The sequence below is a fragment of the Tachysurus fulvidraco genome, chromosome 13 (genome assembly GCF_022655615.1).
Source record: "Tachysurus fulvidraco isolate hzauxx_2018 chromosome 13, HZAU_PFXX_2.0, whole genome shotgun sequence".
NCBI classification, from domain to species: Eukaryota; Metazoa; Chordata; class Actinopteri; order Siluriformes; family Bagridae; genus Tachysurus; species Tachysurus fulvidraco.
This window is the reverse complement of record NC_062530.1, coordinates 10362340-10497339: the sequence shown is the minus strand read 5'-3', so window position 1 is coordinate 10497339 and position 135000 is coordinate 10362340. Positions and strand designations below refer to the sequence as shown.

At 36.5% G+C, this 135000-nt stretch overlaps 7 protein-coding genes and 1 long non-coding RNA gene across 11 annotated transcripts; 6 read left to right on the top strand and 2 right to left on the bottom strand.

Moving 5' to 3' along the window:
• The first annotated feature begins 9516 nt into the window (after positions 1-9516).
• foxa3 (forkhead box A3) lies at positions 9517-13699 on the top strand. Its single transcript, XM_027140300.2, has 2 exons — positions 9517-9936; positions 11354-13699. Exons 1-2 carry the CDS (start codon positions 9865-9867, stop codon positions 12536-12538), a joined length of 1257 nt encoding a protein of 418 aa, XP_026996101.1. The 5' UTR covers positions 9517-9864; the 3' UTR covers positions 12539-13699.
• A 19395-nt stretch (positions 13700-33094) lies between these two features.
• LOC125146238 lies at positions 33095-36744 on the top strand. The gene is made up of 3 exons (XR_007144752.1): positions 33095-33233; positions 34632-34675; positions 36117-36744. It is a non-coding gene; the product is annotated as an uncharacterized LOC125146238 (long non-coding RNA).
• Positions 36745-45532: 8788 nt separating this feature from the next.
• On the top strand, positions 45533-59116 carry pld3 (phospholipase D family, member 3). Of its 2 annotated transcripts, XM_027140295.2 has the most exons (12): positions 45533-45640; positions 48041-48113; positions 48595-48636; positions 49094-49239; positions 49391-49571; positions 49771-49888; positions 50249-50376; positions 51576-51773; positions 52472-52611; positions 54923-55088; positions 57226-57325; positions 57676-59116. In XM_027140295.2, the coding sequence occupies exons 1-12, from the start codon at positions 45546-45548 to the stop codon at positions 57867-57869; spliced, it is 1581 nt and encodes a 526-aa protein (XP_026996096.2). In that variant the 5' UTR covers positions 45533-45545; the 3' UTR covers positions 57870-59116. The 2 variants fall into 2 exon arrangements, with proteins under 2 accessions (XP_026996096.2, XP_047678600.1); XM_047822644.1 differs by lacking the exon at positions 51576-51773.
• An 11770-nt stretch (positions 59117-70886) lies between these two features.
• prx (periaxin) lies at positions 70887-95802 on the top strand. Its single transcript, XM_047822369.1, has 7 exons — positions 70887-71158; positions 78489-78529; positions 79002-79109; positions 79723-79845; positions 80694-80859; positions 81092-81285; positions 81418-95802. Exons 1-7 carry the CDS (start codon positions 71101-71103, stop codon positions 94048-94050), a joined length of 13323 nt encoding a protein of 4440 aa, XP_047678325.1. The 5' UTR covers positions 70887-71100; the 3' UTR covers positions 94051-95802.
• Positions 95803-99895: 4093 nt separating this feature from the next.
• On the top strand, positions 99896-109969 carry si:ch211-14c7.2. Of its 2 annotated transcripts, none has more exons than XM_027140261.2 (6): positions 99896-100215; positions 102529-104364; positions 106523-106635; positions 107193-107314; positions 108077-108200; positions 108401-109969. In XM_027140261.2, exons 2-6 carry the CDS (start codon positions 102564-102566, stop codon positions 108527-108529), a joined length of 2289 nt encoding a protein of 762 aa, XP_026996062.2. In that variant the 5' UTR covers positions 99896-100215; positions 102529-102563; the 3' UTR covers positions 108530-109969. The 2 variants fall into 2 exon arrangements, with proteins under 2 accessions (XP_026996062.2, XP_026996061.2); XM_027140260.2 differs by having other exon boundaries at positions 106523-106719; positions 108401-109968.
• A 2469-nt stretch (positions 109970-112438) lies between these two features.
• On the top strand, positions 112439-119961 carry kcnk6 (potassium channel, subfamily K, member 6). Its single transcript, XM_027140266.2, has 3 exons — positions 112439-112893; positions 114348-114743; positions 119038-119961. Exons 1-3 carry the CDS (start codon positions 112575-112577, stop codon positions 119256-119258), a joined length of 936 nt encoding a protein of 311 aa, XP_026996067.1. The 5' UTR covers positions 112439-112574; the 3' UTR covers positions 119259-119961.
• Positions 119962-124361: 4400 nt separating this feature from the next.
• sertad3 (SERTA domain containing 3) lies at positions 124362-129594 on the bottom strand. Its single transcript, XM_027140267.2, has 2 exons — positions 129398-129594; positions 124362-125213 (listed from the first exon to the last, which is right to left on the bottom strand). Exon 2 carries the CDS (start codon positions 125203-125205, stop codon positions 124564-124566), a length of 642 nt encoding a protein of 213 aa, XP_026996068.1. The 5' UTR covers positions 125206-125213; positions 129398-129594; the 3' UTR covers positions 124362-124563.
• Positions 129595-129810: 216 nt separating this feature from the next.
• On the bottom strand, positions 129811-134504 carry blvrb (biliverdin reductase B). Of its 2 annotated transcripts, none has more exons than XM_027140269.2 (5): positions 134276-134501; positions 132690-132851; positions 131982-132071; positions 131776-131907; positions 129811-130270 (listed from the first exon to the last, which is right to left on the bottom strand). In XM_027140269.2, the coding sequence occupies exons 1-5, from the start codon at positions 134358-134360 to the stop codon at positions 130116-130118; spliced, it is 624 nt and encodes a 207-aa protein (XP_026996070.1). In that variant the 5' UTR covers positions 134361-134501; the 3' UTR covers positions 129811-130115. The 2 variants fall into 2 exon arrangements, with proteins under 2 accessions (XP_026996070.1, XP_047678675.1); XM_047822719.1 differs by lacking the exon at positions 129811-130270 and adding an exon at positions 130505-130602 and having other exon boundaries at positions 134276-134504.
• Between the last annotated feature and the right edge of the window lie 496 nt (positions 134505-135000).

The following is a 135000-nucleotide window of genomic DNA, read 5'->3' as shown; positions in this document are numbered from 1 at the left end:
AATCGACTTTAATAGGAACACGTGTATACCTGCACATTCATGCAGTTATCTAATCAGCCAATTGTGTGGCATCAGTGAAATGGAAAAAAAAGTCATGCAGATGCAGGTCACAAGCTTCAGTAAATGTTGACAATTGTGATCTTTAGTGTGAATTTAACCACGGATGAATGTAGGTATCAGATGGGCTGGTTTGAATATTTCAAAAACTGCTGGTCTCCTGGGATATTTACACCACAACATTAACTAGAGTTTACTCAGAATGGTGCAAAAAAAAAAGAAACATTCCAAGACAGACAGTTCAGTGGGTGGAAACACCTTGTTAAAAGAGGACATTGATTCAAGCTTCAAAAAGGATATATTAGTAACTCATATAATAACCTTTTACAGTAAAGCATCTCAGCACATACAAATATCGAACATTGAAATCAATGGACTACAACAAAATAAGACAAAATTGTGTTCCACTCCTTTCAGCCAGGAACAGGAACCTGGGGCAATTAAACTTGACAAATGAAGATTACCATTTCTTTTTTTTGTCTTAAATGAACCTCATGTGAGTATCTCCCGGTGGTATCACCTTCATAACTCTTAAAAAACAAACAAACAAACAAACAAAACAGCAGCATTTAATTATATATTTTTATTTGCACTTGTTGAAGTTTCAAATGACTTGTTTTTAGCTTCGGACCAAGACTGCATGCCACTATTAGTTCTACTTGATCTTAGTGCTGCATTTATTTACATTTACATTTACAGCATTTGGCAGACACCCTTATCCAGAGTGACGTACAAGATTGCTTAAGTCTCTATCATTCGATGGATTAATTCTGGTTCTCTAGGTTACATACTTAAGATACCAAAACAAAAAAAGCATTTGACACTATAGATCACAAAATTCTGCTAGATCGCTTACAAAATAACACAGGTATTCAGGGACAGGCATTAGGTTGGTTTAGATCCTACCTGTCTGGTCAATACCATTTTGTAGATTTTAATGGAGAATCCAGCGTCCCTCAAGGATCAGTTTTAGGACCTCTGCTTTTCTCAATATACATGCTTCCCTTGGGAAACATTATTAGAAGCCATTGGATTAGTTTCCATTGTTATGTTGACGACTCCTAGTTATACAATATATCTCCTCAAAACCAGATGAAACATCTAAATTGTCTAAATCAATGGAATGTGTTAAAGAGGTAAAAGATTGGATGGCTGTAATTTTCTATTGTTATATTCGGATAAGACAGTAATATTACTTATCTGTCTAAAAACCAGTAGACAGAAGCGTTCAAAATTCAACTTTCTTTTAAAGGGATGTACTGTTACTACGAGCTCAACAGTGAAAGACCTGGGTGTTATATTAGACAGCAACTTGTGTTCTGAAAATCATATCACCCTTATTACAAAAACAGCCTTCTTCCACCTTAGAAATATTGCCAAGCTAAGAAACCCCCATTTCATCATCTCTACTCTGGTTACCTGTCAAGTTTATAAGTGATTACAAACTGCTACTACTTATGTACAAGGCTCTAAAAGGTTTAGCTCCCATGTATCTAACCAGTCTTCTAACATTCCTTCAGGCTCTTTGAGATCACAAAACTCAGGATTTCTGGTAGTTCCCAGAATATCAAAATCTACTAAAGGCAGTATAGCGTTTTCATAATTAGCTCTCAGATTTTGGAATAGTCTTCCTGATAGTGTTTGGGGCTCAGACACATTTTCTCAGTTTAAATGTAGAGTAAAAACATATCTCTTTATTCAGGCATACACATAATACTTCCCATAATCTTGTGCTTTAGTACATACATATTATTATCTAGTGCTTGTTAATATTATGAACAGCAGCTACTCTAATTGCTCTCTACTGCTTCTCTTTTTCTACCCATCCTGAGGAATCCAGAGATTGTACCAGCTTCAGTTGTGTTCTGTATCATGAGGATTTCAGACTTTCATTAAGATGAAGCCAAGCATGTGAGGATCCTGAGGCATCTAAAGATGTACCAGCTCCATTTCTGCTGCACAAAGTTTTCAGACATTCTAAGAGGAGATGGTCTTTGAGGACAACACCCTCCTCATCAGTACACAATTGTCAGACTATACAGTTATATTCACACCCTCCAGTGTCATCCAGTGAGGATGAGGTTCCTTTTTGGACAGGTTTCTCTCAAGGTTTCTTCCGTTTCCATTTAAGGGAGTTTTTCCTTTCCCCACTCGCCTCAGACACCTCAGGGGTTGCACTGGGGTTAAATACAAACACATTTAAATATAAGTCTAATATTAATCTTGAATTTTTGTTTTATGTTAATCTTTGTATAAAATTACACTTTTGTATTATGTTTCTTATGTTTTGAAAAGCTGCTTTGTTAAAAGTGCTATATAAATAAATTTGAATTGAATTGCATTGAATTGAATTGTTGTCTCTGTGATGTCACTGTCATGCTCCTTTCACTTTATTTGTTGACGATAAACTGTATAGTTGTAATCAGAGGTGGGAAGTAACGGAGTAAAAATACTTCGTTACTGTACTTAAGTACATTTTTCTGGTACCAGTACTTTACTCCACTATTTACTTTTTCGGACAACTTTTTACTTTTACTCATTACATTTTTACACAAATATCTGTACTTTTTACTTCTTACATTTTCCAAACGGACTCGTTACTTTTAGTATTATTTCTTCTCATTGAGCGCTGTTTTACTGTATTATTTACTGGCTATCAGACATAGACTAAGGATAGCGGAGCTAACAATGAGCAGCACGCCTACAAAAGGAATGGCTAATGTTAATTCAGAGGGAGTCACCGATGTTAAAATAACTAACAACGAGGACATTCCTGAACACACATGGCCATATATGAGGGAGATGTTTGTAATAATTGGCGTCAAAAAGGATTCCTGGCGAATGCGTTGCGAATTGTGTCAACCAGGGGCGGTTCTAGACCTTTATTATGGTGGCTTCAGCCCCACTGTCTGTAATCTCAGCCACCCTAAAACTATAAGGATCATTTTTACTTTCATAAATAGACAATACAAATGACGTTAAAATGCAGGACATGTCGTCGATTGGAAAGAAAATTATTTATCAGTTTGATCCAAGAGCGATTTTTTTTACTTTGCTTTTACACGTGTGTGTTGTAGTCTTTCAAAAGTGCGTCTTCAGCTGTCCGCTTTATTTGAACAGAAAAGAACAGGTACGCGCAGCGTGCACGCGCAGTCAGAGCTGGATGCGTTTTAACGTTAATCAGCGGAAAGACGCAAAGACGGCGAACAAAAGCAGTGAAATTTCACTATTCTTATTACCAGAGTTGTCATATAATACATAATGTAGTACTCTTCTTGTTTTAAATTATCACTGAGGGCTAAACCATCTAAAGATGAAATCCTAGAACCGCCCCTGGTGTCAACCCAAAAAACACGAAGTGCTTAATTTAATTAACATTAATTTTGTCATTTGTAAAACATCACAATAATTTTGAGTTATTTTCAAGGACAGAGCTGGAATCTCCCTACAGTTTGGGATATGGCCTTGGTGATACACATTATATTTCCAAAAGTATTGGGTCACCGGACCTTTCCTGCTAGTGGTTGTTTTCTGATCTCATCCCTACTGAACACCTTTGGGATGAATGTGAACGTTGACTCCACCCTACCTCACCTACATCAGTGCCTGCCTTTCGTAACACTCTTGTGGCTGATGAACACAAATATCCATCAGCACACTCCAAAATTATATATATATATATATATATATATATATATAATATATATATATATATATATATATATACACACACACATACATACATACATACATACATACATACACACACACAAATATATATATATATATATATATATATATATATATATATATATATATATATATATATATATATATATATATATATATATATATTTATTTATTTATTTATTTATTTATATGACACACACATACATATGAAACATGACGTCCAGTTACCAGCATGACACTAAACAGGTAGTAGTAAAGGCGACTTTTTACTTAAGTACATGTCGGAGCCCATACTTCTTTACTTTAACTTGAGTAAAAGAGTGTAGTCACTACTTCTACTCATTCTTTAAAAAATGAGTATCTGTACTTTTACTTGAGTAAAGGATATGTGTACTTCTGCCACCTCTGGTTGTAATAAGTCTGTCTGTGTTTTTGCCCTGTTTCTGGCTGCTGTCTTGCCTTGCTGTTAATTGTTGGCCCCGCCCACTCATTTCTTACCATGTACACTAATTGCACTCAATCTCTTCCCCAGGTGTTTTGTCTTTGTCTCTGATTGTCTCCGCTTTGTGATTGGTTCCTGGTTATTATATTTACTTTATATACTCTATATTTAGTTTGCTCACTTCCCTGGTGTGAGTCGTTGTTGGTATGTGGTGTGTCCCCTGTCCATGTCCCCTGTCCATGTCCCCTGTCCATGTCCCCTGTCCATGTCCCCTGTCCATGTCCCCTGTCCATGTCCCCTGTCCATGTCCCCTGTCCATGTCCCCTGTCCTGCCTGCCTGTTCATTTGTGTTTTGTTTATTAAAACTGTAAACTGCATTTGGATCCTCACTCGCCTTTGTCTCACTGTGCTTAATCATGACAATAGTGTTCCATGGTGTATCTATTGTTTTGGAAATTCTTTAAAACATGGCAATACCAACAAGAGACCGTTTGTAAGCTCTTTGTGGACCATGGCTTCATCAACTGGATAAACCCTAGACGATGTGAAGAAAATTCTACAGAAACATCAAATCTTTATTTCGGGTTAATCAGGGTTCGTTTATTTTATTTTCATTACAGCAAAGGTAACAAATTAAATGAAGTTAAAATGTCAAGCAAAATAAATATGCTAATTTCAGAATCTAGGGTTGTGATATTAAAAGAAGACTTTATGCAAACGAAACAATGACAGGAATTTCATCATTTTTATTCTATTTTTAAAACATTACATAAACTTAAATTTCTTCCTTTGCAAGCTCTCTCCTTGTCCACCACCATTATCTCCTTTATAATACTTTTAGACTCTATATCAGTGGGGTCAAGACATGTTGTAAAGTGATGATCTAATTTTTGGTCAGTGTTCTGTATGAAAGTTTTTTGTTTAATGTTTTAAAATCACAAATAAATAAATAAATAAATAAATCACATTTTTACAAATGTTTGCAAAGTTTTTATATCAGCTGTAGCATGCATTAGTCTACAAAAAAAAAAAAAAAGGCACCCTCACCAAAACCACTTCACACCAATCATGTTGTGTCAACACAAGTTTGTACGTGGAAATTCATAACATACTCCAAACTGTTTTGGCCCATTTTTGCCAATTTATCAATATAAATTGTTTAGTAGAAAACTTTATCGTTACAGTTGGTGAGGTGATTTGAATAGTTTGTATCCCCAAAGTTCCATGGTGAAGTAACACTGTGTATAACCACAAAAACTGTATAGATCATTTTAATAGATGAACCTAATATCTTGATGGAGGAGATGATGCAGAACCTCACGTTCCTGTTTTCATGCATGAATAACAGGAACATGAGAGTTAAAGTGTGGTGATTTTATCCAAAAGCCAAAAGCAACATACAATTTCTTCTGAAAGTTTCATAAGATCAGGAACTTTCTAGCCATTTACCGTTATTACTCTATACTAAAGCTACAGAAGAAGAATAGATCATTTGTTCTTCTTGTTGTTTCCTTTGATGCTTGTTGTTCCACTTTATGAGACGTAAGATTTTATATCACTTGAAGTTTAAAGGTTTTAAACTTTTCCATGCACACTATATACATATTAATTGTTTCTGAACTTTTTACACACTCATAAGATTTTGAAGGGTTTTTAAGAACTCAATCATTGGGCAATTCAGGGTTCTTCACTCTTGTTGGGTTTTATATAAGAACACTCTAGAATGCTAGTTTTTGGTTATTAGTTTTACCTAGCACCTGCTCTTTCCTGCAGCACCAAACAAATCAATGTTTATCACAGGTTACTTTAAAATATAAAGTTACTGCTGAATCCACAGGGAATCGGAAGTGTTACATAAATAATCTGAAGGATTTTAAATGGATAATAATTATGTTTATTTGGTTGTTTTCAATGTGTATGCTTTTTTGTAAAGACCTTTAAGATGTTGTTTAAAGAGACAACAAAAAAAAATCCTTAAGGTAAATGCATTATTATTATTATTATTATTATTATTATTATTATTATTATTATTATTATTATCCTCTATATAATTTATTAAGTAATAAATAAACAGATCTTCAGTAGCCTCTTTGTTGATCCATGTTTTTATGATTAAACCACAAAATACAATGTTTAGGATGAGTTATTCTCCAATGTGCAGTGCAAGTTCTTTACAAGGCACCATGATGGCAGCAGTTTCACTGTTGGAAAGTTATGTAAAAAGTGCATATGTACAAACAAGCACGAGGGAAGTAGTGAACGATTTCAGGTTTCATTTAATTGCAACTGCCGCACATTCAAACAGCAACATATAAATAACAACAACAACAACAATAATAATAATAATAATAATAATAATAATAATAATAATAATAATAATAATAAGAAGAAGAAGAAGAAGAAGAAGAAGAAGAAGAAGAAGAAATAAGGAGTATTTTGAGTAGTTTTAAGTTTTCTGTGGATATAGTAGGCTATTCCTATTATACCACAGCCACACTATTATTAAATCCACATTGTCAATTGAAAATTAATCATCCTTACAGTTATTGTAATCAACCTTTTTCCTGTTAAGTTGAAAATGATTCCAAGTGGCAATCAATGTTCTGGCAACCCGGATTCCCAGTGCCTGTCAATGCTCTGGCAACCCGGATGCCCAGTGGTTGTCAATGCTCTGGCAACCCGGGTGCCCAGTGGTTGTCAATGCTCTGGCAACCCGGATTCCCAGTGCTGCACACTGATTTGCGGTGCCTCAGACCAGCAACACTCCAAGTCCAACAACTCAACAATTTGACTTTAAGAGATCAACTCAATGATTCAGTGTGACAGCCATTTTTTTCCTCCCAAATTAATTTTGTTGTTCTTCTTCTTGCTCTGTCTCAGATGAGAAAGACTATTTTACCTGTAGATAAAACCTTGTGTTTATTAGCATAATTTATATCAATGTTATTTGTTTTTATTTGTTTTGATTTATAAGCTGTATTCTATTTTTATTTAACGATATCCGATAACCGATGATTTTTTTTTTGACACAGGCTGCATTTTAAGTTTAGATTTTAACGAACATGGTTTTTATTTAGCCTTCATATTGTTAAATGTGTGTATTAGGCTAATAAGTTATTGGTTCGTAATGATTTGCTAGAGTTGTGTGTGTGTGTGTGTGTGTGTGTGTGTGTGTGTGTGTGTGTGTGTGTGTGTGTGTGTGTGTGTGTCTGTGTCTGTGTCTGTGTCTGTGTGTGTGTTCTAGAAAAGTTTAGTCAGAATAACGTTGAGCGTAAGTCTCTGGTGTGACTGATAAAAAGTCCTCCAAAAAAATCTCCAGCTTCCTCCATTAGTGTGACCCATTAAGAGCTTTTGTTCACTAATTATTGAGGTGTTAATGAACGATGCGCCCAGACTGCAGGAAAGTGTGTGTGTGTTAATGTTAGAGATTTAAGCACTTATGTACGTCGCTCTGGATAAGGGCGTCTGCCAAATGATGTAAATGTAAATGTAAATGTGTGTGTGTGTGTGTGTGTGTGTGTGTGTGTGTGTGTGTGTGTGTGTGTGTGTGTGTGTGTGTGTGAAATTACTTCATCCAACCCTGTAACTACATTTTGTCCGGAAAACATTATTTCATACCCTAAGTGTTTGTTTATTTATTTATTTATTTATTTATTTATTTATTTATTTATTTATTTATTTGTGTTTAAGTCTTTAAGCCCCCTGCACACAACACACACACACACACACACACACACACACACACACACACACACACACACACACACACACACACACACACACACACACGATCCTCCTCCTCTAGAAGTATGTGTTTTCCACAGATGCAAAGTGTCAATCGTCCGTTCCATTAAATCCACATTACACATTTTTTTACGAGCAGTTTTAAATTGTGTCCCTCAGAGTGTCGGTGTGTGAAGGGCAGTTTGTATATGTGTGTTTGCAATGACACAAAAAAATATCCTAAAATAGGATCGATTTCTTTAAGATTCTTTAAGTATCAAACATTTAATAATACATATAGTGACACATAAATAGACATAGGCCTGTCGTATGCATGCGTTCTTTATGCACATAGAGACCCTGCTATACACCAGGTGCAGGAGACCCTCTCTTGCGCTCCTGCCCCCATTAATCCTGTCGGACCCCCCTGTGATCTTCTCCATTACACGACCATTCATTAAGCATTAGAGGAAACGCAATTGATATTCAGATGACTATCAGTCTGAGAGGACGAGGATGTGGATTCGCGGACGGAGAGAGCAACTTCTCAGAAGACCCATTTCTTTCCGAATGAGCAAATGATCACTTAGTGAACACATTATCTATCTATCTATCTATCTATCTATCTATCTATCTATCTATCTATCTATCTATCTATCTATCTATCTATCTATCTATCTATCTATCTATCTATATGGCTGTCTACACGTTAACAATCATAGAAATACTTCTTTTATTCTTTATATACAGTGCGTTTATAAACAAGAGTATATATATACCCATGCGTTGTTGTACAGCTTTGCAGTATCTAAGGCTACTGCTATTGTGATTGTACTGATTTGTCAAATGATTATTTGACTATTTGTTTGTATCTGTTTTGCATGTGTCGTTGTTCGGTTCATCCAAATTCCGAAATGAAATAGTAATTAAAATAGCAATTGTTGTTATTTGGCGATGGTATTTACTGATGAGATAATTTTTGACAAGCTTAAACAAGATAAACAAAACTGAAATAAGGTTATGTATAGCCTATAATCGACATGTAAATGTGTGTTTTAATGTTTAGTTGGCTGATTAAAGCGGACAGAAGTTTAAAGTTTGTATAAACAAAAAATAAACAAACAAACAAACAAATGAATAACTAAAATAGACAAATAAATAAATAAGTAAATACTTAAACAAACAAAGTAAATGTATATGTATGTTCCTATCCCTAAGAATATGCATTTGACTAGTTAAATTGACATTTTTACGACTATTGCTTTCTTGCATTGAGGTCAGCACTCGAAGTTATATTTTTTGAAACCCAGTCATTGTCGTTTTATTCCGTTATTCGGGTAATACATTCAATGCAATCACTGCAATGAAAAAATAAGCTGTGTTATTTTCGAATAGTTTTTATTTTCCAACAGAATGATGTTTTCGAAAGTTGATTCAAACTTTAATTTCAAGGTCTGGTGCCAATATACAGGTCAGCAGGGGGCAAAATGGATTCGTAGTGAAGCTTGGAAACCCGGAAGGAGGAGGAATGAAAGATAATATTTAAACGAGGCGTTGATGAGGCGTGGCCTTCTTTTTTTATACCTGAGCTTAAAGCCGGCTGAACTTTTAACTCCACACGCACTCTGAGATCCAGTCCCCCAAGCAGCAGCACGGTGCGCGCGCTGCTCCACATCTGGATGTCCTTATTTCTTCTCATTATTATTCTGGATTTACTCTTAAATGTTTCAGGGATGAACTGAAGAGTTTCTGACAACGAGACTGAGAGAGATATAAATACATTAAAATATCCAAGTTACAGCTGAGGTCAGTTTTTAAGACATATTGATATTATTGGAGTTCGCGCTATTTGGATATTTTCTTCTGAATATTGATCGGATCCTGAACTTTTTTTAGACCCAAGATATTTTTTAAAAAACTAAATTTTATATCACCTATTTTTTTCTTCTGGGATGTTGAGCTCTGTGAAAATGGAAAGTCATGACATACCGGAGTGGAGCGGATTTTACAGTGAGGCTAGTGAGGTAAAACACACACACACACACACACACACACACACACACACACACACACACACACACACACACACACACACACACACACACACACACACACACACACAAAGTACTGGTAAATACGAATATTATTAATAATTATTATAGTTAATAATAATGTTAATTCCATCAGCACATTTTATTATAATATTAAAATTAAGTCGCACGCACACCTAACCAATAAGAACAGGTATAGAGTTAGGATTAATAAATTATTTTAATTCGGTCCTGTTGTTCTAAATTGTTATATAAATATGTGAAATAGCATTGCAATAAAACGATTTGTAAAAAGGCAATTTTCACGGCTAAAGTTGAAGCAAAATGTTGAGTTTCTTCCACGAGTTCCTTTAAAATTAGCTGTTGATAAAACTCTAGAGTTGAAATTTGCCTTATAGATTAAATGAGGTCTAGTGTTAAGAGTTATTTCGGGTTTATTATTTAAAGAATAAATAAATAAAATATTTTCTAAAGAAGAATTGAATGTGGATAATTAGTTTTAAACTTAAAATCATTTTTAAACGGATTACACTTTACAATGAGATATATGTGTCCTGATCAGTCTATATCTAAACATTTAATCTGTAGGCAAACTTAAAAATGAAAATATTAGATATATTAATTAGCCTAATGTACTCATTATTCATTTAAAAATGTACAGATATCTAATAAACCGTGGAAATTAATGTATCTAATAGTCAGTGGGATCCAATGCAGCGATTCGCCTCGCCACATAATAGTTTTATAATTAAAGATAGTGAAATTATTTTTTGCTCTTTATTTTTAAATACGAATTAAATACTCTACGAATTTTTCGACCAATCAAAATAAGTAGAAATATTGCTACTATATCAATAGCTTTAGAAGGATTTTAATACCCCACGTTCTTTGGTATTTTGTCTATAAAATATATATTTTTTTTTAAATATCTAAATATCATTTTTTTAAAACCATGATTGTGAATCATTTTTAAAATTGATATTCTCTTCGAACATTTAAGCCAAAGGAAAAACTGAAAAATTAAAGGACACTAGATACAGGAAACAAAGGAAACCAAATAGTTAGTAAATAGTAAATAGTAACAGTTCATTTTTGTTTGTTCTTTTGAGATTGTTCTGTTGCTTTTGAGATTTGAGATCCAGAGACAATTACAATTATAATCCATTTAAATTGAAGTTCAATAAACAGGTTTTATGCATTTCTATAAACTATCAGTGTAAACCAATATGCAATTATATTGCAGTGCCTTTATTTTTAAAGACATAATAATAATAAAAAAAATATAACCAATCAAAAAGCAGTATAATCAAGGTGTTAGTATGTATATATGTATGTATGTGTGTATGTATGTATGTTTAAGTTTAATATATATAATTCTTCTTTGCTCCAGATGTATTCCCCTGCAAGTGCCATGAATTCTGTGAGTAGTCTGAACAGTTACATCAACTTGAACCCGGCTGGCTCGAGTGCAAGCATGAACATGGGATATGGAAACCCGGGTCTGAATGCCATGGGTGGAGCGAGCAATCACATGAACCTGGGTACCTCTTTAAACCCCAGTCCATTAACCCAATTAAGCCCTTCATCTTCATCTCTGGCTCCACTTTCACACTACCAAAGCATGAATCAGCTCAGTTATCCATCTCCACCGTCACTGAACCGTGCTAAGGAAGTACCGAAGCCATATCGCCGGTCTCTGACTCATGCCAAGCCACCGTACTCATACATCTCTCTGATCACAATGGCGATCCAACAGTCAAACAGCAAGATGCTAACTCTGAATGAGATCTACCAGTGGATCATGGATCTGTTCCCATACTACCGTGAGAACCAACAGCGCTGGCAGAATTCAATCCGCCATTCACTCTCTTTCAATGACTGTTTCGTTAAAGTTGCTCGTTCGCCTGATAAACCTGGGAAAGGTTCTTACTGGGCGCTGCATCCCAACTCAGGCAACATGTTTGAGAATGGATGCTATCTTAGGCGCCAGAAGCGCTTCAAAATCGAAGACAAGCCAGGAAAGAAGGGTAGGGGAAAGTCTCAGGATGGCTTGAACTCTAAACATGGGAACAGTGAAGGTGTGCAGGAGGACCGAAGCCCTGCTACAGGTTCATCTGACGGTGCTGATTCAGCCCAGTCTGATGTTTCTCATCCTGGCTCTGCATCTGAAGAGCAGCAAATGAGTCTAGCAGCACTTGAGGGTCCATCTCAAAGTGCTATTCCATCCTCAATGCCCCCTTCTGGAGCTCACCTGCACTCCGAGGGCATAAACACAAGTTCTCATCTCCTCTCCAATTCCATCCAGCATCATCATCTGGATTTGCAGAATGACCCACTCAAGTCCATGGACCCTCAGTACAACTTCAACCACCCGTTTTCCATCACCAACCTCATGTCTAATGAGCAGAAAATGGAGCTCAAATCATACCAGGATCATGTCATGGCCTACAATGGTTATGCAACTTCCTCACCTGTAGCCGCCAAACAGATTTATGACAGCGCTGGTCCCTCAAGCATCGACTCAGGTGCCTATTACCAGACCCTCTACAGCAGGTCTGTGCTTAATGCGTCCTAGAGAGGCTTTCCAAAGATTTTTTTTGGACAAATCTGGTTTTAAAAAAAACCTTTTATTGGTAGCAGGCCTTTAACGCAATGAAAACAGGACATTTATTTCTCTGTCTCTGACTACATATGTTGAAATTCATAGGAATGTCATTGGATTCGATAAAAACAAGTCTATAAAAGTGCTTACCCTGCCCCTCACTCTAAGAATTTAAGCTTCCACACATACTTGACTGGAAAGCCCCTTAGTCAAAGGTAGTCAATCAGTCAAGACATGTTTGTAGTGTGATATTTGCTTCATTATTTTTGCAGTGGAGCTGCAGGTCTCACAAAGCTAACATTTAAGGGAAGTTTATAACCTCTAGTTTAGCAGCATATAAACTGCAAGCCATGTCTATTTCTTCCTCAGTACAGAGTGATATCACTGCACATGAGCATCAGACTCTGGTGGGAGGTATAATCTACAGCTTGAATGCAGAGATATATGTTAGAAGATATATAGTTCAACTTATTTGTATACTTTAGTGTTTTTATACAGTTTTAACATTCTTTCTTATTTTATAATGTTTACGTACAAATGGTGTTACTGAGCCAAACAATGTCTATTAAGGTCTATCAACTGAGTGCTAAACTGGTATCTCAGTTAGTAACATTAAAACAAGTCTTGGCTGATCAACTATATTTGTGGCAGGGGGATGACTGTACATTACATTCATAACCAAATTGTACCTTTAATTGAGGTGAACATACAGAATCTGATATACCAGTAACACCCACCTCCACACATAGGCCAGTGTGATGAACTTACACAAATAGATTTTGTTAAACATTTGGCCTTTTTAATGCCAAGGCCTGGCATTAAAAAACAAGGATGAGATACAAACACAAAATGTGTATATACACTGTCTGTGGCAAAAGGGGAAAAGCCATTTATTTATGAAGGGAAGAAATTAATATATCTTATTTTGCTTTTTTGTTTTTTGGGATTATTATGGGTTGTATATTTTGTGTGTGTGTGTGTGTGTGTGTGTGTGTGTGTGTGTGTGTGTGTGTGTGTGTGTGTGTAACAATGTCGCTACAGTACAGTCTCATGTTACAGCATAGTGTGCCGTTCCTGTTAGCATAAAGTGCGCAAACGTGTAATGTTGCATTGCTACATGTGTAATGACTTTTTTAAAAAAAATAATGCCAAAGATATTTTTAAGTCTATGCTTTTAAACAAACTGTGGTAAACATTTAGTCTCAAAGCCCTTTTCCAGTAATTAAACTGAGTCTTAAAAATAAGAAAAAATGTTCTGTTATCATTTGTGCGCCACAGCAAAGTTTTAATGCTTATAAAGCTCTAGGCATGTGCCAATATTACATGTAATAATTTTCACACTAATCACCTGTCCTTTAATTCAAATTTGCAATAATTTTTTTAAATAACGGGCCTTAGTTATTACATTGAATATGACCTAAATGTTGATAAATTGTTTGTAGGAGCAATTACACAACGTAATGTGCTACTCATAAACATCCATTCGTTTCAAGAAATAGATGTACAGATTACGTTTTCAAAAGCTTATTTATTTTTAATGAAACATACATTTCATGATATAAATTGGAATGTGTGTGATCTCATAAATAAAGAAATCTGAAAAACAAAAACCGATAAATTCATTCAAATAAGTCTAGGCATTCAAATAAAGTAAAAATGGCATTTTTTTAAAGGAAGCCGGTTAGCTGCAGTGGCTGAGCTGCTTTACTGGAAACACTACACAAGACCATTTAATTGACAGTTTGTCATTTTCAGCTCTCTGGGAGTTTTGTCATGTAAGTGTAAAGAAAATTGTGGTTACTGCGTTAAAATAAAAATCTTTTTGGGTTTGAATTGGCCTATGAAAGCATTAACAAAACCTGACTATAAAATGAATAAGCAAGGCCCAATGTTTCTAAAAAATGGCTGTATGTAATGCACTATTTAGTATTCAGCTTCATTATAGCAAACTGTGCATGTAATATTCAGTTATTTGCTAGCTGCTCAGCTCAAACACAGCTGAGCTTTTAACGTTTATGTAACAAGGTGACTAACATTGCTGACTAACTAAAGCCTGCTAACAAATTACACATACAGCCGATCAGGTCATATTACGTTTGGTATCTAGATGTACCTATCTTGAGCAATGTCCCGTGAGATTTCAATACAAATAGAGCTGCTAATCCTAACCAGGAAAGAAAAAATAAACATTAGTTGAGACAGAAAGCTATCTCCCAACTGTAAACATATTCCTCGGTTGCAAATAGTTTCAGAGCTAGCAAGTTAAATTGTTAGACAAATAGTTAAATATAACCACAGGAATGTCTCCTGTCAGTTTATGAAAACATGTATTTTAAGTGGTAATTCCTGTTATATCATATCGTGTAACTGAGTAACAGTTATAAGTGCTTGCAAAGAGCGGTGAACTTCATTTACACACAGTACTTTGCACTAGTGACCCCCAGTTTATGGGAGGGGGTGCAGTCAATTTGTTACTACAAAGCCTTGCAACTACATTCACACAAAAGAGGCTAATCCAATTGATGACATCATGCTAACGTGTCACTCGTTGATCATCTCAGACTTTTTTTTTCTGTTGTGTAAAAATAAAAGGTTTGGTGTGAAGAAAAACATTTCAGGTCAGAAATCGGTTATTGTTGTGTTATTGTTTATTTAAACTGTTTGCTTTCAGTCCTCAAAGAGAAATGCATTAATATATGTGTATATATTATATATTGGCACAAAAGGTTGTATATGGTATATTTCGTGTTCTTTTCTTATTAAAAGATATAAAACTGGGGAATTATTTTGAGTTTCTGTGCTTATTTTAACATATGCTTCAGGTATCATCATTTATTTTAGTGCCTATTTTAACCTATGCTTCAGGTATGCTCAATTGTTATGTTAACCTGTTAAACAGTTAAAAAGCCGCAAATTTAAATATTATTATAACAAATGTATAGATGTAGAATAATATTATTGGACATTTAATGCTCATTTAAATAATAGCTGTCAATCAAAACTAGTTATAAATGTATAACTAGTGACACATTACATAAGTACACATTTTATAAATTCAGATTTTTTTTAGTCATAAAGCAAAATCAACATGCAAAATAATTCAATTTCTAAAATGTCAAGTTGTGAAGACCAAAATAGCTGCTCATAAAGACTGAATAGATTAAATCTCATCATATTCAGTCTTTATAAGTTTGCAATGAAACTCCTGACACAGACTACAAGCAAAATGATACCATTTGACTAAATATCAATTTTCAGACAAGAAGCCATGCTAGACTCACACACACACACACACACACACACACACACACACACACACACACACACACACACACACACACACACACACACACACAGACTAGCACTCTTATATGAGTGAAAAGGACCACAGTTTCCTCAGTGAAACAGATGTAGCCTTATAACAGCATGTATGCGGTTTTTTAAGGTCACCTGGTAATAAAATTTATGAATGATAATTACTTAACTGTTGCTCAAGCAATGAACATGAGATCCCTATGAAATAAAGATATGGGTAAAATAATAAGAATTATATTGTAATGTTATACATACTACGCTGTTTGGGTTATTATGGGATATAGAGATTACAACATTACAGTCATTCAAGAGTGCATACCCAGACTGGTGTATGCCTTGAATTTATTTTCATTTACATTGACCAGCAGAGCCTCCACTAAATATCTCAATGTCTGTATAGAATCCTGCTGTCATGTGTTGATTCCTGTTTCTTCGCTGGTTAGTAAGTAATTTGATTTCATGTGCTCTGATGGACATTTGGGTTTTTTTTAAGTCACATAATTCTAGTATATATTCTAGTCATAATTTTAGTAGAGCATGGAATATATATAGAACATAGTTTTAGTATAGAATATACTAAAACTGTTCATTTGAAATGATTAAGGAACCGATATTTTTAATATTTCTTGCAAATATATAATTCTTTTTAATATATTGGTCTATTATAATTTTTCTAGCCCAAATTTCATTGTTCTCTGGAATGATCAAATATGCCTTGTGTAGGAAGCGACGGTCTGTTCATTAATCTTCCGTTACTGTTATATCCTGGTCAGGGTGTGGTGGATCCGGAGCTCGTACTGGGAACATTGGGCCTGAGGCACCATGCACACACATTTACAGACTCGTTCACACCTAAATGGATTTTTTTTAGCTAGCAAATTCACCTAGAAACATCTTAAAATATGGTTGGATAGACATGGGTTAGACTCCACACAGACAGCAACAGGAGCTCAGGAATGAATAGTCGACTATGAGATGGCTCGAGGTGGTCTGTCATTTTTAAGTATTTATACAATGATTTATGCTGAATTTCACAGAAACCGGAAAGTGGTTTGTGTGCATCATTCTTTGTGCTGTCATAAATTTATCATGTTGCTCAGATATTACTGACCAAAAATGAATATTAAAAAAAAATATATATCTTTCAATATTACAAATTGTGTATCATAACAATAACAATCAAACAATCAGGTTACTTCCTGTGTAGAGTTACAGTTCATTCTTCTTGTGTTCCTCTGGCTTTTTCTAACATACCTAAAACCCAAAAGTTCTACCTAAAAATGCCCCTATGTGTTATGAGTGTGTGAATGTCTGTCTGCATGGTGCACTTGGATGGGCTGGCATTCCATTCACAGTGTATTCCTGCTTCACAACCACTACAACTGGCTCCACTACAACTCTTACCAGGATAAGCAGTTCCCGTAAAGTCTGAGTGTGTTCAAGAAACTGTATCAGAGTAAAAGTTAAAACAGTCTATACAAAATTGTACAAATGAACTAATGAATTTAGAAATATATCAAATAAAAAGACCAATAAAGAAAACGCTTCTATTTTGCTTTATGCTTTACCAATTTAGAACCAAATCTTTAATTACCAAATGATTCTATAACAAATGAGCGGAAATGAAACAAATAAAATATTTACATGAATTTGAAAATGTCTTGGTATTTGCTTTAAGGACAATTCAGATTGTCAAAGTGTAATTGCGCGTAAAATCTGATGATTCAGGTTCGATTTAGAATTTCGGATCTCATTATATTTCTCTGTCCATCTCCATCTGTGCCAAACGAGCTGGCTTTGTCTCCCTCCCTTCCTTACCTTTTATCCTTATGTGAGCATTTTTAAAGATTAGCTAACCTTCAGACCAACACTTACTGATTTATCTATTCTGCTTCTTTTATAAACAAAATCTAGTTCAGTTGTAAAATGGTCATTTCTGTTGAACAGGTCCTCTAGTTAATGTCAAGGGCAAGACAGTCACAAAGTTATTGTAAAGCTAAGATGGTGTATATTGAGCTCATTACCTATGAGTGCTAGCTGCCTACTGGCTATATATTTAATATGTAGCTATTTAATATAGTTAGTAGTAATTTAGATCTAATAAGTTTGCAATGAATAATATGATATTTCAGTTAATTTCAGGCTTTAACAGCTGTGTTTTTGTAAGTAGAGTTTGTAACCATATGGATGATCCAAGCCATGTTTTATGTCAGATCAGTAGACCTCTCTATTTACTGTCATTTTTCATTGTTAGATTATGAGTGAGTTAATTATACATTCTATGGACACTTCATAATATAGTAACTATTAAAAAAAATATTGTTAGTATAGGTGTCTATGGAGCCTTATATGGCTATATAACTAGATGTTAACTGTAATGGTTATTTCTCTATATTGAGCACAGTGGTGCTTTGCTGTTAAAGCTGATAAGACCAGCATTACACTGATAAGGTTTCCAGAGAAACATTAAAAAAAATATATTAAGGGCTCACCTCACCTGTTGTCTTATTGGCACAATGACAGTTACCCTGGAAAATAAACATAAATAAAGAAAAAGAAAATGTTTTGTGCATTAACTGTTTAATCAGAATTATTCCCTGCCATCTTGATTCATATAACTAGCTAATTAATTAACCTTAGCTAACAGGTTACACTAGCTGTGTCTCAAATCATGCACTATAACTTCACGCTATACATTGAGTACTTGACTATCTCCCACCTAGATATTTGTAAAACAGTATCAAATTATATCGAATAAATTATGTAATAGACGTAATTGACAGCAATAGATAGATAGATGGGAGAGAGAGAGAGAGAGAGAGAGAGAGAGAGAGAGAGAGAGAGAGAGAGAGAGAGAGAGACTGGACTGTAGACACATTGTTAGACTGTCATATGGCAAGACAGAAAGAAGGGCAGAATTTTTTTTTATTTCTCTTTTACTTTTTACTTATTTGTTCTTTTTCTTAGGCGCTCTTTCTCCCGTTTGTTTCCTGCAGGAAGTACACATGTAGTTGATATAGATTTAGGGGATAATAAATGTTACAGTTGCATTTCAGTAAAAGGATATGACCTGGGTAAACAGGAATGTTTATTTACAGGTGGTGCAGATAACATCAAGTCAGAAGGATCAAGATGGAGAGAAACTGTGCCCTTCCCTGAAGATGTAAAAGAGTGAAATATCCTCCACTGCATCCTGGAGGAGGAACACGGTCTGTTTACATAAGTGGGTTTTAAAGAAAGCGTTTAAGCCACCCGTTCACGCCTCAGGCTGTTTCTTCAGTTATGACACATTTGAAGGATGAGTGTGTGTGTGTGTGTGTGTGTGTGTGTGTGTGTGTGTGTGTGTGTGTGTGTGTGTGTGTGTGTGTGTGTGTGTGTGTGTGTGTGTGAGAGAGAGAGAGAGAGAGAGAGAGAGAGAGAGAGAGAGAGAGAGAGAGAGAGAGAGAGAGAGAGAGAGAGAGAGGGTGAGACTCTCACCTAAGCTTTATATCCGTCTTGTGTTTAGAACTGACTTTGCATTATGACTCATGTATGACTGGTATCTTTAAAAAAAAAAACAGTTAATATGAGATTAATAATTATATTTTACATCATTGTTGATAAAGTTGTAATGAATATTTTTAGTTTTGTTAATTAACAATTACAAAAAAAATTACAATCTTGTGAGCTGTTGTGATGTTTTTAATTAATCCACGCTAATTAAAAGGACACGGCACAAACTGTATTTAAAAGTTAAAAGTTAATTTTAAGTTTTAGTTATGTATTTAAAAAGCAACTTTATTATGCTAAAACAACTTGCTATATAGCAATGTGGAAGAATGTTTGTTTTAATGTGCTTTATTTTTGCTCCATTTTATAAGGTGCTAATAACAGACTGCTGTGAGAGTTTATTGTGAAGTTAATGTACATTCAATTTTGTGTTTCTAACTAAACACTGCACACAGTATAGTAGAGCTGTCTTATAGTACAGATGACGGAGACATGTCTCTATTAAATCATATGTCATCTATGACTTCATTACATTTTTTACTGCAGTCATATAATGAACTGTCACCTTTATGGTCTTCTTAGTCTGAAAATTTTATTTGTGTATGTGTGTGTGTGTGTGTGTGTGTGTGTGTGTGTGTGTGTGTGTGTGTGTGTGTGTGTGTGTGTGTGTGTGTGTGTGTGTGTGTGTGTGTGTGTGTGTTTGTGTGTATGTGAGTGTATGTTTAAATACAATCACATTCTAATATTATAAAGCCATAAGAATATGTAAAGGACCAACTGTGATAAATAGTTGCTGAGACAAATACTTTAATATTTGTTAATACTTATTATTTAACGTTTAATTAAATATAGATGGTACATATGCAACTGTATATACACTTTATTAAATAGAACTGAACTTAGTATTAGTGTGACAATATAGTCACTCTGTGTTTAAATGTGCAATGAGATGTGTGAGCTGTTTTGCAGTACAGAGTGTGCTGGCTTAGTGTGTTCACCAGGTTTCCAAGAGTGAGTGGGTGAGTGTGTGTGTGTGTGTGTGTGTGTGTGTGTGTGTGTGTGTGTGTGTGTGTGTGTGTGTGTGTGTGTGTGTGTGTGTGTGTGTGTGTGTGTGTGTGTGTGTTTCAGATAAGGACATGGACTTTGCTCATGACGGTGCTGTAGGTGAGGCTAACACAGCCTCTGATTAGCAAAGAGAGAAATACAACATGATTAAATTTTCCTTACAGAGAAAGACAGGAAGATTGAGCTGTGTTTGATCACTTGGTAAACAAAGTGTGTACGAGCCACAGTCACTCACACAGTCAGTCACACATGCACAGACACTTGCGCGCACACACACACACACACACACACACACACACACACACACACACACACACACACACACACACACACACACACACACACACACACATACAAACTTACCCATATCCATTATATCTATTATATACAAAACCAATTTGAAACCAATATAACAATTACATTTTTAGCAGCATAAATACATACTGTATACTGTATATATAGCCTAGTGTGCAGTGAGAAAGAGTGTGATGAAGTGTGAAGGAAACAGACATGAAGTCAGTCATAACATAAACATAAATATAGCTTTTTATGACTTTCCGATAACACACAAGTGTTTGAACCTACACAGCTCAGACAACAGAGACAGCTATTATAATGTGTCATACTACGCACTATCTGTGTAACAAGCTCCTCCCATTATGCTCAATCATCATACTGCCTGAGTTTACTCTAACCTCAAATACAGTCATCAGCCAAGACATGTCCAACAGCTGCATTTAAGAAATAATGCTAATTTATAAAATTGAAGTCTTATATATTCCAGTTTGGCATTAGTGATAGTTGGGATTAAACAAATTGTCTTATATGTAGCAGACTAAGTGTATATTTAAAATACTACTCCTTCATCATCTAAGTCAGTTACAATGCCCAGTTCTGCCAGTACCTGTTTTTTTTTTTAGTTCTCATTTCTACAGATAACTTTCATACAATTCACACAAAGTCCGTTTGTGTTCACAGAACAACTCAACACCTTGACAAATACGTCTAGTTTCTTAGCTAGCATTACATTAAGACTGTCTTTGGAGTATGTTAGGTAAACATCAATTGCTAAATAGCTAACAGGCATTACATACAGTACGGTATGTGGCATAACAGCACAGGGTTGTAATAGTTAAATAATCTGGCACTTAGCTCAAATCACAGTATAAAACAAGAAATTAAAGGATTTAAAAAGTTGATATTACACCAAAAGGTAAATATTTTCTATAAAAATCAGATGGCTAGCTAGAGTTCAAGACTAGCCTTCATTCTGTCACTTGTCATACGTGTAATTTGATGAGATCATCAAGGGTCTGTCTGAAAGGCCAACCTCAAGAAGAGACTAATTTTTACACTTTAACTTCAATTTCATTTTCACTTCTAAGTAATAATAGGATTAGGATCCTTTCTTATACTTTATAGCATCAATAAACCAACAACTCACATGGGACAGTGAGACGGAATGAGGTGTGAAAACCAATCATGCGGTAGCTGCAGTACTTGATGGTGTGAGACAAATCATCAAGTTCACACACACACGTTTATGTCTCTTTTACACATTCACTTTTAATATTCATTATCTTGTTATCTATTGAAAGCAAACACATTTATTGGTTTCATCCTACAGCTTCACACACATTTACCACACACATACACACACAAACAAAAGTTGCATTGTCATTAGTTAATTTTTTTTCATTAGTCTAATGTTAGCTAATATTTGGATATTGCTGTTTACCATACCAATTAGCATAGCATAAAAGATCCAAAATAGGTAATAAAGATTATTACATTCAAATTGATATTAATAAAACACATAATAAACAATTATGTGTTACAGTTATGTGTAACAGCCCATGTTGTTTGTGCATGTTGGTGACTGTACAGATAGCAATACCAGTTGCTGCCAGACACTTAATTATCCTCTTTTGTTTATCTAAAAGGTTATCATTCATAATTTTCAATAATATCTTCAGTATTATGAAAAGCATTTTGTGGAGTTGAACATATCATAGCAATACTAAGCATCATGTAATGTGCACTTATTCTGTAACTATATGTAAGGAGGACGTGACGGAATCCATATGCAGAATAGCAAAGAGCTTTAATAAAGAATATGGCATAGAGTCCAAAAAGAAACCAAATCAGTGTCAAGGCAAACAGGCAAAGAAGTAAAAACCAGAGAAACATTCAGTGTAGCAGACAATCAGACAAGGGCAAAATCCACAAAATTAATAAACCTACACACAGAAAAAGGTCATAAACAATGGCAAAAAGCAAAGATTCGGAATGCAGCAAAAACTGACTTTGAATCTGATACAAACTCGTAATTCATTTAAATGTCTGCAATCTCAGAAGTGAGAACAAGAAGTGGACCATGTTACCTGGAAGGCTAGAAGGCCTCCGGTGAGGGTGCTGGAGGTGTTGTTCTCACAGAAGGAAATTCCCAAGGAAAACTTAATAGTGTTCTCAAATAGGGTGGCCCCGGGGTTTGGGTGCTGGTCACACAGGGTGTGCTTGGTGGAATTCTACCATGTCGAGTGGTCTAGGATGTCACAAGTGTTGACCCACGATTGCTCCCCTCCTCCTCTCTTCTGTGGGTTGGCCAGTTATGGTGCTCACTTTACTGGGGTCCATTTCTACACCCCAGCCATTTATTATGTACTCTAGGAATGTGATTGTGTCCTAATGGAATTAGCATTTTTCCACTTTCACAAAAAGATGATGCTGGAGGAGTCTGTGAAAAACTAGGCACACATGGTTTATGTAGGATTCACATATGAGTGAGTAAATGAGAATGTCATCAATGTATACGATTAAACAGCGGTTCAGTAGGTCTTTGAGGATTTCTTTGACAAACATTTGTAAGACTGCAGGCATGTTTGTCAGACCATACAGCATCACAAGGTATTTGAAGTGCCCCCTGGACATCAGGTACACTGTTTTCCACTCCTCCACCTCCCATATCCAGATGAAGATGTATGCATATGCAAGTCTAATTTTTTTAAAGATTAGTGATTCCCAGAGCTGGAATACCTGACTATTATGGTGTTTAATCCATGATAGTCAGTGCAGGGCCCCAGTCCCCATCCTTCTTCTCAACAAGGAAGAATCCTGCTGCAGCTGGGGATGATATTGATGGCAGATCCATGATCTATTAGAGCTGAAACATGGTGGAAAGAATAACTATATTGTACCTACACAGGCAATTACAAGATGAGGAAATAAGTTTGCAGACAGGCTGCATAGCGATGACTTGCTCAACCACATTACAAGCACAGTTGGAGGCATAGGCGACGGTAAAGATGGGTTCGGACAATTTAAATGTCTGCAAACCTGGAAGTGTGAACCGGAAAGAAACCCTCTAACATGGAAGTCTAGTATTCTGGCAAAGTTTCCATCTGACAAGCTGGAGGGGGATTTGCAGGTGGTGTTTTTACACTATACAGAGTATATTAAATAAATATTTAAGGGAAAAAAGATAGGTAACACATCTTGATATCATGTTACCGATCTTTACCAATGTGTGGTAAAACATCTTGATATCGTGTTACCTATCTTTACCAATGTGTGGTAAAACATCTTGATATCATGTTACCTATCTTTACCAATATCTCCTTTGCTCCTGTGTTTCATAGGTTAAGATCTTGGCTGTGCTTGAGCCATTCCAATCATTGATGTTTTTTGTACAGTACAGACCAAAAGTTTGGACACACCTTCTCATTCAAAGAGTTTTCTTTATTTTCATGACTATGAAAATTGTAGATTCACACTGAAGGCATCAAAACTATGAATTAACACATGTGGAATTATATACATGACAAAAAAGTGTGAAAAAAATGACCCCAAACACACCTCCAGGCTGTGTAAGTGCTATTTGACCATGAAGGAGAGTGATGGGGTGCTGCGCCAGATGACCTGGCCTCCACAGGACCTGAACCCAATCGAGATGGTTTGGGGTGAGCTGGACCGCAGAGTGAAGGCAAAAGGGCCAACAAGTGCTAAGCATCTCTGGGAACTCCTTCAAGACTGTTGGAAGACCATTTCAGGTGACTATCTCTTGAAGCTCATCAAGAGAATGCCAAGAGTGTGCAAAGCAGTAACCAAAGCAAAAGGTGGCTACTTTGAAGAACCTACAATATGACATATTTTCAGTTGTTTCACACTTTTTGTTATGTACTAAATGTTCTTTTTGAATGAGAAGGTGTGTCCAAACTTTTGGTCTGTACTGTATGTAGTCATTCCTTTGTTAACTTCAATGACTGATTTGGGTCATTAACATGCTGTAAGGTATCTTTTTCATTTCAGCTGCCTCACAGAGGTTTTGTGCCAAAATTGAAAAACAGCCACATAGCAAGATGCTGCCACCACCATGCTTGCGCTCTGTAAGCCTTGTTTTTGAATCATATAATATTTTACAATTATGCAGACAAAGCTGTACCTTTACCTGTAACACATTTCTACACAGTTTGGTTTTATTCGAAGTCTTATAAAAGCATGATCAAATCATGGCTGCCTGAAAACATATTGTGCCATGCAAATTTGAACTATGAGCTTCTTTAGTGCACACACATAGCCCAAACATACTGTATGAAGGGTTTGAGAGATTGTTGTCAAATGCAGGAAGTGAAGAGTACTTGACAGATATTCCTGTGGCACCTTTTAACATTGCTGTAGGTCTACTATGAACTATGTATGACAATGGAATAGATCAACCTATTTCATGGTTGGTGTGTGTGTGTGTGTGTGTGTGTGTGTGTGTGTGTGTGTGTGTGTGTGTGTGTGTGTGTGTGTGTGTGTGTGTGTGTGTGTGTGTGTGTGTGTGTGTGTGTGTGTGTGTGTGTGTGTGTGTGTGTGTGTGTGTGTGTGTGTCAGGTTCAATTCAGTGTACTGAATGAAAAAAAGGGTACAGCAATATATAAACACAGCTTGGTTTTTGATGAACATATAGTTTTTAATTTAACTGAACATACCGATTTTTTTTCGTTGTGGCCTGACTTCATTGAGGCTACATACTGTGTGCCTTTGAGCTATGGATGTTTACAAACTGTAATATAGAGTAAATTAATATGTAGTAAGGGTGAAGCCTCCAAAATTAAGATCCCAATGCTAACATCTGAAGTAATAAATTCCTCTTAAAACTGTGATGGTATCTTTGTACCATCATCCTTCACACAAACAAAACACTAAACAAATTACTGGATACTGAGATTGAACATAACAGTTAAGAAGCTTCTAAACAGGTAACAGGAACCTCTCTCATTTCCCAAATCGTCTCAAAATATAAAACTCTAAATATAACATTTGGTATCTTCCTGGAACTTCAATATTTACTGTGTTTTTTAGAAATGATGTAAGTTATTTAAAATGTAGGTCTGTACATGTCTGTTGACCTATCTCATTAATCCTTTCCTCTTATTTCTGGAACACTCAGCTAAACAACACACACACACACACACACACACACACACACACACACACACACACACACACACACACACACACACACACACACACATTTACGTGATACATTATATTTACGTGATACATTATATTTACATATAAAAAAACTATTTCTTAGATGTTTGTTTAGAGAGTGAGATGGATGAGAGTACGGGAGAGAAGCGATGCTGTATTTCTTGGCAAGGCTTTCTTCAGAATACTTCAAGGATTCAAGGATCAAGATCCAAAATCAACAAAAAAATCAGAAAATTGTTTATCCGTCCCTTTTATAACAAATGCGTTTTTGCATCTCATATCTACTGTAATTACCTATTATATGTCTATATAATAGGGGTGCACGGTGGCTTAGTGGTTAGCATGTTTGCCTCACACCTTCAGGGTTGGGGGTTCGATTCCCGCCTCCACCTTGTGTGTGTGGAGTTTGCATGTTCTCCCCGTGCCTTGGGGGTTTCCTCTGGGTACTCCGGTTTCCTCCCCCGGTCCAAAGACATGCATGGTAGGTTGATTGGTATCTCTGGAAAATTGTCCGTAGTGTGTGTGTGTGTGTGTGTGTGTGTGTGTGTGTGTGTGTGTGTGTGTGTGTGTGTGTGTGTGTGTGTGTGTGTGTGTGTGTGTGTGTGTGTGTGTGTGTGACGTGAGAGTTATATAAGAATTATATATAAGAGTTACCTGAGCAAATTGTTTCAAAAGCCTGTACATGTATCTAAGCTATCAGGAGTGACCACCCACGATAACAAAATTGTGTGTGAGTGAGCGTGTGTGTGTATGTGTGTGTGTGTGTGGGTGGGGGGGTGGGGGGTATATGTGTGTGTGTGTTCTCGAAATTGTGAGAGGCTATATAAATGATTATCTGATTTTGACACTGAATAATATCTGATAGAACCCCACATGTCCATATTACACTCTAAAAATCTAAAAATAGTCTTGAGGGTCATTCTGGAATCCCAATATTTACAATATTGCACATCATTTGCTAAGTAATGATGTAAGTTATTTAAAATAACATGCTGATGAAACTGTTTTCTAGGTAGTTTTCACAAGAGGGTAACTCCATGTCTTTTCAACAGAAATTCTCAATATTTGCTTCATTTAATATTTGTCTAATCATTTAATATTTGTCTTCATGTCATGACATTCGAATTAAGCATCAGTATGCTTATTTGACAAGTTATTGCACAGTATTTGAATACTAGAAGTTTGTTGTTTGCCTGCATGTTAGTGTATTTCTCTATACTTTCATTTCTGTCATATAAGGCTAAACTAGAGTTTGGTTAACTTTCCTGGCTCGGTAGAGGGTTGACAATCCTTTCTTTCATGAAGTGCAAAAAATTTTGGCCCCTTGGCCCCCTCCTAGGAAGAATTTCTCCCTCTCTCTAGCTCTTTGACTCTTTCTCTCTACAAAGCTACCTTTTTCCCCCACTTTATATTTAGCCCGCTTCTTCCCCACTGGCTGTTCTGTAGGTGCCAGAAACTGTGTAGAGTAAAAATTAAAAACCTTTCTAAATGGCAACCTTCCTGAGGAGTGTTAAAAAAAAAGCAGAGATGGATGAAGGCATGGTGGGATGAATGGGCAGTGCTGGTTTTCTTTGGCTATTTCCCGTAATTACCTGTGTACCTTATTCAAATGAAGGCCAAGCGTAGTCCAAAAAAAAGGGCAGACATTCCCGCAAAATAATATTCCAAAATGATGTTTTTCAAAAATATGTTGACAGCACTTCCCATGTGGGGCTTTAAACCAATAAAAACACAAATTCACTAATAAATTCTTACTCAACTGATTCATTTAAAATGAAAAAGAGATTTATGATTATAGGGGAGCTTTAGGAACAGTGCCAGCACAGATTGGTGCTATCAACAGAGCCATGGTGTGGAAAGGAAACAAAATCATGAAGTCAATATAAATATAATAAAATCTTTTAAAGTGGCTATTTAGAATTGATTTGCATTATTACTGTAAATATTTACAATACTTACCTTTACCTTAAGATTACCTTATCTCCATTAAAAATATTTGAAACATGTGGGCTAATGACAAATTAAAGTTACTCCATTATTTAGTTAAAAATAAATGTGAAAAAAATTAAACACATTAATACGGAGAGGCAGGTGGGGAAGGAAGTGAGAGAGTCAGGTTAAAGAGCCATGAAATGATAAAAGGAATGCAGACCCCTTCATCATATGGGTGGAGTTCCCACCTTTGCATGTGTGTGAGTGTGTGTGTGTCTACACATACACAAGCTTTTTCTGTTCACACACAGTGGCTTCTTTCCTCCCGGTGGCTCGAGAGACGGAATTAGTGATACGGTGAGAGTTCCACATTTCCAAGACAAATAAACAACAGTCTCGCTCTCTCTCTCTCTCTCTCTCTCTCTCTCTCTCTCTCTCTCTCTCTCTCTCTCTCTCTCTCTCTCTCTCTCTCTCTCTCTCTCTCTCTTACACATACAAATACACAAAATAAACTCATACTTACTCATGGACATAAATAGGTGAACAAACAGAAAACATCCTGTAATGTGCACTACTAACAGTGCTCTGCCTTGACTGTCCCTAAGATACAAGCCAACTTTTAAGATTTCACAGCTATACAAATGTTTATTTTAAATCGTCTAATCTGTCATCTCTTCATCTTGGGGATGATAAATATAAACAATCATAGTGGAAATGAAGCCACTTAGTCCATTCCCTGCTTGGGTTTTCTCCTGATGTCAGGTTCGTGTACACAGGTGGGAGCAGAAATACAGAACTGACGATCAGCACCATTATTTTGGTTAAAATTAAGGGCAACTTAATTTACTTAATGCCCCTTAATTCCTCTTCAGTTGTAAGAAAGTTCACAAGTCATGCTGGTCACCATGCACTGTAGCCCCTATCACAAGTGCACAAGAAAGTGAATAGTTAGTGGACCTAATTTGTGGATATAGCAGTCAGTAGCTGTGCAAAAAAAAAAAAAAAGAAAGAAAAAAGAAGCATTTGGGATCATTGCCTCAACACAGTTACCATGTCTGATTCATAGTCTTTGCTTAGCATTGAGGAAACAATTGACAGTTGTCATTTTAAAGTGGTTCAGGTTCCTGGTCCTACACAGCTGCTACTGGCAAGTATCATTTGCTAATGGGGAAAGAAAAGAATCCCGAATTCAGAGTATATAACAGTTTACAGTGTTTCCTTTAGGGCTTTGCAAAAACCCAGCCATGTTTGAGAGACCAGTCGGGTACTGGAAATCCAGCTACAGGACCGCTGCATTGTGGGTCTAAAGGACTTGCTGGTTCATGCCCCTAAACTGGACTGTGCCCTGATCTGTGAGTGGACTTTGCTGCCATCTAAGTAATGGGCCTTAAGCTTTACCACAAGAGCCAAATACTTAGTTCATCACAAGTGGCATTTCACTGGCAGAAAATAGGCAGCCACCAACCCAGTGAAGGTTGAGTTTGCCACTGGCAAATGTGTCACCAAACATTGTACAGCGGCAACAGATTTCGTGCACTGGTATCATGGTAGTAACTCCCATTCAAAAGCTCTCACACAAATGGGCAGTGTTCCAGCATTATAGTTTAATGCAGCATTTAAATGAAGTACTCTCCGTGGTTGTGTTTGTTTTTAAAATAGATGAAATAAAACTAATAAAATAAAATGGGGATTTTGTTCCAACATTTAATTAAATTGCAATACATTCTATTAATGCTATTTAGACAACCCAAAAAATAAATAAATGTTAAATATACTAGTTAACTATACTAGTATGAAATATTTGATAACTTTAGCCACATTTGTTACTCCTGGCAGTCCTGGGCATTTGAGAACTAATTTGGCAAATTTTCTAATTGTATTTTATCTTATTGTGATTGCTAAATATAGCATCATAAGCCTGTTTTTGACTAATTTGGCGGCAATAGATGAACTGACATCAGATAGCAAACGAGTCATTTTAGCTAATTCTGGAATATTCAAAGAAAAAAAAAATCTGGTTATGCAAACATTAGGGGAACATAAAATGATACAACCTAATTAAATTTCTCAACCCTGTAACTGGATTATGTACATAATCCCTTATTTTTAAAGTGTAAATGCTGCTATTTTTCTATGATCATATCTTGAGGTAAATAATAAAATGGCTTGAATGCCCACAGCTGAACCACCTATAGGTGTTATTTGTTCTCAGGAGCAGTGATTAGTAAAGTATTTCTTATTGATTATAGATCCAGTGTAAATACCACACAACAGTATAAATTAATTATAAATTAAAATCTAATACAACCACTTCTTTGATGTATTTGGAACACAGCCTCTGCATGTAATAACACACTCTGAAGCAGTGAAGCACAGGACTGAGGTATAAAGTGGAGGGACTGCTACATCCTCACACAGTTTCCTGTAAATCTCTCTCTCTCTCTCTCTCTCTCTCTCTCTCTCTCTCTCTCTCTCTCTCTCTCTCTCTCTCTCTCTCTCCCCATCTTTCATGAGTCTCTCACTTTCTGTTTCTCTCTCTGTCCTTAACACACAGTTCTTTGTACAGTCCACACTGTATATACTAAAAGAGTGATTGAGTGAACTGAATTCAGTGAGATTTCATGAGAAAGTGACTGTGTGTGTGTGTGTGTGTGTGTGTGTGTGTGTGTGTGTGTGTGTGTGTGTGTGTGTGTGTGTGTGTGTGTGTTGACTTTTGGCAAAATATGAGACAGGTTATGTAAATTAAAAACCCCGTCAGCCCTGTATTTGGTCTTTCACACCTATTCTGTTTTCTTTAACTTAAAATACTCTAGTGGCTCTGCATTAGGGTGCATTTTCAAGGATAATTGGCTCAACATGGGCGGCCCACAGCAACAGGCTTACAAGGCTTAAGCCCTACAGACCACTGGCCCTAACAATGTCCCAGCTAATAATCTTACTTCCAATAGGCTTTGAATGTCTATAGAACTTTTCCACATTCGATATGAATACATTTTATTTTAAGCAATTTTTTTAGTAAAGAAAATACGGAGTGAAATAGGTAAGAGAGAGTTGCTGATGGAAATGGTATTGCTTATTGTGGTTGCTAGCCAGTGACAGAGAACAATAAAGAGCTCTTTGTTTACATTTTGAATCTTTCAATCTGTCCCATCATGACAAAAGTAAAGATATATTTATTTGCTGTTATGAAGTAGGTAGTATGCATGTAACATGATGTAAGGGGGAGACTGGACAATTTGCATATGTGGAATCATGTGAGAAATAAAGTTTAATATTTTCCTCAATGCACAACAAACACTTGGTGCCCCAATTGGTCGGTAATGTCAGATTATTTTTTATGGAAGCAGGGAAAAAGAAAACTAAATCACATAGCAGTCTTTGTCTAAAATCATGCAAATATTATTAATGATCTATTCAACAAGTAGAAATGCCTCTGAGATGAAAGACCAGATTGGTTTGAGATAACCGGAGGGCTACAGTGATCCATATCTGGTGATCTATATCCATGCGGGCTACAGTGATCCATATCCATGTTTTACAACCATGGTGAAGAGGAAAATATCCCTGAACACCGGATACTTGGAGACAGAAGAATTGTTGGCTGTCCTTTTTTCAATCTTCAGCACCAGGTTTCTGTGACCTTGTGCCCACTGTAGCCTCAGATTCCTGTTCTTGATTACAGGAGCAGAACTTGATGTTGCTTTTCATCTATTGTTGCCCATCTGTCACCATGTCTATCGTATGTTTGTATTATATTTATCATATGCTTTTCTGCTCATGTTGGTTCCCATTTTAATTACTGACATGAACAATAATCTGTATTATTTCCCAGGAGAACATTAGCATCTGCTTCTGCTGCATTTCCTTGTTGATGTAAAAGAAAATACAGTTCATCAGACCAGTCCACCTTCTACCATTGCTCCATGGACCACTTCTACTGCTCAGGTGCCCATTGTAGTCACATTTGTTAGTGGATAGGTTAGCATGGGCACTCTGAGAGGTCTACAGCTACACTGTCCCATACACAACAAACTAGGATGCAATACAAGTTCTTAATTTTAGTCTAACATGTGTATGAGAACCCTGTGAGCTTCACAACATGACATTTACAACATTATCAGTGTAGGTAACCATGTGGGTGGATTTAAAAGCAACCAAGACTGACATGCCTTCCATAATAGTACATTTCAGTGCACCTTAAATGGTGCTGAGTTCCATTTTGTCATCTGAAACTTTAGGACCCCACCACACTGAGTAAACACTGTCAACAAACATCAGACACCCCCCTCTCTCACCCCCACCTCCCACTTCCCCAGCCTCTGTCTCTTTGCCTCTCTCTGTCTCCTTCTCTCTTGCGCTCCGCCCAGGCCATAAGCAAACACTCTAGCTTTAGGAACAAAGGAAGACTGAATAATCAGAGAGAAATGTCAACGTTTCATCATGACTGCCCCACAGTTACTCATTAACGAGGGAAAGAAAAAAAGGATAGGGCTAACCTGTGGCACAATGAGTGAGAGAGAGAGAGAGAGAGAGAGAGAGAGAGAGAGAGAGAGAGAGATATGAGTGAAAATAAACCTGTTTGTCTCGCATGTCTATAATCACAAATAAACAAACAAATCAATCTGAATAGTTTAAATGAATTGCAATTGCACTGTATTTGGCACTACCCAATTCAGACGAAATTAGATAGCATATGTTTGCAGAATTGAGTCATCTCTCTGCCTTGTAGCATACTTTTTTACTGTTCCTATTAACAGTTGTATTTGTTTTTTGATTGAAAGAGTTTATTACCATGGTTACATGGCAAACTAGCTATATATAGGGCAAGAGATTATGCTACTAGCTTGATTTTCTTCTCGGTATACTTACCACTCAGTATACTTCTATGACACTGTGACTAAATTGTAATGTCTTGCATTTATTATTAGTCATTATTTCATACTCCTTTTGAAAGAAAGTGCACATATACTGTATTAAAAAGTCTATTGAAAAGGCAAAGGATACTGTTATACGGTTTTACTTCCTTTCTACTTTGGGAAAAGCCAACAAGAATCCTAAGTTACTATTTGTTTTCACACATTTTTTTATTTATTAAAAATGTGAACTTGTATGTTGATATCAGTGTTTACTTAGAGCAAGAATTTCCACAGGGGGGCACAGTGGGACAACTGGTAGCACTGTCTCACAGCTCTATGATTCCAAGTTCAGTCCTAAGCCATTGTTGTTGTTGTCTGAGTAGAGTTTAGTATGTTTCAACCAGTTTTCTCCATACTGTCCAGTTTTCTCCCTCATCAAAAAACAAAACAACTAAATACCTGGTAGCGAATTGGCAATGACAAATCTGCTCTTAACCTCAGGAATAATGCCCATGAGGCAGAAAACACCCTGGGTAAGTCACCACCATCATTAATAGTTTTCACTATTCCATGGTATTAGCATCTCTTGGTTTAGAGTGTGTATTTTGTTGGGTAGATAGATAGGCAATGGATGTCAAATACCTCTTTAAACACACACACACACACACACACACACACACACACACACACACACACACACACACACACACACACACACACACACACACACACACACACACACACCAAGCACTCAAACATGGAGGGATTTAGTGATCAAGCGAGACAGGTGGAGTGTATTGTAGTCATATTTACTCTCTTCACTGGCAGATGGCTCTGTTCATTCAGACCAGACATGCTCACTTTTTATTCCAGAGGAAATGAAAATGAAATTAGCTGGTGATAAAATAAGTGCTGCTTACGAAACACTATGATGCATGCTTTGTGTGTATTTAAGTCATCATGCAATAACAAATCCCAGTTGTAAAAAATATTATAACAGGAATTTCCACTAGGGGTGTTACAATACATGGATATAATGATACATCCTGATTAGGAAATCGGGGGCAGTTATATTGCACTAGTGGGGGTGAGATCTAGGCCCTCTGGAAGTGATGGTGAAGAGGGAGACTGTATTGTGACTGATGACCATCATGTCTCCAAATTCAGTTTGAGCAACACTTTTACTGCGAGTTCAGTTTAATCATGGTTTAATGAGGAGCATGACAGAAAGATATGTAGCCTGCCAAAGTCCTCGATACTATGATCTTCACAAACTGTGGAATATATTATTGTATTTTCTTGTATTTTTACTTTCTACTTTCTATTTGACATGTGCTCATCCAGCATAGTAGCGGTGCAATCAGTTCTTGAATTTACATCTTACCAATAAATAAATTGCTGGGTATTTTATTTTTTAATTATGAGTTAGTTTTCATTAATATTTTCAGCGTGCCATCTTGAGCATGACATCACCTTCAAGCATTTCTTCATGTTATCTTTCCTATTTAATATTTGTCAAGTGATTGACCTGAAATTTTATATTGCTTTTGATAAGATGATGTCAGTGAGTTTTTGGTTATGTTCAAGCCTGGACCTGACTAGGTGCCATTTCTGCTTTTCATGAATTAATTAAGTAATTCGTTCATTCATTCATTCAATCATTCATTTATTCATTTACTGTATATGTAACTATTATTTATATAAGAATTTGCAGGACTTTAGTTACACTAAAGGTAGTGGTTAGGCTAAAGCACAGGGTTAGTACTAAAATTCATAGTACTGTATTTGCAGAATTGGCTGGAATGCTAATTGTGGTTCTGATGTCTTACTATGGTTCTAAAATGCTGCATGCAGTAAGAGACAAAAATATTTCTTTTTGTTTTGTTTTAATGCCATTCTCTTGTCCCTTCTCTTATGCTCCCTCCATGAAGGTTTTGTGAACATGGAGGTCAACACTGTCCGAATAAGAGTGCAGGTGATTTTCTTTCTCTTGCTATGTTTGTGTGGCCTACTTCGCCCTGATAACACACATTCATTCCTTTTACTGATAACACACATTCAGTCCCTTAACTGATAAGGCGTACTAACATACCATCCACATTAATGATTGGTCAGACCTGAGTGTGCAGGTAGAGATCTGACTAATGCCTATATCTGAGCTCCACCCAGCAAAAATTTAAAGACACATAAATCTCTAAAAAGTGTAAGTACTGTATAATGTATTAGTCAAAACAGTTAGTCCTACAGTTAAACCACTGTAGGATAGCACACACTATCAATATGCATCAATGACTTCATGAATTATTCAATGGAAAAATAAGAATATCACTAATTAAAAAAACAAACATTTTTCTCCCCTTCAAGAGACTGCTTTAATTTTACTAATTGCCTCTTCAAAATGATCAACCTGTATTCTGGAACCCATACATACATATCTCTTTAAACTGACAATACCAGTACCTACCGAAACCCTTCTGAATATTATTAATTCTCTTAGCACTGACTATGTGTCTTTTGAACTAGCAGTTAACAAACCCCTGATTTAAAAAAATCCAAACACAAGCTCTCCAACTATTGGCCAATATCAAACCTCTCCTTTATCCTTTATGCTAGAAAAGGGCATAGCATAGTAGTTATGCTCATACCTGCATAAGAATAACATTCATTATATGTACGTCATATTTAGGCCTTATCATAGCACAGAGACAGCCCTGGTTAAAGGGGTAAATAACCTGCTACTGGCCTCTGACCAGAGTTGTGTCTGCTTGCTGGTGTTCCTTGAGCTTAGTGCAGCTTTTGACCCCATTGACCATGCTAATCTACTTGTTAGGCTAGAAAATGTTGTTGGCATTGAAGGGACAGCCCTCTTCTTGCTCAGGTCTCACATGACTGATCGTTATCAGATCGTAGATCTAAACGGTGACATCTCTAAGCATACAAGGTTTTTCTTCAGTTTTCTACAAGGTTCTGTTTAAGGGTTAATGCTTTTCTCCCTATATATGCTACTCACTGGTGCAAATATTCATAAACATGCTATTAGCATCAGCGTAACAGTGGAAGCCAACTTACTAAGATTGAAGAATGTGTAAAGGACATTAGACAGTGGATGCTTACAAACGTGTTCCTGCTTAACTCTGACAAGAAGTGCTTGTACTAGGATTAGAATTTTCAGCCAGAAGTAAGCTCTGGATGCTCTTTCTGTTTCTTCATGTGCAGCAGTAAAAGACCTTGGTGTGATTATTGACTCCGGGCTGTTATTTAGAACTCACATAGATAATATCACCAGGGTAGCCTTCTTTCATCTCAAAATATTGCTAAGATAAATAATATGATGTCACTACATGCAGAAACACTAGCTCATGCCTTTGTTACCTCTATATGTTTATGTTTATGTTTTTATGTTATGTTTTTCTTAGGTAAAGGAGCCGATCTTGAGGGTTCATAGTCATAGAGTATTTGTTGAACTAGGATGTTTGGATGCTGTCACCTTACCACTCTTGCAAGTGACTCAAGTTTGCTGACTGTGGAATGGTTGTCCCAAGAAATCATAATTTCTGTGTCACCTTCTGTCTCTCCCTGATAGTTATACTGTCATAGCTAGTCTCGCTGGAGCATTTTGCGCATATTGTGCATTGTCTTTAATAATCACATGATTACAATCATACTTAATATCTTCTTTGACGGCTTCTTCTTTCCGGACCTACCTGATTCATCCTGATCCCTTAACTCTGGTTGGAGCCTCGTTGCTTGGTGGTGCACTTGGATACTATCAAGCCACCTTTGAACTGCCTTTGCATTAGTCAGCTTTGTGCTCGGGTCTTCATCAGGAAACATTTGAAGACTTCAGCAGGAAAGAATTAGTGTCTGTAATGAAGTCTGTAATGATCTCAGACCCAGATCTATCAGTTCTGAAGGAGCACTTGATGGCACAATTCCACTTGACTACAAACTGCTACAGAAAGGACATTATTTACATTTACATAATTCCCTGTCCATTATCACCCAAATAAGGATGGGTTCCCTTCTGAGCCTGGGTCCTTTCAATGTTTTTTCCTCATATCATCTCAGGGAGTTTTTTCTTGCCACCGTCACCTCAGGCTTGTTTATTAGGGATAAATGTTAGCGATAAACAGTAATTTATTTTGCAACTTTTTTAACTGAAATTTAAACTTTAAAATTTTTATTCTGTTTCTATACTTCTGTAAAGCTGTTTTGAGACAATGACCATTGTTAAAAGCTTTATACAAATAAATTTAAATGAACGGATTATATTCTGCTGTTTCTTTGTGTCTTTGCAAAGTCTTATCATGCATTATTGTTATTAAATCCAAACACTGCTTTCCAAGTTTTTTCCCATTTTACTTGGTTTTGACCCTCACCCATTTCTTTTAATTTTGAATATGGGAGCACATATTACTCTTATTTCAAATCACTTCTGCAAATTTTGCTTAACTCTGCACCACTATGACAGTGTGCCCCCGTCCACTTCTGAGGCATTAAACAGCTGTGGACATTCATTCATTCATTCATTCATTCATTCATTCATTCATTCATTCATTTTCTACCGCTTATCTGAACTTCTCGGGTCACAGGGAGCCTGTGCCTATCTCAGGCGTCATCGGGGATCAAGGCAGGATACACCCTGGACGGAGTGCCAACCCATCACAGGGCACACACACACTCTCATTCACTCATGCAATCACACACTACGGACAATTTTCCAGAGATGCCAATCAACCTACCATGCATATCTTTGGACCGGGGGTGGAAACCGGAGTACACGGAGGAAACCCCAGAGGCACGGGGAGAACATGCAAACTCCACACACACAAGGCAGAGGCAGGAATTGAACCCCCAACCCTGGAGGTGTGAGGTGAACGTGCTAACCACTTAGCCACCATGCCCCCCAGCTGTGGACATTATCATTCAAAAATAAGCACAAAAATGATCTATTCTTTATAATAGACAGGGAGAGCGCACTAAACAGAAGCAAAAAATAAGTGTTTTTTAACTTCAGAGATGTCTTTTAAGGAGAACGTTCACTCATTAATTTCCAGTAACAAGTTATCCTGGTCAGGGTCGCGGTAAATCTGGATCCTATCCCAGGAACATTGGGTGCAAGTTGAGCATACAGGCTGGATAAAACTCCTGTCGGTTGCAGGGCACCATGTCACACACATTTCCACATTCATTCACTCCTAAAGGCAATTATGGTAGCCAGTCTTCCAGCTGGCATATTTTTTGAGAGTTGGGAATAAACTGGAGAAACAGAGAGCATAAATAGAAACTCCACACAGGCAGTAAAGTAAGACAGAAAGTAAGCTCAGGCTCAAACTGGAGACCCTAAAGCTGTGAGGTGGCAACACAGTCTGCTGCACCACCATGCTATGCCTTTAAAGAGAACAGTTCTGTTTATAACAAGATGTTCTACCACAGTGACAGTATTAACATAACATAAATAAATTGATTATTATTAACATTAATTTTCATATTTATGGCATAAATAAATAAATGTCAGTTGTGTAGAAATTGTTTTCAATTGTGTGCAATTCCAGTGAAAATAAATGGCAAAAGACTCAGCTGATTAGCCTTATAGTCCCTTGGTCTTTTGATGCATTGGAACATTGAGCTGGTAGTGGGAATGGACCAAATGTAATAGCTTTTAGTGCCAATGCAAATGTTTAGAGCTCTGCAGAACATTGTAGCCTACAGCCAAGAAAAGATTGAAACTTCACTGTGGATCTTATGAAATATCTTATGTGGAAAGTAATCGTGAAAACTGTAAAATAATAGTGCTTTTCATAAAGATGAATAAAAAACCCTTTAGTAGTTGACAGTCTACAAAAGAAACTAATAAGTGCCATTTAATAATTAATCACTTAGTCCTGAGAGGGGTTCTAGAACCATCAGCACAGTTTTAGATGCATCAATGTGTTAATAAGTCCTTCAGTATAGTAAGTGGAGCTCTCCACAACAACATGGAATGCATTTATCTAACATTGTTAACCCTCTCACACTGTATGGTTCAAAAACAATTTAAAATCCAATTTACAAGCAATTTAGCCATGTTTAACACATTTTTCATCATCAAAATCATACAAAATCCATACAGTCTAAGCTCATGCTGTATTTATAGATACCTAGAGTGGTTTCAGGATATATCCACAGTGTGGTACTAGTATCCGACTAGTATGTAGTCCAGGGTGTTACTGTACTAGCTAAAAAATACACTACAAAAAGTGTGATGCTTTGCACTATATTTAGCACAATAGCAATTAGACATTGGCTGATTATAAAGTTTGACTATTCCTAGTGTGAATAAAGAGAAGGTAAGATAAATGACATCCTTTGTATTCTCGTTTATTCAGTCCCTTTGTAAATACCAATGGCAATCACCTATCATCATTTTATCACTGTGACCCCATGTGAATAGCCTACAAAAATGACCCTTCTACATCATGCTCATTTTCTTTCACATTATAGTCTTGTCAAGGAGTTAAGGAAGAGGACTCAAGATGCTGGGTGTAGCTCTCTAATCTGTTGATGTTTACTTACATTGTTACTGTTAAATTTGCACAAAAATGCAGACTAACTAGTTTAACAGATCTATATATTAATCATTTGGAGAGTCCACCAAGAAGAAAAAACAAATTCTCTCAGTTGAGCAGAACCTAGAAAGAGTATTGTGATGATCCATCCAGTGGAAGAAGAGTGATTGCTTTTGACTCTCTTGGCACAAGGGAAGCTGTCAGCAGGCATAGGTCAAGAGAGTTGTTTGTAAGAATGCAACTGGTCAATGAAGTAAAATGTGGTAAAAATGATACTGGAGCTTCCATTCAACATTCCATTCTGCATTTGTGAATCTAAACAGTTATTTGGGTGGTTTCTATAAATATGTCTAAATGATAGTTCTATAAAGGTTGAACCATTCATTTATTCAATGCAATGACTCCAACATAGATGGGATGCCAGTCCATTTAAGGTTGTCTCACACACACCCCTAGGGGACATTTTAATCTACCTGACTTTTTTTTTTTTTTGGTAAGTGGAAAGACACTTGAAAACCATGACAAAAATCAAAAGGACACACTTAACTCAATGTTTGGAGCAAATGATTATATAGTGATGATGTAACAAACAGAATTTTCGATAACACCATGTAATTACTCCTCAGAATATTCTTCAGCAGCTGGTGACACACAACCCTTCCCCATTTGATTTTCGATAACTCTATGGTGTGAGTTGAGCCTCACCTTCATACGGCCGTGTGTGTAAAGTCTGGAAACAGCAGGAAGTGCTAGTTAATTAATAACGTTGCTACAGGTGTTACAGGGCCAAGGACACAAGCTGATAAGCAGAGAGAGCAAGAAGAGAACCACAGTTATCCCGCCTGTTCTTATAGTCAAAATGACCATATTTATGTTGTTGCTAAGTGGAATAAAGATATACATCATTTCTTTACATAGTTTTTTTAATCAAAACTTTGTCATATTACATATTAACATATAGAATCATTTGCAATTCATATGTTAGTGTAGTTTTTAACTGGATTTGTACCAAATAGTTGACAGTTAAGAGCAGACTGTAGCACTAAATACCTTAGTGAGGGATGAATTCATTTAAGTTCAGAATATTTATAGTGAAACAAAGGGAATAAGAAATTGTTCATGAAAAAATACCATCCATTACAATATTGCTATAAAATCTGAATAGACTGCTTATGGCAGTGAGGCAGCACAGCTAAGTAGTTCAGTGAAAAGCTGTACAGTCGTGTGGGGTGAATGTGCATTCAGTACTCTAAACTTCCCAATTTCAATAAAATTTAAATTGTGTTAAAGTTCAGTTTGATATTACATGCTCCTTTTCCCGTAGATGATCTGTGTTCGATCAGATGGGTAATGAATAAACTGCCCCATCTGCCCCTTTTATCTCCTCACCTTGGTGAACAAACTGTTTGTAAAAAACCCACTCATCCTCCCTCCCACCCGCCCACGCCCATATGCACACGCACACAAACACACGTGCACACACACACACACACACACACACACACACACACACACACACACACACACACACACACACAAAAAAAAAACCACACACACACACACACACACACACACACACACACACACACACACACACACACACACACACACACATACACACACACACTATGTGACCAACATCTTCTCAATTTATTCTTTACAAATGAAACAACATGCTCCATAACAATAAACAGATATATGTATCAACATGTGCACAGACAAAACAAAATGGTAATGAAAGTATTTTAGTATTTTATTTGTTATATTTAGTTTATTAATGTGTAGTAAGCTAAGGGTCTGGATGCTCAACGGTATGTAATCTGAACTTTGTCAGATTGTCTAAACTATGCTTTCAATATTACTTGTTTGTCATCTTTTGAATCAAAATAATAACATTCTATCCTTTTCTTACAAAATCTATCTATCTATCTATCTATCTATCTATCTATCTATCTATCTATCTATCTATCTATCTATCTATCTATCTATCTATCTATCTATCTATCTATCTATCTATCTATCTATCATCTGTTTATGTGCCCACATATCTATTTTGTCTATCTCTTTTTCTGTCTGACTAGTCAAGATAATCAACCATATCCTCGACCATACTACTGTCTTTCTTCATGTTGTTGATAAACTTAGTGGTTACTGGCGGTGTCTCACACCCTTGTTTTATTTGGCTCGTTTTCACATTTTATGACTCTGGGTGCTGCTCAGTTACTTCTGCCAGTGGAAGCTTACTGTATAAATGAAAATAATAAAAGCTGTATTTACCTGTTTAAAGCCCAACTTGTTACTAATATATTTCATCTTCTTTTAACATAAAGCTTATACTAAATGAACCAGTGATTCCATCAGCACTGATACACTATGTAATATTATGATTTATTACAACATTCAAATACATTTTGGCTTTAACAAATTTAAACCAACATTCCAGTATAGATCTTCAGTTGTTGATGGTTGGTAATATAAGTCAGAACAAGTCATACAGGGTGTAATCTAGATGCCCCGTCCAAATAACAGGTTGAACAACACCGAATTCTCACCAAAATAAAAAACTGACAAAAATGGTCAATATGGACAAAGTATAATTAAAAATATACTATAATACATAATGTATTATGCCAGTGTCCCACACACTCATACTGTATATTGTGACTTATTACATGTGCAGCCAGTTAACACAAATTGGGCTCAGACACAATGTCTTCACATAAAGTTGGATTTTAAAGCCCTCTCTGCTGAGAGCCTGGAAATTGTGTACATTCTCTGTGAATGTGAGATAGATAACAAAGTCTTGAGAACAACTGTTCCCAAAGCTTTTGTTAGCTCAGCCAACTTTTCTATTCAGACACATCACAGTAGGTCTCTAACACAGTAACACATGTAACACTTAGCATTTTTTGGAGGACAAATAAAAGATTCTGGAATTTCAACCTTTCTTGATTAAAATTTTTATTAGAAGTAGTTGAGGATTAAGGGTCTCACTCACATGATTACCCAATCATGGTAGATTGCTAATGTTGGTATCTGAACAAGCTTTTAATCAGCAAAAATGCTGGAATTTTCTTGTAAGTGGTAATTTTGAGGTTGGTGTTTAGTCATTGTTTTAAATTTAACATGTGAATGTGTCTTTATGTTGATTGATCTAAATGAAATGCATTTATATACATCATATCTCATTGAAAGGTAAAATATATACTTTGTCTATATCTGATGTTGTGCAAAGCTAGGTTGATTTCTAGGTTGATTACTCTGTAACACATAGTTCTCTGTAACACATCTGTGGGGCTGGTGGTCTAGACAAGCTAGAAGAACTCAGGAATAGCTCCAAGTACCTACATATTTTGGCTTAAAAGAAAGCTAAAGATAAAGAAATTGCACATTTCAGCAGGATAATGACCTAAACCACAAATCCAAGTCAACAATACAGAATGATATTTTGGAATGACCAGTCAGAGTCCAGATCTACATACAAAATGTGAAAAACCAGTGAACGGACTTGATGAGTGCCGTGTACAGGAGATACTTTTGCAATTTGACAGATCTAGAACAAATAAGAGTGGAATAAAGTGTCTGACAAAACATGTTAAACTGATAGACTCTTAAGCAAAAAAGATTGAGTGCTGTATTTACATACATCAACAAACTGATGCCTAAACACTAAAAACATACTAGAAACATTTAACATCAGTTCACTGTCTCCTGCCTGAATGAGAAAAAATCTATCAATTTAAATACGATATTTTTACAGGTCTTACTGTTTATATTACTGTGTAGATTACTGTTAACTGCTTATATAGTTTATAATTATTTGGTTGGTTAAAATCAAATCGCTGAATAGACATCTTAGAATAGAACAAAACTACATGAAATTATAAACTGAAAACCTGCACAAATCCAACAGTGAAGCTAAACCATTAAACAAAACTGCTAAATAGAAAGTGTACAAAATAGGAAAGAGGAAAATAAAGACTAAGAAGAACAGTTACACAATTGCGTCACAGAATTGAGTGCCACAAAAATAATAATTTCTTCGTCAATTTTATCCTTTTGTCAGTCCCGGATCTGGAACTGAGGACGTTTAATAGCTGCACTCACTTTCTATTGAGGAACATATTTATCTAAGCAAATTAGAGGCAGGTAAGCAGGATGTGGGTCATAAAGGTGTCATGGCTATGTAAAATGTCCTTAAACACACTCTAAAAACACATGGACCAGGGTCAAAATAATAATGAATGATCAAATTAAGAACATTTATCAGCCAATTAAATATCCATTAATTATTTGCAACAAATTTAGAGTTGATTTAGATTTATTTATATTTTAATTCTAATATACTAGATTAAATGCATATCACTTTCAACCTTCTCCTAAAAAAATGTATTTGACAGAGAAACACAGGTTTTATATGTGCATGTGCATATGTGTTTTCCTTGCTCCTTGACTCATTAATTGTATCCTGGATTTGTGGTGGAGGTTTTTGACTAACCCAGAACAGCCCTCAGGCTATAAAGCGTTGAACACTAAACCCACTGTATCATGTACATGTCATTAATGTATTGTGAATGCCATTACCATTAAAAGTGTCATTGTGGAATAACGTATATTGACTTATTAGCTCCTAGATTTGTGTTGTAAAATGTAGTTGGTAATTAGAACAATGGTATGGAGTATGCTAACGTATCTTAATCTATTTATGATTAGTCATTGCTTTAAAGAAAAAACATAAGTAAATGACAAAATAGGTAATAAATTGCCTGTGAGATGTAATTGGAAAGTGTAATACAAACTCGCCAAATGATTTACTGACCACTGACCACACACACACACACACACACACACACACACACACACACATGCACGAGGAACTGCTTACAGTCACCATTACAAGCAGTACATAGCAGAAATTAATTAATTATCAACTGCCAATAACCAGATAATTTTACAAAACCCTGGGCAAAATAAAGAAAGCTAATACAACTGTGGCATGATTGTGGCTTAAAGTAACACTAAAGTCTTTGAACCATGCTGTAGATAAAGAGGCTAATTAGCTTATCAACCACAGTTATCAACCAACTGGCAGCCCTTGCTAATATTTCTTATTTCGTATATCCAGAAATCTTAAAGTGAACACAACAATGTCACCAAGGTTAAGAAGTATAGGAATTATTTAGTACATTACAGGTGTACATGTGAAATACATACAACATAAAGTTCATTATAAGCTCATAGAGCTACTTGTATTTATACAGCCTAATGAGTGTACAGTATTAGCTTTTTCTAAGCAATTATTTATTTCACTCTCTTTTTTTTTTTTCTTGTTGCTAAAATTGTAGGCCTATTGTATAATATTGAAATATTGACATCATTAACAGAAATGGAAATGCGGGTGAAAAAAACAGTATTAAACACATTGCGAACTAACAGCAAAAAGGAGGTTCAATATAAGGAATAATTACCAATCCAATATTTCTGCAAAATCTAGTAATGTGGGCACATTGAGTAGCACACTCAAAGCTCTAGGGTCCTAGATTTTGTGCTTAGCTTGGGCTACTGTCTGCCTGGAGTTTTTATACATATTTTTTTGTATGGGTTTTCTGTAAGTTTTCCTGTTTCCTCCCACCTGGCAAAAAAAGTATAACGGTAGATGAATGGCTAAAACAGATTGCCCCTAGGTGCAAATGAGTGTGTGAATTTGTGCACAAGGTGTGCTGTCCAATCCAGGGTGTATTCTACATGGCCAGTGTTCCAGAGATAGTCCACAGATCCACTGAGACCTTGACCAGGATAAAAGCAACTGAAAGTGAGTGACTGAGTGAGAAGGACCAATTAAGGTCCTTTAGCGCCATGTACTGGAGAAGAAGCAGAAACGCCTTTTTTTTGTTCAATACTATACAACAAATTATAAACTATACTATACTATACTATACTATACTATACTATACTATACTATACTACTATATACTATACTATACTATACTATACTATACTAGACTATACTATAAACAATACTATACTATACTATATTACTGTATACTATACTATACTAGACTAGACTATACTATAAACAATACTATACTATACAACAAAACTATATATAGTAACTGGAGCGTAAAAGAAATTCAGTTATCTAGTTATCAGTTATCTATAAGTTATATATAGTCTTTGCTGTTATTTTGAAAACAGTTGAATATACGGTCGACGTTTTCCTATGGAGTGACGTAAAAGCATTATGACGTCGTTGGACTTGCTTTCCTCACATTGGTCGGCGTTTTTAACTCTGGTCACATGATCACACGTGCACTAGTGAGGAAGCCGAACGGAAACATATGTTGGTGCAACAAAACTGCAGAACCGCAGAACTGCTTCAGTTTTCTGTTTCTGTAAGTGGTTGTTAATTTCTGAGCATTTTCTGAAGACCAAACAGGAAAGTCTGTCTGTTCACCGTACAGGAAAACATCAGTAAAGGTGAAACTGTTGTTTCTTTAAATGACTCAAGATGTAAACAAACTGTAACAATGTATTTAGTTATGTATCTAGTGTAAATAAACATATAGCCTTATGGGTGTATACATAGTGTGTGTTAGTATATAAGGGTCAGGGATCTACCTCCTTAAGGTATGTAATAGTTTAGGGGGGAAAAGCCAATCAAGTCTGTGCTCAGTTTTGGAAATATTCTTGGAAATATCTTCTTATACTAAACAGCACTTTATAGCTCCATGACATATGAAGAAGAAGGATGGAAATGAAGGATTTAATGTCAATATCAATATTTAGATCATTGATATTTTGTGATCATTTTGATCACATTAGACTTTATATACATTAAGCACATCTCATTTTATTGTACTATTTATTGTCTTATATTAGACACATGACTGGGTTTATTTCTTACTCAGTTCTCACTGATCAGTGTTTAAAGCATTGGCTTATTCAGGATTCAGACCATCATTTGGTTTCTCTTTTCATGTGGCGTACATCTGAAGCTTTGTCATTTTAATCAATACATCCGGGGTGACTCAAGTGTGTTCATGAAATACATGTAGTGCAAAAAAAAAAAAAAAAGCTGAGCTGTACATATAATTTGCCACGGGGGCACTTTCATAACTAACTTCTCCTATCATGTTGCATACAACAATATGTAAATGGTTTGTAGTAGATACCCGGCAAATACAAAATATATTCAATACATAGCACACTAAATGCTGCTGGTTAAGTTGTAGTACTAAACAAATTTACAGTGTTATTGGTTTACCTGCATTTTAATGTTCAAGGCAAAATATCCCAGTGGTTAAACAAACCTCATAAAAATAAGTTTCATTATCAGGCACAAGTGACTTGAGGTTGATTTGGACTACAGCTGTCATGAGGTGCTGCGGTAACACGAGACTCATGACTAAAAACTGAAGCGATCCTCTGCTCTTGCTTCATGTTTTTCCCAGTGACTAGAAAATACTCGTTCTCTTTTAGGCTTCATTGTGGTTCAGATGTGTGTGTGTGTGTGTGTGTGTGTGTGTGTGTGTGTGTGTGTGTGTGTGTGTGTGTGTGTGTGTGTGTGTGAACAGTGCAAAGTCATCAAAAAACACTCTCAAGCACTTTCTGCATTGTAAGCTGGCTGCCTGCTGCACTATTTTTATAGAAAATCACATTGTTTCCATGAACATACCCTTCTACACCATACATGTGCAAAAAAAACAGTATTGCACATTATTGCAAGTATAATCTACTTCATGTTATCACATCTAACGTACCCTTCTATATTATTACTAACTGACAAGCTGGACTTTGTTTTTGAGAGAGTCAAAAAAAAAAGGGACTGTTCAAAGTAACTAAACATAAGAATAAATTAATATTATTGTTACTGTTAACATATTGCTTAAGTGATTTAAAGAAATAAAACAATTCAGGATGCACCATTTTATATATTCCATTTTGTTTCAGGTTAATTGTTATCAACTTTTTATTCTGTTGAATTGAATAAATGCCCTGGAGTGTACTAGTCAGATTTCTAAACCATTTTGAATGGCACATGTTGCATACTGAAATTGTGAGAATTGCCTTTGCTGAGCAGAACACACAGAAACTCCTTTAAAAGTGAGACAAATTAATGAACTTTAGTAAGGTAAAGTAAATAAGGAGGTAGATGGTTCTTCTTCTATCTTCTGACTTAGATATTCTATTAAATTCACTTCAAATTGTATTTGTATAGCACTTTTAACAATGGAAATTGACTCAAAGCAGCATTATAGAACATAAATAAAAGATAATACAAAAAGTTTAATATTATACAAAGATTAGTAAAGTTAAAGATTAATATTAGACTTATATTTAAATGTGTTTGAATCCCAATGAGCAAGCCTGAGGTGACTAAGGTGACTGGCAAGTAAAAACTCCCTTAGATGGAAAAGGAAGAAACCTTGAGAGGAACCAGACTCAAAAGGGAACCTCATTCTTATTTGGGAGACACTGGAGGGTGTGATTATAAATATACAGTTATTTGATAATTGTGTATTCATGAGGAGGTTGTTGAAGAGATAGGTCTTTAATATACAGTACTTTTAAACTGAGAAAATGTGTCTGAGCCCCGATCACCATCAGGAAGACTATTTCAAACTTTGGGAGCTGAATACAAAAACGCTCTACTGCCATTAGAAGAATTTAGTATATTATTTATATCTTCTTAAAGATTCAGCCTCCTCCTGTGTATGTGTGTGTGTGTGTGTGTGTGTGTGTTAAGGTGTCTGCTTATTTTCTGAGTGACTTTGTGACCTTTTTCTTTCTAGTATCTATTCCTGTTTTGCCTCTGATGTGTCTATGATGTCTGCAAGCATGAAGTCTGATATAGCATATGAGAAGGTACAGTTTTGTGTGCAAGTCTAAAATAAAGTTCCATAGTCTCTTTATAATTGTATCATGGCTGGGAGAATGTGTTGGGAGGATGATGCGTCGAAATCTAAATTTGATGCATTCTGACAGTTTTACTGCAGGGTTTTGATTTGTAATTTGGGAAGAGGAGAGGTTCCTGCTTTTGTCTATAGATGATAGTAGTAAAATTTAGAACCCTTATGTGATACGTGTAGATTAGACCAATGAATAAAGGAATTTGTCATCTTACAAAAAAACTTTGCTAATTTGCAGCTATGGGAATTTTTAAGGGCTTTGAAAAACATCAGATGTGATAAAGTATGTGATAAAGTACTGAATAAGTCTAAAATATCAGCTTTAAACGATAAATATGTGCCAACAGAGGATTATCAAGTAGTAAACTAATTATTTATTATGTATTATTTGTTTGTGTACAAACTCGGGTTAATTTGGTGATTTCATTTCTCTTCAGATGGAGTCTGGTAAAAGAGAGAGTCTTCTGAAACTTCAGAAGGTACAAATACAACATAAGACACAAGTCTGTTTGAATCTGTAAAAAGATACAAGCAACATAAGTATGATTGTTCTGAAGAATATTATTACTCAAAAAATAACGATTATTATATCATTATGAGTGAGTCGCATTGTTTGTTTAACTAAACTTTATTAATAATTTTTAGTCCAATCTATTAGAGATGCCTTAAGAAAACAGGCTAACTAATATAGCCACTGTGTAACTTTGGATAGACTACATGTTCCTGGGCTAGCATCAGTAAGTTTAAATGATGAAATAAATCCTTTACATCAGTATGAGAATGTTTAGCCACAACAACTAAATAGGATGAACATGAAAATACCTGCATGCAGTTTTCCTGCTTTACCACCTGGTAACTTTACAGCAAGAAAAGGAAGTATCATGACAAGTGTATCATATTCTTTGTCCATTTTGACATTTGTGTGTGTTTGTGTAGTATTCCAGGTGTATTCTGATCATCGGCTGTCTTACTGCTGTGCTGCTCATGATGTTTAGCCTTCAAACACTCCTTATTCCTTCAATTATGACATCTCGCCTGAAGATAAATGCTTCCAGTATGCACAGCTGTACTGACCAATGCAGGCAAGAAAACACGCATGTATTCTGTCCTCTTGTATTTTGTGTCACACACTCTTTCTAAAACACTCTTTGCCTGTTTATTCCCCATATTGGTACTATTAAATAGAGAGAAAATATTGCTCGCGTGTGTTTGTGGGTGGTCATGTGTTTACAGACTGGTTCTGGTGGAGAGCATCCCAGTGGGCATGGATTTCAACTCGTCTGTTAGTCATCCATCCATCTATGAGGCATGGCGGGGTCTCTTATCACAGGCACAAAGCAGTCTGGACATTTCTTCCTTCTACTGGACCCTCACTAACGAAGACACGCACACACACGAGCCCACAGCCAATCAGGTTTGTCTTTCTATTAGTCTGAATGTTTTTCTACCTATCTGTCTTTCTGCCAGAATATTTTGTTCATCTGTCCATCTGAGTTTTTTTCCTTATCTGTTCTTCTGTCTATCGCCTTTCTTTCAGAATAATAAATTATGATTCTAATTTCTAATTTTAATTATAAATTATAAGTCAGAATTTTATTTTTTCTGTAATACAGGGAGAGAAGATCATGCAGGAACTCGTAGAGCTTTCTGGGAAAATCTCTGTGCGCATTGCGGTGAATACTCCTCAGGACAGTCAGTCATCTCGTGACCTCAAGATGCTCATTGATGCTGGTTTGTCTTCCTCTCTCTCTCTCTCTCTCTCTCTCTCTCTCTCTCTCTCTCTATATATATATATATATATATATATATATATATATATATATATATATATATATATATATATATATACACACACACACACACTTAGGATTCGAAACAAAGCTCTTGAAAATATAGCATAAAAACCAAACACAGTTTCACAGAATAGCCTGAAACATTTTAAAAGCGATTTCTTTCTTTCTTTTTTCTTTAGAAACTAGGTTAAGAAGTTTGAGTTGAATTTTATTTTATTGAAGTTTATTTTTTTTTGTGTGTGTGTGTTTCCTTTTGAGCAGATATGTTAAATGGGTTGATGTATGTTTTGTCTATAAGGTGCTGATGTGAGGAATGTAAACATGCGAGATTTAACATCTGGTGTGCTGCACACTAAGTTCTGGGTGGTTGATAAGAAGCACATTTACATCGGTAGCGCCAACATGGACTGGAGATCCTTAACTCAGGTGACTATTATATACAGCATGTCTTTCTTTTTGGCCATTTAATTATTTATTTGCCCTTGGTAAGAGAGGTTAAGAATGCTGTAGCATCAGTTAGACGTTTCTAATTCCAACATAAATTGTCGTGAACATCAAGGGCAAATCCCATCTGATTAGCCATGAACCACTATGCCCATTAATCTCTGGGCTCATTATTTTACTTAAATATTATGACACATTATTATATTATATTAGAATAACATAGTAACATAGGAAAAGTTTCAAATAGTCAGTTTAGTTGAGCAGTTTAATTTTGCAACAATGCTAACCTAACTAGTCTGTCTCACCTAAATCTGTGTGACTTTACTGCAGAAATGGAAACAAAGCTTCATGATGTATCTGAATGCTTTTAAATTTTGGGGACAGCCTCTTTTAAAACGTTAAGCCAGCCTGCAAACCTTTGGCTCTTAAAGTTTGAAGGTAGTATTGTACTTGGGACGTTTATTTTTGTGGGTGTTACAGTATAGTTCTACTTTAAAGATCAGTTTGTAAGTACTCATTATCCCTGCTTAGTTACACAAGCATTCATTTAAACTAAATGGGATTACAGGGATCATAATGTCATTTGTTGCAAGATTTTGGGAAAATTACCATATTGGCTGCTTTAGATTTGTGACTCCAGTGCAAAACTCACAACATGTATAGACCAAAATTGTGTTTATATATACAGTATTGTTTTTTTTAAAGGTATGTGAAATAAACAATTTTTGGGTTACACACTCAGAGAAAGCCATACAGAGCTTAGATTTGCCTTTTTACATAATACAATGAGTCCATAAAGTCAACTAATATTATTTAGCAAATAAATAAATATTTTTTTTATTAGAATTTTTTTTTTCAGATATGCTTAATGAATGCCCTTGACAAAATAAAAAAAAGTATTAAAAAGGCCTGTCTATGTGTGTTTACAAAGAATTCCCTTTTGTGTAAAGAAGACCATTGGGACATCGTATATTTTCATTAATTTCAATAATATATATAATGTGTTATACTTTTGTTTTGGTTCTCTAACCCTCAGCTGAGAGCTTTAGTCAATTTTTATTTATTTTCTTCAAAATGAATCCCATTGAGACAATTAGTCCTAATTAACCCCCCCAACACACACATACACACCCTTCAATCTTCTTTGTTATACTTCTGTTAAAGTTTGGCTCTATTCTCAGGTGAAGGAGCTAAGTGCTGTGGTATATGACTGTAAATGCCTTGCTGAAGACCTTGGGAAAATATTTGAAGCTTATTGGTTCCTTGGCAACAGCAAGACAATACCTGCTCCGTGGCCAAGCCAATATGCTACAGCCTTTAACAAAGACACACCTATGCAGCTACCAATCAATGGGACAGACTCTAGAGTTTACCTGTCGGTAAGAGATCTGTGGTGTTTGGAATGGCTTTAGTAAACATAAAATATACTTAGAGATACATGACACTGACGTTAAAAAAATTAAAACAGCCACCAGAACATCCTAAGCGACCTTGGCATATATTCTGCAGTGAAAGCTCTAACAACTCTACCATGTTATATCAAAAGCTCACATAAGTGTTACTTATTTTGTGAGAGATCTGGGACAGTTAATGCCATAACCTATTTACATCATTTTTTTACTACAAAAGCTATTCCTTGTAAATGGGGCACACGCTACCCATCACGATCAAAATGTTTCATCATAAGATAAAGTTGATCAGTTATAATAACTTTGGATTGATTCACAGTAACAAGACCAAACCAGCAAAATTCACCTACTGTATAACATAAATACTGTTTTCCTTTCATTTTTTATTCATTTGTATATACACATAATTGTTATAATGTAATTATGCATATCATTTTATTTTTTTAGCTTGGTGGAACAATTAGTGAACAAATCCTGTATTTGATCCATGCTCTACAAATAGAATTAGCATTTTTCATGATGTCATTATCCTTTACTATCATAGCAACATATTTGACTGTTTAATTATTTCTTGTTGATTTCATTAAATCAGTATATGTATCATTAACTATCTATAATTTCAAATAGATTGAACTGGTGATATTTTCTATATTATTATATCTTTGCAGAGTGCTCCTCCTTCTTTGTGTGCTGAGGGGCGAACTCCAGATCTTCAGGCCATTTTAAGCATCATTAATGATGCACAGGAGTTTGTTTACATTGCTGTGATGAACTACTTGCCCACTATGGAGTTCTCAGATCCTAAAAGGTGTGCGTAATCTTTGACTTTATGGAAAGATAATATCTGTTCAGCACGGTTTGTGTTTACTGTTGAGGTATCCTAACAACGGCCTTCCACTATATTTACATGACCTGCAAGCTTTATTAAACTTAAAACTATGAAGAAAACTGAAACTGAGAGCTTCCGGTTCAAACACTAGGTGTCAGTGTAAGGTTAAACCAACAAAATAAACAGAAGGTAAATGAGGAACTGCTCCTGATCTTCTATAAGTTGGAGTATGGTATTTTTATATATATTTTATTTTTATTTGTATAGTATGGACATTTTTACAAGTCAGCTTTACAAAAATATATATAGTCATGATATAACTTATAAATGTATACATTTATCCATAATAAGCAAGCCACATCAAGGGTGGCAAGGAAAAATAATCTGAGTTGAAACCACGAGAGGAACCAGAAAACAAAACCCATCCTCATCTGGCTGACACATAATTTCCCTTCTGTACCTGTAAACTATTGTGCAATTGTCTAACTAGGAAGTTCACTCTAGTTTTAAAGTGCAGTCTATTTTGTTGAAGTTATTAACTGTTTATTGATGGACACACAGTGGTGTAGACTACGTGATACGCAGGTATACAACGTATACCCACTAGGAAAGGCCAAGAATTTCCGTATACCCACTTAAAAAGCGTGAGGATACGTAACAATATCGTTTTGTGACAGAACTTTCATTCATAAATTCACCCTGTCTGTGTTGCGAACACAGACTGTGGTTGCGATTGCGAATCACTAACGTTTTTGGACCATTGGGGCTTCCTTGGGTTTTTTGGCACAAATTTGAAATTAACTAAGTAATATAAAAGAAGATATGAAACGAAAGCAGACTCAAACTACACTCTGAGTGTTTTCAGAATCCTGCGCCTAAAGCTACAGCAGCTTCGGGTGACATTTCACCCACAGCCCGAGTACAAATGTATTTGGAAAGCTTTGTAAACTACCAGTTCAGTCAGTTCATAATATTCTGCAGTGAAAGAGTGTTGGTGATAGAATTGAACAAATGTTTATTGTTCACTCTTAAATGTACATTGAAAATTGACAGCTGATAAAACCTGTGCTCCAGGTCCCATATAACATTTTCATATAACATTTAAGGCTAAATGTAGCTCTTAAAGGTAAAGTTCACCCAAAAATGAAAATTGTGTCATTTTTCAAAATATCATATTTTGTGTTAAACAGAAGAAAGAAACTACACAGTTTTCATTTTTGGGTGAACTATACCTTTAAGAGCTACATTTAGCCTTAAATGTTATATGAATATGGGACCTGGAGCACGGGTTTTATCAGCTGATTGTCTTTTGTTGCTTATAATAAATTGGAATGTTGATAACACATAAGCAACCTTTAATAATGCTCTAAATTACATGTAGATGCATATTTTATGCATTAGTGAGTGTGGTGGTGCCTATGGGGTGTCCCTCTAGGATGGGTGTGTATGAGGCTGAGAGGGGAAAAAAATCACAGTATACTCACTACAAAAAACTAGACTACTGTGGACACATGAGTATATAGCAATATATGTAGCAATTGCAGTCATAAAGCTATACTAGCAATTTTAGTCCAATGCCATCTTAACAAATCTGTTTGCAGCAACTGCAGTCTAAAGCCTTCTTCGTGGCTTCATGGCTTCCACAGTAATCTCATGCATCTTTAGTCTGTCACTGTGCAGACATTACCAGCAAGTGGTTTCTAAGTGAAATCTCAGACTAGAAGTAGGGCATCAGGATGGATGAGGCAGGTTTAGAGAGTAGAAGGGGTCAAGCGCAAGTGGGAGAGAGACAGACTATTAGATAGCTTATTGTCATGTAATAGTAAATGACAGTGTACATTGTTTTCAGAGTAAAAGCAGGGACTTCGGTAAGACTAGCTATGACAGCATAACTAAATAAGAGAACCAGAAGATATCACAGATATGAGGGTGGACTGGGCCAAAACTCCACCATCAACAAACCTGAGTGAAACCAGAGTGGGGTTGGGGGAGTTTACAGCATCCAAACATCCAGTACACAAAAACACTGTATTCCCATGAACACCGAGTATATTTACATTTATTGATTTGGCTGAAGGGATTATCCGTATAATCTTACATGTGAGCTCACTTTGAGCTCTGGACTGCTGAGCTTCAACTGGCCAGCCACTCCTAGGTTTCATCTGAAATATAAAACGGGGGTATAATTAGAATGTATAAATTAGACTTTGTTTGAAGAATTATTCTTATTTGTGCGGTTCAACTGTCAGTATGTAAAATCATAGTTCCTTTGACCTTTTTTGTGTTCCAGATACTGGGCTGCTATTGACACTGAGCTGAGACGTGTGGCATTCGAGAGAGCCATTCATGTGCGTTTACTGATCAGTTGTTGGAACAGCATGTCTGCAGTCATGTTCCCATTTTTACTCTCTCTTGCATCTGTACAGGAGTCAGAGAGTAACCTGGATATACAGGTGGTGAGTGACAACTCAGTGATGCTGTACAATTAATTATCTTGTACTTTGAACAGAATCAGAAACCTGTACCCCCTTTCAGCACTTTTTTACACACGCTTGTTCTATAGCAGTCCATGTGGAGTCCCTGTGATGCGCTGGGCTGTTTTCACCACCCGCTGCAATACCCTGCGCTCTGCAACAGAGCCGCTCCCATATCAGACCGTGAGACAGCTAGTTAGGATGCTTTCTATTGCACAGCGGTAGAAGTTCACCAGGATATCCGAGGAAATCTGACCAGTGTTGAGTGTGATGGTGTTGGAGCAGATAGAGCCCGATCGAACCTGCCGGGGTCTGTTGGTCAGGAAGTCCATGATCCAGTTGCATGTTGTGGTGTTAATCCCCAGATCTACTAATTTGGCTATTAACTTGGATGGGGTTGATGGTGTTAAATGCAGAGCTGAAGTCAACAAACAGCATACGTGCATGTTATTGTCCAAGTGTGTGAGCACAGAGTGCAGTTCCATGGAAACTGCATCTTCTGTGCTCCTATTGCTGTGATAGGTAAACTGGTGAGAGTCCAATGTGGATGGCAGAGAGTCCTCCAGGTGTGCCAGGACCAGCCGCTCAAAGCACTTCATGACAATGGGTGTCAGTGCTACAGGGCGGTAGTCGTTTCCTTGTTCATCCATAGCTTCTGATTTGGGTATGTGATGATCTGTTTCTGAGTAGTAACACTGTCTATGGTGGTATTGATGTAATCCAGTACATAGGAGGTGTAACAGTCAATGTCCGTGTGAGTGTCACTGGTGGCCTGAGATGCAAATGTACTCCAATCTGTGTGTTGAAACCTTTCCTGGAGTGTGAAATCTGCTTCTGCGGGCCAGACCTTGATGGTTCTGATGGCTTCACTCGAATGATGAGGGGTGCATATTTGGGGGTGAGGAACAAAAAGATGTGATCTGACTGTCCCAGGTGGGGGATGGGGGTCGCAACGTAACCCCCAGCCATGCTTGTGTATACATGGTCTAAGGTTTTGTTCCCTCTGGTGTGACAGGAAACATGCTGGTAAAATTTTGGGAGCACTGCCTTTAAGTTTGAGTGATTAAAATCACCCGCAACAATAAACGCAGCTTCTGGTTGAACAGTCTGTTGTTTACTGATGGCTGCATAAAGTTTTTTCATAGCAAGCTTAGCATCAGCATCGGGGGGAATGTAAGCTGCAGTTATAATGGTGGAAGTGAACTCCCACGGTAGATAAAACGGTCTGCATTTAACCATGAGAAACTCTAGGTTAGCTGAGCAGTGTCTCCCACCAATAACAGAGTTCGTGCACCAAGCTTTATTAACGTAAATGCACAATCCACTGCCTCTGGTCTTACCGGAGACATCTAATGTCCTATCCGCCCGGAGTGTGTGTCATCCCGCTACAGCTAATTCCAGTTTACCCTCCACAAGCACTGCTCCTTCCCAGTCCTCAACAAGACTTGTCTCTCGGCTGTTTTAGCCCCATTCCTTGGCTATTTTAGCCCCATATCATATGAATCATGACCCATCTTGGCCAATATTAGCTAGTGCTTTAATATATTCCGCTCATTGAATAATTCCAGATATTGTACACGACCAAGGATTGCAGTTCTCTGTTCTGTGGGATGCATGCTTCTGTTTCCCATAGAAGGATGTATTTGCTTTGCATGGTTTTAAGTACTGGAAAATGACATGTGATATGGGGGTGTTGGGTGGGCTTGCACTACCAGTGATTGCCCATCTATTATTTGTACCAGCCCACCCTAATATAAATGGCTGGAACCAGCCTTGGTTCCATTACTCTGTTTATTCAAGTTAAATGTGTTGGATGACCTCTTGGAGAATCAAGGGATCAAGTCATCATGAATGCAGTCAGAGATCAGAGTCTTTGCATTTTTCTGTGTACTATTGTCTTTTTTCGTTAAGCCACTCCTGTGCTGTAAGTGCAATTTTAAGTTGTGGTTGGAAGTCAGTGAGGGCATTCTAAAAACATTATTATAATAGGGTGAAATCACATTTATATGCACATGATATTACAATCAGCATAGCCTAACAAATACCAGATACTGTCCAAACTACATGATTACCATATGAACTCATACATTTTTTTGGGGGGGTGTTGTTTTATCTGCAGAAAATCTTCATTGTTCCCAGCAGCCCGAGTCAAAAGGAAATACCCTTTGCTCGTGTGAACCATAACAAGTACATGGTGACAGACAGAGTTGCCTATATAGGTATGGAATTCTGCATCTCTCAATTACATATTTAGTTAATATTCAGCATTTGGTCAAATATTTGCATGCTGGTGCTTATTAATCACAGTTAGTTATGAGAATAATCTAGACAATAATCTAGAAGATGGGTATTATTGCCAGTCCAAGAGAATTTTAATGGTAAACTGTTTTACTCAGTGTTCAAACATCTACAACTTGTCGAGGAAGTTGACCGAGAGATTTTGGCTTGACATGTTGCAGTTTAATTAAATGGTGCACAGCATTATGGATGCTGTATCCATCCATGAAGTTATAGAATGCAAGGATAATATTAGAAATCCAATTTTCTTTATTCTTTCCATCATGTGCAGGAACATCAAACTGGTCCGGTGATTACTTTGTGAACACGGCAGGCTCAGCATTAGTGGTGAACCAGACTTCAAGCTCATCCTCAGAATCCACAGTGAGAGAACAGCTGCAGGATGTGTTCACAAGAGACTGGGATTCTTCTTACAGCACTCCACTCAACCACAACAGCAACCTCGAACAGATATGTGAAATATAACAGAATCAGCAGGGGGCGCTCCCTTTAAAGTCCCTTATGTTCTAGTGTTATTTTAATGCAGCCACATAAACGTCAAAGCCACCAAGCCATGAACATGGAGTTGGAACAATGTGGCTGAAGTGATGATGTCTCAGATTTACACGCTTGGTTTGCATTTACTTTAAAGAGAATTTGCAAGCTGATGTAACATAATGAAAGAAACATGTTTTTTTGTTTGTTTGTTTTTTGTCACTGAATTCAGTGATAATTGCCAATCCAGCACTTATCTACCCATCCACGCTTGAGTTACAAGAATGGCCAATAAAATAGCAACTACAGGAAAATCAATGGGGAAAAAAGCGAGCTTGAAGCACAGGACACGATGCTCAGTCCAGTACACAACTGACTGTTTTCTCCTTGCACTACATAAATCCTAACACATAATGAACCTTACAAACTGAGGGAACTTCACTAGGGAATCTTTACATCTTAACTTTATATCCTGTATTCACTTCTAAAATGGAAATGTATTTAACTACCTTTTTTCTAATGACTCAGTTGTTACAGATAGCATTATAATACACTTGCACTTTGACACAATACATCAATACATTTTTTATTGTAATAGAGGGAATATAAAACCTGTACTGGGGTAGATGTGTGTGTTTTATTAATATTTTAGTATGCTTTTAATTAAAACTGGTATCAATTTTTATTTTCTCAGATAAATCTGGTCACTGATGCCTGGTCACTGATGCCCAAAAATGTCAGAATAATTATGCTGCTGTCATTTAGCTGCCTTAAATTTGAAATTTGAAATGCATTACCATTTGAACTTATTTTTGTGTGTGTGTGTGTGTGTGTGTGTGTGTTTCTTTTTGGTGAATAAATACTTTTTACTTTTTTCCAGCAAAACTCCTGTATAACCTATTCTGAGAATCAGTCCCAGATTTTCATTAATTACTTACAAGCTCTCATTGCTGAGGCCCGGGTTTGATTCCTGGGCAGGGAGCTGACCCACCCACTGAAGATCAAACTCTCAGTGCCGGTCTCAAGCCCAGATAAAATGGGAGGGTTGCGCCAGGAAGGGCAATGAGCGTAAAACCTGTGCCAAATAAAAAAATACACTGTGGTGACCCCGAACAAGGGGCACGAGTACAACAATGATAATGCAAAGTTCTAGAGTTTTTTTCTCAATCCTTGTTTATTTCTGATATTTTTGTCCATATCTGCTTCAGCTCATAAACACACCTTTCATGAACATAAAATCATTGTGTGGGTGTCAAATCAGTGTTTTCAAATCTTTTACTTCTTAGATTTCAAATGTTAGGCATTTCCTGATCTAACACTCTACATTCAATTCCTCAGCTCTCTAACATACCTGCAAACTCACAAGAGGTGAAAAAGGTGACAAGGTTAAAAATAAAATCCCCCTCCCCCTTTAAGTGCCTTGGAACCTTAATAAATTGATGAACATAAATATTGCTATTTCTTTTGTTTTTTGGCACCACAAGCTTTTCAAGTGACCGTTTCCGTTATTTAGCAATGTGTCTCTTTATTGCTTTTTGTTCGTCCTTTGCGGCTTGAAGTCATTTTTCTGCAGCACTTGTGGTTGGCTGGCAGTCAAACTCCAACCTTCTCTCTTTGACTCCCATCAAATTCCTTTTTCGCTGGGCCTTGTCTTTTCCACCTGCAGAACAGATGTTCATGCATAGCTTCTTATCCACTGGCCCAAACTTGACATCAACCCTCCTGAACATCTCTACGGCACTCTGATTCCTAGACATCAAACTTCACAGTCTGGATGGAACTGAAGGTAGTGATGCTCATGCTGGTGCGTCTTGTGTCTATGATGTCACCCATCAGATTGAAGGACGATTCCACCAAGGGACCATGGAAAATGGACAAGGCAGCTTTTACAGCTTGGCTCAGGCCTGGATATTTGCCTGTTTCAAAGACTGAGGCCCACCATTACACAATATCATCTCCGTCTTTAAAAGTGGGCAAAACCTGGTCCACACTATAATGAAGAATCTCCTGGTGAGTGTCAGCATCAGGTGGCAGCATGTGACTCAACATTTGTGTGAGCTTCTTTAATTCAAACCCAGATCAATGGCAGACAAACACTGCAGGGTCTTGCTCTGCAGAGGCAGCTTTTTCTGAAGGTATTTGGCACATGTAATGTATGGCTTCAGCAACTGAAATGGGTCAACAACAAGCACACATACATTAGTGTACATAGTCATTATAGTGCACACTTTTTGCCGGTGTACCTCGGTTTGGCAGTGTGCCAAGAGGGCATGAGAACCTTTGTTGCTGTAATTAATTTCATTCGAGCAGAGGCTGCATTTTGCGTACCCTGCCTTGTCAATTTTTTTAAAATACTGTGACAGCGGAAAGCTGTACTGCACTACTTTCACCTCTGTTTTGGTCTCAAACTTCAGCCATAACCAGCTCCATCTGCACCTCAGCCCTGATTCAATCTGTGCTACATAAACAGCATCATCCTCTTTGAGCTCTCTCATTCTGCAAAAGAACTGTCCAGATATCAGCTGGATTCATGGCTCCTTTTCCATCATCATTAAACAATGTTAGGGCCAATTCCAACTATATCCAGCAAATTTAAATAATCTGCCAGTTTATGGTTAAGTTTAATGCAGGGATGGGCAACTTGACAGTGACGAGGGCCAGTTTGTTATTCCACGTTGTTTTCGTGCTGTTCTGGTCCATGTAATGACAGATTTAGACATATTTACACAATACACAATTATAGACATAAAAAGCCCATGGCACATTATCAAATTTGTTTCTCTGAAGTTTATGATAAAAAAGGGGGTTCAGTGATCACTCAGTGATTGACAGCATGATGCATTCGTGTTCCCCTCCAACAGTACAAGCATAAGTTTTAGATTTATCTGTTTCTCTTAAGGTTATTAAGATAGATGAGGATTCATTTAGTGCAGAGCAGAGATGATAGCACAGACGTCTGGCAACAGTGTGTTTTAAATATTTTATCGCTTTCTTTAAATTGCTCAGTCATGACTGTTTAAAACACACTTGCCATCACATTCATGAATTTATTGTAAAATGTGACTTTTCGTGTCAATCTACTAGCATTTAAACCATAAACAATGCACTGTCACTTCAATTGAGCGTGAGCAGCGCAGCAAAAATAGAGCCGGTCTCATTTGAGAACAGTAGGGGAGACCAGGGTTGGTTGTCACAATTTTTACTCATGCATGAATTGCTCATCTTCAAAAAATCTTTCAGCAGTAATTCCTACATGAAAACTTGGGGTCTTGGCTTTAAATGTGTATACTTTTTACTTTTAGAATGTATTGTAACATGAAGTAATTAACCATCAAAGACACTCTGACACAATGTGAGAAATAACCACATTACGGGGTTGGTTGTCACGAGGTAATAGGATTTCAGTGATAAATTGGGATCTAAAAAGATAATGTGTAACTTTTTAGTTTTTTAAGCTAGAAACTGCAAATAAGTTTTAATATGAATACCACCCCTATGATAGTTGTCATCAATGCCCCTTATGTTTAAACAATGGGATTAAAGTGGGTGATCAGTTACTTGAATTGTCTACTGTGTTGAGAAATAAAATGAAATATGTTTTAGTGCTAAAACCTCTTTATTATCAATTCATTATGTAAGTTGCCTAACAACAAACAAAAACAAACAGACCAACAGTCTTAAAAGGTCCACTACTCAACAATTTGAACTAAAGTAGGAAACCCTGCGCAGCACAGGTTGTGTTTCATTCAGAGTCACAAGAATCACAGTTGTGACAAATGTATGCCCCTGGATTGCCAGGGGTACAATCTTTGTATGCCCACATTTGGCAGCGAACACATCTGAGCCATACTTCACTGGACTTGCTATTAATTTGCTGTGACACTGAAAACTGGTAAGCCAGACTGCATACTTCTTTGGGAGAGAGACCATAATAGATCTCAGAAGCTTTTATTATGTAATCTCTCAGCTGCTGTTCTTGGCGACCGTTGAAAATCTGGCGATTTTTTTCTATAGCCAACTGGCACTGAAAAAGTGGTAGCTTCACCCTGGATGTCATCATTTGACATTTTCTGGCAGTAACGGGTCAATGTAGTTAATATCAAATTCTTTAGCTGTGCTACATATGCTTTTGCCTTCTAGCTTCACCTGCCTCACAGCCAAAAGCATAATGTCTGCTGGTGTTCTGCCCCTGTTTGTCTTTCTCTTGAAGTTCCTGACCATTCTACCAACAAAGACACAATATATCACTGTCTGCAGATTCTCAGTTGGAAAAAAAAAAAACATGTGACGACCAACCCTGCAAGCTATGAGACAACCATCCCCAACTGACTTCTTGACAAACATGCTAAGCTAGCTGCCACATGGCTTTTACTTGATAGCTAAAATATGACTCAAAATAAAGCTACTACTTTTGGATTTTAATGAGTGGTTTGTTTTTAAATGACTAATATCCTACAAGCTCTCAACACAAAAACAACACCAACATGAAAATTTACTCTGACCCATGAAAAGAAAAAATTGTCTCCTCACCTCAATGTTTTGTGTCTACTCAGCAAAATTACAAGTGCAAATGAGTAAGCTATCAAAGGCTGACAGATTGATATCAAGATTTTACCACAGCGCCACCTAGTGTGTCTGGAATAAGCAATGTGACAACCAACCCGTGAGACAACCAGCCCTGATCTCCCTTAACCGTTAAATTTTACACATGAGGAACAAGTCGTTTTAATTATGGTTAACGTTACTTTTCTTAGATAAGACATCCTTGATGGCGTGTGCAGCCTTAAATAACATCATAAACAGAACGCTATTTCGTGACTGACATTTCAAATGTTTTAAAAATTAATATTCCTAGATTAATATGTCCCTGCGGGCCTCATTTATAGACACTGCGGTCTGTACAAGGGCCTTGCCTGTCAGTTGCTGTTGTCCATCCCTTACATAACAAGCTTAATAACAGATTGGTAAAAGTCCGATGCGGTAACGTTAGTTAAAAATGTATCACGACAAACTTACTTGACTTACTAACAGTCTACACTTCATTTGGCAAACTTTAGCAACTAGTATCCAAGTTATAAAGCATAAAATAGTTAGAAACAAACTTAGTTAACTTAGCTCAGAATTATCGATGTCCAGAAAAAAATAGGTGATTGCCTTATCTTGCTTCTGAATGCTGATTGGTCAAAAGACGCGAAGATGATTGAGATGTGCGGCGTCATCTGCTTAATAGTGCTTCACACTCCAGTCCAGTTGGTGGTGGTGAATGGACCAAAAGTTGGTTTGCCATCCGCCATAAAAAGTCATTAGAAGTAGAGACGCGAGGCATCAGCTTGATAGATGGTATACTATGCTGCGTACAAAACCACCGCCTAATCACTACTTCGCCTAATTATTGTATGGAAGTAAGCGGTTTCGGACGCCTTCTACTTCATCTGTGGCTACAGTGGGCACAGACTCAAAAACCTACACAGCTGAAGACTGGAAATGGAAAAGTTGATATTTTTCTACTCTTTAAAGCTAGAAAAATTGCTGAAATGTTAAAAGGAAATATAAGATAACAAGTCAGAATTTTGACATACCATGTCTACTGCAAAAAAACATTATTCACAACAAGTATGCACAACAAGCAAATGCATGTACACCTCCAATAAAGTAAATATATAGCTGTAATAGACATTCAAACCTTGACATATATGGCAAAGGGATGCTACACCTGCCCATTTCCAGACTGGTAGAGGAGTACAAGTGTGTCAAAGTCAGACTGGAGATGATGCTACTGGATTCAAGCAATCCATTTGTAGCCCAAGCTGCCCCCATCTTGGCCACCGGGAGGACGTGGACCCCGTTGGCTGCAACTGAGCAGGCAAAGGCAGCACTCAGACACAAGGATATCGTGGGCCGAGTGCAGGAGGGGAGGAGTGGTCTTGGATTTGGGGCCAGTACACCAGTGTGGAACAAGGACTCTCCATCTCAAAGCCGCAAGATGGTGGTTCAGGAGGTACATCGGGAGGTGGAAGCAAGAAGGTGCACCCAAGCTGTGGCACAGGCAAAGCAAGGGCAGTGGATGGCATGGGAAGGAGTTGAGAAGAGGAAGATCTCCTGGAAAGAGCTGTGGGAGATGGAGGCATTCAGGGCAAGCTTTACCATCAAGGCTGCATACGATGTCCTACCTTCTCCCGCAAACCTAAGCCAATGGTATGCTGAAGACCCCACGTGCCCTCTATGCCCAAGTCTAACAACACTGAAGCACATTGTAGTGGGATGCAAGACCAGCCTTACCCAAGGCCGTTACACCTGGCGGCACAACCAGGTGCTGAAATGTCTTTCTGCAGTAATGTAAAGTCAACGGACAAGCGTGAATGCCCTTCGTCCCCTGTCATCCCAGTGGCAGCCAACACCATTTGTTCGGGAGGGTGAGGGTTAAGCCAACCTCACCACCATAAGACCAGAGTCTGGTCAGCTGGGCAGAGCATGGGACTGGAAGCTGCTTGAAGACTTGAACAAGAAACTCTGCTTGCCAGCTGAAATCGCAGTCACCAACCTGCGACCAGACCTTGTTCTGTGGTCAGCCTTGCTCAAGCTTGTCTACATCATTGAGCTCACCATGCCCTGGGAGGGTGCAGTGGAGGAGGCCTATGAACGGAAAAAGCTGAGGTATGCTGAACTTGCAACCGATGCGCAACAACAAGGCTGGAATGTGAAGGTACCCCAAGTGGAAGTAGGCTGCAGAGGGTTTGTAGCCACCTCAACATCCAGGCTACTAAGGGAGATGGGAGTGCGAGGAAAGACCCACCAACAGGCAGTCAAAGACCTCTCCATGGCTGCGGTAAAGGGAAGCCAGTGGCTGTGTGTGAAGAGAAAAGACTCCGCCTGGGTCTTCAAGTGAGTTGATGGCACCTAGGGCATGAACCTTGGATGCTGGGATTCACTGCTGAACCCTCTGGAGGTGTTACTTGCCTATCAGTGAAACACCAAGGAAGTAGGGCACCCACTTGACAACCCAAAGGGTGTCATCACTCAATTGACCATCCCACGGAGTCTCATCGGAGCCTCAAGTATGCATTAAGAGATATCAACATCAAGTCCTATACAACAGATCAACTTAATTGGACGATTTGATTAAAACAACCTGCAAATATGCATGAGATATTGACAACAAACCAGAAAAGTATTGGCAGAAAAGATTTTGTCTGTTGTATATTGTATCATTACCTCTGGTTTTAGGTTGCAGTCTCTGTGGCCTGTTGATGGTTTCTGTATCAGTGCTTTCTGCAGCTCCTGGAGTGACAGATCATAATAACTTTGTGTGTCTGGGGAGACAAGATGTGTAGGTGTTATGAATGAGTGTCTCAAGGCTCCATCTGAGTTTATTCACTAATGGGAGATGAAGGCCAGCATTCGTTTGATAAGCTCAACCATGTTTTGGCAGTCTATGATCTCTTCTTGACTGCAGGATGTCTTGTTATCCTTTGTGATATTAATGCTGCATAGCTGGTCCAGAGAACTGAAGATATATTTATGCTGCTCAGTGATTTCTACATTAGGACCCTGCATTGACAGTCTCCATGCGCCATGCTGATCTTTGGTAAGTTGGAAGAACAGATTGGACTTGTTGGCCGTGTTCAGCAGATGAAAACGTGGAAGGCCATGAGTCTCACAGATGTAGCGCACTAGTTCAAGCTCAGATTTGCCTGGATAAATGAGACATCCTAAATAATGCTCAACCATCACACAGCCTAGGGACCACATGTCTATCATTTCAGAGAAGGGAAGTCCAAAGAGAATCTCTGGAGCTCTGTAAAATCTGAAAGAATCAAAGAGAAATGTTTTATGTATATGTACTGTAATGATCAATCATATTGATCATATCACTATGTGTGTGATTAGTTTCCATATACAGTAAATATATATTGCCATCCTATAAAACTTGAACACCTGTAAACCTGGTTATTTATGCAATTATCCAAACAGCCAATCAAGTAGCAGCAGCACAATGAAAAAAAATCATGCAGCGACATATCAAGAGCTTCAGTTAATGTTCAAACATCAGAAAAGGGAAAGGTGTAAGTGCTTTGACTTTAACTATAAAATGATGTTTGTGGCTGTTGGGCTGGTTTGAGTATTTCAAAAACTTCTAGTTTCCTGGGTTTTTACACACAACAGTCTCGAGAGGTTATATAGTACAGAAACATACTAAGTGTAGATTCACATGCCTTGTTGATGAGAGAGTTCAGAGGAAAATGGCCAGAATGGTTTGAAATGCCAGGAAGGATACAGTAACTCAAATAATCTTCTTAAAACTATGGTGAGTGGGAAAGGATTTGATCATGCACAAAACATTAAATTGATGTGGATGAACTACTGTACAACAGAAGAGGTCCACAGTGGGTTCTACTGATTTCAGCCTAGAACAGGAATCTGAAGCTATCATGGACAGAGACTCCATGATAGATGAAAAACTACATAGTTAAAAAATGTTGCTGAGTCTAATTTTGGTGAGTCTGTGCCTCAGATGCTTGTCCTTGGTTGACAAGTGGAACCAGATATGATCTTTTCCTATAATTGTCCCTGCACCTTAAGGTTTGTGGTTTTGTGCATGCTAAGATGCTTTCCTGCTCATCATGGTTGTAAAAAGTGATTATTTGATCTACTATAGACTTCCTGTGTACTTTGTGTAAACACTACAGATTGTTGTGTGTGAAATCTGAGTTTCTACATAAATGAGCAGGTGTAAAGATGTTCCTATTAAAGTGGAAGGTGAATGTAACAGCCTGCTCCTGCACATCTTTTGATGTCCACATTTTCCAAAGGCTCATGAGTTAAATACAATGATGATGTTTGTGTGGTGAAACACAACAAGATTTTATTAGAGATCCATGTAAATTGTAAATGCAGTCTATTTTTAGCCATACTGCAATTTATTAATTTACCACCACATCTGTGAGAACCGGTGAATTTCCATATGGTTTTGTCATCTTCCAACATTCACAGCACCTTTAAATTGTTTAAACATGCTAGCTAACATGTCTAGTTTCCAGTGATGTATCTTGATTATTTTTCTATGGTTTTCTATTTTAATTTATACAATACTCTTGAAATCTTAAGACTGACTGGTCAGAAAGTATTGATTAATTTTCTATAACATCAAGTCTAACTTCAAAACACAAGTTTATATTAATGCATTCATTCTAACACATCATTGTTTCTATAGTTGTACTTGCACACATAAAATACAGAAAGCTGTCACTAGAGGATAATTTCCAAAAATGCTAAATGTGCTAAATGTATGCTTAGCAACAAAACACCCTGGGAATTTGCACTGGGTATGTCAGACATACAGACAGAAAGACAAATATTTTGATCAGTTATTTCCAAACCTAGACTGGATGTAGGACTGTAGCTCATATAAGTTTTTCTCCAGCATCTCAAATACCAAGTAGTGCTGAGTGGTGTCACAAAAAGCCTCTAAAAAATTAACTATATGACTCTCCTTGAATTTGTTGTTGTAACGTTGTACCAATCAGCTTCAGCTCATTTTTGATCAATTGGCTCCCAGTGGCATTTGTAACTAAAACACAGCCACCTTGTATCTCTCCGTCACTCTGTGTCTTGTCTCTGTCACTCCGTCACTCTACACACTTTAGTACTTTTCCAAACATGCCCTTTTCCAGTACATCAAGAATGTGATACACTTGTAACAGACATTGCTCTGTATTTCAATCCTCACTGTATTTCAATAATAAACAAAAGCATAAATAATTCCAGAGGTAATAAATAACTTTGTATAAGGTAATATCACAATACCCAACCACTTTGTGATAGAATGTGGATACTTCTACATTTTTTATCTCAAAGACAGACTTTTGCAGAGCCAATCCTGGGAACATTTACATTTGCTCTTTTGGCAAATGGTGTTAAACAATGTGACTTGAAATTAACACAGGATACAACTGAACAGTTGAGAGATGAATGTCTTGCTCATCGATGCAAACATGGCTTCTTGGCACTGCTGTGATTTGAATTCATTCATGTAATCATCAATCCCTGAGCCATCATTCTACCATCTGAGGCGCAAGGCAAGAATACACATTGACAGGGTGCCGGTCTATCACCAGTGCACACACATACTTTGTCAAACCTAAGGCCAATCAATTGTAGCTAGTCCACTTACTGGCATGTTTTTCAAGTGTATGACATAGAAGTTATACTTACAGAGATAAATATACCTCAGACACATTAAAACCTAAGGTCAGGATTAAACCTGCCCCTGTTGCCTCTAATCACCAACCCCTTTGGACTACAATAATACCGTCTAATGGATAGGGGGAAAATTAAAAACTCTTTTTAATCTTATGTTGGTTTACCTGTGCTTATATATGTATGTTAACCTATTTTGCAGTGACTACTGGTGGCATCTGCTGTCAAAACTGCATAGTTGATTCGCATCAATCTGGCAACCTTTTCCAAATGTAGTTTTGTGTGTGTGTGTGTGTGTGTGTGTGTGTGTGTGTGTGTGTGTGTGTGTGTGTGTGTGTGTGTGTGTGTGTGTGTGTGTGTGTACAGTATGTGCATGCAGACAGCAGACCATATTAACTGAGACTGTTTTGTGTGCAAATTACTCTCAATAAGATTAGATCTTAGCATATTTAGTGGTTCATGTTGTAACCCGCCCTTGATTTTAGAGATAATCCTTAGTACAATTGAACTTAAATAAAGCTTATGCTCAGAACCAAATAGAATCCCTCTGGAATATTGGTTTTATTTGCTTGGATTTGATTGTGCTGTGAAAATTGTTGATTTTGTCACTTTGAGCTTTATGTGCTATTATTTATATTTACATTACATTTATTGATTTTTTAAAAATATAAATAATGAAACTAAGTCCACCTTATTGGCTTAGTGGTTAGCACGTTCGCCTCACACCTCCATGGTCGGGGTTGGATTCCCACCTCTGCCTTGTGTGTGGAGTTTGCATGTTGTCCCTATTCCTCGGGGGTTTCCTCCGGGTACTCCGTTTTCCTCCCCCGGTCCAAAGACATGCATGGTAGGTTGATTGGCATCTCTGGAAAATTGTCCGTAGTGTGTGAGTGAATGAGAGTGTGTGTGTGCCCTGCGATGGGTTGGCACTCCGTCCAGGGTGTATCCTGCCTTGATGCCCGATGACGCCTGAGATAGGCACAGGCTCCCCGTGACCCGAGCAGTTCGGATAAGCGGTAGAAGATGATTGAGAGAGTGAGTCCACCTTATATCAAACAAACAAAGCACCCTGGAATACTAGATAATCATGTTGCATACGGGGAGTATTCAGCACAGGCCTGATGTTTTTTCGCTATTCCTCTTATTGTAGCGTATTAATTGTTGCTGTAGGTCTCTTCCTGATAGTATTTCAATTTTTCCTTCCACAGGTTTTGGACGTCCTATTCTTGGTAATGTCACTGTGTTTCCTCATTTTCTCCACTTGTAAATATTACCTTTTGGTGGTCTATTGTACTTATTTTTTACTTTGACTTGGAAGTTTTTTTTTACCCCTCTCATTAATAATTTACCTTTCATATATGAGCAGAGTACATGTTTGTAAGCTCTTTGTGGACCATGGCTTCAGCAGTCACATGAAAACTGTCAAGAAAATCTTACAGAAAGAGCTGATAATTACTTTTGAACATGAGTTGAAATGTAATCATTTTAACTACATTCACTTGTCCCATTTTAAAAGTGTGTTTAATCATTAATCTAATTTTCTATCACTTGAATTTTAAGGGTTGGCGAAATATCTGACATTTTGCACACATTAAACAAAGCATGAGTGGGAAGGCAAAAAAAAAAAATTCATTTAGAATAGAACTGACTGGCATTTTCAAGTGTTAAATCATTTATACCTGCAATGGGTTGGCACTCCGTCCAGGGTGTATCCTGCCTTGATGCCCGATGACGCCAGAGATAAGCACAGGCTCCCTGTGACCCGAGAAGTTCGGATAAGCGGTAGAAAATGAATGAAATCATTTATACCCTTTTCCTGCTTTATAACGTTCCTCTACCTTATTACGCAGGTCCATTGGCAGTTCTGAGTTATTCAAAGTTACTGGTAGTTACAGGTAGTTACCAGTAGTTACAGGTATTCAAATCAACAAAATGGCAAGGGTGCCCAAATTTACGCACCTGTCTAATTTCATTTTGATGCATATTGCACTGAAATATTACTGTATCCTTCAGTAATTTGATAGATCAAAATGAAATTGCTGATCCAAACACCCAAATATTTATAAATGAAAATCTTGGAAATTGTCAGGGGTTCCTAAACTTTTGCATATGACTGTAGATAACAAACACCTTTAAGCAAACCTGGTATATGAGATTATTTTATGTATAAAATAATAGCAAGGTATACTGAAAACATGCAATATCTCCATAGTTTCAGCCATTATGTTTGGTCCCATTTGAAAATTTGAATAAAATTTACAATGATTTTAAGGCCTGTTTTGCAAAGAAATGTTATTCTTCTATACTCATTTGGTTAAATCAGATTTAATTTACATATTTCCTAGACATGTTCAAAGTCATTTTGAACTAGAAGGAATAAAGTGAGGTACAAATCTGGATTTGTTTTTGCCTGTGTGAGTGAGTGAATGCTTTCCTTTGGTTTGTTGTTATCACTAATGTTGATCTCTGTCTGACACTGAAGTCCAAGGGCTGTTTATTTCACTAATCCAAGTTAAAACAGTGAACAAAAGACTGGTGGATTTTGCACAACACAATCTGCTGACTCAAACCGCTAACACTCCATTCTGTGTTGTTCAGTCCCCTCAGACCAATCACTCCATTCCTGTTTCTCTCCATACAGCCAGCCATCCATCCATGAGTCTACCCCTTTCTCTTTTGCACTGGACTTTGGTAACCACGCCCTGTTCAATATATACTACACTATTTCATGCAGTCTTTTTTAAGCACTGCATAGTGGTAATAATATTCATTACTCATGTTCCACAATGTACCACACTAGGATTGAGTTTTTTTTATTGAGTTGATGCAACCTGATGGATACAAAATACCCACCTAAGCTAAACTATACCATTTGAAGAAAGGCTATATAGTGGGGTAACGCACAAATCGTATCTCTTATCTGCTCCAACAACCTAATCGAGCTGTGTGAAAAGAACAGGACTAAGTGCATGTGTTTTGTTTGTGTGTGCAGTGTTTGTGAGTGCTTGTTGTATCTCTGTCAATCATGTGTGATTGTCTGAGAGGATTTTTTCATGTCAACTGGACACCTTCTTCCAACACAGGTAAGTGCATATCTTCCTCCTAAGCTATAACATTGTTTTAACTTGTTAACTTCCATCCCATCCTTCAGCACTGTATCCAGAAACATATGTTATTACAATGTTACTGTATAACATAACTATAACCATCATTTTACAATATCATTAAAAATGAAATATAAAAAATAGACATTGTTATGGTTCTTACATTATGTTCTGGTGTTGCTTTGTGATTTTGATCGTAAGCTGTTTTAAAAATATTGTGTTTATTAAAAGATTCATGTAATTGGGAGTATTTAGTGGCAGTAAAGAATTGATTTTTGTTTTAAAAATGTGGTGAAAGTTTTGTTAATGGTCAGTGATATGGTCACAGCAATATCCTTCTTGTATAGTCTTAACACATCTAACATAAACTGTAGAAATATCCCTTATCACCTCTGCAAAAGAATGTCACTTTCACCTTTATGTTGTTTTATTTAGAAAAATGAGCTAAATTGTTAGCCTCAGTTAGTACCTAGCTTATGCCTAGCAATAGACTGCATGCCAGTTAAACTGTAAGAAATATGAATTCACATTATTCACATGCCAAATAAAGAAGCATTTGTGCCTATAGAGTTGTAAAATGTGGAAACTAGTCCTCTGTCATTCTAGATATGTGATCAGATTCACTAGTATTATACAATTTTATAATACAATGTATTGGTGTAAACTTGAAATTGGCATGGGACCTAACAATGCTAAGAATTAAACAGTACATGAAGGTTATGTGTCTATTTAGAATCTCTCTGACCTGTTTCCTGAGCCGTCTTTCCTTTCAGTAAATAATGTTACGTGTGGTGGTTGAGGCGAACAGAGAAGGGCGTCTGCATTGTTCTGCTGCCACATTTGGTTTATCTATGAGTTAAGAATTATGTGTGTGTGTTTATCTGCTTGGGTGTAGCCAGACTTCCTGCAAGTGCCCATGGAAGAGATTCACTATCGCCAGATTATTATAAAATTGTTGTTTTTAATACTATATCTAATGGTATCTAAGTTATTTATTGTGTGTGTGTGTGTGTGTGTGTGTGTGTGTGTGTGTGTGTGTGTGTGTGTGTGTGTGTGTGTGTGTGTGTGTGTGTGTGTGTGAAACTAGCAGTAATCTAGGTAAAATAAATAATTTTATAGTATGCAAGTGCTTTTTATGTTTGTGTTCCAACGAATTCTCCAAGTCATGTGACTTTTGCCATCATGTGACATTGTCTATCTCTACTCCCTGGAATGTTATTCTGCTGACGCTGAACTTCACATGTAAACTCAATTGTTTTAACTCAATACAATGGCAACTCACACAGACGAAATGTTTTTGCTCACTGGATCACCAACACATGTCATGCAAAGCAACTAAAATAATATTTACCTTGTTTTTTATTGTTTCATTTGTTTATAGATTTAGGGTGAGTTTACAAGTAATGCATATAAAACCTACTTAAACATGTCCTGGTATTGGTTGTAATGTCATTGTGGTTTAAATGTGTTCAGAAAAATATTCAACTTATTTAAAGAATGCATTGCTGACTTTATAGTAGATTAGCATTGTTAGCATGAAGTTGTTTATCTCCCAGTATAGATTTGCTTCCTTTCTGAAACCTGCTCTCTTTCCCCCACCCTGAATTGGTCATCCCTTGGGCTTCATCCAGTTGCCTTTCCTCCCTCCCTCCCTACATGGGCCATCCCTTGGCATTTGTCCTGTTGCCTTTACTCCCTCCCTACATGGGCCATCCTGTGGGCTTCACCCAATTGCCTTTCTGCAAATGTATTTCCATTTTATAAATTAGCCAAGCTCAGTCAGGTCAGAAAGCTGGCTGTCAGAGGGCAGAGAGTGAGTGTGTCTGTGCTTATATTAATAATCTTTAATCAGAAGGACACATTGATTACGGTAGGTACAAGGATGTTTCTGTCCTTAAATTGTCCAACAAATTGTGCACTTTCTGGTGCTGAATAGATGCAACAGCAAATATACTGGTATCAATTTGTGATTGTCTGCAATGAATGTTTACATATAGTAAATTCAATAAATAACAAAAAAAAACAGTTTTGTATAGAAATGTGTTTTTATTCGATGCATTAAATGTGTTAAATAAATGTATTATACAACAAATAATTAATTATACAACTGTTTTATGGAAGTATGAACCAATAAACATATCTATAGCAAAAGAAAGAAAGAACATTTTTAAGCTGTAGTTTATGTTCAGCCTTTTGTATTAATATTATTTTCTGACTAAATACCATATAAATGCTGTTTTCTATTTTTATAATTTTTAAAAGCATTTTAAAGCTACTATATAAATAAATGTTTGTATTGCATAAAGCAGAATTGGCAGAAGACGTAGTTGTTGGGTGGAGAACTTAACTCCTCCAAACATGATGAAATTCAGCAGTGTAATCTGTCTTTAAAAAGCCTGCTGTTTTGCTCCTTATCTCCTGAAACATTTTTGCCCAAATCCTTAAAAATCATATACCAAAGATCTGTTAGTGTTAATCAGTCTGTCAGATCTAACAGGCAAAGAAACAGAACTCTGAGGCCAAATTTACATTGTCCATTATGACCAAAGATATTTTCAACTACACTGCATGGCCTGTGTTTGCGATCTTATGCTAAATAACCGTTTATCTGTGTTAAGTTTGTTATTAATTATATTCGACAACTTTATATGTGTATGTTACATCCTTTATGCAGTGCATTGTTGCAATAATTTGCAGCCAGTAGTCCTCATGAGTATGAGAGATTCTTTGTAGACTGCAATACACTCTTGACCTGAGCTATGGAGTATGCAGGGGAGTGTGTGTGTGTGTGTGTGTGTGTGTGTGTGTGTGTGTGTGTGTGTGTGTGTGTGTGTGTTTGTGTGTGTGTTGGAGCTGTCTCTATATTGGTTTTACAGAGAGGCAACAGCTGCAGAGTCCAGTCATAAGACCCAAGTCTCTACATGCCATAGTTATCATAGCAGTGTGTATTGAAATCATGGAGGTGTTTATTATATTTTTTAAAACATATAATAGTGTTTTTAAGTTGGTTTCATATGTTGCTTTAAAATGTATTTAAAATGTCAGCACAGAATAGATGTGCAGCCTAAAATCTGATTTCTGCTGGAAAACATTTATAAAAATAAATTGATTAAAAAATGACAGAATTGTAAAAAATCTTAGAGATAACTGTATATTGCTGCACACATTTTTATAGGTTGTACAACATACATGCACAAAATAAACAAGATTGTTTTTTTTAGTTTTGCTATGAGGCTTACGTAGCTAATAAGTAATGATAATCTGTCACACCCACATTTTTGTCCATAAATATCTCCCTCAAACGGCATCCAGTTATACAGTAGTGTCATGCAGTCTTGGCAGTGAGGTTTAGGGCACTGTAGACTTACGGGAGAAGCTCACCACTAACCACTAACAACATGGTAAAATATTGTGTGATAAGGCTCAGTTTTATGAAGACAATTTAGAGATGCGTAGATGTCAAAAGAAGACTAAACTCTTTAATCTCTTTCATTTTTACCTACAAGCCATGTCAAGTTATGCCAAATATCCACAAGGAAGTATTAATATCTAACTCCAGCTCTACAGATCAAAGATGTGAAGCTCCAGGCTGTGAAGACCTTTATTGAGCAGAAATAGGTTGTTTTTACAAAATAAAAATACATTTGTATACAAAATCTCCATACACATGGCAGGGAACTGTTTTTTAAATCAGCTCACTTTGTCATTTTGAAATATCGAAATATAATTATATAATAAAAGTATACCATCCATAAAATACCATACAATATATTTCAACACTTTAGCCAGCTTGCTAATTTGGGAAAATTATGTATTCCTTTCAGTGGTGCAATACTGCAGTGTCTCCAGCAGTGAGAGTAAGAAATGTGTACAAAACACTTGTTGACACTCTAAAGATAGACCTCAGTGCAGTGTAGCAATAACTCATAGTGACCGCTGCTTTTTAAAATAATTAACATATCCTGACTTTCTGCACAAGCAGCCGGTAAGTCAATCGTCCTCTATTTATTTTGTGGTCAATACATACAACTATACATTTAACTACAATGATGTTTCATTGCAAAAACTGTAAAAAATAAACTTGCATTCTCACAGCTATTTCTATTTAAGAGTGGATAATTTATCTAAGAGAGATCCATTGTTTAGCATTGGGTTTATGCACATATGCTCCTTACACGATTTTTAAAATTCTAAATGACAGATAAAGTATTTAAATAGTTTATGTTTTAAGTTTGTGATTAATATGGGTGAATACCTGGCCTTTTCAGCATTAAAGTGTTTGTGATAACATTGTTGCTAGGCAACCGGGAAACACCGACACTAAAAGACTCCTTGTAGTTATTGTAGTGAAAATGATGCTAAAATTGTGGCTAGCATGTATCTAACTGAATCTAACATTTTTCTTTAAATGTGTTATTATGTGTTATTATTATATTAGTTATGCAAATAATTGCATTTAGTATGATACTTATTGAACTTGTATGGGTGTTCTAATTTATTAAAGTGAATACTTAGAGATAAAACAGGTAAAGGTTCAAAAAAAAGTTTTTTGTATAACTTTTAATATAACTCTAATAAAAACAGTTATAGTTACACAAAGCACACCACAACACCTGTTACTGATTCACTTATAAAGTGCATTATCTAGATAGATAGATAGATAGATAGATAGATAGATAGATAGATAGATAGATAGATAGATAGATAGATAGATAGATAGATAGATAGATAGATAGATAGATAGATGCATCCTCCATTTGCCTAAAACACACAAAAGCATGCAGTGTATTTCACCACACACCCTACACTATAAACACAGAAACAGTGGTCTTACTACTGATCAGAAGTTCAAAACCAAGCACTTCCAAGTTGCCACTCTTGGGCCCTTGAGTAACCCCTCATAGTGCTCAATTGTATAAATGAGATAAATGTAAGTCGCTCTGGATAAGGGCGTCTTCCAAACACCATGAAAAATGTATCTAAGTTGCTGTTCCATACTTACAGTAGAAAAAAATCACAGTACTGCATAGCTTCGACTTGGAAAAAAATCCACATCAGTCTTAGGCTAAAGATCAGGCTGTTGTCAATTCAGTGTTTTTTTAATGAGAATACAATGAGGGGAAACGCTCTTGCCAAAATTATAAGATACCCAAAAAAGAAAACCAGGAGTGTAACAGGATGTTATTCTGACTGGTAATTCTTCCCTACACAAAAAAAATGAGTTAGTGGTTTATAGCCTTATAAACAACTTATTTACTGCATCTCATTAAATAATAAGTGTTGTTCATTTAACAAATGTAATTTGTCACATAATTGTTATACTATGAATACTATACTTTAATACATAGGATACTATGTGTTAAACACCTTGTGCAGTTTTGGCTATCTCTCAGTCTATCATTTTATTCAGTAGGCACTGAATACCCAGCTGCTGAATGATTGATTTTGAAAGCAGATGTGTCACAGCATTGTGCACCTAAATAAAGATCAAATTTGAGCGCCAACATTCTCGCAGACCACTACTGAGGGTATAGCGTCACATGAGTACAGCTGCTTATTTCACTCAATTAGTTATATAAGACACACACATGTATGCCAATAAATTAGTGTTGACTGTTCCAGTGACTATGACTTAAGTTCTAAACTCATCAATTGTTAGATATTAGTCTAAATTAAAATAGTGCAGTCAGACACCCAAATACTCAAATTCAGTTCTGATTTGTAATCAACTTTCTTTCAATCTGTGATTTGTGCCAGCACATATAAAGCAAAAAATATATAATTCCTGCTATATGCAGATTAATCACTAGAGAAAATATTGAGTACATAGAACAGCTTGGAGTGGGTGTGCCATTCAGTCTATATACAGTATGGAAACTGACAGAAAGGACTTTTATACATTTATTACACATTCTTACATACACATGTATTTAGTCTTATTAGCTAACATGAAATAACTTGGCAGGCTTGAGAGGATTTTAAGACTTAAATAATCTTCACGGCTAATGCTAGGTGGCTGGGGTCTCCATGTCCCACTCAGAGACACCTTAACCTATGTATTTCTTTTATGCATTATGACAAAGTAAATATCATTAGCATTTACATTTTTAACTACACATTACCTTTACTTCATTTTTACTGTATAGGGTTTTTGTTATGGATTTAGTCAGATATATACTCATGATCAAAACAGCAGTTAGGTTTTTAAATCTCCATTATGTTATAATTTGATTCCTCCATAAACTGCTCTGGCTCCAATTAGTATGAACAAAACTACGAAAAATGCAATGCAATAGATGTTTTTGTTAAACAGTGTATATTTTATCAAAGAACAACAACTTTCAAAATTTCAGAGGGCCAGACCTCAGTACCCTAATAGCTTGCTATGGCCATGTTTATAATGTATTGTTGCACTCATATATTGCTATCCATTATCCTTTATATTATGGTGGTCTGTATGTTTACACAATGTTTAGCTTTGCTAAGAGGTTATCTTCTGTATACTTAGTAGTGTCCGGCCTACATGGTGGTTAGCAGAGTAATGGCTTTATATAAGTGGGACTGCCACTTGGTTCTGCCACTCGTTGAGGGATGACAAATATGCAGATTGACACCGTGAACACCGTTAGAATGTTTGATAGCAACCAGAGACGGGTGTGGCACTGCATACTTGAAAGTAAAATCACCATGGAAAGTATCTTAAAAGTGTAATGATAGCCATGTCTGTCATTATATATTAAATAGTCAAGTCAACAAGCCTAACATTATAATTTTTTGTGAATAGAGTCACATGTTTTTGTCTTAATATCATTAATGATTTAAAATTTAAATGTTTAAAGTTGAGATTTGATTTATTAATACTTCCAAAGCATAGAGAGTTATCAAAAAAATATCTGAATAACCACTGGGTAAAAGAAGGTGAGTGGTGATCTTGTGGCAGAACTACTTCATGTTATATAATCTGACCATTGGATGTTTTCACTGTGTATTATGTTTAGAAGATTTTGCTGCCACCTGGTGTGTCACAGAACTTTGTTTGAAATGTGACTTGAATACCCTAAAGCTGTCATTGACTCAGATCTTAGCACATTTTTAAATCTCAGAGTATTTAGGGGGCATGCTACGACAGAAGGAGCTTTTTAATTTGGTCAATGACTGGTAATAGATGTTTTTTTAACCTAAAAAATTACCTAATTCAAATTAATTTAAATTGGACACAACATCTTTTATATGTTGGGTCTCAGTAGTGGGGATATTATTTTTCTACTGATTATACAGTATATCTTTATAGGACTTGTTTTGTTTTCAGACTCACACAGAGAACTGGAGGACAGCCATTCTAAACCACCTGTGAGTTCACATACCTATCATTTCATTAGGCATTACATCATGTTTGTTGCACTATATTACCTGTAAAGTATAACCTTTCATAGTTCATTCATAGTAAATTCATAGTAATGTAAATATACCACACAGGGGATGTGGTAGCTGACTGGTTAAGGCGTGACTACTGATCAGAAGATCGTGAGTTCAAATCCCCTTAATTGCTCAGCTGTAAAAATGAGATAAAAATAAGTCACTCGGGAAATGGGCATACTCTTTATAAACCATATACAGTGATAAATATTGTACTCAGTACTGAGTCAGCTACTTGGAATTCTGTTAGAATTCCGCTATTAGGAATATTTTGGTTCTACTCCTATACCTAACACAGCTGAGCAACATTGATCCTTCCCTCTTGTTTACAAAATACTGTCTGTTTGGTGATCCATAAAAATTATATTAGATCCTCTATTCTTTGATATGTCTTTAATATGAGCAGGTGAAAGATAAAAGACAGCCACCTCCATCAGATAGGCCTCCCTCTGTTCCTCAAATCAGCCAGAGCTTCTGCGTCTCCACAGAAAATCAGGACAGCCCAGAAAGAGTTGTGAGTGACAGTTTTAAGAATTTATAATTTTATTATAATTTATTACTTCCATAGCATTTTTATAGATAATAAAGTACAAATTTTGCAAATGTAAAATTTTTTAAGTCATTTAAAGGTATAATGGTTATTTCAGTAAATTCAGTATTAATGTTTCATGCCTATTGTGTTAGTATATACTGTAGTCAATGTCCACACTAACAAATTTAAATGGATTCCTTCTCAAGTGGATAAAAATGTAAAATGACATTTTAACATGTGGTTAAGGGAACACGTAGCTTGTTGAAAACACTGATGTACTATTGTCATTTAATATCCACAATTTGAAGACTGCTAAACATTTCTGGTCAGCTTACTGTATTTTCATTGTAATTTCACATTTGACTGCTTTGTGTATTATATAGTATACAAATGACAAGAAAGCATGTTTTAAGTTGATAAAACAAAATCAGAAAATGGCTGAATGGTGAAAAGGTCATAGACATCTATGTACAGTATCTTTTATGTAATGAACTGTAGGTGTTTCAGCTTTCAAAATTCCATCTGTCAGTGTGGACCAGGCCCAGCACTTGCCAGCTGACACACAGGCAAACTTACATACTGTACTTTTTTTCAGATTCAGAAGGAAAAACTCCATGCAGAACTAAAAGAAGTTCTAAGTAAAAAAAGAAGCTACCTGAAACAGAGCAACTCAAATATTGCAAGCATGGATCCTTCAAAGGGAAAGAGTGAGTCTGGGGTAAGCTAGAACCATGATAATAATAGATGATTAATTTCACAAACAGTACACCTTTTTGGAAGACCAAATGTAATGTCACAGCTATCCTAAAATAGAGACTGTAGTCAATTTTGTAGTTCAGCCTGATGTAGTACAAATTGGGTTAAATTGAGGTTGTGCCAATGTGGTATAATTATGATACCAATAATGACAAAACTAGATATATTAAAAACCAAGGTCAGTGTTTACTCAGTTGTTCATAAGTATCATTCAAATGTCGCTTTGAGGATAAGAGTAAAAGGAACATTACAGTATTACTGCTCTCTACAGATGATGAATATTACTCAATCTGTTATTACTCTATGCTATTGAAGTTTATTCAATCTATTAATACTGTAAGAATGATAATCACTTCATTTATTAATATTGCATTCAACTGATGATACACGTCACTCAAGGTACTGCAGCTGAGAATAAGAATCATTCAAGTTCTGATTTTAGGTGAGAGCGAGACTTGCATAAAGTCCCATTACTTTACTCTACTGAGTATGAAAATCGGTAGTACTGAAAATTAGTACTGATGAAAAGTACTATGTTCTAATGAGGGGCACTTTACTATTTTATTTGTGAAAGGGGTTTCACACCAATAACCTTTCAGTTGGCTGTATACAACCAGCATACAGTATAGACAATGTACAAATTCTATCTATCTATCTATCTATCTATCTATCTATCTATCTATCTATCTATCTATCTATCTATCTATCTATCTATCTATCTATCTATCTATCTATCTATCTATCTATCTATCCATCCATCCATCCGTCTATCTATCTAACTGCTAACTGTCTATCTATACATCTTTATAGAATCAGGAGGAGAGCCATCTTTCTGAGATAGTGGAGGTGGTGGTAGAGACAGAAGCTGAAGTAGGAGCAAGTGGCTACAGTGTGGTGGGTGGAGGGACAAAGGGAATCTTTATCAAAGATGTCTTGAAAGACTCACCTGCAGCAAAACATCTCAGCCTCCAGAAAGGTAAAAAGACCTTAATAGTCAATCAATGAATTTGTAATAACACTTCATATTTCTATAAAATAACACAGAAATTTTACATTTACATACCAAAAAACATATAGAATATATTATGTTTAGTCATTTCTACAATAGAGAAATTCTTGTATGCTTCTTTACTTTTTGAAATAGTTTTATGTTGTTTGGCTGAACTTGATTAATTTCTGAGTGTTTGTATAATGGTGTGCTTCAATAGGAGATCAGTTGCTGAGTGCCAGGGTGTATTTTGATAATGTGAAATATGAAGATGCTCTGAAGATCCTCCAGTGTGCAGAACCTTATAAAGTGTCATTCTCCTTAAAAAGGACTGTGGCTCAAACTGAAGTCAGCGGTCATCTAGGTGGACCTATTATTGATCACAGAGGAACTAAGACTAAGAGGCAAAAAATGGTAAAATATACAAAACATTTTGTTTGTTTATTTGTTTTTTAATGTTGCTTCTATATTTTAGCTATATCTCTTCTATCTATAATATACCTCTCTCAGAGATCTTACATTACATTGCATTATGTTTTCTTTCAGAGTGTGAGAAGTGTCAAACAATTCAAAGCAAAAAAGAAAAGGGGAGGAAGATTTGGATTGAAAAGACTAAAGGAGAACAAGAGAACAAGAGCTGAAGCAGAAATGGACATTGAGGAATCATCAGGTAGATTAGACTTTACTCCGGTTGATGTGGAGTTTGCTCTCCCAAAGTTTAAACTGAAGAAACATAAGAAAGTTTGTGAAGAGCAATATGGAAGTTTAGAAAGAATGAAACCCCATGATGAAAATACAAGAAAAATTAAATTTCCAAAAGCTAAAGTAAAATCTGCTCTAGAAGGTACAGAATTTTCAACAACAAAAGGAGAAATAGAAATGTTTAAAGATAAAAAAAAAATTCCAAATTCACATATGAAAGATAGTGATGAATGTGTGCAAGGAAAGAAAATAAGCATGCAAAGTGACATACAAATACCTAATATAAATTTAGGGAAAAAACATATAACTGGAGAAGAAGCTGATGGATCCATGGCATCCAACGTTATATCATTACCAAAAGGGATGGTTAAAGGTGATATTGACCTTGAAGGACATGCTGAGGGCCATGAGATCAAGGGGAGAAAGTTTCACATGCCAGATATTGATATCTCTCTGCCAAACGAAAAGGTGAAAAGAGATATTAAGGTTGAAGGTGAGGCAGGTAAAGGTTTAAAGTTTCAAATGCCTAAGGTTGATCTTTCACTACCAAGAATGCACATACAACAGGCTAGGATTAATGTGGAGGGCCCGGCTATTAATGTAGGGAAAGTTGATATATCATCTGTTGACAAAAAAGGGATGGTTAAAGACAAAATTAACACTGAATGTTATTCTGGAAAAGGAGGTAAGATCAAGTTTCCAAACACTGAGCTTTCCTTACCAAAAGTAAAATCACCTAGCCTTGATGTCAGTATTGAGGGTCAAGAGATCTCACTGCCAAAAGGAAAAGGAAAAGGATGTATGGATCTTGAAGTTAAGCATTGTAAAGAAGGGACTTTTCCAATGCCAACAGTTGATATTTCACTTCCAAGAATAAAGTTACCAGAAGGGAAGATTAAGGTGGAAGGTCCTGATATCAAAGTCAGAAAAATTGACATGCCATCCACTGACATATCATTACCAAAGAGCAAAGCTACAGACATTGAAGAACTATCTGGAAAAGGGAAAATGATTGATGACCCAAAGCTTGATATTTCCCTATCAAAGGTAACAACAACTAAGGGTGATATCAGTGTCGAAGATCCAGAAATCAAGGGCAGAAGGATTCACATGCCAGATATTGATATCTCCCTGCCAAAAGGAAAGGTAAAAGGGGGTGCCAATCTCAAAGTTGAGGCTGAACAAGGAGGCAAATTTCAGATGCCAAAAATTGATCTTTCACTACCAAAAATGAAGTTACCAGAAGGCAAGATTAATATTGAAGAGCCTGATATCAAAGTAAAGAAAGTTGAAATACCATCTAGTGACATTTCTGTACCAACAGGGAAAGTTGACATGCCATCCATTGACATATCATTACCAAAAGGTAAAGCTAAAAAAGAACTAGACAAAAAAGGACGTTCTGAAACGGGAGGAAAGTTTGACATTTCCTTACCAATAATAACACCACCCAAGGATGATTTCAGTGTTAAGGGTCCTAATATCAAGGACAGGAATATACATGGAACAGATATTGATTACTCCTGGCCCAGAGTTGATCATTCACTAGAAAGAATGAAGTTGCCAGAAGGTAAGACTGATGTGGAAGGCGCTGAATTCAAAGTCAGGAAAGCTGAAATGCCAGCCATTGACATTTCTGTACCAAAAGGGAAAGTTGAAATGCCATCCATTGACATGTCATTGCCCAAAGGAAAAGCTAAAGGAGAAATTGAAATTAAAGGACATTCTGGAACAAGAGGAAAGTTTGATTTGCCAAAGGTTAATATTTCCTTACCAAATATAACACCACCCAAGTTTGATCTCAATGTTGAAGGTCCTGACATCAAGGGCAGGAAGATTTACATGCCAGATATTGATATCTCCTTACCAAAAGGAAACGTAAAAGGGGGTGTCAATCTTGAAGGTGAGACTGATAAAGAAGGAAGGTTTCAAATGCCCAATGTTGATCTTTCACTACCAAGAATTAAGTTACCCAAGGGTAAGATTAATGTTCAATCCCCTGATATCAACATTGGGAAAATGGACATGACTTCCATTGACATATCATTACCAAAAAAGGAGGCTAAAGGAAAAATTAACATTGAAGGACCATCCAGAAAAGAAGGAATGATTGACTTGCCAAAAGTTGACATTTCCTTACCAGATGTAAAACCACCAAATTTTGATCTCAATGTTGAGTGTCCTGACATGAAGAGCAGGAAGATTTATATGCCAGATATTGATTTCTCTCTGCCAAAAGTTGATCTATCACTACCAAGAATGAAGTTACCAGAGGGTAAGGTTAATGTTGAAAATCCTAAGCTCAAAATTGGGAAAGTTGACATGCCTTTCATTGACATAACATTGCCCAAAGGTAAGGATAAAGGAGAAATTGAAATTGAAGGACACTCTGGAACAGGAGGAAAGTTTGACTTGCCAAATGTTGACATTTCCTTACCAAATGTAACACCACCAAAGGTTGATCTCAATGTTCAGGGACCTGACATCAAGGGCAGAAAGTTTCACATGCCAGATATTGATTTCTCTCTGCCAAAAGTTGATCTTTCTCTACCAAGAATGAAATTACCAGAGGGTAAGATTAATATGGAAGTCCCTGATATCAACATTGGGAAAGTTGACATGCCTTCCATTGACATTTCTGTACCAAAAGGGAAAGTTGACATACCATCCATTGACATATCATTGCCCAAAGGTAAGGCTAAAGGAGAAATTGAAAGTGAAGGACACACTGAAACAGGAGGAAAGTTTGACTTGCCAAAGGTTGACATTTCCTTACCAAATGTAACACCACCAAAGGTTGATCTCAATGTTGAGGGTCCTGACATCAAAGGCAAGAAGTTTCATATGCCAGATATTGATTTCTCTCTGCCAAAAGGTGATCTTTCTCTACCAAGAATGAAGTTACCTGAGGGTAAGATTAATGTGGAAGGCCCGGATATCAACATTGGGAAAGTTGACATGCCTTCCATTGACATTTCTGTACCAAAAGGGAAAGTTGAAATACCATCCATTGACATCTCATTGCCCAAAGGTAAGCCTAAAGGAGAAATTGAAATTGAAGGACACTTTGGAAGAGGAGGAAAGTTTAACTTGCCAAAGGTTGACATTTCCTTACCAAATGTAACACCACCGAAGGTTGATCTCAATGTTGAGGGTCCTGACATCAAAGGCAGGAAGTTTCATATGCCAGATATTGATTTCTCTCTGCCAAAAGTTGATCTTTCTTTACCAAGGATGAAATTACCAGAGGTTAAGACTAATGTGGAAGGCCCAGATATCAAAGTTGGGAAAGTTGACATGCCTTCCATTGACATATCATTGCCCAAAAGTAAAACTAAAGGTGAAATTGAAATTGATGGACATTCTAAAACAGGAGGAAAGTTTGACTTGCCAAAGGTTGACATTTCCTTACCAACTGTAACACCACCAAAGGTTGATCTCAATGTTCAGGGACCTGACATCAAAGGCAGAAAGTTTCACATGCCAGATATTGATTTCTCTCTGCCAAAAGTTGATCTTTCTCTACCAAGAATGAAATTACCAGAGGGTAAGATTAATATGGAAGTCCCTGATATCAACATTGGGAAAGTTGACATGCCTTCCATTGACATTTCTGTACCAAAAGGGAAAGTTGACATACCATCCATTGACATATCATTGCCCAAAGGTAAGCCTGAAGGAGAAATTGAAATTGAAGGACACTCTGGAACAGGAGGAAAGTTTGACTTGCCAAAGGTTGACATTTCCTTACCAACTGTAACACCACCAAAGGTTGATCTCAATGTTCAGGGACCTGACATCAAGGGGAGAAAGTTTCACATGCCAGATATTGATTTCTCTCTGCCAAAAGTTGATCTTTCTCTACCAAGAATGAAATTACCAGAGGGTAAGATTAATATGGAAGTCCCTGATATCAAAGTTGGGAAAAGTAACATTCCTTCCATTGACATTGCTTTACCAAAAGGGAAAGTTGATATACCATCCATTGACATATCATTGCCCAAAGGTAAGGCTAAAGGAGAAACTGAAATTGAAGGACACTCTGGAATAGGAGGAAAGTATGACTTGCCAAAGGTTGACATTTCCTTACCAAATGTAACACCACCAAATGTTGATCTCAATGTTCAGGGACCTGACATCAAGGGCAGAAAGTTTCACATGCCAGATATTGATTTCTCTCTGCCGAAAGTTGATCTTTCACTACCAAGAATGAAGTTACCAGAGGGTAAGATTAATGTGGAAGGCCCGGATATCAACATTGGGAAAGTTGACATGCCTTCCATTGACATTTCTGTACCAAAAGGGAAAGTTGACATACCATCCATTGACATCTCTTTGCCCAAGGGTAAGCCTAAAGAAGAAATTGAAATTGAAGGACACTCTGGAACAGGAGGAAAGTTTGACTTGCCAAAGGTTGACATTTCCTTACCAAATGTAACACCACCTAATGTTGATCTCAATGTTCAGGGACCTGACATCAAGGGCAGAAAGTTTCACATGCCCGATATTGATTTCTCTCTGCCGAAAGTTGATCTTTCACTACCAAGAATGAAGTTACCAGAGGGTAAGATTAATGTGGAAGGCCCAGATATCAACATTTGGAAAGTTGACATGCTTTCCATTGACATTTCTGTACCAAAAGGGAAAGTTGACATACCATCCATTGACATCTCTTTGCCCAAAGGTAAGCCTAAAGGAGAAATTGAAATTGAAGGACACTCTGCAACAGGAGGAAAGTTTGACTTGCCAAAGGTTGACATTTCCTTACCAACTGTAACACCACCAAGGGTTGATCTCAATGTTCAGGGACCTGACATCAAGAGGAGAAAGTTTCACATGCCAGATATTGATTTCTCTCTGCCAAAAGTTGATCTTTCTCTACCAAGAATGAAATTACCAGAGGGTAAGATTAATATGGAAGTCCCTGATATCAAAGTTGGGAAAAGTAACATTCCTTCCATTGACATTGCTTTACCAAAAGGGAAAGTTGATATACCATCCATTGACATCTCTTTGCCCAAAGGTAAGGCTAAAGGAGAAACTGAAATTGAAGGACACTCTGGAATAGGAGGAAAGTTTGACTTGCCAAAGGTTGACATTTCCTTACCAAATGTAACACCACCAAATGTTGATCTCAATGTTCAGGGACCTGACATCAAGGGCAGAAAGTTTCACATGCCAGATATTGATTTCTCTCTGCCGAAAGTTGATCTTTCACTACCAAGAATGAAGTTACCAGAGGGTAAGATTAATGTGGAAGGCCCGGATATCAACATTGGGAAAGTTGACATGCCTTCCATTGACATTTCTGTACCAAAAGGGAAAGTTGACATACCATCCATTGACATCTCTTTGCCCAAAGGTAAGTTTAAAGGAGAAATTGAAATTGAAGGACACTCTGGAACAGGAGGAAAGTTTGACTTGCAAAAGGTTGACATTTCCTTACCAAATGTAACACCACCAAATGTTGATCTCAATGTTCAGGGACCTGACATCAAGGGCAGAAAGTTTCACATGCCCGATATTGATTTCTCTCTGCCGAAAGTTGATCTTTCACTACCAAGAATGAAGTTACCAGAGGGTAAGATTAATGTGGAAGGCCCAGATATCAACATTGGGAAAGTTGACATGACTTCCATTGACATTTCTGTACCAAAAAGGAAAGTTGACATACCATCCATTGACATATCATTGCCCAAAGGTAAGCCTAAAGGAGAAATTGAAATTGAAGGACACTCTGGAACAGGAGGAAAGTTTGACTTGCCAAAGGTTGACATTTCCTTACCAAATGTAACACCACCAAATGTTGATCTCAATGTTCAGGGACCTGACATCAAGGGCAGAAAGTTTCACATGCCCGATATTGATTTCTCTCTGCCGAAAGTTGATCTTTCACTACCAAGAATGAAGTTACCAGAGGGTAAGATTAATGTGGAAGGCCCAGATATCAACATTGGGAAAGTTGGCATGCCTTCCATTGACATTTCTGTACCAAAAGGGAAAGTTGACATACCATCCATTGACATCTCTTTGCCCAAAGGTAAGCCTGAAGGAGAAATTGAAATTGAAGGACACTCTGGAACAGGAGGAAAGTTTGACTTGCCAAAGGTTGACATTTCCTTACCAACTGTAACACCACCAAAGGTTGATCTCAATGTTCAGGGACCTGACATCAAGGGCAGAAAGTTTCACATGCCAGATATTGATTTCTCTCTGCCAAAAGTTGATCTTTCTCTACCAAGAATGAAATTACCAGAGGGTAAGATTAATATGGAAGTCCCTGATATCAAAGTTGGGAAAAGTAACATTCCTTCCATTGACATTGCTTTACCAAAAGGGAAAGTTGATATACCATCCATTGACATATCATTGCCCAAAGGTAAGGCTAAAGGAGAAACTGAAATTGAAGGACACTCTGGAATAGGAGGAAAGTTTGACTTGCCAAAGGTTGACATTTCCTTACCAAATGTAACACCACCAAATGTTGATCTCAATGTTCAGGGACCTGACATCAAGGGCAGAAAGTTTCACATGCCAGATATTGATTTCTCTCTGCCGAAAGTTGATCTTTCACTACCAAGAATGAAGTTACCAGAGGGTAAGATTAATGTGGAAGGCCCGGATATCAACATTGGGAAAGTTGACATGCCTTCCATTGACATTTCTGTACCAAAAGGGAAAGTTGACATACCATCCATTGACATCTCTTTGCCCAAAGGTAAGCCTAAAGGAGAAATTGAAATTGAAGGACACTCTGGAACAGGAGGAAAGTTTGACTTGCCAAAGGTTGACATTTCCTTACCAAATGTAACACCACCAAATGTTGATCTCAATGTTCAGGCACCTGACATCAAGGGCAAAAGGTTTCACATGCCCGATATTGATTTCTCTCTGCCGAAAGTTGATCTTTCACTACCAAGAATGAAGTTACCAGAGGGTAAGATTAATGTGGAAGGCCCAGATATCAACATTGGGAAAGTTGACATGACTTCCATTGACATTTCTGTACCAAAAAGGAAAGTTGACATACCATCCATTGACATATCATTGCCCAAAGGTAAGCCTAAAGGAGAAATTGAAATTGAAGGACACTCTGGAACAGGAGGAAAGTTTGACTTGCCAAAGGTTGACATTTCCTTACCAACTGTAACACCACCAAAGGTTGATCTCAATGTTCAGGGACCTGACATCAAGGGCAGAAAGTTTCACATGCCAGATATTGATTTCTCTCTGCCAAAAGTTGATCTTTCTCTACCAAGAATGAAATTACCAGAGGGTAAGATTAATATGGAAGTCCCTGATATCAAAGTTGGGAAAAGTAACATTCCTTCCATTGACATTGCTTTACCAAAAGGGAAAGTTGATATACCATCCATTGACATATCATTGCCCAAAGGTAAGGCTGAAGGAGAAACTGAAATTGAAAAACACTCTGGAATAGGAGGAAAGTTTGACTTGCCAAAGGTTGACATTTCCTTACCAAATGTAACACCACCAAATGTTGATCTCAATGTTCAGGGACCTGACATCAAGGGCAGAAAGTTTCACATGCCAGATATTGATTTCTCTCTGCCGAAAGTTGATCTTTCACTACCAAGAATGAAGTTACCAGAGGGTAAGATTAATGTGGAAGGCCCAGATATCAACATTGGGAAAGTTGACATGCCTTCCATTGACATTTCTGTACCAAAAGGGAAAGTTGACATACCATCCATTGACATCTCTTTGCCCAAAGGTAAGCCTAAAGGAGAAATTGAAATTGAAGGACACTCTGGAACAGGAGGAAAGTTTGACTTGCCAAAGGTTGACATTTCCTTACCAAATGTAACACCACCAAATGTTGATCTCAATGTTCAGGGACCTGACATCAAGGGCAGAAAGTTTCACATGCCCGATATTGATTTCTCTCTGCCGAAAGTTGATCTATCACTACCAAGAATGAAGTTACCAGAGGGTAAGATTAATGTGGAAGGCCCAGATATCAACATTGGGAAAGTTGACATGCCTTCCATTGACATTTCTGTACCAAAAGGGAAAGTTGACATACCATCCATTGACATATCATTGCCCAAAGGTAAGCCTAAAGGTGAAATTGAAATTGAAGGACACTCTGGAACAGGAGGAAGGTTTGACTTGCCAAAGGTTGACATTTCCTTACCAACTGTAACACCACCAAAGGTTGATCTCAATGTTCAGGGACCTGACATCAAGGGCAGAAAGTTTCACATGCCAGATATTGATTTCTCTCTGCCAAAAGTTGATCTTTCTCTACCAAGAATGAAATTACCAGAGGGTAAGATTAATATGGAAGTCCCTGATATCAAAGTTGGGAAAAGTAACATTCCTTCCATTGACATTGCTTTACCAAAAGGGAAAGTTGATATACCATCCATTGACATATCATTGCCCAAAGGTAAGGCTAAAGGAGAAACTGAAATTGAAGGACACTCTGGAATAGGAGGAAAGTTTGACTTGCCAAAGGTCGACATTTCCTTACCAAATTTAACATCACCACATGTTGATCTCAATGTTCAGGGACCTGACATCAAGGGCAGAAAGTTTCACATGCCAGATATTGATTTCTCTCTGCCGAAAGTTGATCTTTCTCTACCAAGAATGAAGTTACCAGAGGGTAAGATTAATGTGGAAGGCCCGGATATCAACATTGGGAAAGTTGACATGCCTTCCATTGACATTTCTGTACCAAAAGGGAAAGTTGACATACCATCCATTGACATCTCTTTGCCCAAAGGTAAGCCTAAAGGAGAAATTGAAATTGAAGGACACTCTGGAACAGGAGGAAAGTTTGACTTGCCAAAGGTTGACATTTCCTTACCAACTGTAACACCACCAAAGGTTGATCTCAATGTTCAGGGACCTGACATCAAGGGCAGAAAGTTTCACATGCCAGATATTGATTTCTCTCTGCCGAAAGTTGATCTTTCACGACCAAGAATGAAGTTACCAGAGGGTAAGATTAATGTGGAAGGCCCAGATATCAACATTGGGAAAGTTGACATGCCTTCCATTGACATTTCTGTACCAAAAGGGAAAGTTGACATACCATCCATTGACATCTCTTTGCCCAAAGGTAAGCCTAAAGGAGAAATTGAAATTGAAGGACACTCTGGAACAGGAGGAAAGTTTGACTTGCCAAAGGTTGACATTTCCTTACCAACTGTAACACCACCAAAGGTTGATCTCAATGTTCAGGGACCTGACATCAAGGGCAGAAAGTTTCACATGCCAGATATTGATTTCTCTCTGCCAAAAGTTGATCTTTCTCTACCAAGAATGAAATTACCAGAGGGTAAGATTAATATGGAAGTCCCTGATATCAAAGTTGGGAAAAGTAACATTCCTTCCATTGACATTTCTGTACCAAAAGGGAAAGTTGACATACCATCCATTGACATCTCTTTGCCCAAAGGTAAGCCTAAAGGAGAAATTGAAATTGAAGGACACTCTGGAATAGGAGGAAAGTTTGACTTGCCAAAGGTTGACATTTCCTTACCAAATGTAACACCACCAAAGGTTGATCTCAATGTTGACGGTCCTGACATCAAAGGCAGGAAGTTTCATATGCCAGATATTGATTTCTCTCTGCCAAAAGTTGATCTTTCTCTACCAAGAATGAAGTTACCAGAGGGTAAGATTAATGTGGAAGGCCCGGATATCAACATTGGGAAAGTTGACATGCCTTCCATTGACATGTCTGTACCAAAAGGGAAAGTTGACATCCCATCCATTGACATCGCTTTGCTCAAAGGTAAGCCTAAAGGGGATATTGAAATTGAAGGACACTCTGGAACAGGAGGAAAGTTTTACTTGCCAAATGTTGACATTTCCTTACCAAATGTAACACCACTAAAGGTTGATCTCAATGTTCAGGGACCTGACATCAAGGGCAGGAAGTTTCATATGCCAGATATTGATTTCACTCTGCCAAAAGTTGATCTTTCACTACCAAGAATGAAATTACCAGAAGGTAAGACTTGTGTGGAAGGCCCAGATATCAAATTTGGAAAAGTTGACATTCCTTCCATTGACATTTCTGTACCAAAAGGGAAAGTTGACATGCCACCTATTGACATTTCAGAACCAAAAGGGATGGCTAAAGGACAAATTTCTATTGACGGACAATCTGTAAATGGAGGAAAGATGGAATTACCTAAGTTTGACATTTCTGTAACTAAGGTTATGACACCTAAAGTTGATATCAGTGGTGTAGGCCCTGAAATCAAAGATGGACAGTTTCACTTGCCAGATGTTGATCTTCACCTGCCAAGAGGAAATGTAAAAGGAGATCTTGAAGGTCATTCTGAGAAAGGTGCAAAGTTTCACATGCCCAAAGTTGACCTTTCTATACCAAAATTGAAATCTCCTAGGTTTTCTCCAAATATTGAGAGACCTGTAGAAATTACAATTGATCAGACACTTCCAAAAAGCAGTGCAATAGGCCGTGATGATTTTGAAAGTGATATTGCAATGTTGGGAAAGCTGCATATGCCTGAACTTGAACTTTCATTACCAAAAATGAAATCACCTTATGGTGAGTCAAAACATCATGCACCAGACATAAATGACATAAATTTGCCTGATGCCAGTGTTTGTGGAAATTTGAAATTACCTGTAAAGTTACCAAGTGTTGACCTATCAGCCCCTAAGGTTGATATTGATTTTGCTATCCCCAAACAAAAATGCACTGATAAAGAAGATATTGAACTTCTCAAAGGTGAAAGTAGCAGACCATCATCTGGGGCAAGTTTTGAAATCCCAGAGGTGACTCTAAAAATGCCAAAAATTTCATTTCCTAAATTTGGGGGGAAATTTAAAACTGAAGACAAACAAGTTGAGGGACTTAGATTATCTACATGTTTGGATATGGATATGAATAATATGGATGAGAAAATGAAAGACAAAAGACTGCAGCTAAAATCTGAAGAAGGTGTGAATGCTTCACTTGATATTCGGACAGAGGGTAAGGAGCATTTTAAGGCTCCAATACTGGATGCAAAGGCAAAGGTCAAAATGCCTTCAGTTGAGATATCCCTACCAACACCATACATACCAGAGAGAGAGGCATTGCTGCCAAAATCTGAGATTGATGTATCTGAGGCAGATATCCAGGCTTATGAGGGTAGTTTAAAAATCCCAAAAATGCCAACTATTGATATATCAGTACCAAAAGTAGATTTGGATTTTGTCCTACCAAAAGCAAAACAAAATGCAAAGTTCAAGTTGCCTGATATTAATAATCCAACCACAGATATATCCCTGCTAAAAGGCAAAGAAGGAGAAATTCAAGTTGAAGAAATGGACAAAGCAGGATGGCAAAAATTAATTTCTAGTAATGTGAATGCAGATACAGGTTCAAGTGATGGATTGTCTCTGCCTAACACTGAAATAAAAGTAAAAGACTATAGGACTGTTGAAGATGACATTAGTGAAAAAATGAATACAAAACCAGGTAACATGATCAAAATACCAAAGTTTGGTGTGGCTCTGCCTTCACCTGAAGCCAAAGTTAATGTTAAATCAACAGAAGGATCTTCTTTGATCACAAACCCTGAAATACAGTATGAGGGCCCTCCTATCCCTAAAGTGACAAAAGCTGTTTTTGTTTTGGTTAATTCCCAAACAGAAAGCTATGTTAATGTCACCAGCAAAGCAAGTGCAGAGACCAAAATGTGCCAAGTGACAAAAATCAGAGAGAAGCAAAGTTTTGAAAAGTCACACTTAAAAGGTAAAGGAACAAATTTTGAGGAGAAAGAGGACAAGGAGGAGAAAATTGATGAAGAAGTAAAAACAGCCTCTTATAGTTTGCACAAACTTGAGTTTTCTTCACCATACTTTACAGATGTGGGAGAAGAAGAGAAATTCGAGATGGGCATGGAATCTGAGAACAAGGTTAGCATGGAAGTTAAATCAGGTACAAAAGCTAAATCAGGAAAAATATCCTATCCTGGTTTCAAGAAGAAGTCTGTAAATGGTGATGAGGAAAGTGAAAAAGGCTGTTTAGTTTCTTCAGAAGCCAGGCTGAAAATGTTAACAGAAGGCTCTGAGTCACCAGTACCAAATATTTCACTTGGCGCTGTCTCAGGAAAGACCAGTGACAAAAATGAGGGTGGATCCATAGACGATGTTAGAAACAGGAATGAAGCGGAACAAAAAGAGGAGGCAACTTGGTTTAAAATCCCCAAAGTCACTATTAGCCCCCATTCCACTGACATCCTGCAGATTACACCAGAGAGATCTCCAAAGAAAAGTAGGTCATCTTTACAGTACTCTAGTGAAGATATTTCTGGAGGTCTCTACAGGAGCATGCCAAATACTGAATTTTCCACTCAGGAAGTTTCTTCCCAAAACACATTCACCACAAAAAAAGAAGGGACTTTCACTGTGGTAACTAAAACTTCAAAATATAAAGTAACAGAATCAGCAAGTAGCAGCTCAACTACACACTGGAATCAGTAAAATCAAAGGGTAAATTAAGTTATAGTGGAATATTTTTACATTGTTTGTTACTTGCATTTAAATAAATACAGTTACTATTTAATGTAGTACACATTTATAAACATTTCATATATATTACTTAATGTAGCACACATTTATATTTACATTTCATATACTTGCACTGACTATTCAGTCTTGTTTTTTTTTTTTAATGTAGATTCTTTGTTTCAGTAGAGAATTTATACTATTTCTGAGGCCTGAAAGTCAATCATTAGTGCAATTTTAGGTAGAATTTTGAGAAGATTTTTCTTGAATAATCATAGTTTTTAAAGATTCATATGATGCTGTTTTTTTTCTTTTATATACGAATATCATTTCTTTTTTCATAAATAACACCAAAACTGTAGAAGAAACTGTATATATTTATATATTTAAATATTAGAATAGAGTTAAACATCTATATAATATAATTTAACATAAATTCATTAAAATGTGACACAGTGTACAATGATGTGAACTTTCTGTGTGGGAATGCTTTGTGTTCTTGATTTGAAGTCTCTGAGTGCGCATTGTGAAATTTTTGGCTTATCATTTTTCATTTATTCAACTACTGAGGATGAAATTAGTATCAATTGCAGGTAGCATTATTACTGTATAGTTTTTTTTTTAGCATGTCCTTTGCATTTTCTTTTAAAGCACATTTTCTCAGCTGGATGAAATATTAAATAAAATATTTTACATGTTCTTTCATTCCTCTCTGAATTTCTGCAGTCTAGATAGAACATGCGCTTACTGCTTAAAACTAAACTATGATTAAGCCTGATTAAACTTATTCAAAGAGAACTTTAGAACATATAGTAGAACTAGGTAATTCCTTATAATATGCACCTCCAGAGTTGCTTACTCTCTATTTTATAATCCCGTTTGTAAGCTGTTACAGAGCTTTATACTGTATAGAACTATGCTGATTATGGTAAGCGTTAAACATAAATAACGTTTCTTGGGTTCTGTTGATCTTCAAATCTTTTTAAGCTGTTTTTCTTTTACTTATTATATTCATATAAGCAAATCTACAGGCACCTGTAAGTACATTACATGTTTATGTTCATGACACAGCAATAAAAAAAAAGACGGAACAAATTTGAGTTTCATGAAAGGGTGGCTAGGAAAAAGAACATGATATTGCCAAATGGTTTGCAGAATTGCATCTGAACAAACCAAATTCTGGAACAATATCATTTGGTCTTATGAGACCATTTTGAAGATGTTGGTCATTATGCACAGTGCCATGTTTGACAAGAACAAAACACGTCATATCACTGCAAACACCTCATACCATCTGGCAACTTAAACTGGGCTAAAACTGGGTTATGCAATAGGTCATTGATCACAAGTACACCAGTAAATAACACTGGAGATTAATGGCTAAAGATTTAAAAATCAAGATGCTGGAATGACCAAGTCAAAGTCCAATCATGAGATGCTGTGTCAGGATATTAAGAAAGCTGTGCATAAATGAATGTACTTAAACATCAATAAAGCAATGTTGTAAAGAAGTGTGGGTCAAAATTTCTCCAAAACTGTGCAAAAGCCTGATATACTACAGACAATATTTACACTATATAAACCATTTATTTCAAGGTATTGTTGCTAAACATATTGAAGTCTCTTTTGTTTTTTTGTTGCTGTGGTTATTAGTTTTGTCATAGATGTTGATGAGGACCAGACAATTGTTATTTAGGCCCTAATAAACAATATTGTAGAACTAAAAAAGTGTGTTAATTCTATTTACCATTACTGTAAATCTCTGTGGCTAAGTAGCCTGTTCAATCACTGCCATTTTTCACAGGAACATTCAACAAATAGGTTGTATCCATAGGCATATAAATAAATATGGTTCCCTACATGTTTATACTAGCTACCTAAAATACACATAATGTTGTTAAAGCTAGTTCAGCTGTTATAACAGTTTATGATAACATATCATTTTAGCATATAAGAATTAGCATATTAGCATAAAACGTTTGTTTCCAAATTTACTTTTGAAAAAATTGTTGATGTATGTAATTTATTGTATTTAAAACTACTAACCATTTTTGTAAGGAAAATTAAAATCATTTAAACTTACTCCAACAATACTCAGAGACTAAAAACATGGCCTATCAGTAGTGTGTTGGCATGCAGTAACATGTTGCTGCAAAAAAAGTTTATGTAATGTCAAAATGTGATTTCCACACACATTGTTGCTCACTCATTGTTTTTTGATTTTTTTTGCACCATTCTGCAAAGTCTAGAGACTGTGTGTGAAATTCCCAGGAGATCAGCAGTTTATGAAATACTCAGCATACAGCATTCTGGTATCAACATCCATGCCCGAGTTAAAGTCCCTGAAAAAACAATTTTATCATATATTCTGTAAAATATTTACCCTGAAAAAAGTCTGATACTGCAAAAGAATTGTTTCTTATTTAAGGATAATGGTCTTGTGAAGTCATTAATTATAACAGCGTTGTTTCAGTCCTTTTAAAAACCTAATGATAACTGAAATCACCTAAACAACTTTGTTCAAAAGTTTCCACATCCTTGAATGTTTGGCCACATTATAAACACACAGGTTGATACACAGAGGTTTAAATTGCTATCAGAGGGACATTTCCACACATGTGATTCATTGCAGTTGTAATTGGTGTCTGTGCATAAATAGTCAGTGAGTTTCTCAGCTCAGAGGTGATGCACTGACTTCAATAGATACTGCACCATGAGGAAGACAAAAGAACTGCCAAGGGACCTGCAAACTTTATATAGCAGGAAAAGTTTATAAAAAGTTATCTAAACACTTGAAAATGCCAGTCAGTACTGTTCAACTCTTATCAAGAGGTAAAAAAAAATAAGAGGTTCTGTTGATACTAAGCTACGGTCAGGGAGACCAAGAAAGATTTCACCAACAACTGACAGAAGAATTGTTTGGGACGCAAGGAAAAAAACACAAACAACTTCCAGAGTAATACAGGCTGCTCTGTTTTGAGGAGCACAATAAGGAGATACTGCATGGTCGAGTTGGATACCTGCATGGTCGAGTTGCCAGGAGAAAGCGGTTACTGTGCCCATGCTACAAAAAGGCCCGTTTTCAGTATGCTAGACAGCACCTAGACAAGCCTCACACCTTCTAGAGCAGTTATTTGGAGTGATGAGACCAAAATTTAACTTTGTAGTCACAACCATAAACCCTATGCTTGGGGCGGAGTCAATAAGGCCTTAAATATTTGATGGTGACAAGTACACCATCCCCACTGTAAAGCATGGTGGTGGATCTGTTATTTAGTGGCTGTATGAGCTCCAGTGGCACAAAAATTGATGGCAAGATGAATGCAGCATGTTATCAGAAAATGCTGGCAGACCATTTGCATTCTACAGCATGAAAGCTGTACATGGGACACTCCTTGATGTTCCAGCATGACAATGATCCAAAGCACACGGCAAGGTTGGCCCTCCAATGGCTAGAGCAGAAAAAGGTAAAGGTCCTGGCATGGCCATCACAGTCTCCCAACCTCAATATCATTGAGACACTTTGGGGAGATCTCAAACGTGCAAATTTATCGGAACTGGAGGCATTTTTCTAAGAAGAATGGGCAGCTATACCACCTGAGAGAATTTGGGACCTCATGCACAATTATTACAAAAGACTGCATGATATTATTGATGCTAAAGGGGGCAATACATGATATTAAGTCAAACTTTTAAACAGGGTTTATTTCTTATTTTCTTTTTTGTTATGATTTGTTTGAGGATTGCGCCATTCTGGTATGACTTACATATTAACCTGAGTCTATTAAGAAATAAGAGAAATTTGTTTTCCCTTCTCACTCATCTTTTCTTTAAAAAATGCAAACTTATGAACACAACTGTGTATACAGTATACAGTATATATACACCACGATCCAAATTATTATGTAGATGCCATTTTTCATTGTTTTTCCAAATCATTCCAAGGATTAATTTTATACTGCTATAATTTTTAGATTTTTAATATTGATATTTTGAAAAAAACAAACAAAAAAAAAACAAAAAAAAAAAACACTTTGTTCCACATAGTTATGCAGAATGCAGTTTGAAAGCATTCAATGGGTAATATTGAACTTAGAAAAGACCTCTGTTATATGTGCTGCATGATTTTTTTTTTCTACAAAAAATAAACACAATTTAAAACAAAAAACTATTTACAGTTCAAGTTACATGTTAACATATGCACCCTTCTTGGAGATAACATAAACAATTCTCTCTTGTAAGTCCATGTATAGTTTCTTGCAGTATTTCATTTTAAGATGCCAGTATTGCCTCCCATAGTTGTTGTTTGGAGGTATACTGCCACCCAACCTTCATAGATCTTCATTTTAAGTATACTCCAGAGGTTCTCAATGGGGATGATGGTGGCCACACCATGATTTTTTTTTCTCTTTCCATAGCAATCAAGGAACCAATTGTGTTTTTTGTGGCATGGGATGGTACGTTATCCTGCATGAAAATAATTTTATTTCCGAAAGGCACAATTCTTCTTTCTATACCATAGCAGAAAATGGTTTGTTAGGAACTCTACATATCCTGTAGAGGTTATTTTGACACTGACAGGGAACCTAAAGGGACCTACCATGTCACTTCCCAATTTTCCAGCCCAAATTAATTAACTAACCTGTCTAACATTGATTCCAGTTGTCTTAAAACATGAAAAATAAAACTTGCAAAATAATTAGGAACATGGTGTATGTATGTATATACATGATTGTAAAATATTTAAATATTTAAGAAATGTCAAAATGTCAATTTCTGATCTTGTTTTAATTTGTACCAGTGGATGAAAGTGATGTAATTGCTCGTAAACAACAACAACAACAAGAACAACAGCAACAACAAAAATCACTTTTCACTCAACAGAATGAGTCAACAAAATCACTCAACAAAATGAGTATTTCAATGTAGAAAGTGAAGACATGCCCTAATAGCTAGTATTTCCCACTTTGGCCTAAATAACCTCAATGAGATGTTTATTGTAGAGATCTTCCAGTTTCTGAACGTTTCCCCTACTTTTCAATGCAGAATTCTTTCAGCTGTGTGATGTTTGAGGGGTTTCTTACATGCACACAGTGTTTCAAATCAACACACAGGATCTTGATAGGATTTTCAGTAGGTCTAGGCTTTAAATTGGCCATTCCGGAATTTTCAGGTTTTTTTTTTACTTTTTTCAGCCAGTTCTTGGTGGATTTACTGGTGTTTCAGGTCATTGTCATATTGCAAGGTCCAGTTCAACTTCAGCTTCAATTTGACAGATGGTCCCACATGTTCTTCAACCATCTTCTGAAACCATGTAGAATTTATAGTGGATTCTATGATGATGAGCTGGCCAGATCCTGCGATAGCAAAGCATCTCCAAACCATAAAATGCTCATATGTTACAATATGGGGTGCCCTAATTTTTGTACATGACTGTGTGTGTGTGTGTGTGTGTGTGTGTGTGTGTGTGTGTGTGTGTGTGTGTGTGTGTGTGTGTGTGTGTGTGTGTATAGACCTGTCATCATTTCGTTTACCTCTCATCATTTTGTTTCCTGAGGGTAAACAAAATCTTCAGGAACATGATGACAGGTCTTCTTATCATCATGTCAATTATTAAGATCAGTGGATATTATTGGTTCCAATATGAAAATCGCATACTGACTATATAAGTTAGATTCACCACAAGAGGGCCTCATATATTTTAATATTTGTGTGTGTGTGTGTGTGTGTGTGTGTGTGTGTGTGTGTGTGTGTGTGTGTGTGTGTGTGTGTGTGTGTGTGTGTGTGTGTGTGTGTGTGTGTGTTGCAGTAGGATAGCTTTGTGTCTCCTTGTCAGAGAGGGGGCGATACTGCGCTATCGACAAACGCTATAGAGACTCGAGGGCTCTTACTACCAAGACTTGATAGTGGTGTAACAGTGTCACCTGATCAAGACGCGAGAATCCATCCTTGTACTTTTGGATATGTGCCTTTTAATGCGTGATCGATTACATACCGGGGCGTGTCTAATAATCACATGTAGATTAGACAGAATAGACGTCCCTTCATCGCAAGCGGCCAACTGAACCATCACAGGGATTCTCAGGGATTCGTGACACTGATTCTACTGGACGAAAAAAAAAATATGGCCCCGACATCGAGGTAAGACCATCGTTAAATCCTTAAAGAAATCAAATATTTCAGCTCATTTCATATTAAACGGAGGGTACTGGTGTTTTTATTGATGCTGATGCGCATGTCTGGGATATCTTTTGTATCCTAATGCAGCATCCTCTCTCCTCATGTGGCATCGTGTGTGAGACACTGTATAGTAATATCTATTGTCTATAATTACACTTCTGGTAATATTTACATTATTTATAGGAGTTGCCCTGACAAAAACTCAATTTGTCGCATAAATTGAGGTATTATTATTATTATTATTATTATTATTATTATTATTATTATTATTTGTATGAGGAAAATTAGGTCTAGAATAAACAGCAGAATTATAAACTAGTTTATTTTACTTGCTATTTAAAGCTGTTTTAGGAGTAAATTAGAGAATATTTAGGAGCCATAATAGAGAATATACAGGAAAAACACGAAGATAAATGATAAAGCATCATAAATAGTCACTATATCTTTAAATGATCTCTTTTAATGCTGATTTAACACATTCCTTTTTAATGACCATTAAATAACATACATAAATTGTTGAATTAACTTGTATTAACAATTTGTTAAATAATGTTAAATGTTACATTTGAAATTGAAATATTCATCATTGAAATATTACCTTCACATAAACTTTTATCTTAATTGAATTAAATCCTCCTGTAACTGAGGGTTACAGGCCTTGCTCATGGGCCCAGCAGTGGCAGTTTGGTGGTCCTGGGATTTAAATTCACAACTTACCGATCATCAGTCCAACACTTTAACTACTTAGTATTGCCCAGCATCAGTTTTACCCAACCTTTGACAGGTGAGACGTGGGCAGTGTGGGCAAGGGTTAACCAATGCAAATCTCAAAATGGACATCCGGGTTTTCTATGGACAGCCCCACACATTGGCATGCCCACATGAATTCCACCACCATTGCGGGTTGCCCACATTGTTGTGGAGCCAATGTCATGCTGATGTACCAATTCAGATAGTAATAATAATAATACCTTAAAACATCCATTTATAATATTTATTCATTATTTGTCTATTTTTCATGTTTTTTAAACAAGCTATTACAAATAATTCATACTTATTTAACTGCAAGCTTAGACTACATGAATATTGTATACATGAGTATAACATGAATATTGTAATATTTCTAGTGATTATTATAGCAGAAAACTATTTTGGACTGTAGACATTCAGAATAAAACCTTCTTTGTTTACTAAACCAATAAACTAAACCTATGTTTAATAATACTAGTATCCGAAACAGGTCATTTCTACAGCTAAAAGCACACAAAAATCCGTAGCCTAAGTGAAATCTAATTGTATCTCATTACAAAAGTGTCACTGTGCTGCACCATGCTGCACTCTGCAGGTGCTGATTTGATTGAATACCATGTCATCTTTTCATAATGTGTTCAATTCCAAAATTTATTTGCACCATTCTATTAGCACCTGCTCGAATGGTCCCAAAGATTCCAAAAATATACAATGTGCTGACTGTATTCTTTATTTTGTGTGTGTGTGTAAGCCTTGTTCTTTGAATATTTGGTTTCTATTCCTATTATAGCATTTTAAGGAGAAGCTGTGATTAGATGTTTCATCCATTTAGTTGAATTGAAATTTCAGATTAAGATAGCTTTTAGGAGGGAATTAAACTTTGTTTATAAAGTGAATGTTAATTCAGCTTTGCAGAAAAAAAAGCAGTTGAAAAGGTGAAACTGAATAAGCAGTAAAATGGCAAATTCTCTGTAATTTACTGTTAAGTTTCACAGAGGTCTATTCTGAATTGCAGAACACTTAAGGAACAAAATAATGGGAAAGATGCATATGACAGCAGGCGGGCTTACTTATATATGGTCAGCCCCAATTAAAAAACATTTTATTTAGTTATATTAAATTGAGCTGATTGTGTGTGTTGCAGCAATTACAGCAGGATCTTTAGGTTGAGTTTGATGTCTCTCCACTACCACCATGCATTTCTAAAAAATATCAGCACATAAAGATAATTGGAGATGTTGCGGGAAAGATTTTGTTTTTCTTTGGTTTTTGTGTTCATTTATGAATTGTGATACTGTTTGCTGGAATTGTGAGGGATTGTTCTACAATTAACACTGGCTTTAATATTATAAAATAAAGTTTTGACTGCATTAATGGCTATTGTGGGGGAGATTTCTGAGTATTCACTGTGAAGTGTTGATCGTTTCTTAGTGAACAAAACACTTAATAATTAATCATGACAAATGATTAGAATTCTTAACATTTGATTGTTCATGTCAGAAGTATTCTTTGTTTCTTTCACAGCACTTAACCAAACTCTCAGAACAATAACTACCAGAATGCTACAGCACAACAATAACTACCCTTGCCTGGATGTAGCCCACAGAGAGCTGCTCCATGGTTGTAGGCGAAATGGTACTACATTCAGCAGTGCCCTTGGATTTGGTGCAATTCCACTAATTAAAGGTCTTAGGGCCTGGGCAGTAAGTGGAGGATATTCCAGAAGTAAGAGAAAAGCTGCAGCTGCTTCTCAATCATCTGACCGAGTTCATCAGAGCACAATTGGGACCAACCATATGAAGACACATTCATTTCATACACCTGGGGTCAGGCAAGGAGGACTTGGAGCTCTGGTGACTGTGGCCACATTGAAGGACTCAGATGGAGGCAGGCAAACCCAGACTCGATGCCTCTTTCTCAAAGCTGAAGGATGTAATTACGTCTGTGCTGTGGGAACCAGAGTGGATGGAAGAAAATCTGGAAAAGGGTGTCAGGATAGTGTAGGAATCTGTGATGGCAAACCTGTCAGAAAGTGGAGAAAGTCTAGCAAGCGGCCAAAATCCATTTCAGTAGTTGAGAATAAAGAGGGAATTGCCTCAGGAAAACTGGAACTTTTGGACAAATGTTCCATAACGCAGTGCCTAAAGGCAAAAAGTGGCCTGACAGCGATTAACAATGATGAAGATAGTCTAAATAGGTCAGAGTTTTCCGCTCGAGATCAGACATGTGAACCAGACACGTGTATCTCCCCTACCAAATGTGATTCTAGCACAGAAGCAAAGGAAGACAAAGAACTAGCCTCTTGCCTGAAACTAAATAATTGTGAGATTTTTGTGGAACAAAAAATACCCATTTCTACCAATGACTGCATAGATAAGACAACAGAAATCAGTAAACATGAGAATAATCTTACAGCTGATTTGAACCTGGATCATGTTTTAAAATCCAAGGAAATTTCCATGCTAAACTCTGAAAAGCATAGTCCAGGACTTGGAAATGGAATCTTATCCGCTGTTAATCACAGCCACTGTAACACCACAGACACTATTATATATGAGATGGATGTTTTAGAAGAAGATAGAAATCTGAATAAATCCAACGGATTTGGTGTATCTAAAAAGCTTGGACTAGTGTCTGAAGTACGTTCAGAGGACAGTAATAAGACAAATGAAACTTTGTTAACCAATAGTCACAGCCACTGTGAGGAGACCATCATAACCCCGGCACCGAGCAACCATTCAGATGATACTTTATTAACGATTACACAAGTGGAACCAGAGTTAAAGAAAAGAGTAGATGACAGTTTTGTTAACCGTGACATAGAAAAGATTGTCCATTTTGCTGAACTAAAGAAAGACATTGTTCATTTTAGTGAATCAGTAGATGAGTACTGGGGGTCCTCTACATGTTTTTCTCATTATAAGCAGGAAAAAATGATGGAAGTAAATGTAAGTATAAGTAAATATGAGGATAGAAAAAAAGTAAACACCACAAATGAGGCTTTTGAAGAGCTTTCTAATTCATCATCACAAGGTTCTGGCTCTTTCAGTGTTGCTAATGCTATTATAACCCTTCCTAATCCGGCCCCCACCTCAAACACAACTGCCCTCGGATCCATAAGTAGGCAGCAACAGGAGGAGACCGAGGGTATGAGATTAGCACTGAAAACAGATTTGGAGCTGCTAGAAAAGCAGAATAGAGGCCAGGAAGCGGACAAAGTGGCGAACGAAGAATGTGAAGTGGTGGATGAGGAAGATGTGGATGAGTTTGGAGTCTTTATGAAGGCAGGAGATGAGCAGATCTGGAATGAAGGATTCAACGAGCTAAAAAAAGTGCCTTGTGAGAAGCATGCTGGCATTGGTGAGTGAGTTTATAACTTCATTGTAGTCTGTAGTGTTTATTACTTGTTCTGTCCCACTGCCCCAGGTTGTTTGTTAATATTTTAAATCATTGCATTTGTAAGATCACCATCCCAGTGATGATATCGATATGTATTTATTTATTTGTTTATTTTATTATTTATTTTATTTTTTTGCTATACCTAACATTAATCTAAGCTGATCTTGATTCCTGCAGGCACAACTTCTCATAAATTCACTGGGAATGCATCTCTCCTTCTCTCTCTCTCTCTCTCTCTCTCTCTCTCTCTCTCTCTCTCTCTCCCACTCCCCCCCCCTCCTTTTACTCCTTATAAGCTTTATATTGAGTACAGCTCAAAAGGGCTAACAGTGGCCAACAGAAATAATACTTTGAGAATATATTGTATACTGTACATAGATATAGTAGATATACTGGGATGGATCACTAGAGATCACTGGTATGGTATTTGCCATTAAAATATTTAGTTTGGCTCGCAGATTCAAAATGACAACACAGGGCATACATCACAGTATTTTATATATTCTTTGTTTTGTATTCTTGACAGGTGTGGTTAACCATGCTTTCAGTGTACAGAATCATTTTCAGAATTTCAGAATCATTTCAGAATCATTTCAGAATCATTTCAGAATCATTCAGTGATTTTGAGCTGAACTTTTGACAGCTGATCTAATTAATTATCAAAAGAACAAAAAGGAAAAAATCATATTATTTCATAAAAAATGTTGGTCCCCTGGTGGTCCAGCGGCAGGATCCCACCCTCTCCCGACTCCCAGGCAGGGCGCTAAACCAGCCACTGAAGAATTAACTCTCAGTGCCGGTCCCAAGCCCAGATAAAATGGGAGGGTTATGTCAGGAAGGGCATCCGACGTAAAACTACGTGCCAAAATCTAATATGCGGACCGTGTGATCTGCCGTGGCGACCCCAAACAGGGAGCAGTTGAAAGAAAAAAAATTACATAAACAATGTTATTTGTATATGAAATTAGTATTGGTATTTGGAGGGATTTCTGCTCTTCATTTACACGAGTGTTACAAAAAATTCACATCTGTGTGAGAATCTATGCGTACACCTACGGTATACTTGACTCATAGTACAATCACCTATGCTTGACTCATGGTAAAATGCTTCATAGTACAATATTCTAGTACAGACTTTAAAAAATCTGGCCTATTTACTGTAAAAAAAAAAAAAAAAAAAAAAGGGTGAACTAGCCTATTTGTTTCGAAGTAGCGTGAAACAATTTTGAACATACAAAAGCCAATTTGTACAAAATGGGTCAAGACCTGTAAATCTGTGTCATAAAGTTGGTTCAAGACTCAATGGCAAGCAAATTTGTAAGGAAAATCAGTTTGATTATCTCAACTTTGCTGTTTTCTATGTTAGGACAATCAGTTCTTTTATGACCATTAAAATACAACAGAGGATATGCAATATCTGATACCAGATATGCATATCTGAAATGCAAAAAAAATATAATATATATATATATATATATATATATATATATATATATATATATATATATATATATATATATATATATATAAGCTTGCACTCGACCAAAATAGTAAGACCTGTGTTTAAACCAGAGAATTATGCTTGCTTCAGCAAAAAATAGAACACAGTACAAAGTGTCAACAACCACATAATCAAATCATAAGCAAGTGTTAAGATACCTCAAGCAAAGAGTGGAATGATTTATTCATACAGTTTGCACACTGGTCAAGTGGTTATACAGTCAAATTAAAGTAGCAGATTTCAAGCAACAAATGACCTGGATAATTGTCATTTTTAGTAAGGAGAAAAATTTGGTCTGTTTGTTTGTTTGTTTGTTTGTTTGTTTGTTTGTTTTTGCCGAACTGTTTAAGGCTGATCCTCATATAGCAGGTGCTATACGCTTTATAATTTTAGACATCAAAACACCTAAAATAGCATAATGACAAGCATTCAGCATTCACTCAGGAATATAACACACTGATATAATACAATTTCATTTTCAAATTCATTTTATTTTAAAACTTTATGCCATAGATAACATTTGCTGTAATGTGCCAATCAATTGAATTTTACCTATGGATTTATTGCAACTGAAATCTGATTTAGAAACTATCGAAACACCTATGTTTGTTTCAACAGACATTAGAAACGCCTCGGTTTTAAATGAATCCCCACCCTGGATTTCCGATTGGACCAGAGACGTGTCAATCAAGCAATCAGAGACAAGATGGACTGCTTTCAAGCAGGAAGAGGTCAGCAGAGGAACAGAGAAAGAGTGCTGGTTTTCGACCGCCGTGGAAAACATGCATCTCACACACTCGTCTCTTATTACTGTGGTACATGTGAATCTGTTGACCTATTTTCCATAGAGAGTCATAGAAAACTGAAATCATCCTCCTTTAATTCTGTATTTTAATTTATTTTAGCCTAATTAACAATTGCGTGGTCCACAACAACTTCTACATATTTTAATATGTAGTCATTTATATTCCAAAACCAAGATTTAGAAAGCATAAATATTTTATTTAAAATACTAAAATATTTAGTATTTTTTATCTTAGAATTATGTCTTTATGGATAATAAGACATGTCTATCAATAATTATGAAATTAATGTTTATCTACTGTTTTTCATGGACGGTCTCCATCTGTGTGTGTGTGTGTGTGTGTGTGTGTGTGTGTGTGTGTGTGTGTGTGTGTGTGTGTGTGTGTGTGTGTGTGTTTGTTTGTGTGTGTGTGTGTGTGTGTGTGTGTGTGTGTGTGTGTGTGTGTGTGTGTGTGTGTGTGTGTGTGTGTGTGTGTGTGTGCAGCCAAATGTGTTTTTAGAGGCCTTTCCTGATGTAAAATCCTCCTGTGGAGATTCTGACTGCATTCCCACATTGGCAGAGCAGCTTCGAGGATCTGCACCAGAATACAGACCTGGAAATAATCGGTAAATTTGAGTAAATCTGATTGTTATAGATTTCATTGGCATAATATTTTATAATGTGGAGTAATTGAGTATTGCAAAGTCCTGCGTCCTGTTGCCTACAGGCACATTAAATTTTACAATACAACTGTAACCTTACTTTTCTTTTTCTTAATAATGATCAGTGTAAATAGTGCTCTTAGAAACCCAGCTCCAAACAGCCTTCATGAAAAAATGCAGTTTTGCATTTACCAGAAGTGCAAAGAGTAGCAATTGTGCAAATAGACAAGTGCAGATAAATATGCAGCATATGTACAGCATGTAATATATATATAGATATATATGTAAACATATGTACAGTGAATAAATATAAAAGTTATAAGATACACATAAATAAAATAGTGCAGATGTATGTAAAGCACAATTATTCACCTATTTTGGTTATTCTAGAGCAACGTTATTAATGCCCTCTTGTGGGTATGTAAGAATATTGCACTATTGCATCACGTTACTAATATAGCAGGAATATATGCACTAATTTTTTGTGGAAAATTAATTCTGTAGGTAAAAAAAAAATGGTTAAACAGCAAAAGACCAGCTCAGGCTCCACTCCTGTCAGCGAAATATAGGAAGCTTATTATCATAAAATGCACTATTTCACTCTTTTTCACAACTATTTCAAAATGTGACTCAGTTACGAATTGATTCTCTGACTGATACTTACACAATGCCTCTCTGTTACTGAATTATGTGAAATATAAACTAGCTTTTTTTTTTTATCTTAAGGAGGCAGAGTATGTTGGACAACCTTCAGGATCTGGACCGCATGATTGGTGTGAAATACAAGGTGGCAGAGTCTCTGTCCCGTAAGCTTCTCCTACAGTCATTGAACTTGAGGACTCTGAACCCTGTAAGTTCAATTGTTGTTTATTTTTGGTGCTTTAGAAAAAAGCACTCTATACACAATCTTTCCATTTATATATTTGTAAAAATAAAGATACTGGTACTAAAATTACACGACAATGATCCACCAAGCTTTAAATATATTTGTTTGAAAGCATAAAGCTGTCACATGTAGGTTTATGCTATAATTGTGATTTCTTTCTTCAGGAGCGTGCAGGTGGCCGTAAACAGATCACGGCAAGGCTTTCACCGAACCTTCCCACATCCAACCAGCAGTTAGCAGCTAACGCTAAAAGAAGACTCTCTTATGACATCAACAGGAACATCTTGTCATAGTATCTCCCATTTTTAAATCACTCTATTCTACTGCTGGAAAAAGGATAAACTTCATATGAAAACAAGCATAAAGTTTTTTTTGCTATAAGGCCTGTACCTTCTGTTCTCTCTGCAGTCACATGGGAGATTTGTCGTTGTATACTTATGTCTGTTAGTATTTTGGTATGTTAATTTCTCCAACAATCTATTTAAAAACAAAAGACATCACATGCATCCTGATGTTGCAAATAATAATAATAAAAGGCCTGACATTCCTGGGTCAACAAGGATCAGCTTGATCATTTACTTAACACTTACTAACTATAGAGTGAATTTTACTACCAGTTTTGATTAGACAATAAAAGCGTTTACCTGATGTTAGCTTGTTAGTACTTAACTTCAAATATGTAATGCTGAAGATTGAAAATTGATGTTAGTGGCCAACTAGTTAGCTGGTTAACTTGCCAGACTACAGTTATTTCTTTTTTTCATACATTCATCATCTACATTGTGTGTCTCGGTGGCCGACGCAGAGAACACTGGGCGCTAAGTTATAATCCATCACAGGACAACACAAGACAAACACATCCAAACACTTATTCTTACATAAGGACAATTTAGCATATGCAATACACCTACTGGCATATATCTGGGAGGTAGGAGGAAATTGGAGAACCTGAAGTGAAACCACACGAACACTAGATGAACATAGGAAGGACAGAAACTCCTCACAAACAGTTACAAATGCTATATTATGTAATTACATTGTACCTGGATAATTAAAAGCCTAGGCTAGGGATAATTTGGCATGATTCAACAATTTCACATGATGCAATGACCCAATCAGTTTTCTCCCTTATTGACCCAGGGATTCATTTACTCATTTGGAAGATACCTTTATCTGATAGCATAGAAATAAAGCAAGAGACACAATAAGAAAAATAATGACATTTCCTTTGAAGGGCTCAATAGCAGCACTCTGAAATTAGTTTTCATTTCACCAATTAGGACTTTTATATAAATTACATGACACTGAGCTAAAACATATTTACTAGTCTTGTGCCAAAACTTTATTCATGCTGTTACACTTTACATTTTCTTCTTTGTAATGAAGTTTTAAATGCACTTATCGTTCTGGTTCTTGTCTATCCAATTTCACTTGTTTCGGAATAAATTTGTTGTCCAATCTAACATCTGTCTCACTGTTCAGAGAAATGAATGATTAATAATTGGATTTTTTTTTCCAGAACATTAAAATCAAACTGCTTTTATTTTCTTTGTTTTTCATTGGAGTCTGCAGTGTGCTATTTTTACCAAACATGAAATTCTGAAGAATAAAGACTGTATTTTCTCAGTTTGTAGATCATGTATTCCTGTCATGTTGATTAATATAATGATGATGATGATAATAAAAAAAAAGAATCAGTGGATTTGACTTTGTTTCTGCAAATGTCTGATTGTGGTTGCAAAGCAGCATTTTCTTTCGATTTTTCCCAGTGATGGATGAAACAGTTAAAGGAAAAATTGTCCTGAAATGTATGCATGGTGCTTCAAGCTTGATTCTTTCATTTTAAAGATGCACATCAAAATATATCTTTTATCTCAGTAAATAAACAGTTTCATATAATAGCAGAAACAGTCCATATTTTTAATTTATTCGTTCATCTTCAGTAACCACTTTATCCTGGTCAGGGCTGAGGTGAATTTGAAGCCTATCTTGGGAACATTCTACACAGCAGGAAATCACCCTGGTTCAGATGTGAGTTCATTACACACAATGCACATAATCATTTACACCTTTAAGAAGATCTTGCATAGCCAGATTCACCTCAACCATGATGGATGAAACCCAGACTGTGTGTGGAGCTGTGAGCCAGCAAGGCCAGCCACTTCATCATTATACCACTCAAGAATATGGATTAAATATGCAAATTAAATCAAATAATTTCAAATATCAATAAAATATACTAAAATCAAATATCAAATACATCAAATAACTTAACTTTTTTTAAAGTTAGACTTGCCTATAGAAACAATCAGGTACTGCTGCAAATTCCCAAAGAAATTCAGAATATATTTGTGGGCTTTGTAATTAGTAGAAGTATCAGGATAGACTTTTTTAATTTTTTTTTTTAATTTACTTCAAATGAAATTTTTGGTGGCTACATATGTTACCATAAATAATGCCAAGTTTGTCAAATTCACACATCCAGGTTTTTGTTTTTATGTGGTTAAGATGATCAGTTATGTAAATATGTTCAGTTCCTTTTGACTTTCAGTTTTTCCACACAGTTATGTATTTGTTTTTGTGCCCCACATTAATACTGTGGTTTGTTTTTGTGCCCCACATTAATACTGTGGTTTGTGTGTGTGTGTGTGTGTGTGTGTGTGTGTGTGTGTGTGTGTGTGTGTGTGTGTGTGTGTGTGTGTGTGTGTGTGTGTGTGTGTGTGTGTGTGCATGTGTGTGTGTGTGTGTGTGACACGTGCTTACCTGTGGAAACTGTTCAGCTCTCACGTGTATCATGTGTCCCTTTCTCTTGGTCACTGAACATCTGAACAGTATTCAATTCAATTAAATTTTATTTGTATAGTGCTTTTAACACTGAACCCTGTCACAAATAAAATCTTTGGAAGAATATAAAAATTCTGAATAAAAGTTCAAATTAAAAAGTACATTTTTAATTTATATTTATCCTTAAGAAGCAAACCAGAGGCAACGATGACAAGGAAATACTCCATGAGTATGATATGTTGAAGTAACCTTGAGAAGAACCAGACTCAAAAGGGAACAGATCCTTATCTGGGTGACATTGGATTGCACACATCCTGCATTGAAATTTTCTCTCTGCACTTTTGAACAGTTTCTAACTCTGTTTACTGATTACCTTTCCATAAATTTAAATTCAAATGTAACTTTAGTCACTGTACCTACTGAAACACATACAGTTTATGTGAGTGATGCTTCCTCTTTTATTATTATTATTTTTTTGCTCCATTCTATTTAAATGATCTTTCTTGTTTTTGTTTGTATGAAAGGTGGTAGGAAAGGTTATATAGTTTCTATCAGTATAACTATTGTTATACTTACCTTAATATCCTTTTTTTTTCCTTAGAAATAATGAAATAATTATTATAATATACTTCTAGGAAGAACCCTTGCATTTATTTCTGATCTCCAGAATTCAGAAAGATTAACAACATGTGATGTTGCACTCAGTTCCTCTTGTGAAAGAAAAAGTTCATACAAAGAAAGAACATGTTGAAAGAAAGAACATGTAATGTGGAGGTTTGAGCCATAAACAAACATACAGATGACACCATTAAAAAGACAGAGAGCTCATCTGTTACTGTAATGAAAGCAGCAGATAGATAGATAGATAGATAGATAGATAGATAGATAGATAGATAGATAGATAGATAGATAGATAGATAGATAGATAGATAGATAGATAGATAGATAGCTCTCACAAATGTCAATTCAAAGTAGACAAAGGTTTAGGTGAGGTGGCCAATCAGTGATAAAACCCTTTTTTAATTTGTTTTTAATATCGGTATTTGATTTGTTGATTTTGCTATTATTCATTTTCTGTAGTGCATACTGTCAGTGTCTTTATTTTATCACTGACAATGACAACTATTCATGGCGTAAATTAATACGGAAACCACAAGATACACTTTACCTGTGTTTGTAGACAAACCTATGGTCTGGATATAGAGATGGGGAAATTATTTTGCTGTGGTAGACATTTTAAGCCTTGGTGTGGCAGTAATATTCACTTTACTTATTCGAGATAAGTGAATCAGAGTCGAGGTTTTGATTCGTTGCTTTTATTAAACACTTGTGACGAGAAAGCAAACAAAGATTTGGAAAAGAACACACCTCTATAACAGAACGGGACTCACTCCAACCTGGCAACCCAAGGTCGTTAAGTTTCACATCAAGGCGAGAGATCAGAATTGTGCGTGGACGTGTATAAAGAAGCAGCAGAAGAAGCAGAAGCAGAAGCAGAAGAAGAAGCAGAAGTAGGAGACTGGATACGATTTGTGTGTATCATCCGATGTGACCATGGCTGCTTCTTCCAGGTCGTGTATCGTGGTGGTGGCTCTGGTGTTTATATACGTGGTGTATTTGTTAATCGGAGCTTCTGTGTTTTCGACTCTGGAGAAGCCTCTGGAGGAGAAAGTTCGGGCCGAGATGTTTCTCCTCAAACAAGAGCTTATTAACAACACGAGCTGCATTAACATCTCCACACTGGACAGACTCTTAGAGAAACTCATAAATGCGAACAAATACGGAGTGACACTTGGGCAAAACACCTCCGAGAACTCGAACTGGGACCTGGCGTCAGCTTTGTTTTTCTCCAACACTCTGGTTACCACCATCGGTGAGCTAAAGGTCTAAGTTCATCAGTGAACAAGACAACACTGTGTTTGGTGTTTAGAGTTTGATAAACAAAAAAACAAAGACAAAGACCTGGAGAGTGAATTGTAGGGAAAAAAAACATGAAAAAAAGGAAATAATAATAAATAAAAAGAACAAAAGAGCCCTAGAGTCAGCCATCTATTCTTTATTTTAATTTTATTTATAAAAGTGTCATTTTAGACATTTAAAATTAGATTTTAACTTTAACTAAACGTAATTCAGTTGTTTGGAAATGAATATATATATATATATTTTTTATTATTATTATTTGATTTGCATATTTATTAGGGACTTGCTGAATAGTTGCCTTGGTGCTTCAGGAAATCCAAATGCACATACATACATATTGGAAATGTGTGTGTGTGTGTATGCTGAATATACCAGGCATTTAGAGTTAGATAGAAAAGCAAGAAAGATTCGAACGGTTACATTTACAGCATTTGGCAGACGCCCTTATCCAGGTTACAGTTTTAGTTGTCATCTGTTTTGAGACTCCACTGAAACTTCCGTTTGAGCTGAGTTAGAAATGTGTAGTTAGTTAGTCTCCGTCTGTGTGTGTGTGTGTGTGTGTGTGTGTGTGTGTGTGTGTGTGTGTGAGATCTATTGTGTGTTTAAGTGCCCTTGTAAGACCGAGTAAGCTTTAGGTAGAGTTCATTGTAACTGTCCTTCCTTCCATTTTGTGCTTTCTTCTCTTCTGTTTGTTCACCATTAGCCACACTTTCTGAAATGTCAACAGAGATTAGAAAAGAATCACTCACTAATCATTTAAAGGATGGTTTCTATAAAACGGATCCTATGTGATTTATATACTTTCGTAAATTAACTGAAGTGAGAAAACTTAGCTGAAGTGTAAATTGTTAGTGCGGCTTCTTTACCGCATTCATCATTCAAGAGACAGGAAGAAAAACATTTCACAGGAACATGTACGGTGACCCAGAAATAACAGTCAGATGTCACTACAGCATTCAGGAAGTTTGCCACAAGTCATGAAAAGTCAGACTTTGACCAAAATTAAAATGTAGCAAGTGACTTTTTGAAATCTCATGTGATTAGACAGAAGCTGATGTGTATGATGATGATGATCAATTCAGGGATAACTACAGAATAGGACAATTACTGTAGTAACCATTTTTTAATGCTAAAATGCTACTTGTGGTGTAGTCGTGTATTTATCTTCAGGAAATCTACAGTTTTCAGAACTATATATAGTAAAAGTTTGGTTCCACAGGCCACTGCACAAATCTGAATTTCTTGTTGAGGGTAAACAAGTAACCTCAGTTTTGTCTTTCCTTCTGCCTCTTTGGTTTCTTTTTGACTCTTTGTTCTTTCTGATTGTATTAAAATGGCTCATTTGATCTCTGTTATGGTTTAAGGTATGTTTATTTGTATATGTTTTACTTTTTTCTTTTTCCTTAGGTTATGGCCACACCACTCCACTGTCTGATGGGGGGAAAGCGTTCTCCATTGTGTATGCTTTAATTGGTGTCCCCTTCACCATGCTGGTGCTTTCCGCATGTGTGCAGCGCCTAATGGTGCCGTTGAACCTGCGGCCAGTGGCGTCCTGGTGTCGGAGGTTTGGATGGCATCCTCACACTGCCAGCACCATACACTTTGTCCTCCTGCTCTTTCTGGTCATTGTGATGTTCTTTTTGGTGCCAGCTATTGTTTTCAGCATCATCGAGGGCTCATGGTCATTTCTGGAGGCTTTTTATTTCTGCTTCATCTCCCTTTTTACCATCGGGTTAGGCGATTTTGTCCCAGGCGAGCAGCCCATTCAGAAATTACGACCACTCTACAAGATCTCTGTTACGAGTAAGTGAATTATCGCACACAACAGTTTCTGATGTATGTTGAAGGTATATACTTCCAACAAATATTAATCTGATTTTAATGAGCTTTTCCTCCAAAACGTGGTATAATGGAGTGAAAACGGGAAGCAAAAATGTCTGAGGCCCTCTAGTGGCTGGCTGAAGCAAAATAAAAATAATAAATTAATAAGCCTGCTCATTACCAGACCCAAACTTGCATTTTAATTTACACTTTACCATTTATTTTAAGGAATAGCATTGACTTTCTTTTATTATTTGACCATGGTATATTCCCCCCCCCCCCAGTGTTTTTCTATAAAGTCTTAGTGTTTAATTAGTAGTATTTGGATGAGTTATAGGGAGGCACGGTGGCTTAGTGGTTAGCACGTTTGCCTCACACCTCCAGGGTTGGGGGTTCGATTTGCGCCTCTGCCTTGTTGTGTGGAGTTTGCATGTTCTTCCCTGTGCCTCGGGGGTTTCCTCTGTGTACTCTGGTTTCCTCCCCCGGTCCAAAGACATGCATGGTAGGTTGATTGGCATCTCTGGAAAATTATCCATAGTGTGTGAGTGTGTGAGTGAATGAGAGTGTGTGTGTGTGCCCTGTGATGGGTTGGCACTCTGTCCAGGGTGTATCCTGCCTTGATGCCCAATGACGCCTGAGATAGGCACAGGCTCCCCGTGACCCGAGAATAGTTTGGATAAGAGGTAGAAAAGGAATGAATGGATGAGTTATTTGCTAAATAAAATGGTGCATGCTGTTACATTAGCTTACTAGTTTATATAGGTTTTTCATATAGGTAGCCTGTTCTATATGTAAACGTTAATCAAATATGGTGAATAATGTAATCAGTAATGCATGTCCATTTTCATTGGGACAGCAAATGTAACAACATACAACATCGGATAACCACGTGTTTGTCTAGAAACTTAAAATACAAACAAAAGAACACTGTGTTTGTGTGTGTGTACACTGTCTTTGCTCAAGTTCACGAAGGCTTTTTTATATTTGCCTTTCAGGTGTTGGTTAATGAAATTATCAGCTCTGAAACTGAGGGTATTTCAGAGATGCTTTGAAAGTAAACATTATTTATAACTTTTCATGTTATAAATATGTACAGATTTACTGTGATTTATTAACATTGGAATAGTAAATGGATGTACTGTTGGCAGTCCTGAAAATTTAGAAAATTAGCATTATTTAAAAAAAAAAAAAAACAAGCAAAATACAATACAATGTATTGCAGTGAATCGAACTACAACATTTTGCACATTTAGATAAACCGCATTATAACTTGCTTTGTTATGTCCAGTCAAAATCTCGTGTCCATCCCAAAAACTAGGATTTAACAAGACATCCTGGTATTGATCATTTTTATACAGTGTTAATTTAGGGACTGCGTCTATTGCCCATAATGCACTGTCAGTATTATTGCCTGTAATGAAGTCTATAATGAAAAACAAACAGGTTTTCTACATCATGAGTGCATAGAGCCAGCTGTTTCCTGTGAGCAAACCATAAAGGTTTCATTTATAGTTTCACCTGGAGATTAACCTGGTCACCTAGTTCATTTTAAGGCAAGTACCACATTACTGACCAGGGCTGATTTGTGATAGTTGTATTGGTTAATAAGCCACTGATGCTTATGAGACATAACGTATATGTTCAGTATTAAGGAGATAATTGTTTGTTGAGAATAAAGCCCATTTGTTGGATAGTGTGTAAAAGTGTCAAACAGCGCATCACCGTATAAAGGAGGCCAAGCTTAAGGATCTTGACCCATTTAGGCTTATACTAGATTTTATTTTAATTATCTTTATCGTTGTTATTAGACTTCACAAAGCTCGCAAATCTAACTCATTTTCTTATTGTGTTTAACTCTGGCCCAAAAGTTGAGAGTTGAGTGTTGAGATTCTTTGGACCAAGGACTGAAAAGGGTTCAGGCTTTACACTGCACTTTGTTGCCTCACACTTCACTGCTGACAATTAGTGTGTGTGTGTGAAACCTGTTTTGTCTTTCTTTGTGGACTGAATCAACATTCACTTCATCTGTGTGATAAATGACGTTCTCTGTCTAAGTAGCAATGCCATAATTTAATTTCTCAAAGACTTCATGAAGACAAACGTTAACAACATGTTGTAGAATATTACTACTACTGCAAATTTGTTTGATTAATACAGTCTTGAGGTTACATATTTGAATGTGAACATAGAGGTGTTACATACTGAATCACTCTTATGCTAAGATTCCTGGTTAGAAAATGTTAAGCTCAAGTAGGTGCTCTCTGAGATCATTCTTAGAATCTTTATGAATATGGGCCCTGGTGTACAGTCAAAATTTAAGGTGTTCTCTGGGTTCAGTGGTTCGAGTGAAATCAATTTTGTGAAGCTACAGCATACAAACACATCCTATACAGTTGTGTGCTTCCAACTTTGTGACAACAATTTGCGGGAAGACCCACAAATGTGTATGAGGGTCAGGTGTCTAAAAACATTTGTCTGTATTGTATTGTGTATAATTATGTGACATGTACATGATTTATTTATTGCACTTTGTATGACCACATATCACTATTGACAACCATGGGAGGGCTAATTTGAAGGTTTTATAGAAATCCGCAGTCATGTTGTGCAGTTTAAATTTAAGAGTGTTTGCCAGGAGTCTTTTTGGGACATATAACACTGAGTCCTTTTGATGTGGGCTCTCTCTCTCTCTCTCTCTCTCTCTCTCTCTCTCTCTCGCTTGCAGGCACACACACAGATGATATTATTAAGGTTAACTAAATTAAAGATCTTCATTGTTGAGCATGGGACTGTGTTAAAGTTCAGTAGACACAGCAAATGTGATTTGGAGCACAGCTGGTCAGATGATGGATAAATAGTGTATTAGAGTGCAACGAAAGAAAAACAAGAAAGAAAATGAAGTTTTCAATTCTTCGTTTAGGTTTCTTATAATTGATCGCTGTCACAAGCTGAGGCTTTCTCGTTGCTGTGCGAATTTCTGTGAATTTTAGGCAAGGAAGTGATCATTTGACTTCAACGAGGCCACAGAATCATATGACCTTTAAACACATTTGAGCTGCGGTGTTAATTTAACCCTCTCGGCTGTATGCAGCGTGTATTCTTGGTTGTGTGTGAGATCTTCTTGATGGTGTGCAGTTCCTCTTACACAGCTTTTTATTCTATTTAGCTGCTTCCTAATTTTATGCAACATTGAATTGGTGTGAGTGATGTGATGTATCCAAGCCTGTCAGTTGAGGAGACTGATTCATATTTTTATTTAAAATAAAATAAAATGAAAACCGTAAACTATGAATACAAGACCAAAAGGACAATAACAAAAATTGACCAAGCAAACCATAGAAATCAGAACTTATAAATGGGAGTTTATTAGGTGGTCCTTAATACTAATGCTTATATCTTCACTTATAAATACAAATAGTTTTAATTGTTTATGCATAAATGCAAATAGCACTTAATATCACAGACTGATATTTTGACACTACTTTATTGTGACCCACATATTGAGCATTTAACCAAATCCTAAAGTGTCAACTTTGGCCACTGAAAAAGGGAGACAGTTTCCTTAATTTTTGTCATCCATGGGAAACAAGGTCACTGTGGTGCACACACATTTCTGATGTACCGACATTATTCATGTTACAATCCCCATTCCCTTTCTTAAATTAATATACATCTTGGAATAGAAACGGTTCTGTACATCATATATACACTTTAGGTGCTTTAGTTTGCAGAAATATATTCGCTTAAATTATGATTATTTTATATAAAACAATTTTCTATGATCTTGGGCTCCATGCAAAATTCGGCAAAAACAGTGCACCTGGCAACCATGACCTTTAACTGTCCTGTCTTCTGCTTCTCTCCTGAATATGGAGCAGCATGATTCGTGACCTAGTGGGCTTCTTTTAGTGCTTGTTCCAATAAACATTTTTGATGAATATGTGCAATAATAAGTATATGAAACTGTACAGGAAGTTTCTTGGTGTTTTTTTGTTATAAAAGAGTGAAGACTGCAAAAATGATTTCCCTTCTCTTTTGGCCAAAAATATCTATTGCATCATTATATCTAAAAATTCTCTGCTGAGAGACAGTTTTTCCTGCAGCTTCCATCTAGTGGCCTGTGTTTTGGCAGAAGCAGGGAGAATAACGCGTACATGGATTTGTGAACGCTTAAACTCTTAGCACTTTGGGAACTTTGAAAACTAAGTTTATGGTGAAAATACAAGTTGAAAAACTGTATGTGAATTAATGCTTCATTTTCCCTCTTTTCTTTCAGTCTACCTCTTTTTAGGTTTGATGGCAATGTACTTTGTCCTCCGTTCTTTCCATAAACTGGCTGATGTTCAGGGATGGACAGCATTTTTCCATTTGCCCAGCCTTGATGATGAAGGTGAAGAAGACAATGAAAGCACCTCTGAAGAACATAACGTGTGTGAGAGGGACAGAAAGCCACTGGATCCAAACGCTCGTGTCTCCTACAACTCCATCAGTAGATAGACACCTCCAGACTGACGCTATGACCACTGAGCAGTGGAGAATGAGGGAAGTGTAGAGTGTGTGTGTGTGTGTGTGTGTGTGGGGGGGGGGCTTTAATTTTGCTTTATTTTTTTTTTTTCAGCTTTAATTTTGCAAACCAGTGCAATATTAACATGTATTGATGCACACTTTCTTCATGGTTTGTTGTTCTGGATCCAGAGTAGAACTGATACAGGGGAACTGGGTTGTTTCATGTGCTTATGTTTTTCTTGACTATATTTTCATGTTAATTTGTGTTTTTGTTTTTGTTTTGGTTTTTTTTCTATTGTAACCAAAACACGCAATTACTTTTAGTTTTTTCATTTGAACCACATTACATTTTGCTTTGAAGCCAGGGGGGATGACCGTATCAGCTATGACACTTTTTTTTAGTTTTAATACTTGTTGGCTGTTTGGACCACTTGTTTTTTTATTAATCTGAGAAACATGTTGCTGTCTTTCCATTTAGTCCTTGGTTCTTGGGTGCATTTTGGAAAAACATACTATTTAAAGGTATTAGATGTGGACATTTAACACAGTGCAATATCAGTCACTCTGTATGGAGTTGTGTTTCTCCACTTACACGGTTAAGGAAGCATCTTTGATCTGAGGCCTGCTGTTTTTGTAGGACCTCTTTGTAATCTATGCAACAGTTAAAAATTAATAAAAATTAGAAATCCTTTTATTTTGCATCTCTTGTTTAGACCACTTGTGCCTTGTTAAGGTTTAAACTTGAACATTTAAACTCCTGTACTGACAATCTGTGAAACTTGATATTCATGTTATTTATAGATGGCTGAATATGTTTGCTTTTTATTACTTACTAAGAAAACATGTTGTTAAATGTGTGGAAGGTTTTTTGTTTTTGTTTTTTATTCAGACTGTCAGAGGTGCAGTACAGAAAACAGTTACACGGTCCCTTAATATTGCTAATATTACTGTCACGGACATTCAGTTCAAAGGAGGTTGCCTTTTTGGATTCTTCATTCCTGAACAGTTAGAATCTGAACTTCCTGACTGAATTTCCTTCTCTGAGAAGGCTCTTATCTAATCCTTAAAGCCTTCCTGTAATGCTGTACTAATATAAGCTATGCTTTAATTTTGATACAGACATAACTAGTGAAATGTAGGTCTACACAGTTAATACTTAAATACTATTTGTATTGTTGAATTTTGATGACGAAGCTATACTATATTATGACTGATGGCAAGTAATGGTTTATTGTACAAGACAGAAGATCGCATATGGTGAACAAAATAACTGGACTGCCTTGTCCAAGGTCACACGATGCTCCTACTCTCCAAATGGCGAGCTTTAGTCCATGGTTAGTACCTAATAAAGCAGCCTTTTGTTCAGATAAACATGTTGATGATATTTTGAAGTGTCTGTTAAAAATATTGTTATTATTAGCAAGCACCTGATTAAATCTGATGTTGTTTGATGTGCAGCATCAGTGACTCGTCAGAAACATAAAACACATTATTCTATTTACCTGTCTGATTAATGTAGGATTAATCTGATTATAATTGTTGTTAATGTAACTATGTGAGTGGGAACAAAAAGGGCTAAACTACAAGAGGGGAAGAAAGGATATAAATTAATACATAAAACAGTTTAATTAGTTTTCTGAAACTTTCAGTCATGTCAGAAGTTAATAAAGGAAATCTGGCCCAATCAGGACGGGACTTCAAAACTTTTCTTTTTGAAGTTAGTGATACTAAATAAAATGTTTCACGTAAACATTCCTGTGGTTTGACATTACATTAAATTAGAAATGACTTCAATTAAAGTGTTCATCAAATTTTAGCAGCAAAGTGAACAACTGCTGTTAAAAGAAATAATAAATGAACAATGACTGGCATTTATGTGGTCGTGTCTTTCTTTACTGGCTTGAACCATTGTTTGTGGACCTAAATACAATAAAGAAAGAATGACTTACATGTAAGGTTTCTCATAAAACAAAAAAAATTGACTTATGCGAATAATCTAGTACAAATTCAAGCAATGCTTTTTTAAGGCAGTGGTAGGTCTTAGTTTTAGGTCTGAGGTGTTTTTATAGTAGACAAACTACATGCAGTAGGACAGTTTGATAGACAGGTTGATAAGGTGTGAGAAATCCTTAGACCATAAGTTTGAAGTGTAATGGTAATGGTGTCCCAATCGATGATATATAGTATTCAAAAGGAGAACACTACTGTAGCAGTGTTGGTGGCATTTTTATACATATATGTAATATATGGACCTGGACAAAGTGTGTGCATCCTGCTTGAATGTGTATTGTAGCGCAACCAAAATTATACGCTCTTGTATTGACATTCATTTCCAGAGATGGCTTCAAATACCCAAAACCTCATACCCAAATGAAGAGTCCTATTGCTGAAAACAAACTTAGATTTGGAGATGTGATAAAAATACAATAACTGATTATGAACAGAGTTGTAAGCGGTGATGATTATGTTGTGTAAGTGAAGTCGGGACTGCAGCTACAGGTATGCACCGGGAAGGAGCTTCGTAAGACAACCTGTTTCCATCCAGTACACAGATAGATATCTTGCTCTTATCATATTCCCAAAGTATGAGGCTTTTTCCCCCTAGTAATCAAAACAAGCTTTTTGTTTAAGTAATATAAGTCGTGCTGTATGGACTTGTGCTTTTGTGACAAGTACTTAAACAATAAAAATTAGAAATACATATATTTTGCATCTCTTGTTAGGACCACTTGCTGTTTTACATTTACACAGCTACGCACTGAGGCAGTTTCCTCAAAGGACTTATTCCCTTACTGTGTACACATATCTAGCATAGTTGCTCTTATCACATTCGAGCGGTTCCCAAAGTATGATGCCACACAGAGTACGGCAGGGGAGGCAGAACAGGACGATGCCATTGCAGAAATGCTGTGAGAAATAAAGTAGAACAAAATGTAGAGGTTTATGAAATGTTATTTATAGAAGGGAATAGGAATGTGGTACTGGTGGTTTGTGGGTGATTTGTGGGTGATTTGCTTTGAGCAGCCTGAAATATTTTTCAGTTAGCAAAGGGAGACAGTTTTTTTTTTTAAGCTATCTGTTCAAGAGCAGTAGGTGGTACCTAAAAAAAAACAAACATACAAAAATTGTAACTCAGAATTTAATCATAAAATACATATTTTACACCATTGAAGGTCACATTCTCACACACACACACACACACACACACACATACATATATATATATATATATATATATATATATATATATATATATATATGCACAAGCTATTCAGGGTGACTTTCCCTTAATATTTACAGTAATTAATTAACAGTGTTGCATTGACCCAACAATTACCTTATTATAGTTCTGATTTTTTTGTCCACATAGATTTGTATGAACACTAATCAAGTTCAATGCAATAATGTTATATGATGAAGCAAAATTATTAGAAATACTAAAATAAATTCTAAATGAATAAACACATTTCAGGCATGCAGTTTATACAGTACTAAATAGGAGACTAGACCGTTCCATTACTCATTAGCTTCATTCGCCTCGCAACTTCAGCACAAAACTTAAGTACATTTCTAGCATAAAACATGTCTGGGCTGGAAATACTGGGTACACTTCATTCCTGGCCGACATATCACTTTAAAACAGAATGACTAAGTCATGAGAGATATTTCAAAAGCTATAAAAGTTGTAACAGTCTAATCGGCGTTATATGGCTTTCATTAGACATGTTTATAATGGTGAGAATGTTCATTCTCTAGGAACTTTGCATGTTATTAAAAAGAGGCACCTTTATCATGATTGTGGTACGTTCATTTGTCAACTTTACTCTGAGTAAAGAAAACAGAGAACCTGCAGGAAACCCATATAGACACCTTTAACATCTAAAACTGCACAGACGGTAACACAAGATCAGGGCTGAAGCCAGAGGCTGCTCTAGCATGCCACCCTGTGGCATTGCAAGACACACAGCTCAGCCCTAATACAATTCACTAGATCAGGTGTAGAAGGCACAATTCTTCAGTATAGCTTTATCAGTTATATACGAGTCTACTCATATATAAGGACGTGTCCAGACAGCCATGTTGAACATACTATAAACAATGTCAGAAACACAAAACATTTTAGTTAAGAGGATTTTTTTCTAAACATCAACCTCACTAACTTTTCATTAACCATATTGTCACAGTCTGGTTCCAGAGCCAATCCTCAGAACACTAGTCATGAGGTAGTATATATATATATGGGTAAACCATGGATTAGATACCAGGCCAGTGCAAGGCACCATGCACACACTCATCCACACCCAGGGGCAATGGAACATGGCCATCCACCTACTATAATGAGCAATCCCATGCAAACATGGTGAGAATGTGCAAAAAAGCTCTGCCCAGACTCTGGAGCTTTAAGCTATGCTACCCTCTGCATCACCAGGCCACCTCCAACTTTAATCTTTAAAATATAATTTATTTCCACAACAAGTACTACTTCTATATTATTGCATTTCTATGGTCTTAAACAGATAGAGGCTAGTATTTAAATCATAGGATTGGTTATCTCAAAGACAAAGCGCTGTATGGTTCATGTATATAGGTAGAAACACTGGCTCCCTATACATTCCTGGGAAAATAAAAATTAGAGGATAATTAAAATATAGAAACCTATAATGTTCTTTGGCTGTTCCTCCGGAGGTCTTGTCTGGGGAAAGTTTTTTGTAGAACCCTAAACTATATAGGGAGTACCTGGTCACGATGCAGTGCGAAGCTGTCTTACTTCATTCCCTACGTAGTGCACACAAAGATGTGGCTCTACAGTATATTTGACACAAAGCAAACTATATCAATTAGGAATGCATTAAAGTGTGTTACCAGATATTATTCATGCCCTGTGTAGTGTGCTTATAAGTATAAATTGCACATGTGAATTGCAAATAGTTCCCTACTTGACATATGACACTATATACGGTGAATTAGCCGTATTTCTTTCAACATGTAACAATGAGGGCATTATTTACACGATTAAAATATTGTGTACTAGCCAACATAGGTAGCAATGCCTTCCTTATGAGGGCACTAAACAGGAAGTAATAAGCATTCATATCTAATGTGGTACATATTTATTAAGTAGTGAGCTGAATGGCATATCGTTCCTCACTTGGACATAATGTGGAAGGTATTATTTTGTTCTATAGTATAAATTATGATTTTATAAATTGTGTGCTCATAGAGCTGCTATTTCAGAAACGTGTGGTATAAATATATATCCAACTAAATTTCAAATCTTTACTGGACCTGCAGTGCACTACATGGAGTGTAAAATCCCCATTTCATTCCCCAAGCAGGGCACACAGGGTAAATATTTCATAAATTCGTTGGCAGAAAGGTCAAAATTATGATCGGTCATCTCCCTTTCACATACAGAAGTACCAAAGTCCAATAACAAATCATCTAGAACACTGTGGTGCAGGTGATTAGATAAACTTTTGTTCGCACTCCTCTTGCAGGTCCAGTCCCCATTAAGATTTTCCACTGAGGCTAACGGTGATCGCTGAGGTGTGGATGAACCAGAGCTGCCATCAAGAGCTGTGTCCAGATTCTTTAAGATGGTAGTAATGGCGGTAGATAGAGACAGATCCTCCATGAAATCATCATCCGTATCTTCAAACCCTGCAGGTTTGCCAGGTTCCTGTCGGAAGCATGTTGCTGAACGATGTGTTGGAATTTTTTTCATAGGGTTCTCAATTCCACAAACAGCCTCCATGTGTGTTCTGGCCTGACGGAGTGTGTTAGTAATGAGGACAGAGCGGCGTAAGCTCGGCTCCACCAGGGCCTGATCGCGCTGGTACTTGTCTATGGAAATGTTCAACACAGACTGCAACTGATTCTCCCACCCTGGGTCTCTGACATGATCGTGGAGTTTTCGCTTCAGCCCCTGTGCCACCATTATGCACCCTGTAAGGACAAAACACAGAAGAACAAAGGACATTTTTTATCTTGAGGAATCAACAGAACATCATTTGTGGGCATAGTATAACAATATTTATGCATAACAATTTCCCTGTTGAACATGCACCCAAGCAAAACTGAAATTTGCACCGCATATCATGATTCATTTGCATACTTTATTTTTAAAGCAACACACGAGTCATTCACAACACAACAGGCACAACACTAATCATAGGTATTCTTCCGGTTTCTGAATGAACATGAGCAGCCTGACAAACCACATTGTTTATAATCACTTACCAAATAATACAAGTTTATCTGTTTTTTGTGGATATTACCAACAGTATGCTCCTATAACTGTGCTAAGGATCATTAAAAAGGATCTACATTTACGGCATATGGCAGAGAATACATCAACACTGGTTCACTAGGTTACAGACGTTGTTTGAAGATAAAATAATCTAGAATGATTAGGGTTGCAAAGGGGCGGAAAGTTTCCGGTAAATGTCACGGGCACTTAATCTGGGGAATTTTGGAAATATTCAAAATTGGAAACTTTACGGGAATTTACAGGAATTAATTGGAAATATAGGGAACTTTATATAAACTATATTATATTCAAACATAAATAAACATTTTGTTTGGTCATAAGCAGACATGCATGCAAGGTAATACAAATTTTAAAAATGATGTCTTCACTGATTTAATTGTAAGTAGAACTTTAATTGATTATGCTTTTGTTACTCGATGAAATAATAAACATTATGCCTGTAATAAACATAATAAACTTAATAATTGTAATTAACATTATTTTATAGAAGTTTTTTTTTATTTCTGGGGGAGTGAGTGTGTGGCGGAGGGTCATCAGATAATCTGTGCATGTGGTAACACTCCTAATTTACGGCTTATTAAGAGTTAGAAAGGTAGTTATTAAGTTTAGGTATTGGGTACAATTAAGAATGTAGAATAAGGTCATGCAGAATAAGGCATTAATATGTGCTTAATAAGTACTAATAAATAGCCAATATTCTATTAATATTCATGCTAATAAGCAATTAGTTAAATGACCCTAAAATAAAAGTGTTACTTTGCATGTTATGGAAGAAGAGAGCCATAATCCCTAATGCGCTGTGCATTACTCCATAACATAACACAGATCATTTCTTCAATCCTCCACACAAAATAGTGTCAAAAAATGTCCGTCATGGTGAGTATTTACATAGTTATATTTAAAACTTCCTTGTGCTTTGTGTAAGCCATTGTGCAACAAAAATATACCATTGTAAATACAAATACACTGACTGAACAGAAATTCAGGTGAGATAATAGAACAGAAATATTGATTTCACAGGTTTGTATTTGAGTCTGAGGATTACATCAGTTCACGAACGTTTTGATAAATATATGTTATCTTTGGTATTAAAGTTTATTTAGCAAATACCAAAAAGTGTTTATACAGCTTTTAGCCAGCCAGCAAATTAGATATGATAACTGTAAGCTAGAACCATTTCATTGACAGGCTAGCTAGCTCAAGCTGTTCTGCGCTTTCTTCTATCCTCTCTGCTAGCCAGTTTTATATTATTTAACAGAACTACAGTACTTGTCAAAAGTTTGGATACATTACTATTTTTAAGGTTTTTGAAAGAAGTCTCTTTTGATCATCAAGCCTGCATTTGATCAAAAATACAGGACAAAACAGTTTGTGAAATATTATTACAATGGCTTTCTGATTTAATATACTTTAAAATAGAATGCATTTCTGTGATGCAAAGTTGAATTTATCAGATATTACATATAAAATGTAATAGTATCACACAATATTAGTGTTTTTTCTTCGTCTTTTAAATAAATCAGGCTTAAATGTGTATAAGATACTTCTTTCAAAAACATAAAAATTTGTAATTTGTCCAACATTTTGACTAAATTATTGTATATATAAGGTTATAGTTTGTTTTAGCAAGCATGTCGATTGAGAAGTATTTATTCATCTAGACTATTTCTATTCATTTGCATCAATTGTAAAATTTTTATTACAAAATATTCCAATTGTTCAACCAATTATTTATGTACCTGTGCATTGCATTAGTGTTTTTCAAGCTTTTTTCCCCCAATCTTGTTCTATAGAACTATGAAACCACACACCATCTCATGTTTGGATACATTTCACCTCAGCCAGTGTTGTCAAAATGTCATTTAAAAATAAAAGGTTATATTTGTGTTTGTATATGATAGAATTAGGAATTTGGTGAACTTTATATAAACTAAGTTTCCAACGTGGGATATTTCCAAAATTCCCCAGATGAAGTTCCCATGGAAAGTTTCTGTAAATTTACTGGCAATTTTCTTCCCCTTTGCAACCCTAGAAGGGACTACAGAATAATTCACTTCCCATCAATTAAAATACATTTTGGCCTCTTAAATCACATGATTGATCAATGAGAAATGAAGAAGTGAGAATGAACAAACACAAACAAAGCCAGCAAAAACAAACATGTGGAAAAAGCAGAATGCAATATATATTAGATATCATAATTAATATGTTCTATTTGGTTATTAAAGGAAGATATACATGTGAAGTGTGTTCCTGGGGAGAGCTGTGAAGGCGAATGTATACATTTGGATTTGTGTTCCCTTGGGGGCAGCAGGAATGATGGTGTCTTCATGTGTACAATGGTTAACTTCAGATAATTAAATTACGTGATTCATAATGGATCCAGTCACAGTGTGACAAAGCTTAAGGCTAAGACCGTGCATCGTAAAAAGTGGTGGTAGAATTTACAGTATTTAGTCAATGTTTATTCATTTGTTCAGTTAATTAAATATTGTTATATTTTGACATATGACGTTATGAAAACTACATTCTTTTCTGAACTAAAATCTCTCCCTTTCAAGTTATTCTCAACTATAAGTCAATGTATAACATTTTAAAGTCTGGCTTCACCTGAAAGAAAGAAACTTTCAGAAAGATTCAGCTCCAATTTAATCCGAACACTCCAAAATCCTGACTGTCTAAACGCAAATTCTATTTATATTATTATTATTATTATTATTATTATTATTTAGCACACAATACACCAAGCAGAACATACAATGCTTATGAAAAATACATCAAAAATTTTAAGCACAATTATTCATAGCCTACAGCTGTTTGGGCAGCCAAGTGTGGTAAACTACCTCCATATTTATCTAATGCTATTTTGCAAAAGTTCTGGGCATGTTTTGAAAGTTAATAAAACATTTTACCATTTGGAGAGAAATATATTCATGGTTTCTTAAACTTGAAAGTATCAATGCATGTAAAGTTATGGAATTCTGTTTTTGGCCATGTGCCACCGTTCAACCGCAGTCAACTCTACATATATGCTTAAACTTAGTATAGACATTTGACAATTATTGAATATATTCTGGCATCAATGCTATACGGTGAGGTAAACCCTATTTGGCCAATGGATTCTCCCCCAAACCAAACAAAGTTGGAAGCACACAATTGTAAAGGACGTGTTTGTTTTTCTGTAGAATTACAGTTTCCCTTTATTTGAACTAAGAGGCCTAAATGTGTTCCAAAATGACAATGTCCCTGTGCACAAAGCAAGCTTCTTAAACACACGCTTTGCTAAATTTGATGTGGATGAACTGGAACACTGGCTGTACCCTAGGTCCTCATGGGGCTGAATGAAAAAATAGCCACAGATATAATCCAAAATCCACTGGAAATATTTTCCATAAGAGTGAAGGATATTATTAAGCACAAAAGAGGATCTATATCTGGAATAGGATGTTCAACAAGCACATACTGTATGGAGGTCATGGCTAGGTGTCCATATTTCACAGATGATTCTTGATTATGATGCAACAAAAATGGTGCCACTCAAGAGCCTATGTACATTGTATTATTTCCCAAGTTTCATGTCCCTCGATGAAGGTTACAGAAATCTATTTTAATATCCTTTATTCCAACTAGGGCTGGGAAATGTCACATTAGTTTCTTTACAAAAATACTGACACTATTGTGGTATCTTCCAAAATAAAATACAAATAAATACACTTTAAATTAACATAGGCACTTTGAAAAAGGTCATACACGCTAGTGTTGACTTAGAATTAGCCAAATATTACAGCTTTATTGCTGAAGTTAGCTTCAGTAAGTAAGCTTAGTTTGAAAACAAACGGCTGATTTTAAACTGACTTACCTCAGTACCGCGCGTGCGTGCGTTCGTGTTTTCCAGACACTTTCCAAACGTTTTAAACAAATTTTTAAACGGCAGTTATGTTTAACAGAACGAAATGTGAGAAACAAACGAGTTATTATTTTGTGCACTCGCATTCCGACAAAACCCGCCGCGCTTTGCTACGATAGGCCAGGGACGTTCCGCCTCTCAAGCGACTATTGGTTGTCACGATATAATCAGCTGGACTTCCTTGATCAAACAGCCAATCCCATATCAGGAGGCGGGGCTTGTCAGAATATAGGTACCGCTGTCTGCACTGGAATTTTTGTCTTTTGTCTTTCCCGCTTTTAAGAGGCGGCTCTCGCATGTGGTTCTGGGTAATGTAGTTTTTGTGCCATATTTGTCTTAAAATAATGAAATAAAAGTTTCCAAAAGCAAATAAACATAATTTTTTTTATTATATTTGTTTCACAAAATCAACATTTGTTTTATTTAAAAATTGTAATTTTTAAAAAATAAAACAACATTGTGCATCTAAAAAGCATTCAATCAACAAACTGCAAAATAGGTTTTAATCACAAATGATGATGTTTTTATATTGCATCATCTGTGTAATCATAATGATTCTGTTTATGTTACGAAGATCTGTTGAGATAACATGTTACAAAATCTTACTGTGTATAAATGTTATCATATTAAAAGAAACTGATAAATGAAGTTGCCTTGAATAGTGTGGAATTTAACTGTATTCCCCCCACAAGCCCACGGTCTTCCTGTCCCACTCACAGGTAGAAAGACACTTGATGAAGAAGTGACCCAGATCGTGTTTGGAGATGACTCTTCCTCGCAGCATGTTCTCAGCAACCATGTACTTTTCAGTCAGGGGATGGTTATCTGCAGAAGAGGAGATGTTCATGAGCATTAAACAGTAAATGTGCAAAAACATCGTTAAGCTGAGACAGAGCTGTACATTAGAGTATGTGGGTTTAGATTAGTACTCAAAAAATTATGTACAGGTGCATCTCAATAAATTAGAATGTCATGGGAAAGTTAATTTATTTCAGTAATTCAACTCAAACACAAACTTGTGTATTATATAAATTCAGTACACACAGACTAAAGTAGTTTAAGTTTTTGGTACTTTTAATTGTGATGAATTTGTGAGAGATCTGCAAAGTGGATGGCAACATCAACAGCCTGAGGTATCAAGACATTCTTCAAAGTTCCTGAAAGCAAAGAAGGTCAAGGTGCTCCAGGATTGGCCAGCCCAGTCACCAGACATGAACATTATTGAGCATGTCTGGGGTAAGATGAAGGAGGAGGCATTAAAGATGAAACCAAAGAATCTTGATGAACTCTGGGAGTCCTGCAAGAATGCTTTCTTTGCCATTCCAGGTGACTTTATTAATAAGTTATTTGAGTCATTGCCGAGACGTATGGATGCAGTCCTCCAAGCTCGTGGGAGTCATACACAATATTAATTATTTTTCCAATGCACTATGTCTTTGTTCTGTACTGTAGATTATTTCTGTTAAGTAAAAATTATTATTAAAATAAAAAAAGCAAAGTCTGACCTTTCTTACCTGATTAAATAATTAAAAATCAAAGCATGATAACACTTTATTTTGGTAAAATAAGTGTAATCTAGAGTAATCTGTAATCTCTGCCTTTCATATAAGCCACTTCTGATTCAAAATGATCAACAAGAAGTCAAGTTATTATTTGTTGTTCCTACAACTTGTATAGGTGACAAGAGTTTTCTCAGGGAGTGTACATCATTCAGACTCAAAGTAAGGGGCGCATTTGTTCAATAAGTCCAACCAATAATATGGTTCTACACAGCTCACACTCCACATTAAAATTGGAAATATGCTTCATTTGTTAATTGAAAAACTTCTCAAAAATGCTACATTTTCTTCATTGTATGACTCCTGACCCCTTCTTCTCTAGTTCCAGCAAACCTTGCATTCATATTGAATAAATTTGCTCTTGTAAAACTCAACACCAAGTTTCATTCAGTAAGGGGCATTTTCTTTTAATAGGTGCAACCAATAACATGCTCCATCACAGCCAAAGTAATCCCATGTTTTACACAGGTGGGACTTAAGTGCAGGAGAAGTACGAGTCAGTACATGGAAGTGAATGAAAACACCATGTCTACTGAAAAGTTCCGTTCAAAACAACAAATTCTTTCACAAACAAAACCCCCGGTACGGACTATTAAGAGAGGAAATATTTTATACACAGTTATATCTACTGAAAACATTTTACGATGTTTTTATTTTTTTATTTGTCACCTGTCAGTATAATGATCTATTAACTCAACTGTCAAGACGATGAGGTTTAACTCAACACTGTAAGTCTTATGTCACAGCGTGGACTTGGGTAGTATCCATTACCTGCGATGTGTGGTGGCATCACCGCTACATAATCCAGTCCAGATTCCTTCAGCAGCATGTACATGCGCTCATGATCTTCAGTGACTTGAATCAGGCGAGAAGGAACCTTTGCTCGGTCCCACAGCAAAAACGCTGTGAACAAAGAAAACATATTGATTCAACAATTCATGTAAATAATGATATTCAAACACATAAACGAGTCATACCGGACATGCAGGCGACCACTTTGCAGATGCCGCGGGATTTCATAGACTCTAGGATGTTCCGTGTGCCCTCAGACATCATGGTTGTAGGACCTACGGATCAGACATCATCATATAAAAATAACTGGCTATTGTTTAAAATATCAGATTTTACGAACATTATAGTATAGTACAATTATTTATTGTGTACGGTGATTGTGACAGTCATATTTTCAAGTCTACCTAAATATCATGCCTGATGAACAAAATGATGAACAGACTGCAGGTATGCCTGGTTCCGTACATTTAGAAATGAGAGCTGTACATTTTCAACTAGGAATGAGGATATAGGAAGTAGGGAAAGACAGCTGCCGACCACTTTAATAGGAACAGGTTCATAAGACAATTTAAATGTTTATAATCATCATTACTATCCACATTGCTATCTAATATGAATCACGAGAGCTGGGCACCTACTTAAAAATGTTTGCGGAGACAGATGGTTGTCAATTTGACACAAAGTCCGTGCTTATTATGTACAAAGTCCATGCTGAGTGATGATTAATTAATGATTTAATACTAATGGCTTATATCAGATAACTCGCTTGAACTCATGCTCTATTCTGTCTTCTAATACTTTATTGTAAATAGTAGCTATGCACAACCGCCCAGTTGCAAATAAAAATATTTTTATTTAATTCACTACAAATATTTTTTGCGACCCTAACTCACCAAGGTCACTCCTTGTGCCCAAGACAATGATGACAGCGTCCTGGCCCTCCAAAGTCTTCTTCACATCCTCTTTGTTACAGACGTCTCCCACTACAATCCGCGAGGCTTTATGGTCAGCAGGCAGCCTGGACGGATCCCTCACCAACACGGTCACATTATAACCTTTGACAGAAAAATCCAGACAGATAGTAAATAGCTGCTAAATAAACCCTAGTGTGTCACTTCATCATCAACCTGCATGGAAATGGGGCTTTTTAGACACCATGAAGGGTAAAATAGATAAAGCAGCTCTTGGGACTTTTTTTAAAGATACATTATTATGTGTTTATTAGAGCAGGGCAATAAGTGAAAGTATAATAATGTAATTTCTTTTTCTTTTATTAATGTTAATTCAGGGAAAAAATAAAACTGCATTGTGGCACATTACAACAAAAGTTGTGCTTAAAACTGTACTTTTAGAGTAATTAGTTCGAGGCTCAGTGAGATGTAATGTACTAGAAAACCCCAGAAGATGTGTTGGGTAATCAAAAAAAAAGTTAATAGGATTTACCACTGTGCTGACCAGGTTAAAATACATACTGAAGGTGAATGAATGAAATACATTTGTTGGATTATATTTACATTTCTTGTTTAGTGATAACATTTAAAATATCTAAAATAATTAATTACATAAAAAATAAAGCAATAATACCAATGCCCTCTGACAGATACTGCAAATTTAATGTGGACCACCCTCTCTGGCCTGGACAGATAAAAAACTAATCTGATTGCTCGGTCTTATCACTGTGGCCTGTGCTGTGCACCGTGACTCAACAAAAATGTGTTTCAAAAACTTCTGCATGAAAGCTGATCAGAATAACCAATGAAAATAAGGAAGAAAAGAGGAATCGATTCTGCATCACAGTCCAAAATCCCAAGTATTACATTTAAGAAACACTACATCTGTTGATGTGTGTCTTCAGATCTTGCTGCATACACTGTAAAACACTGTTCTGTTGGTTGTACTATTCATACAGTCATACTGATTTGGGGAATTTAAACAACCAAACTTCAATACAAGATACATTAAATCGCTTTGCATGCTTGGGGATGATCCTGCAGAATTTGGACATTTCTATCAAAATATAACATCAACTTATTTGTTAGTCTAATATTATCACACTGCATATGTGTGTGTGTTTGTTTGTTTATACTGTATATACGTATACACACACACACACACACACACACACACACACACACACACACACACACACACACACACACACACACACAGCAGGGGCAACAATAATTAGCCAACCTTTATTTCCAACAGAGAATATTGGCCATAAGATTTTAAGCCATAAGCCATTAGTTTAATGCAAAAATTGTAGTATATCCGTATGGTTGCATTTTAACTAAAGTTGCAACTAAATAACTAAGGGGTCAAATTTTAAAAATTAGTTTCAACACTTACTATTAGTAATAAGCTAATGATTAGACTTGTGATCATATGTTTACAGCAGACGTGTGAATGACGTCTAAGTGCTGCAGGTGTTACTCAGGTGCTCATGTTCATGTTAATGTTGACATAAAATGGCTCTTACCTGCAGCCGCTGCAATAGGTAACGTCGCCAAGCCAGTCATTCCCGTCGAACCAAAGATCGCCACGTTTTTTATCGAATCAGACATTTTTTCCTGTGACTGCAGGCTAGATTCCACTTCAATCGAACAGAACAGAGCTGTTATAAGCTTGGCATAAGCGCATCACTTATAGCTATAACGCAGCACTGCAGGTCACGTGAGAACAGCTGTGCACAGGGGACGGGGAAACGAGTGACGTCATTCAAGGAAACGGAAGCATATTTCTACCATAACTGACTTATGAGCCCACGTGGTGTGTTATGATTATAACACTTGTCAGTGTACAATCACGACTGCTTTGGGTTTTGAAAATATAGTTATTTTCCCTATATAAACAAATGTTCTGAGCACTGTTTAGAGATTTAAAAGGAAAGGATAAAATCGTAAAATATGATTATTTGTCCACTTAAGCTTTTGAAATATTATAGCATTGTATCAAAATGCCTAATTTCCATGTATGACTCAATGTTAGACCACTCATTAGAGGGTTATACATCTTGGGCCACTAAAATCTCTCCAAAAAGTTAAATAAAAATAACTTCCGAAAATGTCTAACAACATTGCAATCTTACAAAATCATCTTCATCCATAAATATATATAACAGGTAGCACAAAATTGCAAATTTTTGAATATGGGCTACATAAATATACACAGTTCGGGGCCACTATTTAAGGGGCTAAAACATTT

Coding starts and splice junctions, on each gene's coding strand:
- kcnk6 (XM_027140266.2), top strand. CDS start 112,575: ATGGCTGCTTCTTCCAGGTCGTGTATCGTGGTGGTGGCTCTGGTGTTT. Junction 112,894..114,347: donor CACTCTGGTTACCACCATCG/GTGAGCTAAAGG, acceptor CTTTTTCCTTAG/GTTATGGCCACACCACTCCA. Junction 114,744..119,037: donor CTACAAGATCTCTGTTACGA/GTAAGTGAATTA, acceptor CTTTTCTTTCAG/TCTACCTCTTTTTAGGTTTG.
- prx (XM_047822369.1), top strand. CDS start 71,101: ATGTGTGATTGTCTGAGAGGATTTTTTCATGTCAACTGGACACCTTCT. Junction 78,530..79,001: donor ACAGCCATTCTAAACCACCT/GTGAGTTCACAT, acceptor TAATATGAGCAG/GTGAAAGATAAAAGACAGCC. Junction 79,110..79,722: donor AGGACAGCCCAGAAAGAGTT/GTGAGTGACAGT, acceptor ACTTTTTTTCAG/ATTCAGAAGGAAAAACTCCA.
- blvrb (XM_027140269.2), bottom strand. CDS start 134,360: ATGTCTGATTCGATAAAAAACGTGGCGATCTTTGGTTCGACGGGAATG. Junction 132,852..134,275: donor ACCTATTGCAGCGGCTGCAG/GTAAGAGCCATT, acceptor TTTCTGTCAAAG/GTTATAATGTGACCGTGTTG. Junction 130,271..131,775: donor GATGCCACCACACATCGCAG/GTAATGGATACT, acceptor CCTCTTCTGCAG/ATAACCATCCCCTGACTGAA.
- pld3 (XM_027140295.2), top strand. CDS start 45,546: ATGATCACACGTGCACTAGTGAGGAAGCCGAACGGAAACATATGTTGG. Junction 51,774..52,471: donor ACTCTAGAGTTTACCTGTCG/GTAAGAGATCTG, acceptor ATATCTTTGCAG/AGTGCTCCTCCTTCTTTGTG. Junction 55,089..57,225: donor GTAACCTGGATATACAGGTG/GTGAGTGACAAC, acceptor TTTTATCTGCAG/AAAATCTTCATTGTTCCCAG.
- si:ch211-14c7.2 (XM_027140260.2), top strand. CDS start 102,564: ATGCTACAGCACAACAATAACTACCCTTGCCTGGATGTAGCCCACAGA. Junction 107,315..108,076: donor TACAGACCTGGAAATAATCG/GTAAATTTGAGT, acceptor TTTTATCTTAAG/GAGGCAGAGTATGTTGGACA. Junction 108,201..108,400: donor ACTTGAGGACTCTGAACCCT/GTAAGTTCAATT, acceptor TTCTTTCTTCAG/GAGCGTGCAGGTGGCCGTAA.
- foxa3 (XM_027140300.2), top strand. CDS start 9,865: ATGTTGAGCTCTGTGAAAATGGAAAGTCATGACATACCGGAGTGGAGC. Junction 9,937..11,353: donor TTTACAGTGAGGCTAGTGAG/GTAAAACACACA, acceptor TCTTTGCTCCAG/ATGTATTCCCCTGCAAGTGC.
- sertad3 (XM_027140267.2), bottom strand. CDS start 125,205: ATGGTGGCACAGGGGCTGAAGCGAAAACTCCACGATCATGTCAGAGAC.